Consider the following 142,526-nt stretch of genomic DNA (forward strand, 5'->3'; position numbering starts at 1 on the left):
GCTAGGCAGCTGTTCTATCACTTGAGCCATGCCTCCAGCCCTTTTTGCTTTAGTTATTTTTCAGGTAGAGTCTCCTGCCTTCACTTTGGGTTGGCTTAGGACTGCAGTCTTCCTCCCCCTGCCTCCTGCCCTTTGGGATTATAGGAATGTGTCAGCACTCCCAGCTTGCTCTTTAAGATAAGGGTCTTGCTATTTTTTGTCTAGGCTGGCATCCTCCTGTCTCTGCCTCCCAAATAACTAGGATTATAGGCATGAGCCACTCTGCCTGGCCTTAATATCTTTAAAGTTCTCATTTAATATAACTGGTTTATACTGTTTGTGTCTTACACACAAAATCTCTCCAGTGTTATATAAATGCTATCATGGTTTAAAAGTTTTGTGATTTTGCTCCTCACATTTAAGTCTTGAATCCATTGTAATTGATTTGCACTACTGCATACCTATCCAAGGTTGTGGTCCAGATTCTTTTATTTCATAAGCAAAATGACTAGCACCATTCTTTGGGAAACCTATTTTGTGGTAGTCTCAGTGCCAGCATCAGAAACCACGTGGTTTGTGTGCATGTCTCTGGAGCCGCTCTTTGACGTTTCGTTTTTTAAATTTATCTCTGTGCAGACCCTAAGCTATTAATATGGGTTACACTACTCGCTCTCTGATAAGGCTGACCTCTTGTTCTTGAGGAGTGTTTGGCTTTTTCTGCCTTTCCTATTTTCCAAATGTTCTAAGAGCTAGTTGAATGTATAATTAGGCAAGAAAGACAGAATCAAGGCTGTTTACATATTTCGATCAGTAATCCTGAGAAATAATGGATTCACTTGGATTTTACTTGATCAAAGTTCACAAAATTTAGAGATGAGAATTTTATGCTGTCTTTTATCACAGTGTCTAGAAACTATATTAATGTAGACATGATTTTAAACCTGTGTGGGTGGTTGTGCTGTTTTTAATCACAAATTTAATTAACATTGAACTTGGATCACTTCCCTGAGCAGTAATATGGGTAATGCCTGACCAGTGAAGCCACATAAGAGTATAATTAGATCTCATGAAATAATGGTCTCGAATTATTTTAAGTGCTGGTAATTTTTGGTAATATGCAGGCCTATGCACAAATATGAAAAGGGAAACTCAGCTGGGAGTATGTATGCTGGAAACTCTGTACCCAGAGGCAGGGATTTTAATGCATACATTCAGCCTGGGAAATGTGTTGTTTATTAAATAAAACAAAGAAAACAAGAATCATCATGGTGGGAAACAAGGTCCCAGATGAGGCTATGGGGCTACTGTTTCCTGCTCTGGGTAACCCTGAGGTCCACTCTGAGAATTCATTCCCCTTACCCAGATTACAAACTTCCCATTTCCTGTCGCTTGTCTCTGCCACCTCCCCCCATGCTGGAGCTGCCAAACCAAAGCAGTTCAACAGATAAAGAACCGCTAATTTGAAGAACACAAGAGCTTGCCAGTAAACAGCTTCTTCCGGTGTAGTGCTACTGGGTAGAGATGATTGGAACGTTACCAGCAGAATAAAAACTGGATGAGCCTATTATTGTACCATATCCATTAGGGCTAAGCCTCAACATCAAGTCAACCCATCCTTGTCTTTCTTCTGCAGCTACATAGCTTCAAAGAGAAGGGACGAGTGCAGTAGCCACACAAGAATTTTGTAGGTGACAAGATTTTTTGAACCAGTGCCTGTAATTGTAAAATAAAGCAGAGAGGGGTTGGCAGCTGTGCAAGTTTAGGCATTCAGACAGGATGTCACAAAGGGATGCATCTCAGATCTGTTCTCATCCCTGCTGAATTATCAATGGTGACAATGTTACCACAGCTTAAGTGCCCCTTGTTAAACTTTATTATAGAGGCAGAAACTGTTATGAAAGGATAAAGATGTATTCCAGGTGAGAAAAAACACCCCTAACATTTTACTGAGAAACTGTTATATTCAATGTAGTTACAGTATTAAGGACTTTAAACTTTTTCCAGAAGAATTAAATGTCAGGAACCCAGGTTGGCCTACTCAAGTCACTAAGTGATAATTAAAAAACATCCAAGCAGAAGTGCACAAAAACTACAATATACAGAATGAAAGACGTAGTCTTTGCCTTTTGACTGCTGAAGAGTGGGGTGTCAGGCCTGCGCATGGCTTTTCTTTCACAGGTCATAGCTGCGGCTCTGGAGTTGAGGTTCAAGGTGGGTTAGAAAATGTACTGAGCTGAGATTACTGATTGGCTACCTCGGGGCTTCTCCAGGTCTAAGCTGCTGACTTGAGAGAAGCAGAGGCAGATGGACTTGATCACACCTTGTGTCCAGTGCCTGTGTCCACATGAACTTGAATCACAGCAGAACCAAGGTCTCCTGGGGTCCCAGCCAGTGCTCTTCTCAGACCCGTTATCTCTATAGAGGCCACTTCAACAGGGCTCCTCAGGATTCATGGAGGGTTTGTTTGCACTTCTATTTATTATAAATATTTTTGGCGGTACTGGGTTTGAACTCAGGCTTACACTTGATAAGCAGACACTCTACCACTTGAGCCACACCCCAGCACTTTTCACTGTATTTTTCAGATAGGGTCTGTTTTTTACCCAGGCTAGTCTTGGACCATGATCTCATACCTGCGCCTCTCACGTGACTGGGATGTCAAGTGTACATCACTGTGCCTGGCTTATTTGTTGAGATAAACTTTTTGCCCAAACTGGCCTAGAACTGTGATCCTCCTGATCTCCATGAGTAGCTGGGATTACAGATGTGACTCACCACATCCAGCTTAAGGGTTGCTTTTTACACTAGGTGGAGCAATGGGAACCTCGGTTCCAGTCTAGCTTTGCTTTGGCACCTGTTAATTACAGCTGGAAGTTCAGGAGAAGGAAAATTTTTTGGCTCCAAGGAAACTTGGAAGTATTTACAGAATGAAGAAATGAGCTGGCTGGGTGCTGGTGGCTCATGCCTGTAATCCTAGCTACTCAGGAGGCAGAGATCAGAAACAGCAAGGTTCAAAGCTAGCCCAGGCAAACAGTTCACAAGACTGTTCTTGAAAATACTCAACACAAAACAGGACTGGCAGAGTGGCTCAAGTAGTAGAGTGTCAACCTAGCAAGTATGAGGTGCTGAGTTCAAACCCCAGTTTTGAAAAAAAAAAAGAACCAACCAACCAAATGAGCTGAAAAACTTCTAAAATGCTAGATAGAGAATTGGATAGAGACTAATGGGTCTAGGAAGCCATCCCAAGGTTGGCTGGGGAAAAAGATGGGGCCTGTGGGCACTAGCATGTAGGGAATGTGAGCTGCCATGTGGAGTGCAAAAACTGCTATGGTAAGGATGAGAGGGCAGCTGGGGGACCACGCACCCCAGAGCACTGCTGGGACTCTGACTTTTGTTCTGTTGGCAACGAGAGTGGAAATACATCAAGTGCTAGCACAGAGAGGCAGCAGTGGGGCAAACAATGGCTCTTTTCTCTCAAGTGGAGCACAAAAGGATTGAGTACACTGCAGCCTCAATTGCATTTTAGGGCTTTTAGCAAGTGACAGTACAGGGAACATGATACTTAAAAATTTTTAATGGAAGCTGGGGGATGGCTCAAGTGGTAGAGCACTTGCCTAGCATGCTTGAGGCCATGGGTTCAACTTCCAGTGCCACACACCACACAAATTAATGAGCGCCTTGTTATATTTTGGAGAAAGGCATGTTATGATACAGGTTTAGAGTATAAAGAAATGCTGTGGAGGATATGATCAGAGCCCTGCAGGCACAACGCAGGAGCTGAACTGGAGGACAGTGAACGCAATGACAAGAGAAAGATGCAAGATTGCGTAAGAGAAAAATCAACATGAACTGTACTGATTAAAAAGGTTCAGGATTGAAATTCTGAGAGTGAATGATAGCAGTGACAAGGAGTAAATTAATTATTTTGCTGCTTAAAACATTCTGCCCAAGTCAACTTCTCTGTTTATAACTGCATTTCTACATTTAGATATTGAACATTCATATTTTAGCGTTAGGGAAAAATGAGGGCTTCTCCATGTCAGTGTGAAGCTCTTTCTTAGATAAAATACTCTACCTGGTGACACTTTTATTACCTGGTGACACTTTTATTAGCCAGTTGTTCTAACACAAAATGTAGGTAAAGCATTTCTGAAAGGCCAAAGTTACTTACTTGTTATAAAGTCAATGCTATGTAAACATTAAAGAGAAGACGCACAAGAGAAACATTAAATAAAAGGTTTTGTTTTTATTTAAAATAAAATGCATTTATACAGTCTTTAAACCATGGATTATTGGACAATACTGGTAATCACCCCTCCCTGGCACCCTCTTGGGCTGTGTGAGCTAGGAGTTTTCTGACTAGCACCAATGCAGATTGTAACAGCGCGAGAGACTGGAATACGGCCAGTCCAGACGTTAGAGTTAAGGACATTGTGGCAAGTCATGACCATAATGAAGTCATTCTTAATTTAGCAGATATTAAACTGCATATTAATTATATATTTTAATGCAAGGATGCTACATGTAAGCCATTTGCTAGTTGTGAATAGTTTTTAAAAAACTGTACAATTTTATAAAATTTGTGTTTGTACATTAGTTACACAAAATGCATACTTCATAGACCTTTACTTCATATTGTAATGCAAAAGGTGCATATTTAGGCAGACAGTGAATATGCTGGTGAAGACTAAACGTTCTGTAATACAGTATGGTGTGAAAACAAAACACAGGACAATATACACACATGCTTATTCAAGGACAAAAACCAACCAAGCATGACAGATAAACAGCATTTCCTTCAAGGTCAAACAATGACACTTCAAATATCAGGCATCTTTTGCAAGCCTGATTTCATATTGGGGGGATCAAATGGCTACTAGAAGTAGGATATTTTAAAACAGGACATCAAATAAAAAACACACATTAAAAACATGCATTAGACATGATAAATAGACTTCATATAGGTTAAGCCCTGGGTAGTTTTAGAGTACATGGCTTGTTGCTTATAGATTGGCTAGCTTAAATCAGTGACAGTTGGTTCCTGATTTGCCCACTACTTCAGTTTTCAATTCATGGCCCTAAGGAATGTGCCATATTCAACAGTCCATATATTGTATCATGGTAGCAGATTAATAGTCGTGCTTGTTAGTGCACATATTAACTGGTCTGGTAAGGCAAAAAAGTTTTTCATGATAAAATGATAAATTTCAAGCTTACTTTATTAAGCAGCATATAATAAACAACAGCTTTAAAGTTAAATATGGTTATGGCCGTGAAGTTCCATCACACAGTGTTTCTGTTCACACCCAACCACTGGTGAGCTTGTAGAACATCTCCTCATCCAAGCTCTCATTCTGGTCTTTCGCACGTGTTGAGAGAAATATGTAGCCACCGATGAATTCATGAACCACTTTGCAATCTACCTCAGTACAAATGAACGACAACCGGACTTCATCTGCAAACTCTACAGTGACCTAGAGCACGACAAAGAACTCTCATTAGTCCAGCAAAATTCCAGGTGGCTGGGCCCCAGCGAAACTACTGTGCTGTTTAAGGTCTGCCCTAACACAAAATATTTGTTAATATTCAAATGATTACTCTTTAAAAATACTAAAGTAATAATGTCTTTAATTCCCAAAGAATAAGGGAAGTATAGCAGCCCCTCCTCCACTTCCTCCTTACTTTGCAAGTTCTGAAAAGGAAGCCTGAGGGCAAAGGCTTTAGGTCATTAAGTTCCCAAGTGGTCTCTGGTGATTCAATTAATGAGAATGTCTCCAAAGCCTGGGAGAAAACCTACTTCCTGTGTTTTATTTAATATCTGCTTCCATACTTAACCTTTAGGTGTCATGTTTGTGTTTTTTCAGAAACAAGAGCTTTACTAAGTGATAAGAATGGATACAACATATCCAATATGATCTTAAACCAAATGACTTACTAGTAAAAGACTGTTTTAAATGACTGTCACGTACTCCAAGGGTAGGCACATCATGGTATACAGTAGTGAATCTGCCAGGTTTTAGAGCCTATCTCATTTTGAACATAGATTCTGTTACTTGCTAAGTATGGGGTCATGGCCTCTACATTTGAGTATCTTCTTTTGTAAAGTATGATGAGTTTAGAGACAGGGTACACATGTAAGCATCTAGTACCATGCCTGGTGGCTCTCTGGTGGCTGCTCCTGTAAGTGAAGGGACTTGCCCATTACAGGGCCACCTCAGTATTCTCAGCAAACTGCTCTGTCCCTAAAACTGTAGCTTTGAAACAGGCAAATGTAAGTGAGAAATGAATAATCAACCACGTATCTATACTTCAAGAGGTAATGGTAAAAGTAATCTTTAGAACTGCTAAGGCCATTTTTATCTTTAATTTACTAATTTTCATGAAATGACTATCTCAGGCAACACTGTTAATCAGCTTACCATTTTGATCTCCCAGTTCACATTCCACTGCTTCATGTTGCTGAACCGCCACGTTTTCATGGCATCTCCGGTGCTGGCGTCCATCCGGATCAACCTGTTGTATGCAATTCCAATGAGCTCTTCTTTTTTGCCCCCTTGGAACCTGAAACATCGGGGAAAAAACCCATGACCAAACATTTAAACACATAGGGACATTTTTCTTCAAGGTAAGTGCCCTCTAGCCCTTAAAAAAGTGTTTGTGTAAAACAGAAATGCAATAATTGAGTTTTTAACATAAAATTAAAAGTGTAGAAAATACATTGTAACATTCCATAAATTTGACTGTACAAAAGTTGGTGTGTCTAAGTAAGTGTTTTAAACATTTAATTTCTAATTATGTGAACATGCAGATCACGGTCAATATGTAGGAGTTACTAGAACCACTGACCTTGCGATGAAGTGTGTGATGCCAAATTCAGGCAAGGACTGCCATGCTTGAATGAACCTCATCTTAGCTTCGATCAGACTCATCTGAGCTACATTCTGATGGGCCTCCAAGATTCTTGCTGTTATCTAAATATGATTAAAGTGGACTTTACCATTACGCATCATTTTTTCACAGTAGAATCAAGACAAAAAAGATTAAGTCTGAATTATGTGTGTCACCACAAAATCATGTATTGTAAGAGCTGGAATTAGGGAATGTCCAAAGCTACATTTGGAGATCTTAATAAAGTAATCATTTATTTTTCAAAATAAAATATATTCTTAAGTTTTCATGTGTTAATAAACAAGTACTCTTAGAAGAGTACCTAACTGTCGCACTTGAGAAACAGCCCAAGCGCAAACACATGGTATACCATATTAATTGTTTTTTTAACATTTTTATTTGAGGGTACCTGGTACTGAACTCAGAACCTCACTCTTGCTAAGCAGGAGCTCTACCACTTGAGCCACACCCCAGTCCACGATATAAGATAGTATACTCCAATCTAAATATACAAGATGAATTTCAATTTAGCAGCAAGGTATCATTGGAATGAGTATCTCAAATACAAATTTCTAGGGCTGATGAGTGGCTCTGGGCAAGGCCCTGAATTCAAAGCCCAGTGCTGCAAGAATATCATTTTCTGTTAACCTAATATTGAAATTGCTAAGATTTGAAAATTTTCATTGCTTTTGGAGGAAAATTAATTCACTTTTAGAAACAAGTTTCTAGCAGAAAATACTTGCCAGCAGCTTTAAAGTACTCAAAATCATCCAAATAATTTTAGGAAAAAAATTTTTTTTGTGGTGCTGGGGATTCAGTTTAGGGCCTCCACATGTAAGACAAGTACTCTACCACTGAGCTACACCCCCAGTTGTATTTTTTAAAAAATAAGTCTAAAGTGATCATCAGAAAAGTTTAAAAAATTTTAAATTATGTTCACTTTGGGATGACTACTTTCACCAGGGATTAGGCTGTGGTTATTGCCTTTTAAAACATTATTATTTTTTTTTTTTGGTAAATATGGAGAACTTACCAAATCTCTTACATAGCCTGGCTGTAGATGGCAATGCGAGGAAAGAAAGAGGAAGCGGAAAGAAAAAAAAAAGAGGCAATCAGAAAAAATGGCAATGAAGCAAAGAAAAAGTTGCGGTAACCTGCAAACCAAAATTCCAGCCAAAACCATGCAAAAAACTACTATAGGTAGAAACAAGCCAAGTGAATGAAAGAATGAAAATGAGAACAAGGAAGCAGCAATTAATTACTTTCTATTTAGAATGCTGAATCACTATGTATTTTAGAATGTTAAATATTACTAAAATTAAGGACAGAAATTTGTAGGAAGAAAATGAAAGAGCGGATACCTCTTTCTCCCCTTCGTGTACCAGAGTTCTCACTGGTTAGGCTGAAGCTAATTATTTTAGTAGCAAACTAGAAAATAATATTCAAAAGCCTTGGCAGTCTTCTCAGATTTAGTCAAATAATATGATACGTGCACTGCTTTTTAGAAGGGGAGCTGAAGGCACAAGGTAAGTGCAGTGCCCATACTGATTCTTCATTTATACAAGGAAAACAAGCCCCTCAATTACCATCTGTTTTTTGCATCCTTTTTCCTGGAAGGAAACATAAAGAGATGCCGTACACTATACTATGAAATGTGGCTATAAACATATTAGTCCATTTCAATTTGGATTAACAGAGATAAACACATAGGATAACTCTAAAATTAAAAAAAAATCCAGTTTGAATCACTTAATTTAAAAATATCTCAGGAAGTTTAGTTAATATATGTATGATTTAAGGAGACTAAATTAAATTACGCCAAAGGTTGTACAGATGGACCCAAAAGGAGAACCAAGGAAGACCCCACAGCCTGCATACTCCAGAACATCAATGGGTTCAGCTAAACAAAATTTTTTTTTGCATTCTACCAGAATTTGAACTCAGCACTTCACACTTGCGAGGCAGATGCTTTACCACTTAAGCCACGCCTCCAGCCCCCAGTTTAACAATTAAGCATTATGTCAGTTATGTCAGATGACTTAACATAGCATCTGGCACAGAGTAGCAACTCAACTTCTGCCTATGAGCACTTACTGCGAATCTGAGTAGTAGTGCATGGTCCCTACCTTCTGAGAACAACCCGTAAGTCTAGTTAGAAAAAGAAGGATTAAAAGAGAATGTGCATTTGATAAGATGCCAAGGTGGAAGGCAAGAATTCAGGAAGGAACCTTGAGCAGACCACACGCATACTGCCCTCCTGTCATTAAAGACAGCAAAACACTGTCTTCAGTTCATAGTCTTGTCTAGAGCTTATTTGTCCAGAATATCATCTTCTGATAACCTAACACTGAAATTGCTAAATTTGAAATTATTTATTGCCTTTGAAGGAAAATTAATTCACTTTAGAAACAAGCTTTCTTACAAATAATTCTTAAATGAAATAACTGAGGATAAAAAATGAAGTCAGCACACTTCCTTCACTTTCCCTTTTTAACGTAACAACCTACTGCATTCCACAAAGCCCCCAGGGCAGCATTTCCGCCATTCCTGCCACTCCCACGCCCTATTACTGTGAGATAAACAATTTTCATGTAGCCTCACAACCCTGAAATTTAAAGGCAAATGCTCTGGGATTAAAGCTTCTGCCCAGACCCATAGAATAAATATTTAAATATTTAAAGTTAAGGAATTAAGTGTTCTGGGTATTTGAAGGGACTTTTCATTGTTGTAAAATGATTCCTTAACAAAGACAAAACAAAACTAGATAAAAATGAAATATTTACTTTAAAGGTCTCCTCCGCCCCCCACCCAAACTGAAGCTGTTCCTTTTATGGCAGATGTTTGCTGCCGAGAACACCGGGGCTCTCTCCAGCGAAATTCCCCTGGCAAAGGACCTTTCGAGATGTACAAAGAATCATTTTCCTAAAGAGCAAACCTTTTATGGTATTAATTTCCAGGAAAGGAATTCTAAAGAGAGCAGGCAAATGTACTGAATTTAAAATTGATCAAACTCTGTAACTTGTGCAAGATTTGGTTGTTTCTATTAATGTTAAGAAAAGAAGCTGGAGTGTACACTATTTCTTACATTCATTCCTTTTAAAGCTGATTTCCAAAACATCAAGAATAGGTATTAAAGATTTTGTTGGGAAGTACTGACTGTGCTTTACACCATATTTACTTAGTCAAATAAGGAATAAAACAATGAATCAAGGAACACAGCGCATCTTCAATTCCTTGAAACACTGAAAACACATCCTATCGGCAGTGATTTCTTCAGTTTGTTTATACTGGGCTCTCAAAAATGATAAAATATTTTTTTAATGATCAGTTTAAACTGACTGAAGCCTGCTTATTTCTTATTTTATATTCTCATCAGCTGAAAGGAAGACTAAAAACTTAATAGGGAAAACAAGTTAAAGTGTATATAAAAATTGTAAAACAAACCTAGAGAGAGGTAGATTAAGTAAAATGAAATACCTGCTTGTTCTTATACTTTTTTAGGTAGCGAGGTGACACCAAGCATTCAGGGTTTATATCAGTTGTGATCTGCTCTGGTATTAACTGAGGATCTGGGTTCAAATGCTGCATCTTCAGGAAGGAAAGAATATTCTGAACTTCTAAGTTGTAGGAACTGTCCGCCATCGTCTTGCCTTTGGAGGCTAATCTGCAGGCTGCCATCCAGTGTGCATACTGTTTTTCCTATTGAGAAGAAAATAGTGGGGTATGAAATCATGTGATGGGTCTTCTGAGTATAAAATAAGATAGATGACTGGCCAACTCATGTAGGGACTATAGCAGAATGAGGTCTACTTTAAACTGGAAAACTTACATTGTCACAACGAAGCCAGATTTCATTCATACCCTCTGCAACTGGAATCAGGAGTTTAATGTTAAATTTTTGGCCTGAAATGTTTACATCCGGGGTGACTTCACATCCTGTAATAAAAAAGTTAATTATAAAGGTACTTAAATTTACTTTTAAGAAGTCTCACGCCAATATACTAGCCTCATTTTGGGGGGTTTTAGCATGCTGAATTTTGCCACATTTTAAGATTGCTTCTGCTACAGAAAGTAACATACCTATATATGAGGGAAGTTGATATGAAAACAACTTGTATTCAGATCGACACTTCATAGGAAAGGCTTCAGAAATACATGCATTTATGGTTGTAAGAATCCAAATAATACTTAAGCATTAGCAAGGGGCTGTATACAAGAGGGTAATGTACGTGTTAAGAGTTTCTTAGCGAATACTCAGATTGCCAAAGCTTAGCTCATGTCACACACAATGTTGTGAGATCATCCAGGAGGCTTGTTGCCTAGTTCCTTACACTGGAGCAATTTCTCTTGTCACAGAAATACAAAGAATAAGTTAACAGACACCAGTGTATCCAGAAAGAACAAATGTTAAAGTACTCATTTTTCCCTCCACCTAAAAGTTTGAAGTGTTAAGAACACCTTAGGTTAAGGGAGGTCCTCTTTGTTCTCCTTTCTATCATGAATTTGGTGGATGCTTCTCCCTTTTTGTTTTCTTTTTACCATATTTACTACATATAAATAGTTCCTTTGATAAGTCCTTTCATAGAAGCTTTAGAAACAAAGGAAGCTGTATGGCAATTTGTTTAATCAGCAAAGTTAAAACCAAATGATGTGTGAAGATACGCAATCTTTATACAAGTACAATCATTCAAGAGGATTTAGATTCTATAATTCTATAATAATGAGTCTCTTTAAAAACACCAAGACAACTAAAAAGGGAGAGATAAAGTGAGTGGAAAACTCAAGTTCTAGGAGAGATGCAGAGGCACTTTCTGGACCCCGCCTCAGAAAGCTTTCATTCCATGCCACCTGGGCTGCCTACTGCCATACAAATACCCTATTCTGCTCACAACCTCACAGCCTGCTTGGTTTTGGTGGTACTGGGGTTTGAAGTCAGGGCCTTGTGCTTGCTAGGCAGGTGTTCTACCACTTGAACCACACTCAACACCTCCAATCCCTGCTCTTCAAATTCTTTTTTTGTGGGGAGCAGTACTGGTGTTTGAAGCAAAGTCTTGCAATACTATTTGAATCACGCCTCCAGGCCTTATTGCTTTAGTATTTTTCAGATATAAGAGTCCTCCTACCTCTGCCTCCAGAGTAGCTGGGATTATGCCTGGCTTGTTCTTTGAGATAGGGTCTTACCAACTTTTTGCCTGGGCTGTTCTCCAATCACAATCCTCCTATCTCAAGTAGTTGGGACTTCAGTCATGAGCCACCACGCCCAGCCCACTCTTCAAATTCTTTAATTTAAAGATAAATCTTTATCTTTCACCCTTCCACTTTCTCCCTACTAGCAACATGTTCACACCTCTTCTTTCTCCCCAACCCAGCCTGGATCACATTCTCCTGTTACATCATTGCTACTTCTTAGAATACTATCTTTGCATTATACTCACTTACCAAAGTCTTAACCCTGGCTCAGTTTAACCAGCTATCTTTTACTTGCTTCTACTCAGGCTGATTAGCACTATAAGAGGGCAAGAGGAAAAAGAGAGAAGGAGAAAAAAAAACCACTGAGCAGATAGGTTTCACTAGAAATTCATGGATCCCACCCTCAACGTGGCCTCTCACACATAAGTCTTTCTGTGTTTATACAGAGACTTTGAATAATGTCATTTCAAATCTTCTCAGACATCCTACAATGTCACTCTCTCAGGGAACTTTGCCTCATATGAATGTGAGAAAATGAAACCATCAGAAGTGCAGCGCCTCAGCTTCCTGCCACCAGACTAGATAAACTCAGCTGACCTTGCTTCCACAGAGCAGTAGGAGTTTTTCCTCCTTGGGCACTCCTATCCCAGAGGAAATCCCCAGATAAGAGATTTCCCTTTCCTGGTGTCACACTTCCATCAGCATTTAATTTCAAGTCTCACCAATCTTACACCATGAAATACCTCTGTCTTGCACTGTAAGCCTCTCTGTTATCATTTGCCCTCCCTCTCTTGTCCTTGGCATAGATAAAGTTCATTAAAAAGCCATCTTTGTTTCCTATTTATTTCTCAATGATTGTACTTGCATTTTTTTTTGTTGTGTCCTCCCTTCCTCTAACCTGCCCTATTCCTTAAACTTGGGTGTTCATAGCCTTCTCGTCTCATTATATTCTCTACAATCATTCCAATGGCTGCATTTACCACTAATGGTAATTGCTACCACATCATTATCTGTAGCCTGTATAGCCCATGATCCAATGGTCTGCAGGTTATCTCCAAATATATGCCTCAAACTTAAAATATTCTAAAATTAAACTCATCTTCTTTCTTCCCAAACGCAGTTCTTTCTTCAACATCCCAATCTTAGTTTCACCCCCTCTGGCCATCTGGGTAAGCCAAAAAATGTCCATATCCTTACCCAGCCTCCTTCCAAATCAGTCACCCAATCTTGTTGATTCATCTTCATCAAATCTATTGAATTTGGTCTACCCTCCTTCCACATGAATTACTTTTTTCTCCCTTCAGTGCTGGGGTTGAACCCAGGGCCTCACACATGGCAGGCTTTACCACTTGGTGGGGACTGTAATTAGTTTTCTCTCCTATCTCCAGTACTTAACACAGTTTGAAGGACAGGAATTTAACTAGTACTAGCTAAATTGAATTTTTAGAACTTCGAATTTTAGATCTTGAAAGGACCTTAATGACAGTCCAAAACTCTCACTTTTCAGAGGAAGCTACTGAGGTTAAATCACAGGGCTTAGCCATGTGATACCTTACTTAGCCCAGTGTCACTGATGTGATATGCAGAAAAAGCGCTCCTTGAAAGGACGTGGGTAGGTGGGATGAGAACTGACAGCAGCTTGCAAGTCTATTTCTTCCAAGCCAGCCATACAGAGAGAAAAAAGACGGGGCCAGTCTTAAGTCAGGAGTTGGGTAATGTGGGCTGGTCCTAGCAGCTGAAAAGGGATGCAGGAAGGAAGCTGCAATGGATTCTGGAGTAACAAATAATGGAGAGCCAGAAGCAAAAGTCATGTGACTGACAGGTTAATTAAAAATTTCAAGCAAGTTACAGTGTGTATAACTGTAAAGCAACAGATGACTATAGGTCTGAGTTCACCGTGTTAGGAATACAAATTTGGACATTTTTTGGAGTATACTAAAAACATCTTTGTGTACAATGTACTAAGAAAAATTCAGAGTATAGATCAGAGGTTTAGGCTCTGGCTGGAGGTAGTGTGGAGGAAGGTTCCTTTTTCCCACACCAGTGGTTGTTTGCATAAATGCTGGCCCTAGGATGCTTTCTAGGTGCCCAGGAAGCCCAAGAGCCTATGTGGTAGCCAAGCTGTCTCCACTTCAAAAAAAGAGTATGGGTTGGGAAAGGCACCACCGTGTCTTAAGTGAAATTATTTCAGTCACTGGTTTTGTGAAATGAATCAGGGGCCTTTTCTTTGGTACTTCTATCTAAAAACAAGTACAGAAAGGTATATTACTGTATATACAATAATGCACGTGCAGGAAGAACACATCCAAAGGAGAGATGGGCTGGGTCACGAGTAACTCAAAACTGATGCAGTAAGAAAGGTGCAATCTTTCTTACAATCAACTGGAAAACAGAAAACTACCAGTGCAGCTATAAGCCTAGAGAACCGCCTCACTTATTCATCCACCCCCACCTCTACTCTGAGTCCAGCTTGGAATTCAAGTCTCATATGTATGCATCTGACTAGAGTTTCAACCTCACTTGGAGTAAGTTAGAAAATGTTTTCTAGCATTTCCAGTATATGAGAAGACACAGAAAGAGGAGTGTGGAATAGACACACCAAAGAGCCAATCTCTGCATCCTCCACCAGGCATGTGGGTGACACGGGTGGAGGACTGCTGTGTGAGCTCAGGGGAGATTGGTTCTAAGGGGACACAGACTCCTAGAGAAAGTCGGTCTAAACTGGAGGTATCACTATAGGTGAGAGGCTTATCAACAATCTGAAAGAGCAGGTAAAGTCTCTTGTAAGGACATCATAGAGAGCAGCAGTGAGATGTCCTCCACCTGCAGAAGAACCAGACCACCCTGGAGAGGAAATTCTATCACCTAAATAGTACATAAACCAGATGAAAGAGGTGAAGGAGCAGTGTGAGAACCAATAGAAGCCACCAGAACGGGAACTGAAGCTGTAGCTCCATGCTCTGAATGAAAAAAGAGAATAAAGCCAATAGCTGAGCCCTTGCCCAGGCTTAACCCAGGGGAAAGGATGCCTGTGCCCTGAAGAAACACCCCTAGTTCTCAGAAAGCTTTGGATTTGACAAAAGGAAACTCAGGTGGGCAGTTAGAAGCCTAATGGGACTTCCTAGGCTTACCTCAGGAGCCAGGCTGAGAACAAAATAAGGAAGACAAAACCAGACAGGGAAGAGGGAGAACTTGGCTAACTCCCTAAAGGTGCCAGCCACTAAACTGGTGCCAGGGAAACCAAGAGGTTAAGGACTTAGCAGGGTGCTGATGAGGAGAAACCAGCAAAGTGGAGGAGAAGACTACAACATGGTTGAATGAGTTGAAACAGACTCTGCAGGATGAGAAAAACCTAAGTGTCCTTAATGCTGAAATCAGAAAAGAGACACTAAATTTACTTGACAAGTGATAAAAACAATCATATGGGGTCTATCCTAAAGGGATCACAACAAAATATTCATGTGGAATTGAATACACAAATGGAAAACAACTAAATAAAAAATTACGTAAACTTTAAAAAAAGTATCCAAAGGAGTAAAGAAACTGCTACCTCCACCCCAGCAAAGTGAAGTTTACTGAGTATCAGACTAACAGATATTCCGTAAGTCACCCTTACCTCGTAGGTTCATCTGATGAGCAGGTGTGCCACTGGATTCTTCTCTGCTCTTATAGCAAGAAATAGATGTATCTTTGAAAGTGCACCAATATTGCTTGTAACCTTTTAAAGTCAGCTTTTTGGGTCTATGTATCAAATAGAATTAAGAGAAAAACCACTTTAAAGTAACTCTGTCAATGCTATGTTTTAATAGCCAAGTTTCATATCGTTGAAGAGTATGAGCCCAGTTTTACACATGCTGACGTCAGTTTCCTTTCTCCAGTGCCTCCTGGTCGATGTTGCTATTGGATGTGCCTTCCCTTCTCAAACTACTCAGCAAGATCCCATAGTGAGGGTGGAGGTCCAGGTTCCAGTATCTCTCAGTTAAAGTCACCCTCAGCACTAGCACTTCACTCACATGGAAAGGTAGGGAAAGAAAGGTAAAGTAAACCACACTTATAAGACTTCCAGGTCCCCTAATATCCTGAAGGTTCAGGAGTGTCTGCAGCGATGCCTTAGAGCTCTATAAAGAACCAGATTTACCCTGAATGACTGGAAGTGACGGAAGAGCTGAACTCTCTCAGGGATACATTCTAATGGTGACAGTAACTTGCCACTCCAGTATTAAACATGGAAGATGGCAGAGCAGTCAGGAAGGTGCACGTAGATGAAAAAGGAATATAAAAAGGGAGAAGGGAGGGTAGGATTTGAAGTCTTGCCCTATCTCACAAATACTACATATTTTGGGCTATTCTATTAGCTATAATAAATGGCTTATTCTACAATAGTTTTATATCTTACAAAGTAGAAAAAAGTACTTCCTTCCCACCTCCTTATTCCTTTTTCCTGGCTCAATTAATTGCTCCCCCCGCCCCGCCCTGATTTTTTGACACAGCGTCTTGACATGTAGTACAAGTAGGCCATGAAGTAACAATCCTCCTGCCTCAGCCTCTCAAATGTCGGGAATACAGATGTGCACCATACCTGGCTTGCCCAGCTCTCTTGATTCTACAGAATACAACTGGGTTGACTGTTTTAAAATCTACACAGATATACTGGGACCTTATATAAAATGGACCATGAGCAAATGGACATAATTCAACAGTATCAGGAGCTCTGAGTAAGGAAATAACCACTGGCAGTCACAGTGCATTGTGAACCGTTTCCAACAGAAGCTCTGCAGGGCTGTGCCACTGTATTACTGTTTCAGCATCTACATAATGCAATCTTAAAACCATCAATATTTTAAGTCCCTCCCCCTTTTTTGCACTTACTTGAAAACTTTAATATAGTCAGCAAGTTCAGGAATGGAAGTTATATCACCCTAGGGAAAGAGTTAAGTCAGATTTTCCTTGTTTTTTAATGTGAAATTCTAATGTTTGGTATCTGATACCAAGAACTAGCTTATTTAATAATTAAAACAATTAAATAAAATTCAGAGTATAATGATATAAACGATACCATCAGATTACACTGTTGCATGACCATCTATTTTCTCTTTACAAAGGCATTTTCACACAATATAGAAAATTAGTGAAAAAAATTTTTAAAATGGCAATTTTTACAATCTCCAAGAACATATTATGTTACTTCTCAATACAGATGAAACTGTAACTGTATACAGAAACTTTTTAATCCCAACAGCCAGGAGAAAAGTTTTTCTTCAGCAATGACTAATTTCTTAGCTTTAAAAATAAAGTTATTGTGAGATTTAGTTCTCTTCCTTTTGTAATAAATCAAATAAGCAGATCACTAAATCGATTTGACCATGACTTGAGATTTAAGTTGTCCTCTCCAGAAATGTTTTTCCTCCACTAGTAAAAGAATATGCAGAGTACCAGAAGATGTATCTTTAGTTTTTGAAAGTTCTAGAGTCTGTGTAGTTTACATTAAAAAACTTCCCTGGGTTGGGGGTATTCACTCAGTGGTGGACCTATGTACAAGAGGCCCTGGGTTTGATCTCACCACTGAAAAAAAAGAAACAAAAAATCCTCCTGAAGGTTTCTCAGAAATCTATGTCTAATTTCTACAAAGCACTGTATTTCTCTTCCCCTCCCAAATACTTTCTGAGAACTGAAATCCATGAAAAGGTAAGCATAATTTAAATTCAATTGGTAGGTAAAAAAGATCCACCTACCAAAATTGTTGATGTTTTGCCCCCTTCCAAAGTAATTTCCAGGTCTGAAAGGGCAGCATCAACTTCATCCACTTCTTTGTCACTATTGTTCAAGTGATTCTCTGACGTCATGATTGACAGCTTATTGATATGGTACTGAAACCAGAAATGACATCTTACTGAAATGATTACTGTAACTATAAAACTTTAAAATGTAATTACTATCTGACTCTATATTGGATGCTTGCATTTGTTTTTCTTTTGAGATAGAGTCTCTCCATGTAGCTTGGACTAGCCTTGAACTCAAGATCCTCCACTCTCAACCTCCCAAATGTTAGGATTACAGACATGTGCCACTATACCCAACTATTGTATACTCTTTTATCACCTAATTTGAAGTATCCAGAAACTAGAATGATATGAAAAAAAAAAAAACCTGCTAACAAATATTTGGATATACACCAATGAATTCATAGTTTGGAGGTCCTGCGGATGTAGAAAGTTAACAAGTTGTCTACTAAGCTGTATATGAGCAGAGATTTTAAATTTTTTTTCTTGTTGTTGTTGTTTGTTTGTTTCTAGTGCAGTCATCTCTGTATCTAATATAGGGCTTGGTACAATTGAATATTAAATAAATGTACTGAATATGCATAGTCTTCAGTAGAGATGGATTAACATTACTTGCTGTACCTTACTACTATTATCCAGAATGAAAAAATTAACACTGCCTGCCTTAGACTACTATTACTCAGGAGAAACACATCACCATTTAGCTTAGTTTCGAGAAAGGCTGAAGCCTGCGCTCCACTTTGCCCAAGTCTCAGCTCTGTATTCTCAGTTACTTAAGATTAGTTAAGAGATCAGTTTACATATGTGAACATGCACAACCACCTACACAGATATGTCTGTCTGTCTTTCTGTCTGTCTATCTATCATCTCTCCCCTCCCCCATAAGAAGGCAGAAAAATCTTTGGGTATAAAATTTTCTAAAATAGGGCTGGGAATGAAGCTCAGGGGTACAGTGCTTGCCTGGTGTGTACAAAGTCCTGGGGTTGATTCCCAGCACTGCAAATAAAATGTTTCTTTTGGGCTGGCAGAGTGGCTCACATGGTAGCACCTGCCTAGCCCTATGCTCAGGGTGTGGGGCCCTGAGTTCAAACCCTAATACCACACAAAAGAATTTTCTAAAACATGGAGCAGCTTATTTTAAATATATTTTGGTTAGTGACTTAGAACCAATATTAAAAATCAGCTAAATTTTGATGTAAGCCTTAGCATGGTTTTGGAAGGGTTTTACACAGATTAGCAGAATCTTTAACTCAGTTACCTTTCAAAGTAATAAACACTGCTCCAAATTTCTGAAGAATTCATTACTTAACAAAATCTATCTGTGGGAACATTTAATTAACTAATCTGAGGCTAACTATCAATGTTCCTCTATGTTTTAAGATTTGGTAGTAACTGGGCACCAGTGGTTCATGCCTGTAATCATAGCCTTTAGGAAAGGACAGAAAGTTACCTACCCGAAGTCAGGTGCAATGACTCACTGTAATCCTAGCTACTCAACAGAATCAAGGTTTGAGACCAGTCTGGGGAAATAGTTGAGAGACCCTTATCTGAACAATACCCAACATTAAAAAGGGCTGGCAGAGTGGTTCAAATGGCAGAGGGTCTGCCTAGCAAGTGTGAGGCCCAGCGTTCAAACCCCAGCATTGTCAAACAACAACAAAAAAATTAGTAACAAATACTTTCTGGCCATACCTTTAGTCATGGTGAAAGGAGGTTCTAAAGTTATAAACAATGGAGGAGGGTGAAGCCCTCGGGCATGGCCCCAAAAGTGACTGAGAATCATGTGGAGACCTGGTTAAAGATACACATCTCTACTTCACTCCAGAGTTTGGAACCAGCAAATCTGAGGTCCAGCCTGGAATTTTCCTTTTTTTACTAAATGCCTCCAGTTAGTTTACAAGGTCCTTATAAGACAAACTGGAGGGGTTCTGGCCATGAATGGGTTCATCATAAAATCCAACTTTGTTTTCAAAGGTATGGAGTATCTACTGTTCTACACAAGGGTCCAGATATGTCAAGGACAGACAGTTTGAAGCATGGGCTATGTCTGAAATAAAAAGCACCAGATATCTCTTCACAATAATTTCAAAGTTTCTTTCTTGTGGCAGTGGATGGCATCAGTTTCCAAAAAGGCTTCTAACAATTCAGGGGATTTTGTACTCCAGAATTCTTTCAGGAAATCTAGATTCTAAAATGGTCCAGGAGGGTTACGCTTTCAGATCATTTAGCTAGTGCCCATGAATTATAATTTATGGTCCCTGAGGCACTTGTACTAATATGGGATATACATTCTCCATTAGGTAAGGGTGGGTTGCAGAATACTGCTATTTGTGTGAAAACAGGGCTGTGTTTTCACTCAACAAATAACTTTTTTTTTTTTTTTGGTGATACTGGGGTTTGAACTCAGGGCCTCGTGATTGTTAGGCAGGTACTATGCCACTTGAGCCACTCTACCAGTCCGTTTTTGCATTGGTTTTGAGAAAGGTTCTCTCTTTGTGCCTAAGCAGGCCCAGAGTGTGATGCTCCTATTTCGCTTCCCTGTGTAGCTGGGATAATAGGCCTGTACCCCACATCCAGCCACTGGTTGAGATGGGGGGGTCTTACAAACCTTTTGGCTCCAACCACCATCCTTCTGGACTCCATGTCCAGGGTAGCTAGGATTACAGGCATGAGCCACGTACCCAGCCACCAAACACTTTCGAGCACCTACTGGATGTATTTGTTGGCTTAAAAAAATAATCATGCATTATATTTATAATAAAGAAGCAAACTCTACAATAAAGTTGAAAGTCTTTCACATATACTTTTTATATGTACTATTGTGTTACTGGCAAACTTTCACCAGAAAATTAGAAGCTTGTATTCAAAGTGAGAAAGATGAAGACAGAAAACCATAACGAAGTGAGGGATTCCCTACAAACTATTCTAGGATTTAATTCAAGAAATATACCAGGTAGTTTGACTCACTCACAACAGTATAACCAGTTGCCTAATCAAGTTTCTAGAAATAATTGATTAATCCATTTGTCAACAAAGACTTTCCTCATTTGTGTTTCTTTTCGTCTACCTCTTTCATCATGCAATCTAAGGAGAAATGAGCCATTCCTGCTTTCTAATGGCAACTTTGAAATGTAACTAAAAGTTTTTCTGGGTGCATAGGAGCATCTGAAAGACTGATAGCACTTTGTGTTCTAAGGGAAAAATAAAATCATTTGCACAGTAAGAGCTCTGCTTCCTGAGCGTCTATTTAAAGACCATCAACTATATCTGGACCTGAGGTAAAACTAGAATACCAACATAATCAGAGAACACTTGCCAAAACCTGACTCAGATGTGTGAAATTTGGTGGTCATTTCTAAGATGATCAATGTGGATACCACAATAAAACTATTTTACTAGAGGGGATTGGTATTGAGTGGATAAATCACTTTTTAGTAAGTGCCACTCTAATTCTGAAGACATTTTATGTTTAGTCTCTTGAAATCTTGCCACAGCTTATTTTGCAATGTATGTTATCCACAGCTGTTTATGAAACAATGCAGGAAAGCATCATTTCAGAAATCTAATTTTTAATATATATTTTAATTCCAAGGGAAAACTGACTAACTTTAAGCTAATATACACTGGGGAGGAGGGGGAGAATTTTTTTCTTGCAAAATACAGAAAAGTAACCAAATACACCACTAAACTCTTAAATAAGACAAAAAAACCAAACTAAAAAAACCTAAGAACCCAAATTTGTGGCGTTTCAAAGTATCCATTAGCTTTCTATATAGCAAAAAATACTATCAAATGCCATTAGAGCTGCTTCTCCACTTTAGTATTCAAAAATAACCTATACCATTTCCCCAAATAAGCCCCAGTTACCCAATCTGTCAACTACCTGCAAGGCTGCAAACATCATCATTTCTTCTTCTGTGCATTCAATCTCTTCTAGGAGAATAGCCCACTTCGCCTGCTCATAAAGTTGATTGATTCTGATTGCATCATACTGCAGAGCAAAAGAAACACTCTTGTAATGTATTATGCTTAATATCAAAAAGTTTTCGGCTCTGAATATACACTTTTAAAGCCTGACAAGAAAACAATATAGGTCCCCCAAAATTACATATTCACTATCTAATAATTCTAAGGAAGAAAGATTATTCAGTATATTAGAACTAGATTCTGGGGTTGAGGGTGTACCTCTGCTAGAGTGCACTGCCCCTTCCCCCAAAAAAACTCATGTTGTTTTCCAAAAACAAGGACTAAATATTATAGCTTTATTGTAAAAATCTAACATGAATCCAGATGTGGTTGCCCATGCCTATAATCCCAGCATTTGGGAGGCTAAGGCAGGAGGTTCACAAGTTCCAGGCCAATCTGGGCTACAGAGTCTGTCAACCCCCAACCCACCAAAAAAAAAAAAAAAAAAAACCAAACAAACCCAAAAAACAAAAACCAAAGAAAGATATTACCGATAGTTCTCGAGACCCTATCTAAAAACGAAACAAAACAAAAAAACCCACACAAAAAAGGCTGACAGAGTAGCTCAAGTGATAGAACAACTACCTACAAGAGTGAGGCCCTGAGATCAAACCCCAGTACCGTCAAGTACAAGTAATGACACTATTATCTGAAAATGTTAACAAAACATCCCCCCCACCACCCCAGTCTACTCCAAGTAGATTTGGTTTTACTAAAAGTAGATCTGATATGGCCTGAAAACAGATTAAAATTTTTTTATAGTTCTGCTATACCCATTTTACTGTACAAATGTGCATAAGGAATTACGTAAGCACACAATGAAAGACAAGCAGATAAAATCTAGACTGTACTCTGGGCATGAAGGGGATGACAGGGTAGCCTAGCAGAGGGATGTTTTTTAACTAGATGGTTGAGAAAGATCCAAGCCTTGGGACCAAATGTTTTCTATAGAAGAAAATCACTATTTTCATAGAAAAGTTAAATCTTACCAGAAAAGCAAAGTACTGCAGTAGCACAGATGATACCAATCACAGAAAAACAGAGTAACATTCGGTTACAAACAGGAATCAATGTAGACTTAAAAAATGTATGTGAGCTGGGAATGTAGCTCAGTGGTGGAGTGTTTTAGCATGCACAGGCCCTGGGTTCGATGATCCTTAGCATCGAAAGAAACAAAAATCGTAGTGACAGAAAAAAAATTCCTTGAAGCAAGATCTTTTCACGTATAATTAGTAATTTAAAAGAAACACGAAAGGTAATTTATTATTTTTTTTTAGTGGCAATGGGGGTTGAGCTCAGGGCCCCATGCTTGCTAGACAGGTGCTCTGTTTGTGTCAGCCATTATTGCTTTGGTTATTCTTGAGATAGAGTCTTGCTTTACACCCAGGCCAGTCTGAGCTGCTATACTCCCACTTGTGCCTCCCTGCTAGCTGGGGGTAACAGGTGCACGTACATCCATTGGTTGAAATGAACTTTTTTTTCCTTTTTCTTTTGCCGGCCTGAAACAGTGATCATCCCTATCTCTACTTCCCAAGTAGCCAGTATTATAGACTTAAACCACAGAGCCTGGCCCAAAAGGTAATCATTCAAAACAAAACAAAAAAACTTTTCTTGGGCTGGAGTAAAAGGTAATTAAAAGAAAAAAACCAAAAACCTTTCTTGGGCTAGAGTTGCGGCTCAAGCAGTAGAGTGCTTTCCTCCTAGCAAGCACGAAGTCCTAAGTTTAAACCCCAGTACCACCAAAAATCAAAGAATGACAAAAATACTTTCTTTTCTTTACTATAGTTGAAGAAAGGTGCTACATTAAAAACAACAACAACAAAAAAACTAAAAAAAACTTTACCAGTTTTGTAATACCAAACTAGTACTTTGAGAGACAGAAGAAACAGATCCCTTTAAACCCTTGGTACCTTTGGATTCAAATCAAAAAAGCTGTAATACTTGAATCGGAGAAGCAAGGCCTCATTTTCCTTCACATCTTGCTCCATAAGAGATCTTGAGGAATCAAGCCACCTGAACAAATCAGTAAGAGCAGTGGAACAAACAAAACAGAATTAATAAGATTCCTACAGCTAGCTAAATAAATTCTTCAATTGTATCTGTATCTTGGAACTTACCCTTGGTTAATTTTTGCTTTATCGAGAAGAGCTTGAGGCTTGAACATTTTTGCTAAGATTTCTGGTGATGTGATTGGTTGACTGACAGCAAGTATACCAGGATTGCCTTCTGACAGAGCACTGTCACCAAACCAAGCAGAAGTTGGTGACAGGGGGCTCCCATCATGAGCATCATAAGTGGGGGTCATTGTCTTACTATACAGTCCTGGGCTTGAATATATACTTCCTGATGAGTAACAGGAAAAAGAGGTAGTAAGTGTGCAGTACAGAACTTTAGATTTTAGCGACAACAAACACAACAACATAAAGCACAATATAATTCTGGAAGGAAAGCTTAAGCTTAGTGCATTATTTTATGTCTCAAAACATGTGAAATGAACTCCATGTGGATAGCATTAGCTCATGTAATACAAAGCTGTAAGAATGTGACTAAGTTGGCAGAAATTCTGCGGAAAGTTGGTTTAAGGAATTAGAAAATACAGATACAGCTGAAGCAGACAGACCAACACTTTTTGTGTCCAGCTGTGGTAAGGCTCACCTTTCAGAGGGCCAATGTAAAGAACATCGGTGCCTACAGGAAAGGAAAGAAAGGAATTCAGAAGGTAAAGGAAAGGCAACCTAAGAGGACAGAAACAAAAGAATGAAAGGAAAATGGGAAAAAGTAAAACAGATTTTTCCTAGTCCTGAATTATAAACAAAAATACGTATTTCTAAAGGATTTAAGAGTAAAGAACCTTAGAAGCACCAATGTAAGTAAATCAAGGTTTTTGTTCATTTCAAAAGAATGAAGTTGCACTCTAGTGAAGCATACAGTGACACGTCTACAACATTTATCATCATTTAAAGATAGCCCAATATAAATAAATAAATTCATGTAAATTAGGAGAATGATTTTATGTGAATGTTTCCTCAGTGAATAAATTAATTTCAACAGATTTAGAGATAAAGTATTAACATGAATAGGTGGATAAGATTTTGCTCTAGAAAGACGCTAACAAAGATACAGTTTATATTTGAACTCCTAAAATTAGAGACGCCATCTTATTATTACTTTTTTTTTTTTTTTAATGATTCCTCATAGAATAGGGCTAGGCACAGAGTAGAGGCTACATAAATAAAAGCTTGTTAAATGACTCAACCGATGATGTATGTTCCTTACCCTACAAAGTTAAGGATATAAGGGCTGGGACCTGGTTCAAGTGGCAGAGCACCTGCCTAGCAAGCTGAAGGCCCTGAGTTCAAACCCCATTACCATTAAAGTTAAGGAGATTAAAGACATTTTATTTTACTTAGTTATTTTTTTTGGTGGGACTTGGGTATGAACTCAGGGCTTCAGGCTTTCAAAGCAGGTGCTGTATTACTTGAGCCATGCCTCCAGTCCATTTTGCTCTGATCATTTTGGAGATGGGTCTCATGCATTATTTGCTTGGACTGGCCTTGAACCGAGATCCTCCTGATCTTGGCCTCCCAAATAGCTAGAATTACAGATGTGAGCAACCTATACCCATTGAGATTAAAGACATTTTAAAGTTCAGAATGATACTAAGTAAAAGCATCTCCCTAAATTCTAACTCCCTTGAATTATATTTTGTCCTGTAGTCATAATTTTTGAAAAGAAATCATGTAATGGATATAATGTTGTTAATGGATGATGGAAAGAAAATAATTTTTCCCATTACCTGGTTGAAGAATATGCTTACAATAATCCCTCTCTTTACCTAACTTCTTCCTCTCATCCCATGCAATGACAGAAACAATTACCTGTGAAAAGGTGGTGGTAATGCTAGATTTTTCTAGTTGACACGCCCTAGTCTAGGAAGAGAAGGCAAAGTAAAAACCAAAGGATTTTTACTGAAAAAAATGTGATCTCTTGCTAGCCACAGAATTTCTATCTGCTTTGATGTTGCTTATTTGCACACTTCCAATATTAGTTCTAAAACAACCCGTAAGACATGAGCATTATGAAATATGAAGCAAAGCTGTGGACTCACTTTTCAATGGGGCTTTATTCAAAAGTGAACCTTAAACTAGACAAGTGACTTTCAAAATTAAAACTGTGTGATGCCTTTGTGAAGGGTTAACTGGGCAACCTACACTTATAATTACACTGTGGAAAACATTAGCGCTAAGCAGAAACTTGCTTATTCCAAAGATCTGTTAAATCTTTCACTAAGAATGTCAGAATATTGAAAACCTGTTTCTAGTATAATAGGCTATAATTACTATTCAAAATTAAGTAAAGTTAGTATTAGTCAATTTTCTTTAGGAAGATGCTAATACAGAAAATATACTTCCCTAAATCACATTTAATAGATCCAGCCACCCACCAAGTCTCTTCCCACTCAACTTCCTATAGCATATATACTTCACACCTTGTATTTTATCACTTCACTATTCTTATTTGTTCTATGGGCACTATACGGTAGTAACTCATTTTGTGTTCCCAATAAGTCTGTTTTCTTTTTAGAGATTAAAGAACTTTTTCAAGGTCAAGAGCAAGTAATTTGCACAGCTAAGATAAAAATCAGCCAGTCTTGTTTGCTTGCAGCTGTACACACTGTCTTCCTGTACTGTAACTTATTTAAGACAGTCCCTACTAGTGTTTATCTACTTGTTTAGGATCTTATTATTGATGTCACAATTGCACATAAACCTTCAATAAACACTGTTCTACTTATTTCTCAATTCTAGTTTCATTACTGGGTCAAAGGGTACACATAGTTCAAATTCCTTTAGGTCTGTTCAGAGACAATCCTAACTAGCTTGCTTTCCTATTTGCCTGGTTTTAAAAACAAAAAACAAATACAAGGGAACAGGCAGCAGCAGATTTAGTCAGCAGCAAATTTTATGTTTCCCAAACAATATGGAAAGATATGACCAAAACAGAAATAGTGCTCAAAAGAAGAAGAGTTACAACACTACAGTATGGGGCCATCTACTACATTAAAAGCCCGATGTACCAAATAGTCTGAGAATATTGTGACATTTTAACACAGTAAAATTAGCTTCATAACTCAATTTATTAGACCATACATTATTCTATATATATTTAAAAGAGCACTAAAATATTTAATATATTTCAGAACATTTTTAATCAAAATGTGTTCACATTACCATACTTAAAAAACAAATTTCAGGCTCAAGTGGAGCTCAATGGTAGGATGCTTACCTAGCATACCCTATCCTGGTTTTGATTTCCAGCACAAAAAATTACATGTGAATTAAAAAATATAAGTGCAACATTGTAGATACATTAAAGTGTATGCTCATAAAATAATTATAAAAGTGTTTAAAATATTTTAATGGTATTTGTGAGTTTTTTTTTTGGAGAGAGGGTCTTGCTAGATATAGATAGTCTAGGTTAGTCTCAAACTTATGCTCCTCCTTCCTTCTGCCTCCCAAGTGCTGGGAGTACAGATGTGCCTCACAACACCCAGAAACTGATTACTGTTGTGGTGCTGGGGACAGAACTCACAGCCTTGTGCATGCTAGGCAAGTGCTCTACCACTAAGCCACATCCCCAGCACTGAGATTTTCTTAAGCAAGAATGAAAACCCAGAACTATAAAGCATGTAACTAAGAGGTGTGACTATACAGAAATGTAAACTTAATACAGTAAAATAAAAAAGGCCATGAACAAAATGCCAGTACACAGGAGGAACAGTCTAACATAGCAAAAGATACTATCACCAAAAACTAAAATATAAATAAGAGAAAGAAAAGTTTATTATGTGAAATTCATAGAATAGGAATGTCTAATAAATATATAAAATTTTCAATGTCACTAGTGTTTATTACGAAAATGCAATCTTTGAGATACTATTTATTGTCCAATTGGCAAAAATTCACTTTCACCAAGATTGACAGGAATGTAACTACAGAAACATTCTAGAACATGTTTAAAAACAAAAAAACTAGATACCTCTTAAGCACAGAAATAGATAAATACAGCTCTTCTTTATGGAAAACTTTAAAGTCATTTATAAGAACTTGAGAGACCTCTCTGCTCTGATGTAGAAAGGTCACTAAAATAAAAAACATACTGTTCAGTGAAAAAAAATCAAACTGCAGATCAATATACAATATGTATTGGTATCTTAATTCTGTTATCAAAAACAAACAAAAACCTAGAGGCTGGCAGAGTGGCTCAAGTGGCAGACCATCTGCCTAGCAAGCGTGAAGCCCTGAGTTCAAACCCCAATACTAAAAAAAAGGCAAGCAAGCAAGAAAAAAACTAGACATGCACATATATACTCACACACATGTACAGGGATAGATAGAAAGGGTCTGTAACAATACCGCTATGAAGAAATGGGTAACTCTTGAGAGAGAGTAACCAGGGAATAAATTTAAGACGAAACTTTCATCTTCGGTTTAGTATTTTTCTGTGTTATTTGAGTTTATTATAATAGCACTGTATTCAATGCATGACTTCAATAATGTAAACAGAAATTAAGTTCATTAGTACAGATTACTGACTAAAGAAAACACTGTGTTTATTACACAATTCTGCTTTGAGAAAAAACAAACTGAAAAAATACACAATCCTGCAATATTCAAGTATTTACTATAAATGTTACTTTCGAAAGAATAATTAAAAAAAATATTTTGACTCTTAAAATGGCCAAGTTCCAGTTATGAAAAAAGGCATCGTACATCAGCGATTTTCCTAATAGTGCCAAGTGGGTGAGAGTACTAATTATTTCCTCTAAGGATAGGAGCCTATTCTGATTGCCACTTCACATGTCAAGACAGTGTAACGATTTCTTAGGGAATTTAAAATTTCTTTTATTTTTTCTTGAAGGTAAGCAAGGGTTCAAAAATTAAGTGAAAGCTGCATTTGGTAAAATGAAGGGCCTGTGTATCCTCACTAACAGCCTAAGGGGGAAGGAGGGTGTGTGGCATGCTGCTTTGGAGCGGGACAGACATGGCTCAAACCTCGCCTCGCCCCTTCATTAGTCATTAGGTGCTTGCTCCCAGGCAAGTGACTTAGTCACTCTGAGTTTCTCAGGTTATCTATTTTTCAGAATTGTTGTGAGGATTAATATACATGTTACATGCAGTGTTTGGGACCAAAAGTTGTTCAATAAATATGGCTTTAATAATAGCAACATTCTAATTGGTTTTCCTTTCTGAAAAAGATTCCTTGCAAAGAAGTAGTGCAACGTGTTACTTAGGGCATTCAGAGGTGTCCAAAGGCCCAGCCTCTGAGAGCAGAGACTGAAGACTGGTACACAAACCAGAATTAATAGCTGCAGTCTGGGTGAAAAGGGAACTGCAGGTAGTAAAAACAAGGGAGCCCAGGATTGGAGAGAGTAAAAAAAGGCAGCCAGAAACTTGGCAGTTTGGGGATAGTACTAAGGTACAAGCTTGAATCTAAAGTAGAGGCTGTTAACTTCTAATGACAATGCACAGTAAAACTGGACACAGTCAAAATTACCCTTGAACTCTCTCTCAAATAGGCTCCACTGTCTTTGATCACCAGGTGAAGTACAGCAGGAATTCATTTTACCATTTAACTGACTTACCTGCTCATCTATTTGCCTCAATATTCGCTCTACAAAAATTACTGCAATAGGGCTTAGAATGTAGCTCAATGGTAAGAGTACTTGCCTAGCATGTGTGAGGCCCTGTGATAGATCCCTAGCACAGCAAAACCAAAACCAAACAAAATGCCTGGTGTGGTGGGGTATGCCTGTAAACCCACACTTGGGAGGTTGAGATAGGAAAATCAAGAGTTGGAGGCCAGCCTGGGCTCCATAGAAAGACCCTGTTAGAAATAAAAAAGCTCATATGCTAAGCTGGGTGCCAGTAGCTCATGCATGTAATCATAGCTACTCAGGAGGCAGAGATCAGGAGGAGCACAGCCCGGGCAAACAGTTCTTGAGACCCTATCTGAAAATACTGAAAACAAAAAAGGGTTGGTGAAGTGGCTCAAGTGGTAGAGCACCCGTCCAGCAAGTGAGCCCTGAGTTCAAACCCCAGTACTGCCAAAAACAAACAAAACAAAAACCAAACTATGTGCTATAGACATGGTTTATGTAAAAAAGATTCACAACTCCAAGCAGCAGACCACACTAAAAGAAAAGGCCTTTACCCCCCACATAAAAAGCTGACAAAGAAAATACAGTTAAGCTTTTAACTGTTTAAGCTGCTGACTTAAAAAAATAAATTACCTCCTTTAACTGACTAGGAAAAAACCTGGCTCGAAACTCTCCCTTTGTGTTGGAAAAACTGAGCTTCTAATGGTATCTTTTAACAGTACAACCTGTTTAGGGGCCTGGTGGAAGTCCAAATTATCACCTGTGCAATTATCAGAAGTTTCCATCACTCTTTCCATCACCTGCTAGAATGGCTCACAGAATTCAGGGAAATAGTTCACTAACTAGATTATCAGTTTATTATAAAAGGATACTACTCAGGAGTAGCCAGATGGAGAGGTACACAGGATAAGTTATATGGGAAGCACACCAAGCTCCCCTGCCTGTTCCAGGGACATCACCTTGTAGCACCTCCACATGTCCATCAACCTGGAAGTGTTCTGAATCCCATGCTTTTGGGTATTTATGCAGGCTTAACTACATAGACATGACTGCTTAAGTAACTGGTCATTGATGACTGCTGTGGTTTGGACATGGTTTGTTCCCCACAGGTTCAAGTGTTGGAAGCTTGACCCCAGTGTGGCAATGTGAAGAGGTAGTACCTACTAGGAGGTATTTAGATCACTGGGCCACTGCCCTCAGAAGGAAATAAGATGAATTCTTGTGATGCTCTGAGAGGGTTGTTATAAAAAGAGCAAGCCTGACCCTTGACTCCTGCTGATTTCCTGTCTTGCCTTATGGTTTGTCCCTCTTGCACATGTTCTCACCACTGGTGATGCCATGTGTATGAGGTCCTCACCATGGTGCTGACACCAGCACCGTGAAGCTCTAGACTGTGAACTAAATAAACCTTTTCTATGAGTTACCCAGTCTCAGAGATTTCATTACTGTAACAGAAATTGGACTAATCCAGTAATCAACTCACTCCATAGAAGTTTGGGTGATGAATGAAGCCTCTAATCACATAGTTGGTTCCTCTGGCAACCAGCCCCCATCCTTAAGTGCTTTCCAAAAGTTGTCTCATTAGCATAAACTCAGGTGTGGTTAGAAGGGGCTTGTTATGTGTAACAAAACACTTCTTCATGGCTTTTATTACAGGGTTTTAGGAGCTCCACCAGAAACAATGAAAGAAAACCAAATTACGTATTTTTTATTATGTCATAACATATTCTCTTTTACCTCATCAGTGTGTGGGCTTCTATTACTACCACTACCCTTCCCTTCCATTCCCTCCTCCAAAATTACTGACTGGAATTAAATTCAATACTCTTACTAAAATAATGATTTGCTCATTTTGTAGTATATTCAGAAACCAATGCCTCTGTAATGCACTAATCTAAATTCATTAGCCTCCCATTAAATGCCCGTCAGTGTGACCCTGGAGGACCTTGGAAGCCTCTCCTCCATAAATTAGCTCAACTGATTTATTCCTATCTTATATTTTTCTTCTGTTAGGACGTTCTTTATCAAAGTCATTCTTTCTGCTTGGATCGCCTTTTCTTTCCATCAAAATTCTAGCCACTGGAACTTAAAGCTTAATTAACAAACTTAGTTCTCATTCCATAAAACTGAATATACCCTAACTGGGATAATAATTGTGTTTTCTGAATTCCCAAAACACTGTTTTCTACAACATTCATTTAGTATTTAGTACCTCCTTAAGTACAGGAACTGTGTTTTTCAACTACTTAAGAGTAAAGAATTGTCTTATTTCTCTGTATCTCTCAAAATGAATTAAATTAGTAAAATTAGTTCAGACATTTGCTGGAGGGATCCATCCTACGCAATGGATTTATAAATAGGCAGCCAATGAAACGTAGGAAACTGAAATGTTCAGACCATGAATATGTCCAGGACCCAAGAACTATGTAACCTACTTGGTCATCCAGCTACCCAATAGGCATTACCTACCTACCTGATGTATGCCATATGCTGAGTATAGGTACTGAAAACAAACACAAGAGAGGGGCCCTTTGTGCATTTATTAGACTCAAGATGCAAATATAACATTAAACAAAGAAAAGCCTGATGACTTCTGATAGAAAATTACCTAATTCAGGCTGGGGAAATAATAGGTAGAAATCTGTTCATTCAAAGGAGTGAACCTTAGATACTAATACCATATGGAAGACATCAGTCTTTAAAAAAAGAGCTACAGTGGTAGAACATCTGCCTACCCAACACAAGGCCCTGGTTTTGATTATCAGAATTAGGGAAGAAAACCAAATAAGCACTCTTAGGAGACTAAGGGACCAGCATATGCACAGGAGTTTTAATTTAAGTGTTTTAGATTATAATGTATTAACTAAATACTGGTGAGTTTGAGAGTTTACATACTAAAAAACGTTAGTTAGCACAAACTAAAGAACTGAGTCCAGTTACGAACTGTATCTTTTTTGACTCTCTGAGCAAAAGAATCAGGCTTCCTCTTATTGAGTCATCTATTACCGCATGACATGGTGATATGCATATGACAAAAAAAGTAAACAACAGTAATTCCGTGACTGGGGAAAAACTGTGAGGGAGACATGATTTGTTTTGTTTTTTAACTTGACCACTGTTCTGCCAACATGATCCATTTACCTTGAACTGAAAGAAGACAGTCCAGGGTCTCACTTTCAACCCCTTGCTTAAAGTCTCACCTGATCCAGGAGTGATAAGAGGTCCTTCTAATTCAAGTGCCTCATCTTCAGATTGGTCATCTAGCTTTTTCTTTTTTTTCTTTGTTGGATCTCTGGGCTTTTTTAAGAGAGAAAGTTCTTCAGGGTGTCTGATATCTGTTAAGAAAGAAAATAGATGAATTAAAAGAAATACCTTTTATATTGTCTGCTTAACCTATTTCAAGATATGAATTTGTCATTTCCTTCTGCGTATGTGTTTAAATTCTTCCAGACATGGATATCATATGGAGGACTGATGCACTTAAAAAAATAATCTACAGTGGTAGAATGTCTACCTAGCCTGTATAAGGCCCTGGGTTCAACTCCCAGCACTGGAAAAAGCAAAACAAAACCAAAACAACAAACTCTACCAAAAGAACTCTTAATTCATTAATACCTAGTAAGTATAATGAATGACCCTAGAGAGATAATCCATTAATGCACAGAAAGAAAATATTTGAACCCTATTTATATATTTATTAATGCATTTATTTATTTTTTATGTAAGACTAGAAAGTAAAGCTTTATATTACAGTCTTCATTCATTCTATACATCATAAGGTACATGACCCATGAAACAAATGTAATGATTACCTCTAGGTCATTAATAAATCTCTAATTTAACCAATTCCAACTTGGCCATGTATTGGATGGTATATCTGTTTTAGGATTTTTTTTAATTCTCTTTTTCCCCCCATATATATTTTCATTTGAATCTTGTGAGGGGCAAAATGGCTAAATGAAATTCACAAAAAGAAATTAAAGCTTTCTTACGTATCATACTACATATATTATACATCGTGTTCATGAACTATGAGACTCAATGTTAAGTCAGTTCTCTGCCAGGCGCTGGTGGCCCACACCTATAATCCTAGCTATTCAGGAGGCAGATCAGGAAGATCAAGGTTTGAAGCCAGCTATGGCAAACAGCTCGTGAGACCCTGTCTTGAAAATACCCAACACAAAAAAAGGGTAAGTTGGCAGGCAACTTGCCTAGTCAGTGAAAAAGATGCAGTGATGTAACAGCTAAAACAAGACATGTGGTTGTTAGTGTTTAACAAAACAGCCCTAATCCTGCCAGGAGTTATCATCAAGGATTTTGTAGTTGTCTTCCTAACTAACTATGTATTAGGATAGTTTGAGAATATATGCTAATTACTATTTTTTTAAAAAAAGAGTTTATTGAAATCAATCAGTAACACCAAGAAAAGCCCTAATATGTAATATTTTTCTCTGAAATGGATGTGAAAAATGTAAACTTTCTAACAGTGTTATTTATCTGGTTCATTTCTAATAGGATTTCATGTTGTGGTTAATAAAAGCATTTTCTTCTCTCAAAATATAAAGGGGGGGGGGGAGCGCTTTTGGAGTGGCTCCAGTAGAGTGCCTGCCTAGCAAGTGAAAAGTCCTGAGTTCAAACCCCAGTACCGTAAAAAAAAAAAAGTAGTCGGTTCTCCCTAAACTGAGGTAAGACACTCAATGAGATCCCAGTCAAGCTTCCAATTTTTTTTTTTTTGGTGGAAATTGACAAGCAGACTACAAATTTATATGGAAATTAAAACAATACTAGCAGAATCAAAACAATCTTTAAAAAGTACAAAAACTAACATTAATTCATCTTAAGACATCACAAAGCTGTAACAACAGAGCCAGTGAAGTTACTGGCTAAATTAAGACATAAAGATAAATGTTTTTATCCAAGACATTTATAATAATGTCTTAAAGAGAAGGATAATTAAAGAGAAGTCCCTAAACAGACCTAGAAACAGGTGTGCAATAATGTTTGACAAAGGTGCCAAGGCAATCCAAGGGGAAAGGAAAATCTTTCAACAAATATTCCTGAACAATGAGTGATGTGTGTGTTATTTTTCCCCTCTTTTTGGCAGGACTGAGTTTTGAACTCAGTGGCTTGGGCTTCCTAGGAAGGCACTCTACCACCTGAGACACCCATCCAGCCCTTTTTGCTCTGGTTATTTTGGAGACAGGGTCTTGCTTTTTTTGCCCAAGCTGGCCTGGACCACAGTCCTATTTTGTGCTTCCTACTGTTGCTGCGATGATAGGTGCATGCCACCACACCCAGGTTTTTCCCACTGAAAAACTTTTTTGTTTGGGTTTGGCTGGAACCATGATACTCCCGATCTCAGCCTCCTATGGTTACAAGCATGAGGCACCAGTGAGTGAGTCACATGGTCTTAAAAAAGAACGTTGACACTTATGTAACTCAATATGCAAAAATCAATTTTAAATGGGCAAGTATAACAGCCAAAACAAAACTAGAAGAAAAATAAGGTTTCTTACATAGGATATACCAAAAAAGGTACCATAAAAATTACCCTTTATTAAACAATATTAACCAAACGTTCTCAATTCATTGGACAAAAGATTAATTTCCAGAATGTATAAAGAGCTCAAAAATTAAACACCAAAAAACCCACAAAGGATCCCACTAATAAATGGGGAAACAGAAAGTTCTGAAGGTGTATAACAAATGGCTAATAAACACACGAACATCCTTGGCCATGAAGGAAACTCAAATCAAAACAATACTGAAATTCCATCTCGCTCCAGACAGAATGGCTGTCAGCAAGAAAACAAACAATAGCAAATGCTGGTGAGGATATGGGGTGGTAGTGGGGAACGAACTCTCAACACTGTTGGTGGGAATGTAAATTAGTCCAGCCACCCTGGAAATCAGTATGGAGAGGCTCCTTAAGAAACTAAAACTACCATATGATCCTGCTGTACCTGGGCAGCAAATTCGCATACATGAGAGACACCAGCACACTTGTCTTTATAGCAGCACTATTTACAATAGCCAAGCTATGAACCAGCCTAGGTGGCCAGTAACTGATGACTGGATAAAGAAAATGGGTGTGATATACACATACGTGTGTGTGTGTGTGTGTGTGTGTGTGTGTACAATGGAGTACTATTCAGTCATAAAGAAGAGTGAAGTTATGTTGTTTGCAGGAAAATAGATGAAAGTGGAGATCACTGTGTTAAAGCAAGATATGCCAAGCTTAGAAAGACAAATATCCATGTTGCAGAATCTAGACCTAAAAAAAAAAAGATAGTATGATACAATTGAAACCACTTAGGTACAGTTTATGCTACTAAAAATTAAACTAAAAAAATGAACCAACCTGTTCTTTGAAAGATCTTGTTTAGAAAACAAAGAGGCAAGCATATATTGGGGCAAAATATTTCCAAGTATATCTGACAAAAGACATGTATTCAGAATATATGAAAAATCCACGCAACTCATTAAAGACCAGTGGGCCAAAGATCTGAGCAAGCAACTGCATCAAAGACACAGCAATATACATCCACCAACGTGGCCAGCACTTAAAAGACTCGCCATAGCCAATGTTGGATATTGTACATGAGGGCGTGAAGAAGGAAGTGAATGTTTATACCTAGTCAGTGGGAATGTGCCATGAGACAGTATGTGAAAACAGCTTAGTGCTTTCTTATAAAAGTTACATGTACATCTCCACACAACTCAGTCTTTTCCTATTGAGGAAATGAAAAGCACATTTATAATAGCTTTATTCTCAAACTGGATAAACAAAAAGTATGACATTTGCATATCAACAGAAATATGACTTACAATAGAACACAACTCATCAGTAAAGAAAAAGCAACCTATTGACACATAGAATAAAATTGATGAATCTAAAAAAATTAACATATTACACAGAAGCTCACTGGAAAAAGAGAACATGCATAACTAATAAATGATTCCATTCATAAAATGCCAGCAACTCTATAGTGACAGAGGCAGGTCAATGACTGCTGGTAGCTGAGGTTTGAGAGGTAATGAAAATACCCTTTTCTGATTGTAGGGGTTTCACAGATATAAAACATACATCAAAACTCAAATTATACACTTAAAATGTGTACTTTCCTGTGCATCAATGACATCACAATTAAGATAATTAAAATAACAAAGAGGTCATTTTCGTTCTCTTGAGAGATGACCTGCTTTCAGTCTATTGAAAGTATATTCCTTTCCTAATAAACTTTACTATCACTTCTACTACCAAAAAATTGAAATAAAGAGTATGAGGAGATGGAGAGATCAAAAACACAGAAAAAAAGAACAAAGGGGGGCAGCAGAAGTTACTAGGTCTTCTTACCATGTTTGGCAGCACTACACTATGGGCCAGGTATGCAGAGAACAGACAACACCATGCAAATCACTGTGTAACTTTTAATGCACACTGCTATGCATGGCTCAATTACTCGATCAGTTTTACATATGGCAGTTTATACAGCGTCAACAGCCCACCTCATCTATGAGATTCAACACACTATTATAAATACAGGAAGTTTTCTGTAGGAAACCTCACACTAGGAGCTATCATACTGCTTAAGGGCCGAGAGGCACAATTTAAGGTAAGAAGCACACAGCCACACGATATAGGTTCAAATCCCAGCTCCACTATCTATTAGCGGTGTGACTTTAGGCAAGCTATTCAACCTGTTAAGTGTCTGGGTTTCCTTATCAGTCAAATGACAATAATAATACCTCAGTAACACATGTAAAAATTAAATGCACATAACAATCAGATCAGATATAACAGAATTCTCCTCTTACCTATGAGGGACATGGTCTAAGAACCCTAATGGATGCCTGAAACTTTAGGTCATACCAAACCCACACACATACTGACTTTTTTCTGTATATACATATCTAAGATAAAGTTTAATTCACAAATTAGGCACAGTAGGAAGTTATTACCAAGGATTTCTTCTTATACATTTGGGATATAAGGTTAACCCACTTATCCTCAAATGTAACTTTGGCGGGGGGGTTGATGTATCAGCAGTAATTACAAAGACTGGGCACATCCAGAAACTCAGAAGATATTTCAAATGCACCTTTTGAGCCATATTTACCTAATTAATACGAATGAGTCGTTATCTCCTAGGCTACTTTTTAAAGGAATAAGATTTAAGTGCTGAGAGACTGTGACAGTAATTGTAGCATGTCAACTTGACTAGATTGAGAAGCACCTAGAAGATAAGGAAATCACACTCTGGGAGTGTCTGTGAGGGGTTTCCAGGGGGAGATTAACTAAAGGGAGACCTGCCCTAAACCTTGAACACTGGGGCCCAGAGAAATAAAAGGGGAAAGGAGAAAGTGGCTGGTGCAGGAATTCTGTTTTCTGGCCTCCATGGTGTACACTACTGTGTTCCACCATGCCTTCTCTGGACTGAAGACTTTGAAACTCTAAGCCAAACTAAATCTTTCCTCCATTGAAAATGTCTCAGGTATTTGTCACAGAGACACCTAATGACTTATAAACTGTATATATAAATCATTATGGCAGGGCTTTACATGCCATCCCTGCCATATTGGGAGAAAAGAGAGGCATTAGAAAATTTCAAGCTTTGCTGTCTTCAGTTTTAAGTGGGGCAGGGTGGTGGTGGTAAACTCTCTCTCCACCCATTTGTTCCCTCTAGTAAATCAGATACTAATACACTGTGAAAAATCTAAGATGTACTGCTGAATGTAAGATGAATCATGCCTGAGAGATGTGACCTGCTTCTACTGCAACTCCCACAGTCACTGTCTGGTGGCTTGAAAAATCTCAACTGTTTCTGGCATATCCCCAAGGGCTTGAGAATTACTACACTACATGATTCATATGTTGAGATTTTTGTTCTTAGGTCATTTCCTGTCCAGCTCACAAGCCAGCTATTAATATATGAACAATGAATATCATTAACTCACTTTTCAGTCAGGTCTAACTAGAAGAAGCAGTTCTTAACTAGTTGGATTCATGAGAATTGCTTGTGAACTCAATAATAATATATTAAGATACATGCTTTGTTCTCCACCCCCCCCAATATTCTCAGTAGCTCAGGGTTCCCAGCAGCTTGTTTTATAAAAGGTAATTTTGAGTCCAACAACTTCTTATGAAATAATTAGTCGCTTAGGGGAGAAGGGAAAATGGTATCTTTTTTTCTAATGGCAAGTAGGCCCATACCAGAATTGGGTAGTCGGTTTCTGGTTAAGCCAGTATATTGAGATTGTGCATTTATTTTTCCTTCTTTTCAAAAATCACACATAAAGAAATATAAACCTGTAAGCATTAAAGAAAAAAAAGAAAAGATGGGGTGGGGAGAAAACATCAGATAAAAAATGTCAGAAAAGATGTAAAGACAGAAGCCAGATGGAACAACAGGAAATGGTCACTAATATGGAGAAACATAAGTAGGAGACACCAACGGGAAACACTTTGACTCACTGTGCCAAATATTAAGCATGAGATGCACTAAAACCAGAGATCACAGAAGACAGAAAATGCAGTCTGCCCCAGTTACTGCTTCTGCCTCATTACTGGACCAAACTCACATAAGCTACCTTTAAGATCCTTTAGAGAGAAATCTTAATAGCCCCAAGGAAAAGATCTTTTAGATACTGACATTTGAAAATGCTTCCTCAATGTCTAAATAACTTAGAAAGGGGGTGATGAGCTAACCACCATCCAACATAGAGCTTCCTATTAGGTATACAGAATGCCCTATCACTAAGTGTGTGAATAATTATTGGACATTTGAGGAAGGCCTCCGGGATAGGTAGAATTCTAGACCTATCCCTTTAAAATTCCTACCTCTGGTTATACAACCAAACAATAGTCTTGGTACTGCTGTGAAGAAGTTTTGCAAATGGAATTAAGGTTACTAATCATCCTGGATATATCTGGGTGCACCTAAAATAATCACATCATTCCTTACAAACAAGAGCGAGGAGAGGTCAGGTAAGTTTGAAGAGTAAAAAGAACTTGCTGCTGCTAGTTTCAAAGATGGAGGAAGGGATGGGAGTGGGAGCACAAGAAATTCAGGTCTCCAGAAGCTGAGATTGGAGAAATCTTACTCCTACAACCACATGGAAGCAAATTCATTCTCAGACCTCAAGAAGGAAACACAGTTCTGCTGACACCTTAATTCTACCTTTTAAGACCCAAACAAAGGAGTCATACTGCTGGGCCTGGACTTTCAGCCTACAGAAACTGTCAGATGTATTTGTGTTGTTCTAAGTTGCTAAATTTATGTAGTTTGTTATAGTTTGTTATAGTGGCAACGGAACACCAACAGAACTCCTAAAATGAAGTCACAGACCAAATAAAAAGATAAAAGCTGGAGGCATATCTCAGTGGTAGAGCTCATGCTTAATATGAATAGAACAACAAAATTTAGGAGAAATGTATAAAGCAGAGAACAAAACCCAGAACATTCTTAATTAAAATGGTAACAAGGATAAGACAATGGCATCTATGAGAGATGCACAGGATCTTATAAAGAACTGCCAGATGGAAATATTATGTACTTATGTATGAAAATGGAAGAATGAGACCTGTTAAAACTATTCTAAGAAGTGGAGAAAATAAAGGAGACTGACGGAGGGCGTGACTTTGCCTAAGATATATCATAAGCACTTTTGTAAATGTCACAATGTACCTCCAGTACAACAATAATATGATTAAAATTAAAAAAAAAAAAAAAAAAAGAACCACCAAAGGATTAGAGGTGTAGCTCAAGTGGTTGAACACCAACCTTGCAAGCATGAAGTCCTAAGTTCAAACTCCAGTTGCTCCCTCACCCCCCCAAAAAAAACTACCAGAGATTAAGAAAGAGATACTGGATGTTAACAATGGGTGAGGGAGGGTCTTTTCCATTAATTCCCACTACTCTGTTGAGGTATAACTTATAGTAAATCCACAAATCATAAATGCATTCATAAATACATTTATGAAACAAACACCCAAAGTATAAAAAACTGAAAACTAAAATCTGATAGCCATAATTAAAAAAAAAAAAACCAACAGAAACCAACAGAAAAGATAAAAAGTTAGGTAAGAAGATCAATCCAAGAATAATGTCTAATACAAAAAAAGAAAACAAAGGGGGAAGAAATTCTCAAGGAAACAACACAAAAAAATTTCACACAAACTCACAAAATATTCCCTAGTCAAAAGTCTCCAGCATAAGGGATGAAAATACAACCTTAACCAAAACACACTGCCTTGAAATTTCAAAATGGCAGGGAAAAGAAAAGATCCTAACAGCTTCTAGTGTAAAAGCAACCCACAAAGACAAAAATAACAATTAATAACACTCCCAGGATTATTAATAACATGAGAAATTTAAAAAATTGAACAATGATTTCTAAATTCTGAAGGTAAAATTTTCAACCCAACAATTGTATCAGAGGGCAGAATATGCAGTTTTAGATATAACATGCCCCAAATTTACATCCCATTCACATTCTTATTGCTACACTAGTGTGGATGATACATTCTTCCAAAATAAGGGAGCAAAAATCCACCAAGGAAAATACAAGAATCAAATATGAAAGAAGACATTTTCCTTGGACAATGGTAAGGTAAGTCCTGAGGCTATGACTCTTGCCTAGAAAATATCCAGCTCAGACTGAAGGAGAATGGAGCAGTTCTGGAGTGTCTAGAAGAAAAAGAGGTGGCGGGGGTGGAGACTAATTATTATCTGATAATGTATTTGATCACGGTGAAAAATTTCAGAGAATAGTAGGAAGTCCAATCAGAAACACAAACCTGTTGAAAATGAAGCAAACAATAAAAAGGAATATGAAAGCCAGGTGCAGTGCTCCACACCTGGAATACCAGCACCCAAGAGGCTGGAGGAAGACAGAGTTTGAGGCCAGCCTGGGCTATATAGCAAGACCCCATCTCAAACTTCCCCCTCCCAAAAAAAGGATGTATGAGGTAGGAAAAGTAGTACATACTTCTGGCTCAGCATAAACATTTATATCTCATTTAAATATTGAAAACAATGATAGTTACTGATTTAGTCAAAAATAGTAAGTTACAATAACCAGAAAAAAGGGTTGAACAAAAAGAAGTTAAGAGGTATTTAAAAGTAATATATCAAGAGTATAAACATGTATAGTTGACCCTTTCTATCTGTGGGTTCTGCATACACAGACTGAAAATCTGCAAGAAAACACAAATTATGTCTCAAACAGAGATAGACTATTTTTGCCCTTATTCCCTCAACACTACAGTATAACAACTATTTGCACAGCATTTACACTGTATTAGGTTTTATGAGTAATGTAGACTATTTAAAGTACACGGGACAGAATAGGGTAATGTATTGTTTATATTTTTTAAAGAGCTAGAGGAAAAGAATTTTGAGTTTCACCATAAGTGATAAATGTTTGAAAAGGTGAATCGTTTTACCAGATTTGAACATTACACAATTCATACATATAGTGAAACATCACATTACCCTGAAAATATGTACAATATTTATATATTCTTTCTCTCATCCAAAGACAAAAACTATTCTGAAATTTGTGTTCATTAATCCCTTACTTTCTTGCATCTGTTTTTTCTATTTTTGTTACATATTTGTCACAAACATTTTTATAAAACTGGAAATTTCTATAAACACACTGCTCATTGACTAGTTCATAAATTATATGTACTGACTTATTAAACTATTATAAATAATAAACACTTCACTTTAAAAAATAAAAATGATGGGCTAGAAAGAACAAGAATAGAGGGGGACTCCCATGTTTCTGGTATATATGTAAGTAGATGATGGAGCCTTTTACTGCTATAGAGACCACTGTGGGGAAGAGAAGGAGAGAACAGAGGATTTGCAAAGTAATGAACACAGTTTAAACTAGTTCAATTTGAAATTTCAGTGAAATAGTTTTGTTGTTATAAAAAATGCTTCAATGAGCAAATGATAGCTTTCTGAAAAATATACAAAGCTAGAAGAAAATCCAGGATAAATTAAGAATGGAGGCACTCAACTAAGATGGAGTAGCAGGAACTTGGATTTACCTTCCTGCTTTAAACACTAATAAAGGAAAAAGAGAAGAAAGATTTTTCAGACATCAGGCAACAAGAAGCCCAAAAGAGAAAAGGAGCCAACAGGGTGAACCTGGCTTTCAGTGCACCAGCTGACTGCCTAAGGGAAGTTGGGGTGGGGAGAGGCAGAACCAGGTCTTACTGAATTGAATCTGAGATGACATTCAGGTAGACGAAGATGGCTAGAATGTGTGAGTAGAGAAGGGAGCTCCATCCAGAGAGAGCTTTCCCAATGTCTACAGAGGTGGCCTCTGAACTCTGGCTGAAATCTGATCTGTATGTTTGTGAGAGCAAAGTACCCCAAGGAAAGGTCCAATGACCTCTATACAGGGATTAAAAAGGATCCCCAAGAGACTATCTCCATAGTAGTAAATTAAACTAGCTCCAAGGCTAATGGTGGTTCTGAATTAATCTCAATAAAGCTTAAAAGCAAGAACCTAAAGGATACAAATTTGCAAGTAATTTAACTGGTGACCTGAATAAAAGTCAACACACTACAAAAAACAGTATAAAAAAATTCAACCACAAACCATGTAAAATTAATAAAGACTTGCATACAAATATTATCAGTCATAAGAAGAGGCAGGAAAATAAGACCCATAACCAAGAGTAAAGGAAAAGAAAGGCAGAGAGAAAAGTCAAAGTTACCCAGATGAAGAACTAGTTAAACAAAAATATTAAAACACCAACTATAGATATACTCCATATGTTTAAGTAGAGGAAACCCAATATAATGAAAAGTAAAAGATTTATATAAAAAATAAGGCAAAATCATTATCCAGTGATGAAGAACATACTTCACCTGAAATGAAAGAGACACTGGAGATTAACATAGCAGATTAACAGAAGAAAGATTAATGAACTTGAGACACAATAGACATTATCCAAAATGAAGCATAAATACTAAAAAAACCAAAAGGAACAGAACCCCTGTGGAATGGTAACAGCATAACATACATGAAACTGCAGTCGCACAAAGCATGGGGTTAGTGGTAGAGATACCAAAAACTATTTGAAGAACTAATAGTTGAAAAAAATCTCTAAATTTGGAGAAAACTCATAGGCTCAGAGAGCTAAGAAAAAGAAACTAGAACATAACAGACCTGACAAAAAGCATTCTAGGACACATCATAATTAAACTGCTCATAACCAGGATAATGGTAAGTTCTTAAAAGGCAAACAGAGAACCTACAGAGGAACAAATAATCTAAAAAGAACAACAGATTTCTCTGAAATTATGCAGACCATGGAAGAAAATCTAGAATTCATTTCCCGGCTCTAGAAGGTATTTTATCAACATGAGGTCAACCCAACATGCTGTAGGACTTAAAGAGCCTGTCCTCACAGACACCAACTGGATGAATAACCCAATTCCAGCAGTCACTGCTAGTTTTCTCACATGACTTCTTGTTTTATATATACGTACACAAATAAAAGGCCCTTACTTAGACCATGGTGTGATGGCTAATGTTTGCTGTCAACTTGACTGGACTGAGAAATGCCTAAGAGATTAATAAGGCACACTTCTTGGGGTGTCTGTAAGGACCTTTTCCAGAGACAAGTGCATCAGGGCCCTGACCTAATGAATGGATTAATCACTTGATGGATTCAGAATATGATGGCCTTACTGGGAGGTAGTTAAAGGTAAGAGGTAGGGCCTAGTTAGAGGAAGTAGGTTATTGAAGGGTATGTCCTTGGGGACTGTACATTGTCTTTGGGCTGTTCTCAGGTATTCTGGTTCACAGCAAAGCAAAAGTAACTTAATACAGTTAAGTTTGGATTTTTGTTACTTATAACCAAATCACATATAACTTAAAAGGAACAAAACATACACAGAGAAATAGTTTGAGAATGAAATAACAGGAAGTACTAAACAGTTTTTAGAGTTAAGAGAAAGTATCTCTCCTTTGGGAAGAGACAGAAGTAGGATAAAAACAGAAATAGGTAGAAGGTACAAAGCAGTAATTTAGGTAATTCTTCATTTCCTTTTCATCTTTTATCTTTATAGAAAAATCAACTGTTGGGCTGAGGAGAGGCTTAAACAGCAGAGCTCCTGCCTAGGAAGCACAAAGCCCTGAGTCAAACCCCAGCATCACACACACACACACAAAAATCAATTGTTAACACTTATGTACAGCCTAACTTACCTAAATTAAATAACTTTTATAATTTAAAAAAAAGCTAATGAAATCGAGCTTCAGTTCATCTGCGTTCTCTTCTACTGGTACTGCATCTCTATCTCTATTAAACACAGATGATTTTCACAAAGTAGAACAGAAAGAGAAAACACGGATGAATTAGTATGGGTTTAATACCATTACCAAAAGACCCAAGTTACGTGTCCTATCAGTAACAATAAAATGCTATCAAGCTCCAAACACAGAATGTATTCTTGTAACAGCTCCAGATTAGCTGTCAAACTCTGGGAAGAAAGTTTGTTTCCTTGCACTAAGGCTCTCTGTTTGTGACGTCTCCATGCTAGAATAATACACATGACATAAAAGAACTCACCATTTTTGCCAACAGTATTTATTTAAAAAAGAAAAGGTAAAAAGTAACTACACTTCATTTAATCACTACAGAGAACATTTTTTTAAGAGCTAAATTATAAGAAAAAGGCTTTTTTTTTTTAACCAAATAAAACTGGAAGGCCTGTTCAGTTCAGCAAAATCAGATCATTTCCCTTTAAATCAAGTGTTCTGCCAGTCTTGCATCACTGTCCTTTTTCTGTACTTGGCACATTAATCACATTACTTGGTACTCGGAGGAAACAATGGAAATGTCAGTTTTCTGTTTTAACACTATTGCGCTTAACAGGAAGCAAGAGCCATAAGAACAGAGTGCAATTAATTAAACCACGGTACTAATTTTCTAGTGAATTCATTTAATTTGGGAAAATATTTGAATACCTGAGTATTAATTAACCTAAAATAATAGGAAATATTATTCCTGGGTATAGCTACAGTCACTTCATTTTTTAAATTAAAAAAAAAACCTGGCGGTACTAGGGCTTGAATTCAGGGACTCACACCTGCTAGGCAGGTGCTCTACCACTAGAGCCACACTGCCAGCAATTATAGTCATTTCAATATTTGGTTTTAGTGCTGTAAAGAAAATAAACCACTAGTGTGTCTTCCAATCATGTAACTTGGGGGTTGGCAAACTTTTTCTACAAAGGGCTAGCTAGCAAATATTTTGGGATTTTCAGGCTTTATCAACTCTATTGTTACAATTGATAAGCAAACAAAAACAACAGACAAATGACTGTGTTCCAATACAACTTTATTTGTGGACAAAGAAATCTGAATTTCTGTAATTTTCACATCACAAAATATTCTTCTTATATTTTCAACCATTAAAAAAGGTAAAATCCAGGCTGATGGTGGGGTATACCTAAAATCCCAGCTACTCAGGAGGCAGGGGTAGGAAGACCTCAGTTAGATTCTGGTCCAGGTCAAAACTTGAGAACCTACCAAAAACAAACTATAAGGATGTGATTCATATGGTAGAAGGCCTTCCTAACAAATTCAAGACCCTGAGTTCAAACCCCAATACCACCAAACACAAAAGCCAACTAACCAAACAAACAAACAGACTAAAAACTAAAGCAAAAAGGGCTAGAGGCACGGCTCAAGTAGTAGAGCACTGGCCTCATAAGAATGAAGTCCTGAGTTCAGTCCCCAATACTGCCAAAAAACCCAAAACAAACAAAAAAACCCCAAGAAATGTAATTCTAATTACCCCATAAACCATACAAAAGTAAAGAGGTGCCAGAGTTTCCCAACCTGATTTAATTGCCTTGCAAATCAAATATATCTCCTCCTTTCCTAATACACACACACACAAATTTTGTGGTATTTCCAAGGAATATTTTACAGCAAAAAGAATAGTGTTAAATAACTGCTTATTAAATACATTAAGCAATTATTTATTAAATTATTAAAGGCCAAGTAGGTGTCTTATTTCTGTAACTAAACCTCAACTCTATGACTAATTAGATCTTTATGCCCTAGCTCCTTCCTAGTTCCCTTGAAACCTTAGGACTCTTTCTCGGAATTTCTCGGTGATGATAAGCAGATGGCAGCAGAGCCTGCCACTCTGGATATCCCACTTACCTGTGCAGCTGCCAGTAAAGAAATCTATCTCCTCCCGCATCTCAAACACTTGCACTCTTACCAAACTCTGTGGACATCTAAATTTTATATACATCCTGGATTTCTAAAAACCTGTGTCTTTGGTACCCCCATCCCTTCCTATAGAAATTGACTGCTTTATAAAGCCCAATCCCTTTTGAACAATTTCATGATTAAGTGTCTTAGCTCCTGGAATATTTTTAAATCAGTATCTTCTCTTTTCTGTAATCAAAACTTTCAGTCCTACAACTTGTCAAAATACTATGTAAATCTCTACTCATTGGTATCAATAAATCACAGACCCTTAAAATTGTTTAAAGGAAATATAATTTAATCATTCAGTGAAGGAGAACGCCACCCAACATCCTATAATAGAGCACTACTTTCCATATGATCTCAGTAAGATTACTTGATCTTTATTTATTCAATGATTTATTTAATTATTTTCCTTTTATTCAATTAATGCTCTCTAACTAAAGTTGTGCCTTATGCTAATAATACAACTAAAAAACAGGGTTCTGATTTTAAGAAGTTTATATTCTAGAGATAAACAAAAACATCAACAATTAAAGTACTGCTTTTGTTCCTCAAATGGAAAACAGCTTTCTTTTCTAGTTTATACAACACATTACATTGTTAACAAACAATTCCAAAAACATAAGAATAGAACTGGAAGTAGAGTATACTGGAAAATCCACCTGCTAATGTGCTAGTGAAACTCCTCCAAACATATCTCCATGTGATATTTATACATAAATGGGATGATAATGTAAACACATGGATAATATATATGATATAGTATCTTCTTATAATCTAACTTTCAAACGCTGCAAATGCAAAACTTTAACATTATAAGAGATCTGGGGCAAACAGGCCAATATACTTGATGCGCAGACGAGTGCTCTCATTGGAACTGTGGCAACTCTGTCCTCAGAAGTCGGATGTAGCTGCCATCCGACTGGATGGCAGTTTGTTCTGGCTTATTTGAATCACTAGCTCCTGACTCAAAGTTCTAGAGTTTTCTCATGTGCATGTGATCTAGGCCTGGCTAACAGCTTGCCCCCCTAGCTGCAGTGCAGGGTGTGGGGGTGGGGGGAGAAGAGTGTTGACAATTATCTGCATTTCTTGGTATCTGTAAAGGGAGGTGGACAGTAGAAGTGGCAATGGTAATAATAATAATAGACGAGTACCCCTCCAGGTATACTTAGAAAGATGGAGTAACAGTAAGTATAAAAACTTAACAATTCCCTCAACATCTAACTTAGTCTATACAATAGAATGTTTAATGGGCAAAAGCAAAGAACATTTTATAGAAAAACATCTGCTGTGTCTGGTGGCATCATGTGGCTGGTGAATATGGGAGTGGGAGTTATATTAAGACACAAAGTTAGGGTGCTTAGTTTAGTTCTTCTTACTTCTGCAAGAAGGTCTGCATGACCTTGGGTAGCCACCATTTGACTAAAATTTCATGTGCAGAGTTAAAGCCATTAGGCGTTAAAACAAAGGTAAAAACTTCCCAAGCACAACAAACTGTACACTCAGTGTAAAATGTCAGACCTACTCCTATTCGAGTCAGAAGCAACTCAACAATATTCACTGTCAATATTATTATGCAACACTACACGAGAGATCTAATTCAATACAATAAGACAAGATAAAAAATAAGATCCACAAATGGGAAAGGAAGAGGGAAAATCATTATCTACAAGGGATACATCACACTGAGAAAATCTCTAAGACATTGCTGAATTAAAAAACAAATTAAAAAAATGGTCTTTTCTATAAAAATAAAAACACAATATAGCTGTGTGCGGTGGTTCACACCTGTAATCCTAGCTACATGGGAGGCTGAGATCAGAAGGATCAAAGTTCAAGGACAGTGTCCCTAGGCAAAGAATTCCCAAGACCCCCATTCTCCAAAATAACCAGAGCAAAATGGGCTGGAGGTGTGGCTCACGGGTAAAGCACCTGCCTTACAAGCTCAAAGCCCTGAATTCAAACCCCAGCACCTCACCACCCCCCCAAACACAAAATTCAAACATATGAATAAATTACTGCAAAGAAAAATAACCAACTATAGACAAGGGCTACTTGTAGAAAGGGGGAATTTACCATGTATGCCTGAATTTTTCTTGATTCTTTCATAATACATTCATGAATTAGTGTCACTTAAAAATACAGCATGAGACTAGAGGTGTGGCTCAAACGGTAAAGTGCCTGGTGCCTACTTTGCAAGTGTGAAGCCCTGAGTTCAAACCCCAGTCCCACCAAAACAACCAACCAACCAAACAAAAAAATGCAAAATAAGTATGAAGGTCTATAGTTCACACCAGGCGCAGTAGCTCATGCCTATAATCCTAGCTACCTGGGAGGCTGAGATCAGGAGGATTGTGGTTGTAGTTTGAGGTCAGCCTGGGCAAAACAATTCTTGAGACCCCATCTCAACAGAAAAAGTGGGCACAGTGGCACATGCTTATTGTCCCAGCTAGAGCAGAAGGGTAAAACAGAGGAGGATCGCAGTCCAGGCCAGTCAGAGAATAAAGCAAGCTCTTGTGTCAAAAATAACCAGAGATAAAAGGGCTAGATGGTTGACTCAAGAGGTATAAGCGCAAGGCCCTAAGTTCAACCCTCAGTACTGTCAGAACAATAAATAAATGAATAAATAAATAAAAAGACTATTCTTCTATTTGGAATTAAATTATTAAGTTATTAAATGTACCTTAAACTAATACCTTGAAAGGAACAATAGAAGCCTGTACTAGTAGTAAGGACCAGCAGTGTACACCTTCTCTGATGGTTGAATTATGTCCTGTCATGTGACACAACTGGGTCAGCCAAAAAGCACTCCACATAGCATTTTGGGTAGTATAAATAGAATTACTACAAGAGTATTCAAATTGGAGACTGGCTAAGGAAGACAACACTCACAGGCATTTCCTTAGGAGCTGTGTCAGGCCCTCATTGAAGGAAGTGACACAATCTGCCTGCATACTAAAATAGTAACTTTCGTGAAGGAAACGCAGCAAAAGTCACATCCTTCTGGAAATAATGCCTGTTCCCTTCCCCTCCCCATAAAAAGGAATTAGTTGTCAGAAAAAGTATTATGTAATAAGAAACATGACATAATTTTAGTTTAAAAAAAAAAAAAACTAGATTCCTCCTGTTCCACCTCAACCCAACATTTACCTTAAATTAACGCAAAAACTTTAAGTGGTATCAAAGTTGACATTTCAAATACATAGTTTACCCCAATTGTCATCCTCAGGAAAAGCTAAAGGCCAGCAGCTATACATACATTGTATATTAGTCTTATTTTTAAAAGAATTTATCTGACACTTACTGAAGGTCTTACAGATGTCAGAAACAGCTTTGAAGACTCTATCAGAGAAGTTCACCTTCACCTTCACATACTTCATGTTGGGGAGCTGCAGGCGGAGTAGCTTGTGCTGGGGGGTGAACTGCAGTCTGGCATCGGCCTGGATCCCGTACTTATCCAAGGTCCAGTGTGTCTTAAGCAGCCACGTTCTCTTCTTTTCCCACCACAGAGCATGGTCAGACCAATCTTTTTTTACATCTATAACAAGAAAACAATACAGAGGTAAAACACTTAAAAATCACCAAGATTACCTGGAGAGAAATTAAACACAAAAAACTAAACTGTGTATTAATATAAACAACAGATAGTAAGTGCTTGTTATGTGACAGGTACGAAAGAAACGCAAACTGCTGAGAAAACACATGCTCTGCCCTTCAAAGCTACAGGGCACCTCTCAAGTTAACTAAGAATGCTTCAGTCAAAGACACAGTGGATGACAGACAAACAGAACCTTGGGAGCTAGAACAGGAAGGTTAATAATCAAATGGAGCTGGTGGCTTTGGAGCTCAGCTTTGAAGTATTCTGATGATATGAAGTTGCAGAAAGGTATTAAGGTAGGGAAAGTGGAGAGAAGAACCAAAGAGAACAAAACCCAACATTCTAGGTGATGAGGAGAAGCCCAAAAAGAGAACATCCATGAGTAGCATGGAGAGAGAGCTCTAAAAATAAAAAGCTACATCCCAACCATGTTGTCCTAAATACATCCCAAGAAAAGTAACTTACAAAGTCACACTGTCCAAGTATTTTCCCTGAACATATTTTGGTACAAGTATAACAGAACACATTAGTATCTATTAAACAAACCATTTAATAGCTTTATGCAATTAAAATAATTGAATCAAATACTAAAAGCAATGTAATTCACAGAAGATTTGACTATCTTCAGTAAGGCTGATCATAATGATCAATTTGTAGCAATAAATTACAAAACTAACTTTAGCTAGTATTTAAAGCAGTAGTAAAGCTCACTGGATTAATTATGTTAAACTTATTAAGTGTCAAAAAAGGGAGAAGTGGTATTTTAAAAAGAGAAAGGGAAAGGGAAGGGAAAGGAAAGAAAAACACAGCCAAAGTCTTCCTGGAGAAAAGGTATGTGTGTGTGGCGCGGGGGGGAATCTTAGAGAAAAACTTTCTGGCAAAAGTTAAAACCATCACCATACTTCTGACATAAAGCTCATTTAATATAATTATGCCTCCAAAAGAGATTATCAACTTTAAGACATTTAAAAGTATGTACTAATCTGGAACTTACACACACACACACACACACACACACACACACACAGTTGGGTACCTTTAAGTAAAAATTTGAATTTCCAATTGATTATGCACCCTACAATTGCTTGGGTTTTCTTCCTTTTTTTGTTCTTTCCCTAGAAACACTTTCTATAATGGTAAATTTTAACTTGATATAATTGAATTTCTCATTATGGTAGAAACACATAACTAGAAAGACTTTCAATTCCCCAGGTGATTTAAAAAAAAAGGATTTTTGAGCCAGGAATAAAGTGGCTCACACCTGCAATCCTAGCTATTTGGGAGGCTGAGATCAGGAGGATCAGGTTGAAGGCCAGCCCCAGCAACTAGTTCTCGAGATCCAATTTCCAAAATGACCAGAGCAAAATGGACTGGAGGTGTGGCTCAAGCAGCAGAGTGCCTGCTTTGCAAGTGGGAAGCTCTGAATTCAAATCCCAGTCCCACCAAAAAAGTATTTTAATCAGCAAGTACTTTTAATGAGAAAATTATAGTTACTTCTGATTATACTAGCATTTGAAATTTCAGTATTAGTTCTGTTGTAGGAAAGTCTAGCCAATTATGTTATTAGAGGTGTGGCTGCAAAAAACACCCATGTAACTGCTATTTATAACTGCTTATTTTGTTTGTTTTCTGCAACACTGAGATTTGAGCTCAGGGCCTCACACCTGCTAGGCAGGACTCTACTACTTGAGCCACTCCATCAGCCCATATTTGTGATACTTAAGTAAATAGTACCCTGCATCTTAAATTGTTTTCCAGCACAGAATTTGTCAACTAACTAGAAATAATGAATTCTGATCTAGCTTATAGAAGACAGCCAAGGTTGGAACCTCTTCATATGTAACCAAGTAAAAGGTCACACACATTATTTTTCTCTTCAGGAACACAGAATCAAGTGCAGAAAAAGGTAATTTGCAAAGAATGATGGTAACCAAGCAGAGTAAGGCTGAGCTGAATGAATTGTCCATAGGTAGTATGTAATTCTTTCTTTCCCACACTTCCATCCAGTCACTTCTGCTATACTCTAGTGTCAATGTCACCATTAATGAAACTGCTTAATTCATTTCAAATGGGCAAAGAAAGGAGGGAAAGAGCTGTACTAGTAATAAAAGTCAGAGTTCAAAAGCACTGATTTATATCATTTGCATTCCCCCAAAAGACAACCCTGAGATAAGAACGTGGGTATAAGTAGCTTATTTGAGGGGTGGGAGAAATACCAGGAAGCACACTTGAAACTACTGGAGTGAGACACTGAAGGGCGAAAGACAGGCAACTGAGGTTCATTAAGTGCTGTGGACACCTGGTGTTCAGCCCTTCTGAGGAACCAGGTAGACCATGTCTTAGAATTAACCCACTAAGGAAACAGAAAGCTGTTAAGTGTTGCTCCTGGAGCCATTCCATTCCTAGCACTTCCTGGCTGCCACAGGCAGGGCAGGCAGCCCTCAGAAATCCTGAGGCAGAGGAAAAAGAAGTCAGCTGAATGTTAGGGATCTGTCGAACTGTGGAGAGAGAGGGTCCTCAAAAGCACCTGTTACAAGCTTGAAAGAAATGCTTACTTAAAAAAAAAAAGCAGTTGTTTTACAGTAGTAGCAGGGGAGAAGCAATGCCTTTACAGTATTGTTATGTCTTTACAACATAACAAACGACAGACTCCAACAACTGGTCAGTCCGGCAACGGATGTTAAACACAGAAACACAGCGGCAAACACTGAGCTGATAATGAGCTCTTTGAAATAAAAGTTACAAGTAAGTTTTGACCAAGAGGCAACTTGTTGCCAACCACAGAAGTCAGTTTGCAGTATGGAAGGATGACTGGCCAAGAACTGGATTTCTCAAATCAAACGTCAATGGATGGCACTGCTGTGAGCTGAGGGTTGGCACACTATGAATGCCAAGGATCAAAGCTGCCTCTGCCTATCTTTTTTGTTAAATGGTTGGAGGGTGGGAATAAGAAGAATAGCACTTATGTAGTTTTTTCACATAAAATTCAAATTTCAGGGTCAATAAAGAGCAGGTGGACCATAGACCACTGTCACTCTCATCTGTTCAGATACTGGCTGTGACCACTTCTGCATTACACCATCACACAGTCCTGACAGAGACCCTGTCGCCCTCGATGCCCCAAATATCTACTAACTGGACTTCTACAAAAAATGTTCTCTGCCGTAAGCGGTGTTATTTTGGATTTAATCAGATAATGATATAATAAAATGTCAACTTTCTACCAATTAGGTTTCAGACTGACCTCAGAAGCAAACTTACCTGATGCCCATTTTTTCCTTTTTCAGTCTCCTCTCCCATGAGATGTGTGATGTGCCTACATCTCACCAACATCTCTGGACTTACCCTCAAACTGAACCTGTTTTGGTTTGTAAATAGCTATCTATATTTTGTGGTGTTTTTGGGAGGTGTCTGGGAGGAGGGTATAGGCTGGTATCTCCTACCCTCCTCCCAAGTGATACCTCTTAAACCAAGTATGTCAGGATCTCTAGGTGCGGGTCTAGAAACTGTTTTTAAGAGGGGTGATTTGTGTTTCAAAATCTTCACTAACAATTTTAAAGAACTGCAATAGCAGGTGTACAAGAGTGTACAAAAGTAAAACAGACTATACAAGAAAGTCAAGGGTACTAGAAATGATGAACACTTGAATGACAATTGTTGGGTGGTAAGGAAGTAGAAGTAAGGAATACAGACAACTTTTCCTGTATATTTTGCAATAATGGGAAGCAGAATAATGGACAGAAAGGAGAAGCAGATTCAAGGAGTATTTTTCATCTTGTTTTTATAAAGGGAAAGCCATTATAGCATTATCTTAACACTGACTGGAATGATACCATAAAGCTCAAAACACATGTTTTTGTTGGCAGTACTGGGGTTTGAACTCAGGGCTCATGCTTGCTAGGCAGGCGCTCTACCACTTGAGCCACTCCACCAGCCTTTCAGAACACATTTAGTACTATTTCCACATCAAGTTCCACAATTGGCTATACTTAAGAATTAACAAATATATCTATTCTATTCAGTAGCAGCAAAACCAAATTTTATAACCTGATGGAAATTCTGAGAAAAATGATGGTGTACCAGTTAAGAAGCGAGTAGGCAAGCATGAAAGCCAACAGCCCATCACAAAGCACTTAACGGGACAACTGGGGGCAGGGATATACGTTTAAAGTAATTGGTCTCAATGCAGCAGCTCTTGAAAGCACCGACATGGTCTAGTATATTACAGTACAGCAAGTTAAACCCCAACACATCATGCGACTATAACTTGGATAGCCCACCAGTGACAGAATAGGTTTCTATACATATTCAAGTATTCCTCTAACTAAAGACTGACAAGAAGCATTACAACATTATGATGACTTTAAAAGGAAAACGGATGTCTGTAAGAATAAATAAATAAATGGCAAGCAAAAGAGTATGTTATTGGATCAGTAAAAAGAACGGTTTATTTTTTTTGGGAAAACCTTTTCTATTCTCCTAACTCTCCTTCATACCCTAATCTTGACTCCAGACCATGTTCTAAATGAACGTTTCTGCTTTTCAGAACAGCAGGCTTGGAGTTTCAAACATAACACTGTATGACTGAATGCAATACGCACACACACATTCAGCATTCAGCCTGGCACTTGGCCTGCACCAGCACCACCACAGCAGACTCACTCAGCATTACAAAACCACTGAGGATGACCACACTCAATGATTTTCAGTTACCTCCAGGTAGAGTGCAATTTTCTTTTATTTGGTATGCTGTGTTTCAAGTTTTTTTATTTTACATTTTCAGAAGCAACCTACCACAAATGCAAACTTTCTTGAAAGAAAGAAAGAAAGAAAGAAAGAGAAAGAAAGAAGAAAACAGCTATACTATTAGGATGGGTTTTGTTTTTTTGTTTTTTTTTTGCAGTACTGGAGTTTGATCTCAGGGCTTTGTGCTTACTAGGCAGGTGCTCTACCACTTGAACCATGCCCCAGTCCAAAGTCATTGTTTATTTTCCTTCTTTGGGGGCAGAAATGAAGGGATTTCATGACTTATTTATAAATTTAGCATGTTTAATAAACTTAGAGGAGTATTACTTCAATTTTACTTCAATGCACCTGCCAAAGACCTTTTATAAAAAATTCCAATATGTTAATTCCTTAAAACATTCTGCCAGGATTCTGGAAGGAATTATTCCTGTGTCCCTCCCTTATTTAATAGATCCAATCACACTGTACTGTGTGGCACATAATATCTTACAGGTACTCAAACTCTTACCATTAAAATTGCAAACTTCTAAAGCATTAACTGAATCAATAAAAATCTCCTCCCTTGACAGCAACAGAATGCTCCTCAAATTCAGGAAGGGGCTGTATATTTATTTTACAAAGATACCATCTGTGTGTTCTGAAGACCAGAAGGCTTAGGGTTTCATCAGTGGAGGCTGAGTATACAAATATTACTTATTCTACCAAATAGCTTTTTTTAGGCAAATCCAGACAAAAAAGTTTGTGAGACCCATCTCAACAGAAAAAAGCTAGGTGTGGTGGCAAGTGCCTATCATTTTAGCTACAGCAAGAAGCCTAAAATAAGAGGACAGTGTTTCAGGTCAGCCTCAGCAAAAAGCAAGACCTTATCTCCAAAATAACCAGAGCAAAAAGGGCTGGGAACCCTTTTTAACCCAATCCATTTTTTTTCAGTACTTCATTTGAACACAGGGCCTACACCTTAAGCCATTCCACCAGCCCTTTTTTGTTTTTCTAGATAGGTTTTCTTCAACTATTTTGCCCAGGTTGGTTTCGAACTGAAATCTGCCTGATCTCTGCCTCCTGAGTAGCTACGATTACAGACATGAGACACCAAGTGCCCGGCTTAATCTAATCTTTAAATCTTTGAAAATGGTTTTCTCTCTCCACATTGTATTTTACTTCCTCCTCTCCCTTGGTTCTTCTTTCTACCCAAGTACTATGGAGTCTACCTTGTAAGTGGTGGCTCTCCTCTTACACCACATGAATTTAAGTCCTCAACTTCTTTCATCCAGACTACTAGAATCTCATTTTTTTTTTTTTTATAAGAACGACATACCGTTTTTGCTAGTTTGGGATAAAGACAGCTATACAGAGAGATTCCTAGCGTTGCTTCTATGCACTTGTGTATGAACCCACATTGGTTCATTTCTACCAAACCTCTTTACAACTTCCTGGTCCCCTTCCCATAGTGGCCTCTGCCAATTTAAGATTAGTTTATTTGCTCCTCAACAGGGAGCACATCAACTACCTTCAAGTTTTAGGTTTCCTTTCTTTTCCCTATTTCTCCCATGTGCACTCATCCCTTAGTGTGTGACCCATGTCCAGTAATTTACTGCGTTTGTTTTGGGTCTATAATCTGCATATGAGGGAGAACATGTGATTTTTGACTTTCTGTGCCTGGCAAACTTCACTTAAGATGATGTTCTCCAGTTCTATCCACTTACTTGTGAATGACAAAATTTCATTCTTCTGTGTGGCTAAGTAAAATCCCATTGTGTATAAATACATTTGCTTGATACATTTGTCCACTGTGGGGCATCTTGGCTGTTTCCATAGTTTGGCTATTGTAAATAGTGCTGCAATAAACATGGGTGTGCAGGTGCTTTTGTAGTAACCTGAGTCACATTCCTTCTGGTATATCCCTAGGAGTGGGATTGCCGGATTGTATGGAAGATCTATGTTTAGTTTTTTAAAGAGCCTCTACATTGTTTTCCAAAGTGGTTGTACTAGCTTACATTCCCACCAGCAGTGTATGAGAGTTCTTTTATCCACACATCCTTGTCAGCATTTGTTGGTGGTGGTGTTCTAGATTATAGCCATAGAACCCAATCTTTGTAACACTATCTTAGTTATCTTTTAAAATACAAATTTGATCATTTTACTTCTCTAATGAAAAACTTTCTATCCAGGCTCCTATGGCTCACACCCATAATCCTAGCTACTGAGGAGGCAGAGATCAGGAGGATCTTGGTTTGAAGCTAGTTTGGGCAAATAGTTCATAAGACCCTATCTCAAAAATACCCATCACAGGGCTGGCGGAGTGGCTCAAGTGGTAGAGTGCTTGCCTAGCAGAGTTCAAAAGCCCAGTGCTGCCAAAAAACAACAATAACAACACAAATATCCATCACAAAACAGGGCTGGTGGAATGACACAAGTGGTAGAGTGCTTGCCTAGCAAGCACAAAGCCCCAGCCCTGACTTCAAATTCCAGTACCACCAAAACAAAATAAAAAACAGCAAAGAAACAAATTTTCCAAGTCTCTGCTGAAGTGTCTCTAACCACTTAATGAGTCACACAAATCTTCACCAGCTGTGTCCCACACTGCCTTTGTCTACGGGGACTCATCATCTGTGGTGCAGCTCATACTCTGGGCTAATATGTGGAACAAATCAGTATTTTGGGTATCCTTGATTTTCCTTCCTCCTTTATCACACTGACAAAATCCTACTGGCAAACCAGCCCAAATGTTATCATTTCTGAGTCTTTGCTGACTCTTGTCAATGAAGCTATGCACAAATAAGTATTCTGAATGATATCACACTTTGTCATAACCGATTGTATGTAACTAACTTCTTCACTAGATTAAGAGTCTTTTATTCATCCTGTACTTCAATGACCAAACCCACGGCCTGACACATGAAATGAAACCAATAAATGTTTGTAATATAAAGGCAACACATAAAGTAACCCTAATAAACTGAAAATTTCTAATTGTTCCATGACAAGTTTTTGTCAAACATTAAAAAACTCTTTGATTATTAATATGTATATGGGAATGGGAAAAAAGTAAAACTAGTGTTCAGTGCACTGACTGTAATATAAAACATTAAAAACATTAAGAAATACTGCTTCTTTGTAAAAACTTTTTGAGAGCACTTTAAATACAGTGCTTGCATAGTTGGGTGCTGTGGTGGATGCCTGTAGTCCCAAACACACAAGAGGCTGAGGCTGCAGAATAGCCTGAATCCAGCCAGGAGTTCAGGATCAGCCTCAAGTAACACAACACCAAAAAGCCCAACTCAAAAAATAAATAAAAATAGTGCTTGCTTTCTCTTCCTATAACTTAGGATTTGGAACAAGCATCTTTTATACCTTGGCAAAATGTTATACTCCTAAGTTTGGATCGACTTCCAACATTTTATCCTTTGCATTTCCAACTTTACGAAGTATTTCTTAAAGCTCTATGCAGGATTTTTTCCAGTGTCACTTCCTCTGGGGCACCTTCATCCTTTTTGTCACAGCACTTTCCTCCTTTATGTCAATACGCTTGCCCTAAATTCCTTTGGCTGCCTATGTAGAGTCTCATAAATGGTACCTGGGTTCCCAGAATGTACTTTCCATTTTTTTTAACATATTAGTGGGTGACAAAGAGGCAACACAAATACACACTTTGCTGTCTCTGCGTGAGCTGTGTAACATGTGCGGTGGCCAATCACAGAAAGACATGAAGTAACACGTCTGGTTGTGGTCATGATGTGTATCTGTTATTTACAGAGTGGTCTGTGGAATGAGGGCTGGCAGCAAAGTTTGTACTGTGTGCCATTACCCACAGTTTACACAGGAGTAATGAAAACGTGAGCTATGCTGTTGGACAAATGGTGTGCGTTAAGCTGTGGTGACTGAAATGTGCACACCGAGTGTGCAGGGCAGTGTTTCTAAAAATCTGTGTTAAAATGTGCTAAAATGTTTTTAATCTATTAGCAGAAGCATGGACTTCTTCAAAGTTTATATATCATTCAAACCGCCAACAGAGTCAATTAAAGTACCCCACTGAAGTGCAGTTTAAGAATTTATTTTTACATTAGGCTTCAATGGCTAACCAATGCAGACATTGCCCAACTATGGAAAGCACTTAGAAACTGCTATGAATGTTTGTATCCCTTCAAATTCATACGCTGAAACTCCAGACCCCAATGTGATGGTATCTGGAGATAAGGCTTGAGGGAGGCAATCAGGTTACAGAGGGCCGAGCCCTCCTGCAGGGATTAATGCCCTCAGAGGAGACAAGAGAGCCAGGACCCCCTCCCATGTGATGAAACCGGGAATAGGGCCCTCACCAGAAAGAAACCAGGCTGGCACCCTGATGGGGGACTTCCCAGTCTCCAGATTTGTAAGAAATCACTATTTATTTTTTAAGCCATCCAGGTTACAATATTCGATAACGGCCTACAGAGACTAAAATAGAAATGAAACTTCTAATGTAAAGTGACAAGTTATTTCTTCTGCACTACTAACTGATTAAAAATTTGGGAATTCACTCTTCAAAACAAAATAAAAGGGCTGGATGTGTGGCTCAAGAGGTAGAGCACCTATGTGGCAAGCATGAGGCCAAGTTCAAACCCCAGTTCTGCCCCTCCCACATACAAAAAAGCTATAAAAGCAAAATAAAAGCTGGGCATAGTAGTTCACTTCTGTAATATCAGCACGAAGGAGGCTGAGGCAGAAGGATCAAGAATTCAAAGCCAGTAGCTCACATCTGTAATCCTAGCTACTCAGGAGGCAGAGATCAGAAGGATCGTGGTTCAAAGCCAGCCTGGGCAAATAGTCCGAGAGACTCTTATTTCAAAAAAACACTTCACAAAAAAGGGTTGGTGGAGTGGTTCAAGGTAGAGGCTCTGGGTTCAAGCCCCAGTACTGCAAAAATAATACAAAAATTTGAAGCCAGGCTAGGCTACATAGTGAGCTCCAGGCCAGCCTGGCTACATAGTAAGACCCGTCTTAAAATTTAAAAATAAATAAATAAATAATCTAAGTTTACAAACTGCCTTTTGAAGTTACGAATTCAAAATAATAACATCTATTAATTTCAACATATTATTTGAAGCTACAACAATATGCTAATTGAAAGTAGCTAAGAAGTTTTCTTAGATAACGACAGCCATGCATACCATTAGACTGCACTCAAGCAGACAGTACACAATTATCCAATTTCAGAAGATGGGAAACTTTCTTTTTTTTGGAGGGTGTACGTACTGGGGTTTCAACCCAGGGCCTCACACTTGCCAGGTTATTCTACCATTTGAGCCAATGGCCCCAGCCCATTATGCGTCTTCCAATAGAATCTAGCTTTTATTCCCAGGCCAGCCTGGACCGCCATCCTCCTATTTACTCCTCCCGAGAAGCTGGGACAACAGATGCACAACACCGTGCTCAATAACTGTCCGGGCTGGCTGTAGAACCAGAATTCTCATCTCTTCCTCTGAAGTGGCTAGGATTATGGTGTGAATCACTGTGCCTGGCTTATGGTATGTAACTATCTATCCAATCCTGAAGGCTTACTGCTAATTTGGTATAACCTGGCTTTGTTTCTAGAAAGCAGGGCTCAGAGTCCATGCAATATACATGTCTGGCAAACTCTAAAAGAGAAGGTTAAATTTACCAGAAGTATGGATTTGTCATTTAAAGGAGATCAAAGGCATTAGCTATTCTACGTTCAAAAGATAAGTCATTTAGTAAGAATATTTTATTGGCTTTGACATTTTAAATTTCTCTCAGAAAATATCCATACCTTCAGGTCTGAGCTTAAAAGTCATTTCCCTTCAGAAATCCTTTCCTATATACTAGGTCATGTTCTCCAGTACATACTTCCTTAACTACCTAACACTCATCACATTACAGCATTTACTATTTACATTCTGTCTTTCCCCTAAGATTGCGAGTTGAATGAGGGTAAAGAATGAGTTAATTTTGTTCACTCCAGATGTTCTTATTCAAAAACATTAAGTGGGGGAGTGAAAGACCAAAGGTTTGAGAATGTCAGTTTACACTTACTTAACTGAATTTTCTTTCTCTAAGTTTATCTCCTACTTCTCCAAGTTAGTCTGCAGTGCACCATAAATGCTGCAATGCCGACCCAGAATGCTTTTCCTAGTAACTTTTGTGATCTGGCCCTCTTCAAAGAAGCAGTCATTCACAACTAAATCTCCATCACCTTCATGTTCTCAAGTGCAAATTATTTGCCATTTGTGAACCAGGTATCAACTCAAAGCAATCTTCTATTTTCATTTGTTAGAAATCTGTTCACATTGAGAACATTCTCATATTGAGAATGTGGGTAATACTGCATTACCTACAATAATGCCTGGCCCTCCACAAATATTTGCTGCTGCTGCTGCTAGTGAGGTCAAGTTCATGTAGCTCTTATCGTCATACAATCTCATGCTATATACAACTACAACCTAAAAATACAGCCTGAGTATAGATTTTGCTTATGCAGAATGTGTTCACACCAATGTCCATCTCATCCTAAGGACCCTCTTTGCTATTCTAAGTTCTTTAAGACATTTATTCTCCAAATTCATGAGGTAAGATACTTAATATTGGGATGTCCTCAGCCCAAAAGGATCCTCAAGAAAACCATTTGGGGTTTAGCTCTGTATGGTTCTATCTACAGGGCATTCTAGAGAAGGTTTGCAGAAGCTGAGGTTGAGAGCTGGCTAATGACAAAGGAACACAAGGGAACTTTTGGGGGTTGTAGTTCTTTCTTCCTCTTAATTGTGGTAGTTTTACATAACCAGGTAATTTGTCAAAACACAGAACATTATGTTAAAAAGGATTACTTTTACTACATGTAAATTATATCTCAATAAGCTTAACATTAAGAATAACACTGACAGGGAAAAAGTAAGCAATAATTATGCAAATAATTTGTTAAGAACAAATTATGGTTGGGCACCGGTGGCTCATGCCTATAGCTGTAGCTACTCAGGAGGCAGAGATCAGGAGGACCATAGTTCAAAGCCAGCTTGAGGCAAATAGTTCAAGAGACTCAACTGGAAAAAAACTATCACAAAAAAGGGCTGGTGGACTGGCTCAAGGTGCAGGCCCTGAGTTCAAGCCCCAGTACTGCAAAAAAAAAATAGTAATAATAATTATATAACTGCTACTACGTGCCAAGAACTGTTCTAGGTGTTTACACATGTATATGTATTTAACTCTCACAACTACCTTATGAGGTAAGTATATTATTATTCCATTTTACTTCCAAGGCAACTAAGTTAGATGTTACAAAACTTGGCACAAAATCAGGATGCTTAAGGGGAGTGAGGCTTGTATTCTAACTTGAGCAGTCTGGCCTTAGGGAAGGCATTCAGAGATTTCACAACCATTCAACAGAGCTGACGAAAGAAAATCTTCCAAGATTAATCTCTCTGACAAGAGATTAAATATGGAGTTTCTAGTTAAACACTATAATTAAAATTACTTTTAATTACGATTCAAATTTATGTTTTAGGTTTACATACTATTTGAAGGTTAACATTCTTTTCTTTTTGGTGGTACTGGGGCTTGAACTCAGGGCATCACAGTTATTACGCCACTTGAAGGGTAACATTTTATAGACACCTTAGTATAGTCATTCTGGTAACCATCAGAGATTCTGTTAATCCTTTTAACGCCATATTTAGTCAATACATTAACTCTCAGAAATAGATAAGTAAACAAAAGCAAGATTAAATAATCAGGAGAGGTTAGTATAACTTGTCCAAGGTCATATATAACTACTTATATGGCCATGTCTTAGACCAAGTTCTTAACCACCAACCAAGTTTACCTTTTAAGAAGTGTTTGTCTAACTAAATTTACGGAAATACTAAATGTCAGCACAGTTTATCTCTGATTTTGTATAGACTAAATGATAAAATCTGCTTCTAAAACATCTTCATACTTAATTCTTTATAGTATTGTTAGTACTGACAGCACAATAAAATTAAAATATATTTCTAATATGGCAGAAAACAAGTTAATATATTTGGTTTAACTTTTTTTTTTTATTATTCTTATGTGCATACAACACTTGGGTCATTTCTCCCCCCCTGCCCCCACCCCCTCCCATACCACCCACTCTGCCCCCTCCCTCTCTCCCCCACCCCCTCAATACCCGGCAGAAACTATTTTGCCCTTATCTCTAATTTTGTTGTAGAGAGAGTATAAGCCATAATAGGAAGGAACAAGGGTTTTTGCTGGTTGAGATAAGGATAGCTACACAGGGAGTTGACTCACATTAATTTCCTGTGCGTGTGTGTTACCTTCTAGGTTAATTCTTTTTGATCTCACCTTTCCTCTAGTTCCTGGTCCCCTTTTCCTATTGGCCTCAGTTGCTTTTAAGGTATCTGCTTTAGTTTCTCTGCGTTAAGGGCAACAAATGCTAACTAATTTTTTAGTTGTCTTACCTATCCTCACCCCTCCCTTGTGTGCTAAAGCTTTTATCATGTGCTCAAAGTCCAATCCCCTTATTGTGTTTGCCCTTGTTCTAATGTCCACATATGAGGGAGAACATACGATTTTTGGTCTTTTGGGCTTGGTTTAACTTTATAAAAGACATATTCTCAATCTTTTATGAAGGAGCTTTATTTTCTTTTGACAGCACTAGGGTTCAAACTCAGGGCCTCACCCTTGCTAGGTAGGCACTCTTACCACTTGAGCCACTCCCCCAATCCTCAATGTTTTATAAAATACTAATATTTCTCTCACTCAGAGTAAGATTTATAAAATAGCCTAGATTACAATCATCATTATCATCACAGCTCTAACACTTCCCATGTATTAACTAACTTAATTAATCCTTATAGTAAGTGCTATTTTAAGACACATTTCACAGATGAGGAGGCAGAGGCACAGACAGGTAGCAGGTCACAGAGCCCAATGTCATACAGCTTAGTACATGGTATAGTCATGCCTTTGACACAGGTGGGCTGCCCCTCTCTTCTATGTTCCATAGCAAGAGGGTTCTACCACAGCAACAGAATCCATCACCATCTTTCATAAAACTTTTTTAATTGACACAGCAATCATTTGCTTTTTTTTCAAGTTATTTTTAATTTCAAGGGTTAGGAAATTCTAAGTCTGAAACCAGGAACTGCATTAATGAACATTAAGCTGGGAAGCATTTATCCAAGAGACAATTTCATCTACAATCAATGCTGGCACTTTACTGGTATTTTATTCATAACTGAGTGTCCATGAAGAAAAAGGTATCAAAACATCATTACATTATCTTTAAAATACGTGTTATATTTTGAAGTTACAGCATGGCATAAAAATAAGATAAAAGCTGAGAAAAGACTGCCTGCAGATTTTAAAGCAGATGTCACCTCCTCGGGGCTGGTGCTTATCAGGTCAATAGCTTGCTAGGTGTGTAAGGGCTGCCCAACAAAGCACTGATGTTGGCTGGGCCTTATATACCTATGTAGTTAGGCAAGTCTGAAACCTGAATCCTGAAAGGAAATCCAAATGGAAACCTCACATTTTAATCATTTACTGATTATCTAATTCATGTAAAAGCAGAATTATAGAAACTGGGAGAAAAATACCAGAAGATACCATTTTAATCTAACTTTTAAAATATCTTATAAACTAATTCTAGGTAAGCCACTTTGAATGCATGTAATATTCTCCAAGAAGGAAAGTAGGCTACAATTTGGATACTGAATTATATTTATAACAGTACTGTTGCAGCTATCTTTATTTAAATTTAGTTTTAGATACTGTTTTGATATAGTTTATAGAGAACTATTATATTTAAAAAGCAATCTTCTAAGAATTCTAACATTACGCTTTACAAAGGGAAAGGAACAAACTTCAAACAAACAAAACATCCCACACATTCACACACACAACAGCTATTAAGTGTGCATGACCAAGATTTGGAGTCAGATTTACCTAATTCTTTCTACAGCATTAAACCCAGACATTTGTCTTTGCTTATTCAAAGATGGTTCACTATAGGTCCATTTTTATGACTGAAATTTCTAAAACTAAGTTTTCAGTGGAATCAATAAACAGGACTGCTATAAAGATTAAAAACATTTAAAATTTGAAATTATAGCAATGCTTTAAACCGGTATATTGCAATTATTTAAATTGGTACAATGTAGCTGGGTGTTGGTGGCTCACGTCTGTAATCATAGTTACTCAGGGGGCAGAGACAGGAGGATCATGGTTCGAAGACAGCCCACACAAATAGTTTGCAAGACCCTCTTTCAAAAATACCCATCACAAAAAAAGGTTGGTGGAGTGGCTCAAGGTGAAGGCCCTGAGTTTAAGTCCCAGTACTGCAAAAATTATAAATAAGTAAATTGGTGTTTCCAATTTAATTTCCAATGTAATTGGTGTTTCCTTTTGTTACAGCCTTTACTATACACTACTGTACTTTAGGTATTCTTCTTTTAGTACATAAAAATAAATAAGCTATAATATTTACAGGCCAGGACAAAATCTTTTACATCTTTAAGTCTTATATATGATAATTTTCAAAAAGAAAGCTCAAACTAGGAAAGAAAAAATTGAGAAAATGGGTTGCATCAAAATGAAGAGCTTCTGCTTTGACCTTTCCTAGTCAGCGTGGGGTCTGGTGCTATCCAAGCATGGGTCCCGTCTGGATGCTTCAAAGCATTATTTAACCTGTCTGGGTCTCCACAAAGCCCTACAATACCCGGGTTTATCAGAGATTTGGGTAGGAATGGGGTTGATATGCTACATCATTTATAAAATCAGGAGAACTGATAAAAGTAGTAAAGGTTTGAAAGGTTAGGGTCCTGCACTTGCTCATGGTCATCAGTCCACTGTGATTTAACATCAGTCCACCTGTAAGTAAGCAAGTTTTGTTAGATGGGAACATCACTGCACACTTGTGAAGTACCATTTACTATGTGGCATGAATAAATATCTGTGAGATGAAAAAAATTTAAAAAGTGAAAAGACAAGTTATATAGTGGGAGTACAAAACAGAAGTGACAAACAACTTGTGTCTAGAATACATAAAAAACTCTTGAAACTCAAGCCTGAAGTACATAGCTCAAGTGGCAGAACTCCTGGCTAGCAACAGCAAGCATGAAGCCCTGAGTTCAAAACCCAATACTATTTAAAAAAAAAAAACTTATAAAAGTCAACACGAAAGCATACACAATTTTTTGTAAAAGGCTAAAGAAGATATTTAATCAAAGAAGGTACACAATGGCAAGTAAGCTCCTGAAAAGCAACCTGAAATCATTATTCATTAGAGAAATACAAATCAAATCACAAGATACTGCTAGTTAGTTACTAGAATGGCTAAAATTAAAACAACAAAAACCCTGACAATACTGAGTGCTGTTTATTCCTCTCCCCTTCCTTTTCTTTCCCCACCTTCCCTCCATCCTCCTCCGCCTCCCCCCCCCCCCCCCAGTTAATGGTGCTGGAGATTGAACCTAGCCTACTGGAATTCTCACACAGTACTGACAAGAATGTAAGATGATGTGCTCACTCTGAAAAAGTCTGGCAGTCTCTCATAACTTTCAGCACATACTTTGGGTCCTAGCTAGCATAGCTATCCAAGGGAAATGAAAATGTATGTTCATACAAATGATTATGGCAGCCTTATTCATAATCTCCAAAAGCTGGAAACAACCCAAACATCCTTCAATTACTGAATGGAGTAGTACACTTCATTTAATGTAAGCTATACCACTCAGTAATAAAGACTATTGATAAAGGCAGCTAAAATGTTTCCTATGTCAGTTAAGTGAAAGAAACCAGAATCAAAAAAGCTCAATTCTGTGTGGTTCTATGTACAAGGTATTGTAGAGAAGGTTTGCAGATGTTGAGGTTGAAAGCTGGGTTAATGACAAAGGAACACAAGGAAACTTTTTGGGGTTTGTAGAAGTTCTACCTCTTAATTGTTTTACATGACTGGGTGAATCTGTCAAAACTCAGAACGTTATGTTAAAACAGATTACTTTTACATGTAAATTAAACCTAGATGAGCTTAACATTAAGAAAAACATTAACAGGAAAAAGTATGCAACAATTATGTAAATAATTTATTAAGAATGAATTATGGCCAGGCACTGGTGGCTCACGCCTGTAATCCTAGCTACTCAGTAGGCAGAGATCAGGAAGATCACAGTTTGAAGCCAGCCCAGGCAAATAGTTCCAAAGACCCTATCTGGAAAAACCCTTCAGAAAAAAGGACTGGTGGAGTAACTCAAGGTGTAGGCCCCAGTACCGTGGGTACACACCCACGGAGTGTAGTTCCAAGGAGTTCCAAGGAGGCTGCTGTTGAGAAAAAGTTACATATGCCCAGAATGTGTGTGAGAGCTTAACACTGTGCTGAGGATGCTTGATTAATTTTTCCCATGACGCCACCCAATTTCTGCTAATGACAGGATACCTTCCAACACATCTCAGATTTTCACTTGATCACTTCAATCAAGCACACTCAGTTTTACCTTGCTTTTTGGGACCATTTACTGTTTGGGGAGGTATACTGGATTTTCACAAAATTGAGGCAGGGAAACACTCAGCAGAGCACACAACAGTGTAAACACAACTGATGCTAAGATGGACTGATGAAGACCTCTGCATCCACTGAGTTGTGGAACATGCACAGGAATTTAAAACGTGTTTTTGAAATTCCTTTGATTTTTTTTACATTTATTTTTTATTTTGACTGCTTTGGTCAAAATCATGTGTAATAAATCCACGAATAAGGCAGACTTACTTATAATGGATATAAATTTATAATCACAAATCCAAGTGCAAGTCATATCGCTTAATTTAAAAATAAAAGTACTTTAAGATATTTTTCAGAATACTTGTTTACTTCACACTGGGCACATACACCACTTTTAATGACCTTAGCATTAATTTTATTTTCATAAAATAATTATGTAAGAAGTACTATACATTTACTGGGTGTGTGGCTCAGTGGGAGATGCTTGCCTGACATTTATGAGGCTCTAGGTTTGGTCCTTGGTACTGTCAAAGAAACGGTAAAACCACAAAAATACACACAAAAAGCCCTGCATACATTTAGAGCACAGTTCCTGTGGGTCATTTCTTACAGTATTTCACTTAGTTTCTAATGCACCAAGAAACAATTTTCTACCATCCTTTGCTAAAAATGAATAAAAAACAGTGCTCTTAATGAACCATATTAAGTACAGAATTCATTTACAACAGAAGCTATCACGGTTATAAATTTTTTAAATCCCTCAAATACCATCATCCACTGATTAGTTCACTGCATTTCAGAAACCATGAGAAAACAGCAGTTGTTACATTATAGAGGCAGGTGTGTGTTTCAAAGTGGTAATGACAGCTATTTTTGTTTTTTAGGGGGTGGGAACACAAAGCAGTCCCAAACTAAATTTCTGAGGAGTACAATTCTTCACTAGTAAAGCTGGAACTTATCAAATATTCTAAAATACATTTTAACTAACTTTCCTCCCCCCACCAAGTTCAATATACTCAGAAACTTTCAGTCTATTGAGAAAGCAGTCACTCTCATTTATATAACACTAAGTTTATATAAAGCACCTTAATATGTATTATCTTATTTAATTCTCACCAAACCCTGTAAGAAATTTTTTCTCCATTTTGTATAAGTCAAAACTCACTCAGAAGGTTGGATGGCTGTTCAAGAATCATACAAACCAGTAAGTGGCATAGCCAGAAGTTGAATTCAAATCTTCTGGCATCCGGCAACAAGCCTTATATACTATTCCATGATTCCACACTTAGTTCTTGAGACCTTATCTTGAAAAAAACCCTTCACAAAAAGGGGTGGTGAAGTGGTTCAAGGTGTAGGTCCTGAGTTCAAGACCCAGTACTGAACAACAGCAACAACAACAAAAGTCAATTCTGTGATGACTAAAAGTGGAACACAATGGAAAAACAACAAAAGGCCATTACTGGGACAAGGTGGAAATTCTTTTTTGGGGTGGGACTGGGGTTTGAACTCAAGGCTTGGTACTTGCAAAGTAGGTACTCTACTGCTTTAGCCATACCTCCCGTTCGTTTTGCTCTGGTTATTTTGGAGATGGGGTCTCCAGAACGATTTTCGCAGGCTGGCCTCAAACGGAGATACTCTTGATCTTAGCCTCTCAAGTAGCTAGAATATAGGCATAAGCCACTGTACCTAGCTGCAAAATTTTAATACAGGTACATTTAGATGATAGTATTGAATCAATGTTAAATTTCACAAATTTAATAACTGAACTGCAATTATATAAGAAGGTCCTTGTTCTCAGGTAATACATATTTATTATTTAGGGGTGAAAGGTTATGATGTCCACAACTTACTCAAATGGCTCCAAAAGATGTGTAAGTTTGTGTCTACAGAGAAATCAAATGTCAAAATGCTAAAAAGTGATCTGAAAGAAGATTAAATGGTATACAGTGAACTATTCTTTAGACTTAGTTTGAAATTTTAAAAACTAAAGAGTTGAGAAGATAAAAAGTAAAATTTTAAGTATTTTTTTTCAAAAGCTTTTAAGACATTTCCACAAGGTCTTTACTAAGTAATTGAATGAAAACAGATATATTCTTTGTAATGTTCCTATAAATAAGTTAACTCCAGTTGTCTTCACACAGTACTTTATTATTTTGAAAATCTGAGTATAAAACACACAGGGAAAAAAAAAGGCAGCAAATACTGTACAATGTATCCAAAGAATGGTTCATGTTTTTATTAGGTGCTATAAGGGCTATGGTAAAATTTATATATTGTCTTTTACTTAGGTATTGTCCTCTACTCAGTTCCTATGGATTACTTCCAGTGTTCAAAACACTGAGTAAACTTGCTATCAATTTAACAAATAGTCAATTAACTTTAATATAATTTTACCATTTTTCCAGCCAACTACAAAGATTTTTAAAAATTTATTATAATCTTAATATACTTCACTATGAATGCAGTGAGGTTGCATTATGCAGACATTTAATTTCCATGAATTCAACTATAAACTCTAGTGGGGGAAAACTGAGGATTTCAGCAGCATGGACTCCATTCCACTAAGTAAGCTTATGTCTTCCCCTGGGAGCTCCAAGCATGAATGTGGCACAGGAGCTGTCCAGTCACACAAACCTCTCTCCTTATGTGAACCCTGCCAAGCTCAGATCCTAGTGGTTAAAAAGTAGTTTTTATGCAACAAAGCCCCTAAAAAAGCCAGCTTCTTTATCTGGTGCACCACTAAATAAAATTATTTTTGGAGTTTCTGGAAGAAAAACTAGCTACTTTGCACTCCTGTGAGATGCAATGAATGCATACTTTATCAAGTTAAGGAATTTTAATGGTAATTTTATTAAAATCTATTTTTCTTGGTCATGTCTGTTAACTTAACTGGATCCCAATATGCAAGTACAATATAAATGGTTTTTTTTTTTCATTATTATGACAAGAATGTATGTAGCTTAAGCAGAGATGGCTTCTTCCAAAAGGCCACATTAAGAAATATTAATTCTCAATTGTTTTAAGTCAACTCCATACAATGCTTTTTAGATATCCCAAGTCCTCCAACTTACTTTGTTTTCATCTGTATAATTTGGTCTGATTTAACTCAACTTTAGCATTCCTCATACAGAATCAGAGATAGAAGAAATTCTGAAGTCACATAGTCAATTTCTCTCTTCAAGCTCACAGAGCAGCTGGAGACTTCAGTTCAGTGAGCTACCAGTACTATAAATTCCTTACTCTCCATCTGAAATGAATTTTCATACAAAGGCAGAAATGTAATATATACAGACTTTTAAAAAGACAAATTTTATACTAAAACTCAATGAACAAATCCATTGAGTATTAAAACTAAGCATCTCAAGCTGGGGTTAGCTCAGTGTAGAACACTTGTCAGGCACACAGAAACCCTGGGTTCCATCTCAAGCACCAAAAATACAAAAATCAGGCTGGGGGAGGGAGGCAGGCATAGCTCAGGTGGTACAGCACCTGCCTAACAAGAATGAGGTCCTTAGTTCAATCCCCAGTACCACCAAAACAAACAAACAAACAAGCAAACAAAATCAGAACAAAAAACCAACTCAGCATCTCTGGTATTTAGAACCTCATGTTGACTTATGAGTGGAACTGCTTCCTCATAAGTTCTACACTGAGCTCCAGGGGAACTCCATCAAAATGGGCCTCCTTTACAAAATTTGGTTTTGGATATATTTAACAACTTTATTTTCATTTGCCCCCTTTTTTTTTTTTTTTAGGAAAAAAAATCCTTACCCTTAAAGTTTTATTTTTTAACCTTTCTTTAAAAAATACATGTTTGAAATTTTAACAAAAAGTGCAATAAGTTTTAAAAACTATTTAAAGCTTTTGATTTGGATTTTTTTAAATAGACAAAAATAACAATTTTCAAGATAAAATGTGCACATTAAGGGGATGAGTGATGAGATTATTTGTCTGGTAGCAGCCTAGATTGAGTTTCAGATAAAAGAAAGTTTCTGTCACATTAGGATATAATACCCTAATGCCCATTTATTCACGGCACACACTATTTTCTTTTAAAAGACAAATACAAAATGATAAATGAGTTTTATGCTAAGATGTAAGAGATCTTTCAAATATCTGAATTAGTCTTAAGTCTAAGAATCATGTTTTAATGTCCTTACCTAAAATGTAAACATTTTTATAAAATTTGAACTTACTACAAAGATATCACTGACATCACTGACATTATTTTTGTCTTGCTTAATTAAAATGCCCCTGTCTAGAATGAACACTGTAGTTTCGCAATAAAAGCAATGCTCAGCTAGGCACCAGTGGCTCACACGTGCAATCCTAGCTACCTGGGAGGCTAAGATCGGGAGGATCAAGGTTTGCAGCCAGCCAGGGTAAAAATAGTTGGTGAAACCCAATCTCCAAACTAACCAGAGCAAAATGGACTGGAGGTGTGGGTCAAGTGGTAGAGTACCTGCTTAGTAAGCACAAGGCCCTCAATTTAAACCCCAGTTCCACCAAAAAAAAAAAAGTCATGCTCAGGGCTAAACTCCAGGTGTCACATAACCTTTTTTGATCACAAGCATCTTTGAGAAACTAATGAAAGTATAGTAGCCTCTTCCCAGAAGTTCCACAGGTGCACACTAAATCTTAATATAATGTTCAAAGGAGGGGTCATGCTAAGATCTATCAACTCCAGGAAATTAACTGCCGCCTTGGATATTACATGGGAAGACGGCCTTAACACATAATGCCTTTGGTATTTATACACCCTGTACCTCGATTGAGATGGGTATCAGACAGGCAGCTGGGTGCCTGAAAATGTAGGCTGCCCACCATATTTGCGGTCATTAACTGCTCCACAGTCACAGTAGCCTGCTGTTCACTGTCCATCACTGCTCTATAATCCCAAACCACCAGACCCTGTGCCATCACATCCCTGCTGCCCTCTGCAACCAGCTTTGATCTAGCCACTGCTGACAAGTAACTGTCCTTTAAGGTGGTGAGTGACACAACTCAAGAGTTTCAGAAGGCAGGGCATTCCAGGTTTATGCAAACCTGAAAAACTACAAAATTCTTTTCTAATTTGATTAAAATGTTGTCCTACTCAATTTCTCCTGCATTTACTTATTAATAGGTAGCAAAGTAACTCATCATTCAAAATATCTAATCCTAAAAATCAGGACCAAAAATCATTTAGCTGTATTTCTACAAACAGGAAAGTCAGAATTTTGCTAAAAAGTACTTTTTATTTGGAACTTACAACACAAGAGATTGATATTGGTTCAATTCAAGAAAGACACAAGGTTTCCACACGTACAGCATTTTCTACCCCGTTAAGCTTTTCTTCTCCGCACAAAAAAAATTGAAAATGCATCGCATTAAGAGTAGAATTGTATATACTTAAAATTAACATCAATTCTGTCTGCAAATAGCTTACCCTCTACGTGTCTATGACTGATTTCATAATATACAGTTATAATCAATGCAATATAAATATAGTAAAGATCATTATTTATTCATTAGATAAAACCTGGCTTTTGGGGCAATTTCAAGTTATCTCAGTCACCTTCAATAGCTCCTTTTTTTCAATATATATATTGAAAAACCCTCCCACTAAAATCACTGTATGTGTAAGTGTGTATGGTTCATTTATCATACGTAAGGCAACTGGATACAAGTGCTTAGTTCATTTGAGAACAGGAAATATAAGCAATTTTAACTTTTTCATTAAGTAATTTCACACCAGTTCAAGTAAAAAAAAAAAGATTCATAAATATTTCAGTGATTGATTTATTCCAATAAAAACTGTTAACTGACCATGAATTGGTTAAACCAGCCAAATCTAATTCTCAAAGGGGTGAGGCTGGTGGGGGGGAGGCACTCTTTTCTGGGCTTTATCTCAAGGAATGAAACAAGGAGAAGGCTACCTGGGAGGAACTTCCCATTTGGCTTCCAATAATTACACTTTCTGTCTGGTGCCAGTGGCTCATGTCTATAATCCTAGTTATTTGGGAGGATGGAGGTTCAAGGCCTGCCTGGGCAAATAGTTCAAGAGACCCATCTCCAAAATAACCAGAGCAAAAAGGACTGGAAGCCTGGTTCAAGTGGTAGAGTGCCTGCCTTGCAAGCAGGAAGCCCTAAGTTTAAATTCCAGTCCCATCTCCCCCCCCCCAAAAAAAAATTAAGATAAAAAATTAAACTTTCTGCAGGGATGCAAAGCTGGTCCCCCTAAATGAATTGTCTTATTTTTCAGACTGCTTTTTCAGTAAGTTTACAGGGTAAATATACAATACTCCCTTAGTAAGAAATACATTTCCTGATAAATAACTGCTCCTCTACTTTTCCAGGATGGCTTGAAGAATAAATGCTGTTTAAAACAAAACAGCAAAAACTCAGCCTGAAAAGACAATACAACAACCCAGCCTAAAAAGACAAAACATCCTCAATACTCCCCTAACACTACATTATACACAGAAATCACTTTAAAGCTCAGGAAAGGCAGTATTTCTGAGTACTTCTCTTATCATAAAATCATCTAGCTCATCCATTCAGTTCATTCTTCCAGGTGAAAATAGTCTCGCTCATCACAAACACAACGTGCAGTGCAACGTTTTCTTACACTTCAGACTGGAAGACCATCATTTAACACTGGGTCAGGCTCAATCCCGTATATATGTGTACTTAAGCAAATATCGTCAACCTCGAATTAGTTTATTAAGGTCTGCCTTTTAACAAAAAAGTTCTTTCACTGGCTTGTTATATGAACATAAAACCGAATGCTGGAAATAGCTGACTTCCAGCACAGCCACGGATACCAAGTTTGTCAAACACTGCCCCACCCCTTGCAAGAGCGGATGACTGGAACATTTTAATGCACTGCATCACGTAGTAGCACAGCTACAGAAACTTCACACTGACGCCAGCAGTTGCACATTTTCCAGTAGTTTTCTTTAAATGGACTGCGCATTGCTCTCCATAGCAAGCGTCACCAGCATTCAGGTACACTGAAGACAAGGAAGGGATGACCACAGACTCTGTAACACACCCTCCCAACTTTCGCGTGCATACTTTTGTCACTGCTTTCCAGAAGTTCAAGTCCGCAAATGCAAAGAATTCAGGAGTTCCTTGCCTCCAGGTGTCTATAAAGTGGGAGGGTCCAGTTGCTACCTTATGAAAATTCAAATAGCCAACCACGATGCAAAGGGGAACAGGTCCACTGCTTCAATATAGACGGATTTCACATTTTTCGAGAGCCCTTGGCGGGATGTTATTTCCCAAACCCGCCCCTCCCCCCGCCGTCTCTGCTCCCGTCCCCTCCCCCCCTTCTGGGAAGTCCTTACTTTGACGCAGTTGGGATGCTACTCACCGAGCTTTTCCACCAACTTGAGCATCACCCCTCCGATGTGCACCTCCCCGGTCACTCGTAGGGTGACATCGCGGTTCAGGTCTGTCACATGGACACTCAGTTCCCACGTCCCATCCGCGTAGCAGCCATCTGGCATCCTTATCCCGTCCAGAGCCATGGCTCCTTCCTGCGAGCGCGGAGGAAATGGCTCTCGTCAGCGTCACTCCCCCAAAGGAAGACAAACCCCACCGAGCTCGCGGCGTCGCCTGCGGGGTGGGAGACGGCGGGGGACCCTGCAGCTTTCCGCGCAAAGTCGAGGGAGCGGTGGCGGCGGTGGATAGCCCCGGCCCCGAGCAGCCCTCAGCGGCTCCGCGCCACCCTCCTGCCCGCACGCCCGCCTAGCGGACCGCGGCGGCTTCACCTGCCCGCCGGGCAGCCGGCCGCACCCGGCCCGCTCGCCCCGCGCCACCCCACGGATCCCGGCCGGGCCCCGTCCCTCACCGCGCGCTCTGGCGCTCCCGGCCCGGGGCTCGCGCGACCACAGGCGTGAGGGCGGCGGCTGGCAGGGCGGCGTCGTGCGGCTCCTCCCGGCCCGAGCGGCTAATGGAGTCCCGTCGTCGCGGCCCCTCGCCTGGCTCCCCGCGCTCCACCCCTCTCTCCCCGCCCCCTCGCTCGGCCCGAGTCCGGCCGGCTGGGCGCGCCTGCTCCTCCTCCCTCGGCCCCGAGCGCCAGGCCGGCCCCGCGCCCTCCCCGCCCCCGGCCGCGCTCCTGGGACGGGGAGGGGGGGGAAGGAGGAGAGGGGAGGAGGGGGCGCGCGCGGAGTCGGGCGGGGTAGGGCGGGGCGGGAGGCGGGGGAGTGGGGGGGGGCTCGCCGGCGGCTGCAATCTCGGCCCTGTGGCGCGCTGCCCTTTTATGGAAATGAAGGACCCAGCGCAGGGATTGAATCCAACATCCGGGCTCTCGGCGGCGGGACCTGAGGAGGGGGAGCGAGGGGAGCGCGGGCGGTCTTCCCCCACCCCCTACCCCGGGGCGTGGGTGGGTGGCGGGGCGCGCGCGGGGTTCGGGCTGGGCGCGCCCCGCGCCAGGGTGCCTCCTACTTGCAGTCGGGGGAAGGGGCTTGTCCGTGAGAAATGGCCACAGGAAATTCCCAGGACAAGGACTTTTTTTTTGGGGGGGGGTCGGCGGGGGACAAAGTCCTTCCGCCCCCCTCCCCACGCCTGGAGCGAGTCCAGAAGACTACGGGCGGTGAGAGTTGCCCCTCCTCCTGGAGCTGGAGAGAGGAGTTGGGGATGAAAAAAAAACTTTAAAAAGTCAATGCCTACCCCAGCTCCATGAACATCCCACAAAGGAATGAGAAAACCCAGAGGGAGGTGAACCACAAAAATTGCCTTGCAAGCAATGTCCGGAGCTTCTACTGGACTCCTTGGAGTTTGCAAGCTTCTCAACCCAATCGGACGGAAGCTCCCACCAGATAGGAGTCAAATGCGTCTTTCCAAACTCTTGCTTGAAGGGGGTGTGGGGGGGAATCCAGTGCAATGGTTTTGCTTAGAAACCGCTTCTCCAGCCCCTACGTGCGCTTTACAGAATTTATATATTTTTAGCTGCAATTTGGAACTAGCAATCTAAAGTCTTAGATGGATGTGCATCCTCGACCTCACCCTCTGCCACACCTTGAAAGAATTTTAATGGCTCTGGACGGGTGCCTGAAGATACAGGGAAGAGCTAAAGAACTTTACCTGTTGAAGACTGAGTACTGATGGAGAACGGTCCTCCTGTTCATCACTTTATTTCCTCTTTTCCCATTTGCTGTTGCACTCAATTTGGGGTACTGCTCAGAAACAGCAAGCCAGGAAACTGCCTCTCGCTAGCAAATGCTCAAAAATACTTAGGTCAGGAAGATTGAGCTAAAGATATATCCCGGTGTTAAAAGTCACTTTGTCTTCCCTGGCTGTCTCTCAAACACTTAGAAGGGGAGCCCACCAGGCAAATAACCAATTTGTTCATCAACACAACTGGTCAAGAAATGGGAGGGACCCATAAAGGAGGGAAAATAGCAAAATTTTAGTTAAATGCCAGATGCATCGTCTCTAGTCTTGTCACTCTACAGTTATTTCTATTCATGAACGTTCCAAATAGTTCATTTGGAAGAAATACCATTGTCTAGGGAGGAAGAACTATTCATGTAAATGATAGCGTTGAAAATATATGGTAAAATGTCAATAAAAATAGAGAAATGCTTGAGATGATAAAATACAAACGCTACATGCAGCTTAAAATCAAGAGCTTATCTATTTTTAACTATTCAGAGAAAAAAGACTGGAAGGAAGTTCATCAGATGTTAAGAACCTATCTGAGTGTTGAGATCATGAGAATTTTTTTTTTTCTGTTCTTTGTTTTTTTACAAACTCAAAAACTTCATATTCAGGACTTTTCTGTCATCACTGAGCATCAAATCCAGCGTCACAGTTCCTCTGTGCTTGCCATTACATTCACAATTAGACAATTAGCTACTGGATGCCTGGTTAAGACTTTCACATAAAACTCGAGTTCTTTAAGAGCAGGTTCTTCAAATTCTTTGCCTTTTCCTCAATTTTACAAACAGCTTAGCGCAAGGAAAATGCCAAGCATGCTGGCACCAAACCAAGGCAAATGTCAAAGATTCAGTAGTTCCATCCCATGGAAAAACCTCAACCTTGGGGAAAATCCCCACTTTTAAATTCCCCCCACCTTATCCCCAGAAGATTTATGACGCTGTATAAGAATACATACACTATGAGAAGGCATACATTACAAGTGACATAAAATAGTTTAAAGGGGAGGGGCAGAGGTTTCAGAGGGTGGGGTAGAGATTTAAAATGGAGTTGGGAATGAGGTTCAGAATTTTACCTTAATGCCCTGTGCACATGCTCCAAACAACTATAGCTTCTCAAACGTGCCTTTATGGAAACCAAAATTATCCATGTCCTCTGAGGATACCCTTTCCTTCAGAGGAAGTTGCAGGGGTCAGCTGTCAGGGCCCAACAGCCCCTCCATGACACATTCAAGTTCTTTTCCAGTGGCAGTTCCTTTATGAACAACCCTCTACTACAGCCAGCATCTGCTCTTCTACTGTGTGTCTTCACTTCTAAGAATGTTCCCTACATTTAGTGTGTGTGTGGGGGGGAATTTTAATATTGTAAATAATTGCCCCATCTTAATTAAAGCTTTATAAGACTGTATTAGGAAAGTCAACAGTCAGTTTAAGCAATATGACACAGAGACAGGCAGAGACTCTCAGTCAAGTACCTTTGGAAGAATAATTAGATCAGGGTGGGCACAACTGGTCCCTTCAGGCCTTCCTTTTTAGTATTTCAAGCTGTCAATGCTTTGAAGATTAACGAGGAATCAGTCTCAAACCTCTGAAACTGGGAATTATTTTTTTTAGTTTATCAAGTGCAATCTTCAAGTGCATTTCTTAAATATTTACTTCTACCTAATGTTTTCCAACGTATTTAAATGTAGAATCTTATCTGAAACTCCTCCTCCTCCTCCCCCGCCTCCACTAGAACCTCTAAGACAATACTTGTGGTACTTACATCATACTGAAAAGTAGCTGAGAACTCCAGTGTTTGGAAGAACAGCTCAAGTGTTGAAAGCAGCAATATCCAAATAAGGTTCCAAGTACTGGACTCAGATTTAGACCAAATGATACTTCACAGATCTGCCATCAAATGCAGCCCTAAGGGTTGGTAAGCCTCCGTTGACTTCAGCTTTCTCTCTGACCTGACTGACGCTGTGTTTTAAAAGGTTATTTCTAAAAGGTTAATACAAAATATCTCAAGGTTTGAAAGAAGAGGTTGGGGGTAGCAGAAAATAAGAGAGCTTTTAAGTAAGCATGTGAAGAGGGAACTTAAAATTTTAATATGAAACCAGCAAGATGAAATGTAATGAATTCTTCCTGTCAAATACCAGGTGAGCAGAGTTCTCTCTTTGCCTTGGGGATTGCCAAAGATGGAACATACTGATAAAGCTACCAATGAGGCAGAAATCAAGGAGAGCGGCGTGAACTACGACTGGTATGGAAGGTAGCAGAGCCACTTTCTTGATATAAGTAGAAGTCTCTAAAAAAAAAAAAAAGCAAGGAAAATACTAGCAAAGTGAGAGCCAAGGAAAATTTTTCTGAGTATAGGTCTGTTTTCACACAGACCAAAAGAAGGGCTCTGAGATAATAATCACACTTCTACTTTAAGGGAGAGGAATACACTGCTTGTATTTACTGCTTTGTCACAGAAAGATTTTTTTCCCACAGAAAATCATGTGGGAAGGTACATTTTTTTTCTTCCTCTGCTTTAAAAGTTTGATCACCAGGATATCTTGTGAAATGTTTTGATCCTTGATGAAAATATGAAATGCTCACACACTCATAACAGCATAGTAGCTAATTGTGTGCTTAGCACAGTGTTGGACACAGAGCTAGACATGTAGATGTGTGTAACACATGTCACAAGCTTTTAGGGAACATTGATCATAATGTAGGGGGCTCATATTTAAAACATCAGAAAGGATATGCACATGTGAAAGAATGAAGTACCTCACACTATACACAAAAATTAAGCAGGGAGCTGGTGGCTGAAGCCTGTAATCCTAGATACTTGGGAGGCTGAGATTGGGAGGATAGAAGTTCAAGGCCAGCCTTAGCAAACAGTTCTTGAGACCCCATCTCCAAATTAGACAGAGAAAAATGGACTAGAGGTGTGGCTGAAGCAATAGAGCACCTCATGCTTTGCAAGCATGAGGCCCTGAATTCAAACCCCAGTCCCACTTAAAAAAATAATTAACTAAAAATGGAGCATGGACTTGAGATGTAAGATCTAAGACTATAAAATACTCAAAAGAAAACATAAGACTAGCCAGGCATGGTGTATGCCTGTAATCTCAGCACTCCAGAGCTAAGTAAGGTTGGAGGATCTTGAGTCAAGGCCAGCCTGGGCCTAGAGGCCCTGTAGAAAGAAGAAGAGAAGGAGAGAGGGAGAGAGGAAGGGGGGGCGGAGAGAGAGAGAGAGAGAGAGAGAGAGAAGAAGAGAGAAAGGAAAGATAGAAGGATGAATAGAGAGAGAACATAAAACTAAATCTTTGCAATCTTGGATTAGGCAATGGCCTCTTACATAAGACATCAAAACATAGCAACAAAAGGAAAATTAGGTGAATTAGATTCCATGAAAATTTAAGGGGCCTGGAATGTAGACCAGCGGTAGAGCACTTGCTAGCATATGCTTGGCCCTGGGTTTGATCCCCAGCACCACAATAAATAAATAAATAAATAAATAAATAAATAAATATATTCCAAAGAATATCATAAAAATATGGAAAAACAGAGAGTGGGGAAAATATATAAAGATCTAGGCTGGCGGAGTGGCTCAAGTAGTAAGAGCACCTGTCTAGCAAGTGTGAAGCACTGAGTTCAAACCCCAGTGCTGCCAAAAAAAAAAGAAAGTACCATTGTAAAGATGTATTACAACTTACAAATAATTAAAAAGGAACAAAGGATTTGAATAGATAAAAGATATACAAATGGCTAATAAGCACATAGAAAGGTGCTCAGCCTCATTAGTCATCAAGGAAATGCAACCAAAGCCACAATGAGATGATACTTGTGCCCACTAGGATAGCTAGAATAAAAAAGATGACAGTAACCATGTTTGGTAGGAGCTGGAGATACTGTAGCTCTTACACCTTGCCGATGTAAATGTAAAGTGGTCAGTTGTTTTGAAAAATAGTTGCTAGTTCCTCACAAAATTAAACATGGGGTTATCATATGCTATGGCCTGAATGCCTATCTCTCCACCAAATTCATATGTTGAAATCCTAGCAAGATGCTGGTGGCTCATGCCTATAATCCTAGCCACTCAGGAAGCAGAAATCAGGAGGATTAAGGTTCAAAGCCAGCCTAGGCAACTAGTTTGTGAGATCCTATCTTGAAAATACCCAACATGAAAAAAGGCTAGTGGAGTGGCTCAAGTGGTAGAGTGCCTGCCTAGAAAGCACAAGGCCCTGAATTCAAATCCCAGTAGTGCCAAAAAAGGAACCCCCCCCCAAAAGAAAAAAACTTGTATACAAGAGCTTGGATATTGTCTAACATTCTTGAGGTCCCAGGTTCGATCTTTAGCTCAGGGCGCTGGGGGCGGGGTGGGGGGGGCAGCAGGGAACCCAACCTAAAAGTATTGCATATGAATATTCATGAATATTCATGAAGTCCATAAGATGGAAATAACCTGTGTATCTTTCAAATGATGAATGGCTAACTTTGAAATCATGATAAATGATTAGCCAGACACTAAAGAGTATTATATGATTCTATTAGTGTGAAATATTCAGAATAGGCAAAACCGTGGACACAGAAAACAGATTAGCGACTGTTGAGAGCTGGGGAGGTGTATAAGGAGGGTGGGAAACTACTAATGGTACAATGTTTATTTTAGGGATAATACAGTGTTCTGAAATTACTGGTGATGGTTGCATGATTCTGTGAATATTCTAGATCCTACTGAATTACAGTGGACTTTACTGTATGTGAGTTAAAGCTCAATAAAACTATTATTTTAAAAATGATTCATAAGAAATGAGAAGGAACAAAAACTAAAAGGCTAAATTGAAAAGCACAGATTCATTCTGAGGAGTGTGATAGTGTGGACTCTGAGAGAAGGTCATTAATGAAGTCATGAAATGCTTTATGGAGAGAGAGGATAAGCCAGAGAGACCTGAAGGGGCGGGCACACTTAGCCCTCTCCTGGAGGGAGGTAGTGTGGTAAGTCAAGTGGCAAGAGTGATTACAGACATGCTCCCTGGACAGAAGGAAGGAAGAAATGCCAGGGAACTGTTGGTGGAGAGTTGGGATGGAGTGAGGTCAGGGAGGACAGAAAGTTAGACTCTGAGGTGGGGCCCAGAACCATTTGATGGTTGGTGTACAGTAGGTAGCAGCATCACGAAAGCAATATCCAACTAAGATTAATCTGGAGCCAGGTGCCAGTGGCTCACACCTGTAATTCTAACTACTCGGGAGGCAGAGATCAGGAGGATAGCAGTTTGAAGCCAACCTGGGCAAATAATTTACAAGACCTTATTTCAAAAAAACCCGTCATGAAAATGGGCTAGTGGAGTGGAACAAGGTGTAGGCCCTGAGTTCAAGCCCCAATACCAAAAAAAAAAAAAAAAAAAAAGATTAATCTGGTAAAAATATGCGAAGTGGATCAAAAGAGGTAGGTACCAGAATTCTGAAATCAGTTTGGACTCTGTTGTTCATAACTTAAATGTGAGAAAGAAAGAAAGAAAGGAAGGAAGGAAGGAAGGAAGGAACAAAAGAAAGGAAGAAAGAAAGAAAGGAAAAGAAAGAAAGGGAAAGAAAGAAAAAAGAAATCCTTTGGCTACTAAGTTAAGTAATAGGGAGTGGGGAAATGCAGAGAATTTCAGAAGAATTATTATTGAAAAGTCTTCTGAGCATTTCTGATGCTGTTCAGGGCACTTTAAATGTTGTTCAAAATAAGCTGGGTGCCTGTGGCTCACACCTGTAATCTTAGCTACTCAGGAGGAAGAGATCAGGAGGATTAGGGTCTGAAGCCAGTCCGGGGAAGAAGGTTTGAGAAACCCTATCTTGAAAAAACCCAAGACAAAAATAGGGCTGTGGAGTGGCTCAAGTGGTAGAGCACCTACCTACCTAGTAAGTGTGAGGCCCTGAGTTCAAACCCTAGTACTGTCAAAAAAAAAAATCTTCAAAATAACCCTGAGGGTTTTTATTATAATAGTTATTAATATTATTTATTATTATTATTATCCTTACTTAATGGGAGTTAACTGATAGCCATATTAGTTATCTGGTTATGTAACTTGTTCTAAGCCATATACCTGGCATGTAGAAGGACTGAAATTAGAATTTATGTCTAAAAAAAGTGGTCAGAAATACTTCAAAATACTTACACTTAGATGACTAGAAGAACAGTGGAGCCAATGACCTGGGAAACAGATGCTGAAAGAAGCTTATTTTGACGGGGAGGAAAGGTGAGGAGTTTTTATAAAGAAATGTTGAAGCCGGGCACTGGTGGCTCATGCCTGTAATCCTAGTTACTCAAGAGGAAGAGATCATGGTTCAAAGCCAGTCCAGGCAAATAGTTCCATGAGACCCTATCTCAAAAAACCCTTCACAAAAATAGGGCTGGTGGAGTGGCTCAAGGTGAAGGCCTTAAGTTCAAGCCCCACTGCAAAAAAAAAAATAAAAATAAAAAAAATGTTGAGGTTGAGTTGAAAGCATTATATGCAGTGGGAAAATTTAGAAGGCAATTAGATAAATAAGCCTGGTGGTGATCTTGCCAGAGGATCAGATCATACTGGGAAGTCATAATATATGATCACAGAGGTGTGCTTTAATGGATGGGTCACCACCTTCCCACAATGAGGCTGACTCTTGGGTAACTGCTCCCCAAAGGCAGAAGCAAGAAGAAAAGTCATTTAAGGTAATAGAGAAGGATCAGAGTTGAGAAAAAAAAAAAAAAAACCAGGTTAGTCCAGTGTTAGGCAAGAAAAAGAAATAAAGAAAGAATCTATTTCAAGAAAGAAAAGGTCAGTAGCAATATCAAATGATGCAGAAAAGTTCAGGAGGATAGTAACTGGTGACAGTCACTGCTGACCTTGCAAGGACAATTCTAGAGCTGACTGAACAGAGATTACAGAGTGAAAGAAGAAAAAGGGAGATTTTGGGGCGAAAGGAAAGATGGTTATTTGGAGCTACAGCAGAAGCAAAGATGCTTTTTCAGAACAAAGGAGACCTGAATTGTAAGGGGAACAGAGTTGCTTAAAATCAAAACCAAGATCTCTCATTGGAATAATTCCAAAGATTCAGGAGGAAATAGGCGTAGCCCTGGCCAAGACAGAGGGAATATACTCCAATCTGCAAGGGCAGGATTGGGTTATTGGAAGGCTCTGACCATCTTGTAACAGTGGAAAGGCACAGCAGCATAGAGTACATTGGGGCATAAACATATTTAAACAAACACTGACAGTATTAGCCCATAAGAGGGTGGGGCTGGTTGGGTTATTTTGCTACTCAGATGGACACCCTTCAGGAGATCGGATCTGGGTGGGGATGTAAGAAAGGAAGGATGTGACTGAAAGATTATTTCAGTACAACTAGGACAGAGATTCAAAGGCCCACAAAAGAAAGCCAGTAATGACAACCCAGATGCCAATTGGCCCAGCCTGCCGGTGCTGCTGGCATAGGGTGAGGGGTGTCAGCTGGTCTAGGGATAGCCCCTAAGGACACCACTTAGAAGTCAATAGAAGGTCACAGGCAAAGAGGCTAGTCCCCATAGCTGCCTTCATCCTGCAACACAAAACTCCACTTTGATCAGTGTTTGTTAATAAACATGCTAGACTCCTCTCTCATTTTCAGTGTAATTGTCTAGTTGGTTCCTTCTAGTTTTTGGTGGCAGGTAATCTGCTGACTCCCAACCCCCATTCGGAGAAGTGATCTTAGAATGAAGTCCCTTTGTCCTTTGTATAACAATGTTCTCTTCAAATGCATAAACCCTCTGTTCTTCCCAAGCCAGGAGTTGCATGCAGTTCCACTAAAAGAGCCAAACCAGAAAGTCACCTATAATTCCAGTTGCCCTGGGGCTGACTCAGTCCAACTTGGAAGGACAAAAGTGCGTTTTTCAGCTTGGTCTCAAGAAGCTGCTCTCAGGTGACAGAGAACTGGCCAACTGCTGAATATCGCCATCTGGTGCCTGGGAGGTGTCACTGTGAACCTCTTCTCTCTGTTGAACTAATTTCAACAAGTAATTCATTAAGAATTTAGGAAGCAAATGGAAACAGTGTTAAAAGATAAACTCTTGGTGGAAATTCAGCAATATATCACATCACGGACAACCCTTGAAGCCTATGTAAGGCAGTTACAGAAAAATCAAATAATGAATGATTAAATGAGGTACTTAGAGTAGTCAAAATACAGAGCTGGAAAGTAGAATGGTGGTTTCCAGGGATTGGGGAGGGGGAATTGGAGTTATTATTTCATGGGTTCAAAGTTCCAGTTTTATAAGACAGTTATGCAGGAGGATAGTGACAGTGGTTGCACAATATTATTAATGTACTTAAATACCATTGAACCACACGCTTAAAGATGGTTAATGGAAGCCAGGCACCGGTGCTCACACTTATAATCCTAGCTCCTCAGAGACAGAGATCAGGAGGGTCATGTTCAAAGCCAGCCTGGGCAAATAGTACTCTAGATCCTATCTTGAGAAAACCCATCACAAAAAAGGGCTGGTGGAATGGCTCAAGCTGAAGACTATAAGTTCAAGCCCTAGTACTGCAAAAAAAAAAAGAAAGTGGTTAATGGAAAATTTGATGTTCTATGTATTTTACCACAATAAAAACTGAGATGAAGATAAACTTTTCACTTTTGGATCTCATCCTGTCTTTAGGACTGCCTTCTTGGAGGTACCCTATTCCAACATGATCAGTTTTTTCCTGCTTCAGCTAATTCTCCTCTTGCCTCCAAATCAGGCTCTACTATCTCCAATTTAAAGACAGAAAGAAAATAGTCTGCTTGATCACATATATCCCTCCACTAACCATTTATTCCTAATGGTCTCCTTAAACACAAAACCACTCAAATGAGATGCATACATGTAATATCTCTACTTCCTCAATTTGAAATTACTTTTTAAACTCAGCCTCAAATTGGCCTCTGAAGAAAACAAGAATATATGCCTCTTGGACTTAAAAATTATTTTTGAGCTGAAAGGAGGAAGCCACAAATGGAAGTAAAGTTCTCTTTATCTAATCCCTTTTCTGTCTGAGACGAGATGTAAATTCTCCTTTACCAGAGACAACTCTGGATTATTATTAGACCAAACACAGCACCAGAGGAATCTGAAAGCAAATTTTACTCCATTCGTTTTCTTTCCACAGTTTCCTATCCTTGGAAGTGAAACCATTTTCCTTTGTCCCGTCATTTCTTTGCTATCTATCTATCTATCTATCTATCTATCTATCTATTTTGGGGATTGAACCCAAGCCCTTGTGCATGCCACACAAGTACTCTACCACTGAGCTATGCCCCTCAGTATTACTATTTATTGCTGTTTGTTTTTTGTTTTGCAGTACTTGATATTGAACCCAGGGCTTCACACTTGCCAGGCAAGTGATCTACTTGTGTCATGACCCCAGCTTGCTGTTTGTGGAAGATGCTGTATAAGCCAAAGCTCTGAGCTACTGCTTTGAGTTGTTTTTCATTGAGGCTTCTCCCAGGTGACGTGTGCTGCATACATTAATAAACTTGTTTGTTTTCCTCTTGGTAATCTGTTTTCTATTATAGGTATCCTAGCTAAAGACTATCAGGGCTTAAGAGAAATTATTTTTTCTCCTTGGCTCCTCTGTTTCTACCACTCCACTAAAACCGTTTTTGAAAATAAATGGCACCACCTAGACATCAGTGGCTCACACTTGTAATCCTAGTTACTTGGAAGGCTGAGATTGGGAGGATCTCAGTTGGAGGCCAGCCTAGACAGATAGCTCATGTGACCCCCATCTCCAAAATAAGCAGAGCAAAATGAAATGGAGGTGTGGCTCAGGTGGTAGAGCACCTGCTTTGTAAGCATGAAGTCCTGAATTCAAACCTTGATCCCACAAAAAACCCCAGTAACACCCCAAACCGAACAACAAAAGCAAATGGTGCCTTTTCCACCCTCTCCTTCAGCCTTTCCTAGATGCTTGTCTTTTCTCTTTCCAAATGCACATTCATCTCAGAGTCTGGACACTGCCTCCACTTGTTTTGCTTCTACCTCTCTGTCCAGCCCTCCTTGTGGCTTCTTTCCTCTAGCTGACCTCTAAATTCAAGCTCACTATAGACCTCTGTTCAGGACCTCTTTTCTTGTAGTAGACATTTCAAACTAGCATGTGCAATGTGAGACTCTGGGCTTTTTCTCCAACATCTATTGCTGCTCCAGTATTTTCATCTTGTCAAAGATCACCTATTTGTTTTATCAAAATACTAGGATTCAGCCTTGCTTTCCCACTTCCCTTTGCTCTTTTCTTCAGTGACTAATTTAACACTAAGTTCTGTTTGTCTCTGAAATAGATTCCAAATTGATCAGCCTCTCTCTCTGCACTTGCTCCCTTGTCTTATCTATTGTCTTCTCACTTGGATTATTTAATCAGTACCTTCCTAAGTGCTCTCTGTTCTTCCCTAACCAGTAGCCAGAATGATCCTTTAAACCATCTGTAAATCTCAACACTTACTCAGAAACACTAGCAACTTCCCATTACACATAGAATAAACCCCAAAGTCTTTACCATAGCTTAAAAGGCTATGTATCATGTGATCAGGCTTTAAACTACCCAATGACTTCCTGCTCCATCTTATTCTTCCATCTTAGGCTTACCATTCTCTCTGCCAGCAGGCTTTTCCTTGGCTCTTCCATGGCTCAGAAATGCTCTTTCTAGCCACACAAAGTTGCCTTTGCCCATCTCCCCAGTTACCTTCTCTTTCCTCATTTGCTTTTGTTCTCCAATAAGATGTTGAAAATTTGAACTTATCACATATTTTGTTTACTTGCTCACTTATCTCCATGCCACCCAGGCTCCTCTCTACTATTGGAGTGTGAGTTCATTAAATGGAAGGACCTTCTGGTTCCATCCACAGTCACCACTCCAGAGCCTGGGTCACAATTCATGTCATGTTGGATGTGAATGGAGTCCCTGTAGTTCCCTGCCTTTCTTGCTTTACTCATAGTCAGATCTCTTCAGCACCCAGCACAGTGCCTGGCACAGGGCAGGGACTCAATAAATATTTGTTGAATGAAAGAAAGAAGGAAAGGTATAGAAGTAAGCCAGATAGCTCCAGATGCGTTCCTTGGATTGATGGCTCCGGGAAACCTAGACCTCTTAGAAGGCCAATAGAACCAAAAGTATAGACATCATACAGAAATATTGATGTGTTTCTCAGGTCCACGGGCATCTTTAGTAGTGTGGTGCCTTGATGGTTGAGCTGTAAATAAGTGCATCGTGTGCATAGATACTGCCTTCAGCTTCCTCATAGATTCTGTCCCACAGTCACCTCCACTGACCTTGAGTAGCACACCCTGGCCCTTGCCAACCTAGCCTCATTGCTTGTTCTCCCATGTCTTCCTCGACAATGCCCCCATTGAAAGTGAAACCATCAGGCCACAACCCCTTGACTTACTCTTCCTAACTTCAATTGCCTTAGGTCTGTTCAAGATGTCCTCTCAGCCTTTCCTATCATTAGGCAGAAAGGGTGTCCATGCTTTCATTAAAGTTTAACCCACCTGTGCCTGCAGCTCCCCTGCTCCTTGTCTCTAGTCACCAAATCGCCATTGTTCTTCCTTGGGGTCTTCAAGTTCTCTCTCTAAACCCAGTGGGGTTTGAACTCAAGGCCTACGCCTTGAGCCACTCCACCAACCCTTTTTTGGTGGTGGGTGTTTTTCGGGATAGGATCTCATGAACTGTTTGCCTGGGCTGGCTTTGACCCGCTGCCTCCTGAGTAGCTAGGATTACAGGCATGAGCCACTGGTGTCTGGCACCCAGAGACTGCTTATAGCATTTAAATGTGCTCCAGTCTTCTCCATCATTTGAAATGCTGGATGGAGGGAAAGTCAGAAAGCTCCCCTCCTCTCATAACTTTCCCTTCTCATTTGTGGCTCTGTCCCTTTCTTCAGGGACAAAGTTTTCAAGCACATTGATAGCATTGTCTACATACTCATTCTGTCCATTTTCTTTTTATTGTGGTGCTGGCTGGGGGTACATTGTGGCATTTACAAAAGTTCTTACAATGTATCATACATATCGTACTTGAACTCACCCCCTCCACCATTCTCCTGCACCCCCTTCATTCTTAGAATCACTTCAATAGATATCATTTTTCTATTTACATACATGCACAAACAATATTTGTACCATATCACTCTCCTTCACCATTTCCCCACTTTCTGCACTTTCTGTCCATTTTCTTACCATTGTCTTATTGCTATTAAATCAACTTCATCCTTGTTTCTGCTCCTTTACTCCATGGAAATGGCTCGTGTGGGGATCATGAATTACCTCTGTGCCACTACGTTCTGAAGACTTTTTGTTGTTGTTGTTGGTACTGGGGTTTGAAACCCAGCAACCTTCTTGCTAGACAGGCTGTCTACCACTTATGTGAGCGACACTCCCAACCCATTTGGCTGCAGTTATTTTTCAGATAGGGTCTTGAGTTTTTGCCCATGACAGTTTCAACCTTCAAACTGCCTACTTATGTTTCTCACATAGCTGGGAGAAGAGGCGTGTAATCCCAGATTACAGAAAAAGAGCAGGTAAATTTTATTAATGTTTAAGTGAATTGTGGCTTACAGAAAATAACTTGGTTACAATTGAATACAATGCGTATTCAATAGGAATACACAGAGAATAAGGAAACAGTGTTTGAGCTTGTTAAACAATGTTTATGGGATGCCATTGTTTGGACTGACCAGACCAGAATGGAGTTACAGAAGTTAGGCGCCATGTCATCAAACAACTTGAAATAGACCAGCTTTCTGAAAAACAGGAGATTCGCAGCAATGATCAGACAAGGCCCCATTTATCTGAGTGGCACCAGGCATCCCCTGAGTGCTAACCTGATAAAAAGACTTCAGGGCTGAGGGCATAGCTCAGTGGCAGTGTCCTGAGTTCAATTATTAGCACCAAAATAATAGTAATAATAATAATAAAAGATAATTTTTAAACTTTGAAATGATTGTAGAAAAAGCTGATGAGATCTTTTCAGTTTTGTAATTTTGTTTCTTTTTTTTTTTTTGTCAGTACTGGGGTTTGAACTCAGGGCCTCATGTTTGCTATCAGGCATCCTTACTGCTTGAGGCACTCTGCCAAACCCTTCTTGTGTTGGGTATCTTCAACATATGGTCTTGAGAACTATTTGCTCAGGCTGGCTTTGAACCTCGATCCTCCTGATCAGCTAGGGTTACAGGTGGGAGCCACAAGCACCTGGTTCCCTTTCTGCACATTCTTTTGGTTCCTCTGACCAGATTTTCTCCTACCTCTGGACCTTTGTAGAGTGCTCCTCTACATAGACAGCTCTGGCTTCCCTCTGACCTTGTCTTTACTTAAGGACCATCCTCCTTTAGATTTTAGGATGTGGCAGATGTGCTCTGCCCAGAGCTGGTGGAGACCATTGTTTTTCAAAGCTCAGTCTCCATTCTCCATTCTTGCCACAGAACTACTGAATCAGAAACTCTGGGGTAGAGTCCTGGACTGTTTTACAAGTCCTCTGGGTGACTCTGATGTTTGAGGGCTACTAGTCTGTAGGTAGAGTCTACATAAGCTTGCTGTTTCTGTGTCTGAAGGGGAGGCAGCAAGTGCTGAGGATTTAACACTCTTGGAGTTACCCTTACCCAATGAGGAACAGGAGCTGATGGGTTCTCGGGCAGCCTCACATCTTTAGTAAGACAGGTTTATGGGAGGCTCACAAAGTATCTCAGTTTCTGGCAGGATGGAGACCCAGTTACCCACAGTGGTAATTTGCTCAGCGGTGGATCCTTAATTAGTATTGATTTTCCTCTTGCTCTTAGTGCAAGTTGTTATAAACAGAGCAAACTGACCAGCTTCTTGTCTTGTCATAGAACTGTGCTCTCTCCCTTCCCCATGCTCTCACTATTATGTCATCTACCATGTGGCCATGCAGCCACGGGGGGCTCTTACCTCACCAGAGGGCAAACAGATGGGACTGCTCAATCTTGGATTTTTAAGCCTCTGAAACTGTGAACTAAATAAACCTTTATAAAGTACACAGCTTCAGGTATTTTGTCATAGCAACAGAAAACAGGCTAAGATACCTCCCTTTCCTACTCCTTCACAGCCCATTTCAGGATCTGCTTTTAAATAAATCACTTGTGTCCAATCATTATCTGAGGGTCTGCTTTTGGGCAAACCCAAACCAAGACACTCAATGGAAAAACTCCATGTACATAAAGCTTTCCTTCCCCCCAAACTAGATCAGTTCACTCTGTTGCATGCTCCTTTTAACCTTTTGTGTGTGTGTGTGTGTGTGTGTATGTGTGTGTTATAGCACTTTTAGAGTTTGTAATTAGATATTTACATAATTCTTTAATTAATGTATGCCATTCCCACCTTGAAGAGTGCCTCCTCCTCCCCTCCCTCTTTTTTGTCCTCAAATATGTCTGCTGAAGGAATACTGAGTAGACGAATAGACCCTCTCATTTGTGACTTGCTTGTGGATTATCTGAGTGACTCAAGTCTTTGCTGTCTTCCTACATAATCTGCATTTCTAGGTATTTTTCTTTTGCATTCCTTCTAGACTTCTCTTTTCGTTCATACATTTGCTTGTTTTCATTTCAGGTTTAGGACAATGGCATTCTCCATGCAATGCTACTACTCTCCCTTAGTTTTGTATGAGTTTATCTCTCTCTCTCTTTTTTTTTTTTTTTTTGGTACTGGGGTTTGAACCTAGGGCCTCACCCTTGCTAGGCAGGCACTCTTACTGCTTGAGACACTCCACCAGCCCTTTTTTTTTTTTTTTCAGGATGAACAAAATGTTTATCTGACAATTCAATGCTATGTCCTTGTAGCTAGCAATTCAACCTTTGGAAAATAACCTCCAGCCCTGTTTTGTGTTGGGTATTTTTGAGATAGGGTCTCAGTAACTGTTTGCCCAGGGCTGGCTTCGAACCGCGAGCCTCCTAAGTAGCTAGGATTATAGGCGTGAGCCAGGGGCGCTTGGCTTGAGTTTATCTTTTAAAGTATATTCTCTCCAAACCACACATAATCTTCATCATCTAACTATTAGACAAGGCTCCTTTTGTAATAGGACTTTTCATTTTCAAATACCAACAGTTCTTAACCTTTATCCTCACAGTCTCACTCTTAAAGAAGATGAACATATGAATAGAAGTTAAATAATTTTGCATTTCTCAGAATCAATCAGAATGGTGTTTGGCAGTGCAGATCTGAGCATTTCTGGGTTTCTAGTTCAACATACTAGAAACAGAACAAAAACCTTACCTTCAATCCCTAATAAGTTGTTTCTTCAGGAACTCTGAATAGCAATTTTGGAGCTTATGCTGTGTGGATTTTGCTTCTTGGCAAAAATCTTTAAAATTAATAATAGAAAAGTCCCAATATGTCTTTCAATCTGTCTCCCCCAAACCAAACAGGAGCACTTCCTACATTAGGCCCATCTAATGTTTTATCTGATTTAATTTTTAATATTTTGGATGACGACTTTCACAATTTCCCAAAGGAGGCCATTTCATAATTTAATATTTATCTCCCAGATAGGGAGTGTTTCCAGTAATCAACCCAAATTTTTAAATTTCATTTTGTTCTCTGGGAGATTAAGTATTTCCTTCCTGTGAAAAGTCAAAACTTTTCAAATATGGTATTAGTATACAACAACTCCTATAGATAATCTATTTCTTTAGTCTATTCAAAGAAAAAAATTAATATATCTAACCATTGATTTTCATTGCTTTCCTGAAAAAACTATCATTGCCTTTGTATTCTTTTATTATCTACATGAACTAACTTAAAAATTGTTATTGCTTAAAATATATGACTGTTTTTATGGTGATGTGGGAGATGCAGTTGTGAGAGCTGAAAGAGCTGGAGAATTGGATGGAGAGAGTGAAGAGACAGAGAGCTAATGAGGCCTGATGTATGTGGACAGGGGCCACTTCCATCTAAGAGCAGTGGAGGGGCCTTTGGAGAAGTGGGCATTTTGAATGCTGTCTTTGACTGCTCTACAGAAAAAGAAGCATAGGGGACCAAATGGATGTGAGCAGGAAAGTTCAAATCAAATCTAGAGAATTTATGATCTTTGTGGATTGAAGTGATGAAAAGTGAGGACAGATTGGAAAGACATTTAGAAGGCAAACTTGCCAAAATTTGGCAATGAATGGATATGGTACAAGAACTGGGTTCTTAGCTTGAAAAACTGGGTGAGGAGGATATTTACTGATATCAGGAGCAAGACCAGGTTTTTCTCTGCTTTTGGGTTCAGTTTTTATATGGTGAGTCAGTGGTGGTGTCTGAAACATTCAAGTGGGGATGTTAAGAAGGAATTGGAGGGCTGGGGGTGTGGCTCAAGTGGTAGAGTTCCTATGTAGCAAGTGTGAGGCCTTGAGTTCCAATCCCAGTACCTCCAAAAAAAAAAAAAAAAAAGATAAAGAAGGAATTAGATATGTGGATCTGGAGTTCAGAAGAGAGCAGGGCTGTAACTATGCATTTGTGAGTCACTGTACTATATGTAATTACTATATAAATGATTATATAATATAGGTACATTACCATATAATATATTGATATTAATACATGAAAATGAGAGATGGGGTATTGTGAGATTATAACTAAGCAGAAAGTGTAGATGGAGAGCCATGGGGCTGGCTCTCTAACCCAAAGAAGTCAGGTAGAGGAGGAGCAACCCACAAACAGTGAGAAGAAGCAACCAAAGAGACAAGAAAAAAAGGAGAGTGTGGAAGTCAAGGAAAGAGGATGTCTAACAAATGACGCAGACTATTCATCCTCATTTTTGTCCCTTTTTATCAGGGTTCTCTGAGGTTGCTTTAATTTTTGCTTACTACCTGTTTTAGTCCATTCAGGATGCTATAGCAAAATGCCTTATACTGGATCATTTATAAGGTGCAGTAACTTATTGCTCACAGATTTGGAAACTGGGAAGGCCATGATTAAGGAGCCAGAAGAATTGTGTCTGGTGAGAACCCATTTCTCACAGATGAAGCCTTCTCCTGTGACCTTAGCCTGGCAAGAGTGGCAAACAAGCTCCTTCGAGTGCCTGTTTTATAAGGGCACTGAATCTTGTTCATGATACATAATCACTTCCTAAAGACACTGTCATTTCATACTACCACATTAGGAGTTAAGTTTCAACAGACAGGTTGAAACCTTATCGGAAATGTTTCAGATTTGAGAATTTTTTTGATTTTATTATATTTGCATAGACTTCAACAGACTGAACATCTCTAATCCCCAACTCCAAGACCCCAAATGTATTTTGGTGATCATACTCAAAACATTTCAGATTGGTAGCATTTTGGATTTTGTGTTTTCAGATTAGGGATGTTGATCCTGTATGAATTTCAGGGAGGCACAAACATTCAGACCACAGCATTACCTATACTGGAAAATACTTTGCTCACATTCTGTGTGCTCAGTGCTCACTAATGCCAACTCTATGCAAAAGTCCTGGAGTTTATTTAGCATTACTTCCAACACTTTTGGGAAGCATGAACTGTGGCCCGATTTCTTCAGAGCAAATAATAGATGGAAAACAAAGCTCTAAAGTTCTGGAAACCTGATGAGTTACACTGATCGAACAGGATTGGAATGAGGAAGAAAGCAGTTTGTGAGTGTTTTCTGTTTTTCACTTAAGCATTTGAATTCCGTGAGATACTGATGTTATATAAATGCCATAGTAATTACAACTCTTAAAATACCCACCCACTGCACATATCTTGGTACCAACAATTCTGATTTGGACCAGCAGGGGGCACCATCTGTGATAGGTCTGGAACATGAGGGGTTGTGATGGTGACAGGAGCCTGGAGGGGGAGGGCAGGTAGAATGACATCCACTCAACTTTTCTCATTATGTCTTGATGACACTTGCAGGAATTGGAGTAAGAATTGGTATAGCCTTACTTTGTTAATTTTGCTATTTTTTGGCTTAAGAATTTTGTTTATTTGTTGTTTGACAGGATCTTTCTATGTAACCCAAACTGGCTTTGAACTCGAGGTCCACTGCCTCTTGAGTGCTGAGATTTCAGGTGTGTACCACCATACCTGAAGGTCCCAGGCTTTTGGGGGTTGGTAAGAATGCCAGCCATTAACACTCTCCTCTGTATTTATTTACAGTTATTAAAGCAAGAATTATAAAAACCAGGTGGTATACTCAGTGTAGACATCTAGAGAGTTGGAACTTCATTTTGTTCACTCTTGGCCTCATGATACCTGGTACACAGCAGGAACTCAGTAACTGTGTTCTGTAAAGAAACTTGAAGATGAGAGCTCAACTTCATCATTCTGTAACCTGAGGAATACACTATCCACTGAATCAGAGCTTCTGAAATTTTGTCCCCCACCAGGGATGCTAAGATGAAACAAAGAGCTTGCTAAAGTCTGATGGATCCTCTCACCTCTGCTGCTTACTTGCCCAAGCTGTGCAAATGGTAGGGTTTGACGAACTCTCCATAGTCATGTCGTACAGGCTAGCAAGAAGGGAAGGCTCAAGCCAGAGAGCCAGCAATTAGCACAGGCTCGTGATCAATAGACACACTAAGTGTTTTTGACTCACTGATGACTCTGGACGCCATCCACATGTTTAAATCCACAGCACCTGAGGTTTTGCCTCTAGGCAACATCATGAATTAGTTAAGGTCCTGTCCTGCTGCCTGGCTTGTAGCAGCAGCTAAGGACTAATAGGTTCCCAAAACTGGATAGAGGCCAACTTAAGTCTTTTTGAATGAAGGATGAAAGGGATGACCTTGAAAATTATTAAGCTTATAGCAATAACATGAAAAGAAGTACAATAAATCAGCAAAATATCAGTTTAGAAATGCTGAGAGGAGAACAAAGCATAAGGTATGGTTTTTGTAATAAATGATCCTTCTCTGACTTATCTAATTTCCTTCTGAGCAGGTGCATAAGCCTGGGTGAAGAAAAGGGAGCAATAAATTAAACAATTAAAAAAACCTATTGTAAAATTTCATTTAGTCTTATATTACAATTTAAAATGAGAAAAGCATATTCTAGGCAGATCTAGGGATAGGACTAAGTTCCAAGAAAAATTGTCAATCACATAATAAATGTGCTTCAAAGGGATTTCAAAAGGATTATGTTCTACCACTTCTACCTTCAATTTTGCAAAATGTATTTATTGAAAGCTTAATGTTTTGCAGACACTGTTCTAGGTGCTCGGGCACAACCCTCAACAAAACGGACTAAAATCCTTATCTGTTTAGACTAAAATGTACTCATAGACCTTCCATTCTAGAGAGAGAACATACATAAGGCTTATTAGATAATGTTAAGTGTTGAAGAGGGAAAAAAAAAAAAAGCAGAGAAGGGAGATGAAAATGTGGGTGAGAGGTTATAATTTTGGGCAGAATGGCTATAGGAAAGCCCTATGAGCAGTTGATAATTGTGAAGAGAGTTGAGTAAGGTGAGGAAGGGAATAATGCAGGTGTTTGGGGAAGAGCATTTCAGACATGAAAATAGTACACGCTAAGGCACGGAGGTATGAACACATTTGGTGTCTTGCCTTGAGGCTGTAGCTGAGTGGGTAGGCATTGAGATCAGAGCGGTGCCAAGGACCAGACCATGAAAATTTACTCTTTGGGGCAGTGGCTACAGGTTGTTCAGAACGGAGTAGCTCTTTGTACTGGGGATGACACTCCCTAATGTAAGTATTGGTAGGAGATCAAAGACCCCTTGTCCTAACTTTTCAAGGAGAAGGGACTGTCTCCCACTTCCTGATCAACAGGGACTTGGACAATTATTTCTACCTAGGACGTGGAGCCCTAAGGGGAAAAGCATCTGGCACAGGCAGGGTGGCCTGGAGGGCCCACTGTCCAGTGTGCAGCAGCAGCAAAACCCTGTCCGGAGGGTCCTGTGGTGTCCTGGGGAGCTGGCCTTCCGCCCAGCCTTCCCTAGGTGTGTATTCTGAAGCCAGTTCTCCAACCTTCCTCTCTTCTATAAGCTACTTGATGAACCAACAGAAAATTCCTTTTGCTTAAGTTAGCCAGAATTACTTCTTGTGCATTGGAGCTGTAAATATTGACCGATAGCCATGGAACTCAGGATTGTGATGAAAACGCCCTTCACCAGTTAATGGATTGTGAAAAGAAGACAGACATACATGAGAAAGCAAACTAGTCCTAGGTTCATTTCTGTGGCCCAGAACTGGGATTTATCATGATCTCTGGCTCACATCAAGCAGGTTGATACAGTGTGATAGCTCAGGTTTCCAAAGATGGCTGCAGCAGTACCTCCCATCCCAATTCCCTTTGGCACTGAGACCTTGTCAGTACCTCAACGAGAGATGGAGTATATTTCATCTCCCCTTGAGTCTGGGTTCACTTTGTGACCTACTTTGTCCAAAAACATGTGGCAGAGTGATGCTGCATAATTTCCAAGGCTGCCACCTTGGAAGCAGCTGTCATGTAAGAGGCCTCATTCTGCTGCAGTGAGACTGGTAGGGAGAGGCCTGAGGCACTCCATTCCCAGCCAAGCTCACAGTTCAATTGCAACCCCATGAGTGAACCTAGCCAATGTCCTGTGGAGCAGAAGGACCAGCTCAGTCCAGGCCAAATTCCTGATCTGTATAATCATAAGCAAGTAAAAGAACAGTGTTTTTTTTTACTTTTGGTGGTATTGGAGTTTGAACTCAGGGCCTCACTCTTGCTAGGCAAGCACTCTCCACTTGAGCCACCCTGCCAGACATTTTCTGTGTTGCATATTTATTTATTTATTATTCATATGTGCATACAATGCTTGGGTCATTTCTCCCCCCTGCCCTCACCCCCTCCCTTACCACCCACTCCGCCCCCTCCCTCTCCCCCTCCACCCCCTCGATACCCCGCAGAAACTATTTTGCCCTTATCTCTAATTTTGTTGAAGAGAGAGTATAAGCAATAAGAAGGAACAAGGGTTTTTGCTAGTTGAGATAAGGATAGCTATACAGGGAGTTGACTCGCATTGATTTCCTGTGCATGTGTGTTATCTTCTAGGTTAATTCTTTTTGATCTAACCTTTTCTCTAGTTCCTGGTCCCCTTCTCCTATTGGCCTCAGTTGCTTTTAAGGTATCTGCTTTAGTTTCTCTGCGTTGAGGGCAACAAACGCTAGCTAATTTTTTAGGTGTCTTACCTATCCTCATATCTCTCTTGTGGGCTCTCGCTTTTATCTTGTGATCAAAGTTCAATCCCCTTGTTGTGGTTGCCCATGATCTAATGTCCACATATGAGGGAGAACATACAATTTTTGGTCTTTTGGGCCAGGCTAACCTCACTCAGAATGATGTTCTCCAATTCCATCCATTTACCAGCAAATGATAACATTTCGTTCTTCTTCATGGCTGCATAAAATTCCATTGTGTATAGATACCACATTTTCTTAATCCATTCATCAGTGCTGGGGCATCTTGGCTGTTTCCATAACTTGGCTATTGTGAATAGTGCCGCGATAAACATGGGTGTGCAGGTGCCTCTGGAGTAACCTGTGTCACAATCTTTTGGGTATATCCCCAAGAGTGGCATTGCTGGATCAAATGGTAGATCAATGTTTAGCTTTTTAAGTAGCCTCCAAATTTTTTTTCAAAGTGGTTGTACTAGTTTACATTCCTACCATGTGTTGCGTATTTTTGAGATAGGGTCTCTCGAAGTATTTCCCCAGGCTGGCCTTAAACGAAGATCCTCTAGATGTCTGCCTCCTGAGTAGCTAGATTATAGACATGAGCCACCAGCATCTGGTTAGGATTGTGTTTGAGGCTACTAAATTTTGAGGATTGTTTGTTACAACAAAACAGAAACATACAGAAACTGTATTAATAAAAAATTTTAACTAAGCACTTAATTACATGTGACTTCTCTCATTAGGTTTGCAAAGATAGATGTACATGTATATGTGTGTGTGTGTGTCTGTGTGTATATCTCTGCCCTCTGAGGTCTTACTTTGTATCAGATACAACTTTCTCTAGTACAAAAGTAAGAAATTCAGACTATGGTAGAAAAAACCATGGAGTAGTTAGCTTAAACATAGGATAAAGGTAAGTCGAGGGAGAGGGGAGAAAGCGAGCTTGGTTCACAGAAGAGCTCACCTTTCTCTCAGACCACAAGGCAAGCACAGGGCTTTGACCCAGACAAGCACTGGAAACAGACTCACTAAACTAACCCATGTGCAATGTTGATTACGTGAAGTCAACCGTCCACCACTACATCCTTCTGTGTGGAAACTGGCAGAACCATGATTTTGCTGGTTTTGTTCACCAATCCAACCCCAAGTGACCAGAACTGGGCCTGCCTTATGGTTGATCCCTGCACACTTGTGGCAGGAAATAAACAAGCACATGTGGAAATGGTAGTGTAATTTAAAACTTTTACATAATAAACATCAAAAACATAGTAGAGTAATATCCACCTTAGAGTTTCCAAACCGATGACTGCTCAATTGGAAAGAGGTGGAGTGAGTTGATTGGAGAAGGTTCCAGAAATCTATAAAATAGACAAAATACTATTACCAGAAACTTAGAAAGGGTTAGGAGGGTGAAAGGCTAAAATATAGCCAAAAAATATTGAAAACTATTCATAAAGAGGTAATATTCTTCTTCAATAGTCCTCTAATTTAGGCCATTAGTTTTACCTGTGTGTTTTTCTTTCTTTCTTTCTTTCTTTTTTTTTTTTTTGGCAGTACTGGGGTTCTGAATTCAGGTCCTCATTCTTGCTAGGAAGGTGCTCAATTACTAGAGCTATCCCCAAGACCATTTTGCTTTAGTTATTTTGTGAATAGAGTCTTGGGTTTTATTTTGCCCAAGATGGTTTCAGATCCAGATCTACCTACTTAAACTTTCCACATGGCTGGGATTACAGATGTGCCTATCACACCCAGGTTATAGGTTGAAATAGGGATCTTTCTGACTTTTTTGCTCAGGCTGACCTTGAATAGCAATCCTCCCTATTTCTGCCTCCTGAGTAACTGGGATGATAGGCCACTGTGCCTGGCCTTGCTTTATTTTCTTAAGTTAGAGAACAATCAAGTTGGAAAGCATAAAATATGCCTGTAAAGACATCAAGGAGATAGAACCTCTCTCTGTGCACTGCTTCCTGTGAGTTTAGGACTCCAGGCCCTGCGAGAAAGCTTTGGTTGGGGATAGCATGGCCTTGCTGAGCACCCCAGTCGGATGTGCCTGGGAGGGTTGGAAGGTCTAGCTTTCCTGACTGGAAATGAGCCTGCACTTTGCAAATTTGGTCTTCAGCCCAGGCACCGCTTAGGCCAGGCAGCTTTTTGACATCCCTGTCTGTCGTCCTCGGAGGCAAAGCGCTCTCACAGACCGGTAGCAAGCTCCAGTCTTGTTTGATTGGCCTTTTCAGCTCTCCGCCCTCCAGCAGATGTAGACATGCCATGCCTGAGTGCTCTCCTTCCAAGGCATCCTGCCAACCATCCCACACGGCAGGGGGCTGTTAGGTGGAATTTCCCCTTTGGCCAAACATAGCAGTAGGCTCTGTGGCAGCAGGTCTGTGCTAGATAAACACACAGGACCCCCCACATCTCTTCTGCCCCAGGAGCAGTCAGGGAACCCACGACTGACTCTGGGCCTCTGGAGGGAGTGGGGTCTTGTGCTCTCTTCAATGCCCATAGTACTCTGTTGCAGAGAGATGGGCTGAGCCCTTCCCTTTTTTGTAGACAACATTACTGATCTTCGAAAGTTCCAGAATGACTGAGCTTCTTCCCCAGGGAAACTCTAGAATGCTTTGTCCAAATGATCTGGGCAGAAACTGCAACGTTTACACACTCCCTGCCTGATCCACTGAAATGAACTCACACTCTGCTCCATTGTCCAACATTCCTAGGGATCAGTGCCCAAACATGAACTCATGAAGTTGAATCACTTTTTTAAGCCATTGATCTATGACCCAACCTTAATTTATCCTTAACAAATGTCACATTTGGTTAGCCAAGAGATGAAAAGTTTTTAAAAAATCAAGTAGGAAGTCTAAAGTTCAAAGATTTATGCTTTGAATTGTATGCATATTATCATACCAAAAGTAAATGTGTTGCATTTAAGCATTGTTTTAAAAATATTAGAAGTAACTCAAATATTATCAATAAAAATTTGGTTAAATAAATTATGATATATACACACAATGGAATACTATGCAGCTGTATAAAAGAACGAGAATGCAATAGGTAAGTAAATGAACAGAAACAGAAAGGTTTCCAAAATATATTAAGTAAACAAAAAAAAAGCAAAGTTCAGAAAAAATGCAACATCCTTTGGTAAAGCAGGGAGAAATGTACAAATATATATTTGCAATTTGCTTCCATGTGCTTAAACAATTCTGGAACTAAGTGTTTATAAGAAATTTAGAGGTATGGTCACCTGTGGCGTGTAGGAGCTGGTCTGATGGGAAACATGGGTTGGGTTGGATTTCATTGTAGAACTTTTCATACACTTTTGTTTTGACTCACGAGAATACAGTCTATTAAAAAACTAGATTTTTATTCAAAAAAATTCTTTGGTAGTACTGGGACTTGAACTCAGGGCCTCAGGCTTGCTAGGCAGGCACTCTTACCACCAGAGCTACTTCATTAGCCCTGTTTTGTGTTGGATATTTTCAAGATAAGGTTTTGTGAACTCTTTGCCTGGGAATGGCTTTGAACTGTGATCCCTCTGATCTCTGCCTCCTGAGTAGCTAGGATCACAGGTGTGAGTCACTGGTGCCAACCTAAAAAACCAAAGCTTTAAAGATTATATGTGTGCCACACAAAACTTCAATAATTCAGGTCTTACTCATTGGGAATTTGTGGCTAGTTGAACAGGCTAAATCCTGGGATGTTATCTGTTCCACAGGGAGAGTGAGGTACAGAGACACTGGAAGAGGAACAAACTCTCCCACCCCACCTCCTGCTCCTGTAGAGGGGTGAAGGGGGGGAGGGGAAGAGGGACCTACTCATTCCAGAGTTCGCCATGTCCCCTGTGGAATTTCAGCACACTTGACGGTTTTCAATAAAAGCTTAGAACCATCGAAGATGTACACATTCAGCAAACATCTCCCAAGCACCTACAAAAGGATGTGGGCGTTAACAACAGTCCATCCCAGTCCTTCAAAGAATCCCAGTCATGGAGGCAGGAGAATGTAGAGAAGTGGGATGACATAGTAAGTAGAGGAGCACCTTCTCCAGCCTGGGGATGCAGGCAGATGTGTGGCCAGGGAGGGAATTTTTTGAGTAGGTGTCAGGCAAAAGGTCCCCCAGCTAGACAGAGGTAGGACAAGTCTCATGAGACTACCACAAGTTAGGTGAGAAGGACCGTGGGAGGGGACTCCAGAGAGAGGGCCACAGGGTTGCAGTCCTCCCAGCTTGTGGGGTGAAGGAGGAGTGAGGTGGAAGACAAGGAGATGACAGGAAATCCTCTGGGAAGGAGGCAGAGACCAGATTGCAAAGGGCTTTGAATAACAGGCTAAGGATTTCACTTTGACCTGAAGGCAGAGCAGACTTCCATGCTAGGTTTGGGCTGTGGAGAGAGATGAGCGAGAAGATGCCGAGCAGGTGCCACTAGAGAGGCACGATTTGCTGGCCTATGACTCGCTATTGCTATTGACTGCCCAAAATGTCTAACTGCTCTAATATGTTACGGAAATACACACAACATTTGCTGCCATTGTTTTTGATAGTGAAGACAAAACAATATTGTCTCAGTCAGATTGTTCCTGGGAAGCAGATGGCACACTCAGAGGAGGACAGCTCTACGAGGGTTCATTTGCAGAGGGACAATACACAGGCGTGGACGCAGACTCCCTACAAGGATGCCGTAACCTGGTTATCATAGCAGTGAGGTTGACAACACATCCTAGGCCCCAGCACACCAATGGCAGAGAATGGATATCTGTATTCAGAGAAGTGAGAGAGACGTGTAAGGCAGGTGAGGTGGAGGAGAGGACCGTGAAGTGCTTTGGGCTTGTTCAAGGGACCTTGAAGGGAGGAAACCTGGACAAGAAATACCCTGCTGGGCATGGTGATACATGCCTGTAATCCCAGCACTCTTGAGGCAGAGACAGGAGGATTGTGAGCTCAAGGTGGTCCTCTACATAGTGAGACACTGTCTCAAAAAACCAAAAGGAAAAAGAAAGAGAGAGAGAGAGAGAGAGAAAAAGAAGAAGAAGAAGAAAAGAAGAAAGAAAAAAGGAAAGAAAGAAAGAGAAAAGGAAAAAGAAGAAAAATAACTTGACCTTACTGCCCTCCCTCCTTCTCATCTCTGGGGCAGAGAGCTGAGAAGCCTAAAGGTGTCAGTCAGGTTCAGGGTGCAGAAGGATGGATCATGGATCTAGAAGGTAAGGTATTTGGCACAAATATTATAATTAAGTTTCCCTCAGCCTATCCTTTCTTGTGTATCCCCCAAAACGAAAGAAAAGAGAAAAATTTTGCTAAGCAAGTATATGAGTTAGAAAAGGTAACCACTGTAACAAATTGACCTTACAATGTGTAAGAGCTCAAACACCATAGAGTTTGTTTCTTGTCCGCATTACAGGTGTGGGTAAACCACTCCTTCATGCAGCCACTTAGGTACCTGGGCTGTTAGAAAGGTTGTCTTTTTCAAACAGTGGCTTCCAAGTTGCCTCGGGGTCACGTCCCATCTAGTCAGCAGAAGAATCAAAAGAAGGGGACAAGGCATGGGAGGGTTTAATGGGCGGGGCTGGAAGTGACACCATCACTTCAGCTTATTCCATTGGCTGTGTGCAGTCACATGGCCACTCTGCCTGGGGCACGTTGTCTAGCCAAGGTGGCTGCTAGTGTTTCTGCCATTATGCCTGAACAAGGTCCTTTAATAAACTTGTTTGTACTAACAGACTGAACTTGATAGACCCACACGATTCTGAATGGTTTTATGGACTTTGTGTCCAGCTTGTCCAGTGAAAACTCCAAGTGTAATGCAGTGCCTGGACCAAATTACTAAAGATCTCAATTAGATGAGAACGTAAAATTTATTTTAATTGTTTTATTATTCATATGTGCATACAAGACTTGGGTCATTTCTCCCCCCTGCCCCCACCCCCTCCCTTACCACCCACTCCGCCCCCTCCCTCTCCTCCCCACCCCCTCAATACCCAGCAGAAACTATTTTGCCCTTATCTCTAATTTTGTTGTAGAGAGAGTATAAGCAATAATAGGAAGGAACAAGGGTTTTTGCTGGTTGAGATAAGGATGGCTATATAGGGAGTTGACTCACATTGATTTCCTGTGTGTGTGTGTTACCTTCTAGGTTAATTCTTCTTGATCTAACCTTTTCTCTAGTTCCTGGTCCCCTTTTCCTATTGGCCTCTAGCTGAGAATGTAAAATTTTAATTTCAAAATTGATAGCTCCTTGATTTCACTTTCCTTACAGTAAAACTGTGTTTCCCAATTTAATCTTACTTGATGACTTTATCCTCCATCAGGCTTGCGAATGAGCCAAGTCTGGGCTTTGCAAGTGGCTCAGAGTCCATCGGAAATACATAGAAGCATTGGGGATGGTGGTGTATGACTATAATCCCTAGCTACTAAGGTGGGGAGGCAAGAGGTTTGAGTCAGGCAAAGGTAATGGCAAGACTCTGTCTCAAAAACACAACCAAAATAGAGTGGTAGGCATAGCTGAAGTGTTAGAGTGCTTGCCTAGTGTGTGCAAGACCCTGGATTCCATCCCCAATACTGCATAAATAAATAAATAAATAGATAAACAAATAAGTAAACACTGCCAATAGTCAAAGGAGTTGACAATGTAAGAAGAAAAACTGGGCTGTTCAGATAGCCTGGAAACATAGAATTGTAATATAGGCCTGTTAGCAAAATTGTCTCTCTGACTTTCACTGTATTAGTGTCTATGTGGTGTTTTGTTTTGGTTTTTTTGGAGGCACTGGGGTTTGAACTCAGGACCTCACACTTGCTAGGCAGGCCCTCTTACTGCTTGAGCCACTCTACCAGCCCTATTTTGGGATGGCCTTTTTTTTTTTTTTTTTCCTGAGATAGAATCTCACAAACTATTTGCCCAGACTGGTTTTGAATAGCAATCCTCCTGACCTCTGCCTCCTCAGTAGCTAGGATTACAGGTGTGAGCCATCAATGCCTGGCTATGGTGTTCTCCCAAAGCTACCAAGTAGAGTGGTCGCTCTTTTCATAAAGGAGCTGTGCACTACTATGGTGCCTGTCACAGAGAATCACGTAAGCGCACCCCATGGGAGTCTGCCCCATGGTGACAGCAGCTTTCCCACATTACGGCTTTGCTCTGTGGCCTCTGCACGTCACAGGACATCTGAGTGAAAGAGACAAAGATGAACAATCGTGAGTCTAGTTTTATTTTGGGTCCCCTAAATTACTCACTGACAGATAAAATAATTATTATCTTTGAGCTTAACCTTCATACTTAAGCCCCTCTCAGCTTTGCATTTAGAAAAAAATCAAGTCTTCAATGGTCTGTGTCCTGGGGTTATCATCCTTAAAAAAAAAAAAAAAAGAATCTAGATGTAACAATAATTATTTCATGCCTTTACCTTTTTTTCCCCTTGTAGTGCTGGGGAATCAAACCCACGCTAGGCAAGCACAGAGTCCTAACCCCAGTCCATCTTCATTTTTATTCAGTCATATCAAAGAAGGGCAAACACACCCTTCCAATCCAGAGAAAGTTATAAAAAAGAAATTGAACAAGAACAAACTTGATTTGATTTGCAGCAGATTTCAGGCAGTAGTAACATAACAAAGTGCCAAAAATCTCACAACGGTTTGCCAATGTTACTAGTGCTACCACCCTTTGTATAAACGAACCAGTGGTTTAATTTTGATTAAGCAATTGTTGGTTAAGATACTTTTGTGCAACTCTGTGGAAATCATATCACAGTTTACAGAAGCAGCAGGGATACCATTGCAGTCTTTTCCTTAACTGCGTGTTTGTGTGTGTGCTGAAGAGAATAAAAGCATGAAGTAAAAAAATCACAGGCATAGAACGGTATATATTTTAAAGTGCTTCCTTTCTGCTTTGTTCCTTTACTCTAGTCCCTTTCACCAGACACCAAATATCCTGAGTTTAGAAAGAATTCCCAGCGCATAGAAGCAGGGTGTTTTTTAGAAGCTATATAGCTAGCTGGTAATATGATTTTAAAGGGTCTTTCTTTTTTATAACGGCTTAAGTATTTTATTTGTTTGCAACTAAGCTTGTTAATGTTATATAATGAAAATTTACAAAGAATAATGTTGCAGTTTTTAGCTAGATTTAAGTCAAAGACATTCATTAATAAAGGAATTTTCTAATGTGAATATTCCAGAAATTTCTCTAAGCCATCTCATCAGAACAACTGTCTCTGAATATTACCTTACTTTGGAAGGTATTGGCATATATTCCAATTAAACTCAGGAATTTCTTCAAATAATAACTTAAAAAAAATTCTACATTCAAATTAAAATAATTTTAAAAGAACTTTCTTTCCTAGAAACAATAGTAAAGGAAACAAGGCATTTTGTAAAATGGGGTCCTGAACAAATTGTAGCAAAAAATAAATGCATACTTAACTTCTACCTCCTTAAAACAGAGTGTACTTTTCATAGCCTTGAAAACAAGGTGAAGAGCGCCTAGAAGCAGTTCCGGCAGGAGGCTGCCAAAACAAAGATCAAGCAGTTGAACACAGACACCTCAGAAGAGTTGGAGGAGCCTGACCAATGAGAACAATTTCTATTTTTAATAACTTGCAAGTAGCTGTGCTGCCAGGGCCTGGCCCAGCCCTGTGCTCACCTGTTATGCTCCCAAACTATAGGGTTTTTCTTTGGCATGGAGGATCATGAAAAATGACCCGAGTCATTTATTTTTATATAAGTTATGGAAACAATCCTTCTTGATCCCTTAGGCTAGGAGGCCTAAGGTACAGGGCCTCAGAGAAATTATGTATTAGTTTGTAATATATTACAAACTATTCTATATTAGTTTGTACATCCTGTATTAGTTTGTAATCCCTGTATTTATAGGGCTGTTGTAATAAATTACCACAAACTGGGTAGCTGAAAACAAAACATTTGTTATCTTCTGGTTCTGGAGGCCAAGTCTGAAGTCAAGGTGTTGGCAGGGCTGTGCTCTCTGGGAAGGCTTGAGAGGAGGGCCCTCCCAGTCTCTTCCAGCTTCTGGTGACCCAGGCCTTCCTTGGCTTATGGCAGAGTAACCACGTAACCTCTGCCTCTGTCCTCACATGGCCTTCTTCTCCACATGTCTCTGCATTTCAAATCTCTCTCTGCTCATATGAGGACCCCAGTCATTGGGATCACTCTTAGTCCGGGATTGTGTCAACTGAGTGCTAATAGAGTTCCATCCTTTTCACTTCCAGAAAACCTGGAAAAGCTGTGGTTTGGGGAGATGTCCCAGCCTCTCTTCCTTTCTCCTCAGGGCTCACCTAAATCAATTTTCCATGCTGGGTTTTAGGCTGGCGAAAAGTCTTCCTTGTTTCTTGTAACACAAGAGTTGGGGTAAGATTCTTCAGCTTTTTCTGGTCCCCACTCAACAGTTATCAATAACTATGAGACCATTCACAATTCAGCGGGTTTTTTTCTTTTTCTTTTTCTTTTTTTGAGACAGGGTCTCACTATATATGGTCTTGAACATGAGATCCTCCCATCTCCGCCCCCTTAGTGCTAGAATTACAGGCATGTACCACCACACCCAAATGATTCGGGTTCTTCCCCTGCCTTGCTTTACTGACAGCCAGAGTACATGTTTCTTCATTAACCTCTCCCCCTGCCACTCTTTAGGACCACCTGGAAACTCCTGCAGCCAGCCTAAACATCCTGTCCCCACTGATTCTAAACAGGTGAATGGCCCCATGGTGTACCACACAAGTCTCCTTACTGCTGTCCCCACTGTCCTCACTGTACTTGGCAGCTTCTCCCCATCACTGTAGAGAAGGGTACAGCTGTCACTATTGGTGTCACTCTGTTCCTATCCCTCTTTCCTTCCTTCCTAAGAGCACCCCAATTCTGATCAGACATCAAGCCCTCCCATGTGCAGCCCAGGAGATTGAGGGGAGGAACGTCTAAACCCTATTCTCACTCAAAGAACAGATCCACAGATGAAGAGGAATGGAGTCCTAAGAGCTGGACTCAGTGAGTTATCCCAAGGAGCCTCATCTGTACCTGGGCCTAACTCAGAGGGTGAGATACTGGCCTTTAAAGTGATGTGACAGTGGGATGAGACTTTTGAGGAACTTGAGAGAGGATACATGTATTTTGCCTATGGGAGGGTCATGAATGGGTAGACTATGGTAGACTCAGTGAACCCCACCGTCTGCCATTCTCACCCTTGCATAATCTCCTCCCCATGAATGTGAGTGGACTTGTGACTTGCTTCTCCTGAGTGGAGTGTGGTTTAGGTGATGGAATGTTGCTTCTGTGATTGATTACTGTAAAGAAAATCATGATTTCCATTTTGCCAACAGACTCTACTGATGGACTCCCTTGCTGGCTCTGATGCAGTAAGCTGCCCTATAGGAGAAGTTCTTGTAAGGAACTCAGGGTGGTCCCTGGGAGACAGCCAGCAAGGAGCCAAGGCCCTTGATCTGACAACTTACAATGAACTGAAGCCTGCCAGTAGCCATGTGATCTTGAATGCAAATTCTTCTCCAGTCTAGCCTCTGCTGAGACCCCAGCCCTGGTTGACACTAACTGTATCTTCATGAAAGACTTTGAAGCAGAAGGTCTAGGACTCCTGACAAATAAATATAGTTCGAACTTCTGATAGTCAGCAATTATATGTGGAGGAAAGATAATGGTGGAGCCTTATTTATTCCATCACTACAATAAATTCTGGCTTGATCATAGATTTAAATGCTAAACACAAATAATTAATCTTTGAGTAGAAAACATTGGGGAATTTTTCATAGTTCCAAGGGAAATACCATCTAAATATCACATTTTCTAGGTGCCAATGTTGGGGCTCAGAGAATGATATCCCAATGCAAGGTGCCTTGGTATGCTCAGTGCATTGAACTAAAGGAAAATCAAAGTCTCTCTGTCCTTCTGCTGCCCTCCAGCCTCATATCCCTCTTCTCCCCAGAAGTGCATGGAGAGGCTTTCTTTGAGACCAGCTCCTCCAGAAAGAATTCAGATGCCCCAAGAATGTCATCATCAGGGGAAGATCAACTCATACCACAGCAAAGATGACCAAAAGTTACTGCCATATCCAAACAAGTTTAGCCATATGGTGTCTCCTGTGCTTTGGTCACATTCATTCTCCAAAATTCTTCAGTCTCTGGAGTTGCCTGTGTGTTTCTTCCACTCGCACCAATGAAGAGAGAGCACAAGCTTCTAAACTTCATTAGGCTGTTGGGAAAACACTTTTCTTTCTTTTAGTACAGTTTAGGGTTTTTTTTGGTGGTACTGGGTACTTGAGCCACTCTGTCAGCCCTGACTTCTTTCTATTGATGCTCCATGCACATAATATATTTGTAAGCCTTTTCTCCTATTGATCTGTCTCCTGTTGGCTTATTTCATAGAGTCAATTTATCAAACCTTCAGAAAGTGAATAGAATATTTCTTTTGCCTGTATACAAGAATGAAAAGATAAATTCAACAACATAAAACCAAAAAGAATTATGTATGAAACTAACACACAAAGTATGGAGGGAAGAAAAAGCAAACTTGAAAAAATTCCTCTATGTACATTGACAAGGACTGTTTTCCTTAATGGACAGTGCTCAACAGCTTGAACTAATAACATGATACAAAATTGTAGAAGACAAAAAGCGCTTTGTGAGAGACTGAATGTTTTCAACAATGTCAGAAAGGACAGAACTGCTGGAGCTGTACAGAAAGAGCAATGACCTGCAGATGGTTGTGATGCCTAGTGAGGGTGACCTTCAGCAGAGGGAGGAAGCCATCCCTGAGCCTCTCATCAAGTGGACCTGCCACAGCTGGAGGGTTAGGGTTAGGGTTAGGCCCAGTCAATGGCAGAGCCAAAGGAAAAATGTGGCCAAGCCAGGTTGTGGCCTAGATTTCAAGAGCAAGGACAAGGATGAGGAATTTGATGATTGGGGGGACCACATGACCGTACAGAAAAGGAGCAACTGAATGGTGCTGGTTACAGTATTAGCCATCCTGAAGAAGCCAGCAAAATGTTTCTGGAAACATCTTGAGTAGCAAAACTCTATGGAGGGCAACTTGACAAAATAGCTATCAAAATACCCACATTTACTGTAGCAATCTCATCTCTAGAAAATTTGCACGCACGTACTCCTGCACATGATATGTGATCAAGGATGCTGACTGAAGTTGTTTATAACAAGGAAAGACTGAAAGTAACTGACACATGCGTGTTGGGTACTGTTTAAGTATAGATCTACTTTAAATGAACCAGTAAACAAAGGCTGTTCTGTTTGTACTGTCGTGCAATAGTTTCCGAGGCTATTAAAAAAACAAAAAACAAAAAACCAAAGAGGGCAACATTGCGTAAGATGTGTTACTTGCACAAAAAACTTACACACAACAGACATGCTTGTGCATGCAAAGAATATCTCTGAAAAAAATAGACAAGAAGCATGTAACAGTGCTTGCTTTCAAGATAAAGAGCTAAGAGGGTTGGAGTGTGTAGAAGTGAGATGGATACTTCTTATTTTATAGGTTTTTAAAATTTTTTGACTATCTTAGGTGAATGTTATGAACGTATTCTTTGTTCATAATTGTTCATTTAGAAAAGTTTAAAAAAGTAATGTTTGGATACCCAAATGCTCACTCCAGGACTTAAAGAGGGGGGATGGTGTGCTTTTGGGCAGAGCAGGAGAAAGAGCTAGTGAGTAAATGCCACTCTGTTGGCATAAAAAGAGAAAACTCCCACTGCATTTTTCAAGTGCATCTTAAAATAGTGTGCAAAGCTCACTGGGCTCAGCCCTAATGATTGTTGGTTAGAAGGCTGTCAGGGATCATTTTCCAAAAGACAATTTGCAGTCCCCTGTAATCAGAAGGTTGTTTGTCCAGTGAAATTTTTAGGATTTAGAGAACATGGCTGGCACAGAGTTGACAGCTCTACACAGAGCAGGTGGGAAGCCTGGTGTAGCGGTCCCCATACAGCTGCTTCCTCCTTGTCTTTTTTCTTCCGTCCACACACTGCTACCCTCCTGTTTCTTGGGTCCAGCCTGCAACACAGCTCTGCAGCTGTGGTGACCAACAGCCCCACCCCTTCCCTCCAAGAGAAGACAGCCCTTGCTGGCACCTCAGCAGCTGTGACTCATTGCAAATGCTTTGCATTCCGGGATGTTCGCTGGGCTTTGGGTCTCCCCTGTGGCTCGAAGCACTAGGCAAGTTGAAAGGGAGGAGAAAAAGGGGCCCCACAGCTGCCAAAACATTGCAGGGATGAGGGGGAAATTATCAGGAAAGCTGAAAAGATTTCATGCTCCAGCTCTCTTGCTTGGGCTGCTGGGAACTTGAGCAAGGTCTCTGAAGGCTGAACCTGCTGGGGGGTGTCCAAGCCCCAGTGAGGCTCCATTCACAGACCCAGAGCCATAGCTCCCATCTCTCTGGGAAGGCCTGGGTGGAAGCCATTCCAGAGAGCAGAAATGTGTGTCTCATCCTCATCTCTGTGTGAATGGATTTATGCTCATCAAAAGCCACCCCCCTCTTTTTTTTTTTAAGTGCTGGGGATTGAGCCTGGGCCCTTGCTTATGCTTAGTATGCATTCTACCACTGAACTACACCCCTTGCTCTCATCAAAAACCTTTTATATGTTCCTTTATTTCTTATTTCTATTCCCTTAGTTGCTAGGATGCCATGATTAAGAAGTTTTTTGAGAGAAGTCATGAATGCCATGTTTCCTGATTCTTTTTATGTTTGGGAAAGTCAGTTTTGCGTAGACCTCAGAACTTATGGGGAACATCCTTGGGTTATGGATGCCGTCAGTCATGGCTCCAACTGTCTTCTGAGTGTCTGTCTCCTGCAGACAACTGGATATTGTCTGATTGCCTTAAGAATTTTTACTTTTGAATTTTAATAGGTAGGCCAAGATATGTCTCAGTATTGAATGCTCCATTTGAAGTTTTCTAAATAAAATATGTTCTTTAATTCTGCAGGTTCTGTTTTCTTTGTTTCAGGGATTGTATCAGTCCATTTTCCATTGCCATAATAAAATGCCAAAGGCTGGACAACTTTATAAAGAACAGAGGTTATTTAGCTCACAGTTCTGGAAGTTCAAGACATGGTTGCTGGCATTGGCTCAGCTCTGGTGAAGACCTCATGGCAGATGGTGGCATCACAGCAGTGCGAGTGCATGTGAGAGGGCAAGACAGGAGGCCAGAATGAGGGTCACCAGAGGACGGTGAGGGGACTCCCACAGCTTCCCAGTTTCCGTGCAAAATCATAGGTCCTTAAGATCCACAAACATGAAAAGTATTTCAAGGTGTCTCACAGCAAGGAGTCTCACAAAGTGGAAGTTTTAGCAAGGGTTTATTTTAGTATGAAAACAGGGCAAGGTGTAGACAAGGGGTGAGGGGAGAAAAAGAGAGAGAGACAAGAGACATTTCCTGCTCCCATACAGGAAATGGAAATAGAGACTCAAAATGGTGGCCCCTCATCTCTTCATCTTACACTGGAGAGCTGGGGGAATACACATAGTCAAAGGTAAGGGGTCTGGGTGGCTGAGATGGTTGTTAAAACAGGGAGGGGTCATCCTAGCCCACCCAACTCACAGGGAAAATAGGTGTGCTTTAGAACTTCCTTTTGGTAAATATGACTACTCTCCATCCATGCAAGGATCCTCAACATCTCACAGAGGAAAGCGGAAACAGATAGCCCCTTTATGTCTCCTTGTTCCTGTAACTTAGTGTTAGAAATAAAGTCAGTGGTGGTCCATTTTCAAGGCATTTAACCCTAGCCCCTTGCATACTGGCTTGTAAATGTTGGGGGAGGGGCAACTGATAATGGAAACTTAAACTGGGTGAGGTAAACCACAATAGAGTGAGGAAATGGGTTAGGTGCCAGAAAGTCATATCACATGAAGACCTTCCTGCTAACAAAGGCCGATAACCACCTAAAGTTTACCTCTAAAATTTGACCAGTCCCAAGAGGCATATTTTATCAGATGAGATTGGTGGTATGGCTGTAGACCAAGACGCATATTTTAAATAACCCAATGGGAATTAAGCAAATCTGTGAAAAGAATGTAAATCCCATAGTACTCAATCAATAAGGAACTGAGGGAGGGACTTGCACACTAGACAGTATAATGCTTATTGTAACAGCTTCCAGATCTCTGATCATCAAAAACCCTATCTTGTGATTAAAATCTTATTTTCACTGTACTCCACGTGCCTGAGTCCAGCCTTTGAGTTTGCACAGGTAAGTGTATTTTTCACCTTAGCATCTGAAAAGGAGATGGGAGGGGCCAGCTGCTTTGGCTCTGCAGCCTTTACTTCCTTGTTCCAATGTCAGAGTCTGGCCCTTTAAATATTTGTTAAAATAATAATTTCCCTGTCTCCTCATCTATCTCAACTGCTTCAAGGGGTGGGGCTAGCATTGCTCTTTTTATAACCATCCTCTCTGGAGAACTAGCTCAGGGTCCCAGGAAAGCTACCTTAATCCCTTCTGAGGCAGGATCCCCAACGACCCCCCCCAACCCCCCCCCACAAGGCAGTACTTCTTAAAGGTCCTACCACCTCAACATCATTACACTGCAGAACAAATTTGCAACATGTGACCTCTTGGTGACAACCACATGCAATCTATAGTGACGATATTCTCTGCACAATGTTTTGGGCTTTATTTTAGAGACACTATTTGTTATTATGTTAGATTATCTTTAGTCCCTACTACCTACTTTTCTCCTACTGTAGGGGAAGGAAAATAATATTTTTCTCTGTCCTTCATAGTTCTTAGTTGGGACACATCCCTGTGGCACAGGACAGATTAGCAAGAGAAAAACAACCAGGTTTGTTAACATGTGAACTTCATGCATACAAGAAATGAGTAAATCTGAAAAGGAGGTTTTGATTCACTCTCAGATAAAATCACCCACTCTAACAAAGTGGGGAGGAAGCCAGGAAAAACATGGGGGAGTAAAAGTAAGTTTGTGTGTGTGTGTGTGTGTGTATAGATTTAAATTGGTGCATTCTCTTGCCTAAATTTCTAGAGATTTAGAGTCACTGTCCTCTTAATATAGAGAGGAGACAGCCTCATAGCTGGAGATTTCCTCTACAGATATAAATTTCCCCTTCAAAAGGACAACCGCTGATGTTTTTAGAGCTACCACTGTGTCTTAAAGTAATCAAGCTTAAAATATCCTTATGCCAAAAATGCACATTCTAGTCACAAGACTTTCTTTAATCTCTTAGCTTTTTTCTTTCTTTCTTTTTAAAATCTCCTCTTACTAAGATTAAGATTTTGCTGGTAGAATGGCTCAAGTGGTAGAGAATCTGCCTAGCAAGCATGAGGCCTGAGTTCAACCCCCAGTGCCACAAAAAAAAAAAATATTGCCAGTGTCAGTGGTTCATGCCTGTAATCCTAGCTACTCAGGGGGCAGAGCTCAGCAGGATTGCGGTTTGAAACCAGCCTGGGCAAATAGTTCATGAGATCTCATCTCACCTCAGATGCCTTATGTCTGTTTAATTCTTAGGCCTAAGTGGAGCTGCTAAGAGGGTAGAGGAAAACTTTTTTCCTCCCCAGCAGTTATGCAGTGAGGAGGTGATTTCACCTCTTGTTCTGGGGCTGTGGCATCTGAAAGATCTTGACCTCTGCCACAAGCCAGCAGACATTCTGGCATTCTTTTTATGTCACTGTCTCAGATCTTTGCAGGTTTTTGTTGAACAGAGAGTGGTAAGAGTCTCTTGTCTTTCCCCCTTTCTAAATTTAGATTAGCAGGAGAAACATTTGTGTGAGTAGTTCTTTATGTATAACAACTCTGGCACCTGAATGCAAGCACTCTGTTTTCTATTTGATCCCTTTCCTCCCAGGAGTGCTGTTGTTTTCTTTTGTCTCTACCTTTTGTATCATGTGTCATAAGGGGGACAATTGTAGGGTAGAACAGAGGTGGGTCCTACCATTCTGTTCCTCCAGCTGGCCTCACAGACAGGTGGGTTCATAGCTCTCAACAGACTTGTGTGTGCTTACCTAAACCGTGTTGTGGGTTGCTAATAAAATAAAATCAGATGAAATTTTCATCCTGTTTCATGTCCTGAAAGCTTGGCTATGTGATCAGTGAGAATACTCTCTCTCCTAGCTAGAGGGCACAAGAGTTGGCTTATGTCAGGTGGCTAGCCAGAACAGTCTGGGAGCTCAAGACAACATGGGTCAAGGAGCATCCTCTGACTACGCTAGCTCCCAGGGGAGTCTGTCTTCCTAAGAGGTCCCAGGTCCTAAAGGGCATTTGCTTCTTCGAGCTTCATTGTCTCATTGGTACCGGGAAACCCTGGAGGCATCTCACGCTTTGTGAGAGACTAGAGGCCTTGTTTCCACAAACATGATTCCCACTGCCTGTGAAAATGAAAGAATTGGTTTCAGAGGCTGTCTGCAGGTGTGAACTTTTTTGGATCATAGGGCTACATCTTCTGCACCCACTTTAGGGATGCCTCTTTTCACTTGATTTATTATAAACCTTAAAAGTTACCTCCCAGGGAGGGTCAAAGAAGAATGTTAAGAAGGCGAATATAGTTAATATACTTTCTATACAAGAATGAATGTAGAATTTTTTTATTGTGCTGGGTGGGGGTACATTGTAGCATTTACAAAGATTCTTACAATATATCAAATATATCATACTTGAATTCCCCACTCCATTGCTTTCCCCCATCCCTCTCCCCTGATTCCTGGAACAGTTTCAACACATATCACTTTTGCATTTACATACATGTGTATACATTATTTGCACCATATTTATCCTCCTACCCCTTTCCCTGCCCACTCTCCCTCTCCCTGGGCAGAACCTATTTCTGCCCTCCTGTTCTCCAATTTTGTAGAAGAAAAACATAACAGATAAAATGAGAAATGACATTTTGCTAGTTAGAGATAAAGACAGCTACATGGGCAGTTTCCTTGTGTTGTTCCCATGCATATGCATATTACAGCTCCAACTGATTCGCCTCTTCCAGTCCTCTTCACTCCTCCCACGTCCACTTGCCATGGTGGCCCTGGCCAATTTAAAGTTTCTATATTCATTTCCGTACAGTGAGCACAGCAACCTCATTCAAGTTTTTGATTACCTTCCCTTGTCCTATCCCTCTTTTGCACATCCTTCCCTTAGTGTGACCAGTGTCCCATAATATTGCTGCAATTGTTTTAGGTCTATATTCTACATATGAGGGAGAACACGCAGCTTTTGGCCTTCTGAGCCTGGCTGACTTCACTTAAGATGTTCTCCAATTCCATCCATTTACCTACGAATGACAAAATTTCATTCTTCTTTGTGGCTGAGTAAAATTCCATTGTGCATAAATACCACATTTTCTTTATCCATTCATCAGTAGTGGGGCACTTTGGCTGTTTCCATAGCTTTGCTGTTGTGAATAGAGCTGCAATAAACATGAGTGTGCAGGTGCCTTTGTAGTAACTTGACTCACATTCCTTCAGGTATATCCCTAGGAGTGGGATTGCTGGGTTGTATGGCTGATCTATTTCTAGTTTTTTTAAGGAGCTTCCATACTGTTTTCCATAGTGGTTGTACTAGATTACATTCCCACCAGCAGTTTATAAGGGTTCCTTTTTCCCCTGCATCCTCACCAACATTTGTTGTTGGTGTTCTTGTTGGTAGCCATTCTAGAAGGAGTGAGGCGGAATCTTAGTGTGATTTTGATTTGCATTTCCTTTATGGCCAGGGGTGGTGAGCATTTTTTCATGCTTTTTTTTTTTTTTTACTGATTTGGACTTCTTCATTTGTAGAAGTTCTGTTCAGTTGCCCATTTCTTTATTGGGTCATTGATTTTGGGGGAGTTTAGTTTTTTGAGCTCTGTGTATATTCTGGTTATCAGTCCCTTGTCTGATGTATAGCTAGCAAAGATTTTCTCCCATTCTGTAGGTGGCTTCTTCAATTTAGAGACCATATCTTCTGTTGTGCCAAAGCTATTTAATTTCACGTAGTCCCATTTGTCAATCCTTTCTCTTAGTTGCTGAGCTGTTTGTGTTCTACAGAGGAAGTCATTGCCTATACCTATTAATTTTGGTGTATTCCCTGCTCTTTCCTGTACTGTCTTCAAGGTTTCAGGTCTGATATTAAGGTCCTTAATCCACTTTGAGTTGATACTAGTACAGGGTGACAAACATGGATCTAATTTCAGTTTTCTGCAGACAGATATCCCGTCTTCCCAGCAACATTTGTTGAAGAGGCTGTCTTTTCTTCATTGTATGTTTTTGGTACCTTTGTGAAAAATAAGGTGGGCATAGCTGTGTGGATTCTTATCTGGGTCTTCTATTCTGTTCCACTGGTCTTCATATCTGTTATTGTGCTAGTACCATACCGTTTTTATTGCTATGGCTCTGTTGTACAGTTTGAAATCAAGTATTGTGATACCTCCAATGTTATTCTTTTTGCTCAGTATTGCTTCGGCTACTCACAGTCTTTTGTGTTTCCAAATGAACTTTAGGGTTGATTTTTCAATCTCTGTGATGAATGTCAGTGGGATTTTAATGGGAATTGCATTGAACATGTAGATTGCTTTTGGTAGCATAGCCATTTTTTACTATGTTGATTCTGCTAATCCATGAGCATGGGAAATCTTTCCATCTTCCGTAATCTTCAATTTCTTTCTTCAATGGTTTGTAGTTTTCTTTGTAGAGGTCATTTACATATTTTGTTAAGGTTATTCCTAGTTGACTTTTTTTGAAGCTATTGTAAATGGAATAGTTTTTCTATGTTCCTTCTCAATCTGCTCATTGTTGGTGTATAGAAAGGCTATTCATTTTTTTAAAGTTGATTTTGTATCCTGCTACTTTGCTGAAGCTGTTTATGGTGTCTGGGAGTTATTTGGTGGAGTTTTCAGATCTTTTAGGTATGAGATCATGTCATCTGCAAATAGGGACAGTTTTACTTCTTTTTTTACCTATTTGTATTCCTTTTATTTCTTCTTCTTGCCTTATTGCTCTGGCTAGGAATTCTAAGACTGTGTTGAATAGGACTGGAGAGAGTGGGCATGCTTATCTCATTCCTGACTTTAGGGGAAATGGTTTCAGTTTTTCCCCATTAAGTATGACTTTGGCTATAGGTCTGTCATATATACCCTTTATTATGTTGAGGTACATTCCTTCTATTCCTAGTTTCATCAGAGCTTTTATCATGAAATGGTGTTAAATTTTATTGAAAGTTTTTTCTGTATCTGTTGAAATGATCAGGTGGTTTTTTGTCTTTGCTCTATTAATGTGCTGTATTGCATTTAATGATTTGTTTATGTTGACCCATCCCTGGATCCCTGGGATGAAGCCAACTTGGTCATGGTGAATGATTTCTCTGATAAGTTGTTGAGTTTGGTTTGCCATTATTTTATTGAGGATTTTTGCATCAATATTCATTAAGGAGATTGGCTTGTAGATATCTTTTTTGGATGTGTCCTTGTCTTGTTTTGGGATGAGCGTAATACTGGCTTCATAGAATGAGTTAGGCAGTGTTCCTTCCCTTCCTATTTCATGGAAAAGTTTAAGGACTATTGGTATTAGTTCTTTTTTAAAGGTCTGGTAGAATTCACCTGAGAATACATCAGGTCCTGGACTTTTCTTTTTTGGGGAGACTCTTTACTGATGCTTCAGTTTCATTGCATGTTATATATCTGTTTAGTGGTTAATATCTTATTGGTTCACTTTTGGATGATTGTATGTATAAAGAAATTTGTCCATTTCTTCTAGATTTTCCAATTTATTTGAATATAGGTTCTCAAAGTTGTCCCTGATACTTACCTGGATTTCCTTGGTGTTTGTTGTTATCTCCCCTTTTTAATTTCTTATTTATTAATTTGGGTCTTTTCCCTCATTTTAGTCAGATTTGCCAGGGGTTTCAATCATGTTTATTTTTTGAAAGAACCAGCTTTTTTGTTATGTTGATTCTTTATATGGTTTTTTTGGTCTCTATTTCATTGATTTTGGCCCATATTTTTATTATTTTTCTCCTTCTTGTTTTGGGTTCGGCTTGTTCTTGTTTTTCTAGGAGTTTGAGATGTAGCATTAGGTTGTTTATTTGAGATCTTTCTGTGTTTTTAATATATGCGCTCATGGCTATAAACTTTCCTCTTAGGACTGACTTTCCTATGTCCCACAGGTTCTGATAGGTTGTGTTTTCATTTTCATTAAATTCCAGGAACTTTTTGATTTCCTTTCTTATTTCTTCTATGACCCACTGATCATTGAGCAATGTGTTGTTCAGCCTCCAATTGTTTGTATATTTTCTGCTACTGCTTTTGTGTTAAATTCTAGTTTTACTGCATTATGATCAGATAGTATGCAGGGGATTATTTTAGTTTTCTTCTATTTGTTGGAACTTGCTTTATACCCTAAGATACAATCTATTTAGGAGAAAGCTCCAAGGGCTGCTGAGAAGAATGTATATTGTGGTGTTGCAGTTTGGAATACTCTGCATACATCTGTCAGTTCCATTAGATCTATGGTGTCATTTAGTTCTAGGATTTCTTCGTTGACTTTTGTCTGATTTTTTTTTCTTTTGTTGATAGAGGGATATTAAAGTCTGCCACTACCACTGTGTTGGGGTCTATATGTGATTTTAAGTCCTTTAATGTATGTTTAATGAAGTTGGGTGCACTGACCTTGGGTGCATATAAGGTGCTAATTGTTACTTCTTGATGTATTTCTCCTTTTATTACTATGAAGTGACCTTCTTAAGGTCACTTTAAGTTTGAAGTCCACTTTATCTGATATAAGTATTGCTACTCCTGCTTTTTTTTCAGGGACCATGAACTTGGTGAATGGTCTTTCAGCCTTTCACTGTAAGCCACTGTTTGTTTCTGTCAATAAAGTGGGTTTCTGGTAAACAACAGATTGTCTGGTCTTCCTTTTTAATCCAGTTTGCCACATGGTGTCTTTTGATGAGGGAGTTGAGTCCATTAACATTCAGGATTAGTACTGAGAATTATGTGGTAATTCCTGCCATTTAGCTGTTTTTGTTGTTTAAGGATTTCAGTGTGTGCAGCCAATTCAATGCTACTCTGTGAGTGCTTGTCTGTTCTTCTCATGAGGTTTAATACTTCCCATCCTTCCGTGCTTTCATCTTCTCTGTGTAGGATTTCTATCAGAATCCTCTGTAGTGGTAGCTTGGTGGTCATATATTGTTTTAGTTTCTGTTTATTGTTGAAGACTTTTATTCCTCCATCAATTTTGAATGATAGTTTTATTGGGTAGAGTATCCTAGGACTGAAGTTGTTTTCTTTCAATGCTCAAAATACCTTACTCCATGCCCTTCTTGCTTTTAAGGTTTCTGTTGAGAAGGCTGCTGACCTTTATGTATTATTTGTTTCTTCTCTCTAACAGCCCTCAATATTCCTTCTCTGTTCTCTGTGCTAGTTGTTTTAACAATAATATGCCATGGAGAGGTTCTGTTTTGGTCAAGTCTCTTTGTTTGAATAATCATGTATCCCGGTGGCTTGTACCTCTTCTCCTTTGATGCCCATGATTCTCAGGTTTGGTCTTTTGATGGAGTTGATGAGTTCTTGTGTACTCCTTTTGCAGCTTCTGAGTCTTTTGTCTAAGTGTTCTTCTGGCTTTTTCTTTAATATCTGTTTTGTCTCCAAACCCTGAGATTCTGTCTTCTACATGTTCTCAATTACTGTGCTGTGACTGGCTTAGTCATTAGCTAGGTTGATGTGCTGTTTTTGTTCCCTGACTAGGCAGTATAAATTAGCAATAACAAATTCGCTGATTCAATGCTGGACCAGTTATTTACAAAATATGTAGGGAGCTCTTTGATGATATTATCTATAAGCTGTGGAAATTGGGGGGATAACAGTTGTTTGGATAGAGGTGGATACCTAAGTATTGAAAGAGCTGTCACTGGAGGAAGAGGCAGAAAGGGGGGATGGGGTGGGGGGGGGAGGGGTGTGAGGCATGGGGGTTCTAGGATACTAAGTACCTAATTTGTGTTGGCGTGTAGTTCAGTCATTGTGGAAGAGGGTGCTATTATCAGGGATTGCTGAGGAATAGGAAGGATGGGATAATGTGTAAAGTTGATATAATAGACTATTCAGTGGGGGTGCATATTGAGGTCAATATAGAGGTGGGGAGAAGGAAGGGGAGTAGAAGTAGATGAGGAGGAGAAAGGAAGGGAGAGAAGATGGAAAGAGAAGAGAAAAAAATTGGGAGAGAGAAAGGAAAGTGGGTCAACAGAGGGCTGAGTGAATTAGTGTTAGGACAGAATGGAGAAGGGAGGTAGGTAACAGTAAGATGAAAGAAAAACAGGAAGAAAATAAAAGTTAAAATTAAAATTAAAATAAAAAAATATATATCAGCTCAATGAATGTTCTGGACTCCTTCCTCCTTTATTTTTTATAGAGGCTTTGGCCAAGACATTGTCCCTTCTTAAGGTTGGTATGTTGGAGTCTGTGGCAATGAATGTTGCTCTTCCCTATCAGACAGCTTTGGGAGGCTCAGCTCTGGGTATTTGAGCCTAGGCTTCCTTAGTGGAGTGGGTCCACTGAAGTGGGAGGGTTCTCAGAAGTGCTCCCCTGAGGTTGGTAAATGAGCAGTCACTGTCCCTTCCATTCACAGGGTAAGCCTGTGGGTTAGAGATGAGGTCTTCTCTCGGTGAGACTCTCAGTTTCAGCTTGCTCCTGGTTTCTCCAAGGCAGTGCAGTGCCTGACTTTCCCCACAGTGGCTGCTGAGTTGCTTCTCCCGATATGGGCTTTTTCATCTCCAAGTGCTGCCCCTCCCTCCCCCCTGCCCATCCCTGCAGAGGGGAAATATTTCCTTCGTGTATTTGGCCACAAGGTTTATCCAGAGGAGGTGCAATCAGCTCACCAGCTATGGCTCCCTCTCAAACAGTGTGTTGTGCTCACCTGGCAGGTTAGCAGATTCGCTTGGTTGAAAATGGATCAGCTACAGAGCAGGTGGCAGAGAGAGGTTTTGTGTCTGCTTGTGTTTGGTGGGTCCTGGTCTTCCCAAATGCTTGCAGCAGCTCTCTTTCTGCAGTTCTCTGCATTGCACTATTGCTGGCGAGGTTGCAGACACACTAAGGAAGAGAGAGATGTGTGCAGGTGGGTGGCAGTCAGAGGTTCTGTGTCCACACATATTGTGGTGGGTCCAGGCATTCCCAGGTGCTTGTATTCTCTTCATTGTGTTTTCACTTTACCAACTCAGGCAGGAGGGAATTAAGAGAGAGAGAAAAAGAGGGTGGGGGGGCGGGAAGCAGTGGATTGGCCAGGGCTATCTGACGCTGCTGCTAGCTGTTCCCAGTCAGTTAGTTGCTGTCTGACCTTGCACTGGGATGTTACGTATGTGCTTTATAATGTTAGTTTAAGGGTCAGTCAATGAATATTATGTGCCCTCAATGTGTTGGTAGTATCTTGGTTAGCATAAAAAGCAGGATTATCCAATCCTTGCTGCCATGAAAATCTGAAGTATTTGCTCAAAATTGTGCAGGTCAAGGTCTCAGGGTCTGTCAGCTATCCACCATCTTGATTTCTCTGGTTATAGAATTTTAAACCTGTTGAAATCACTACAAGAAGGAGACAAAAAAGGAGAAAAATAAAACCTCATCTCTAACCCACAGGCTTACCCTGTGAATGGAAGGGACAGTGACTGCTCATTTACCAACCTCAGGGGAGCACTTCTGAGAACCCTCCCACTTCAGTGGACCCACTCCACTAAGGAAGCCTAGGCTCAAATACCCAGAGCTGAGCCTCCCAAAGCTGTCTGATAGGGAAGAGCAACATTCATTGCCACAGACTCCAACATACCAACCTTAAGAAGGGACAATGTCTTGGCAAAAGCCTCTATAAAAAATAAAGAAGGAAGGAGTCCAGAACATTCATTGAGCTGATATATATTTTTTTATTTTAATTTTAATTTTAACTTTTATTTTCTTCCTGTTTTTCTTTCATCTTACTGTTACCTACCTCCCTTCTCCATTCTGTCCTAACACTAACTCACTCAGCCCTCTGTTGACCCACTTTATTTGGGTTACAATACATACATGCATGGAAATGTCACAAGGAAACTCCCTATATTGCTATTGTATACAAACAAAAATGTCTTTTTTTTAGTATACAATATATACATAGGAATATATAGGGAGGTAAAACAGGTTCTGTCTGGGATTGGTACCAGTAGGAGGGGGTAGGATATAAGGAAAGGGTATAGGAGGGTGACTATGATGGGAATATCATGCATTTGTGTATGAAAATGGAAAAGTGAGACTTGTTGAAATTATTCCAGGAATAGGGGGAGGAGGGATGAGGGAGAGGGTGAATTCAACTATGGTATGTTGTAATAACTTTGGTAAATATCACAATGTATTCCTAGCACACCAATAATTTTAAAAATTAGAAAGAAAGTTATCTCTCAGTATTGTTATGAAAAGGCTTATTGGTTTGATTTCCTATCAAGATAAATACCTTCTTAGAGATTTTATTCAGTGACCAGATGGTGAATCTTTTGACTTGGGGAAAATGTCTATTCTTGGAAGAAAAAAATTAGAGCACTCTCATCCAAAAACAACAGTGGTATTAGTACTTATGGGATGAGTAAATTGGAAAGAGGACAAAGGACTGTAACGGCTGACTTAGGGACTCCCTCAACAAGATTTAGTTTCACTTATAACAAGAGTTAAAATCTATACCCTATGCAAATCTTCCCTCTCTACCCGCCTACACACCCGTCTACCCCTGTATCCCTGTCCTTGACCTTCCAGACCTTTTGTATGGCTGGATCCCTGATTTAAGACCCTCTTCTCAAAATCTGTCCCCACGTCCTCAGCAAAATCCTCTAATACCTAGAATTCTCCTAGCTTCCCTAGGAAACCCCACAATCCTCAGCCTCATGCTCTGACTGAGATTTACACAGTGCCTGAGCTTCAGACTCAGGTCGATGGGTTACTTGTATGAATGCTGACAGCCGGGAAATAAATGGACAGCCAGAAAATGGAGCCCCTGGGCTCCAGGGACACACTGAATATGCTGTACCTTATAACTCTTCCTACTTCCAGGGAATCTGTACTCAAACTCCACCAACTCCTGACTTTTGTATGCAGTACCCTCAGAAACATATTCGGGATCTCCACCACAAAAAAACTCATGTACCCTGCAGAGGCAGATCTTTTATTTATTTATATCTTTGGTGGTACTGAGGTTTGAACTCAGAGCCTAATGCTTGCTAGGCAGGTGCTCTCCCACTTGAGCCATTCTGCCAGCCCTGCAGCAGATCTATTAAATTAAAAAGCTCTTTTGCTTGCTGTCAGATCCTACCTGATTTATAAATGAGTTAGAAAGATTGGTGACCATTCTCAATCCCACTCACAGGGACATGGACTGGTCACTAAGGTGTTGTTCCATGCATTCATTAGACAAGCAAAATGGCCACTAGGGGGCATTGGGGCTCAGAAAGATATGGCATTTTGGTATGCTCATGACTTCAAATTGAAAGAATTTAGGAAGGAGCAAGTGCAGGGAGGAGCTTTCTTTGAAGTTCCCTTATCTAAGGGAAGTTTCTCCAGAATAAATGCAATTATTTTGACTCCCTCCCTACAATCTCAACAAACAGAGAAGAATAATGCACAGGAAAGAAGACAAATATCTCAATTTTTTACACTAAATTCCATACCTACTCTTCAGAGGACTATAACCTGAGAGACTTCATTTGCACAACTAGGTAGTCGTTGTTCATGGTACATTTTCTCCTCACACTCTCTTATTCCCTGTTCCTCTTCTGGCCCCAGGTCCCTATTCCTCCTTGTTGCTACCTATCCCCAGAACCCTCAAAACCCTACTCCTTTCTGTAGTCAGATACTATTTAAACTTCAACCCTCTGGTCCTTTTTTGAGTCTCATATTTTGTGTGAGTCCTGGGCACATGCACAGGAAATAAATCTGTGTGCTTTTTCTCCTGTTAATCTGTCACTTGTCAATTTATTTCAGCAAAGTCAATTCTTTTTTTTGGTAGGACTGGGCTTTGAACTGAGGGCTTTATTCTTGCAAAATAGGTGCTCACAAAACAGGTGCTCTGCCCCTTGAGCTATGCCTCCAGTCCATTTTTCCCTGATTATTTTGGAGATGGGGCCCTGTGAACTATTTGTTCCTACTGGCTTTGAACTGTGATCCTCCCTATCTCAGCCTTCCAAGTAGCTAGGATTATAGATGTGAACCACCAGGCACCCAGTCAGCCAATCAATTGTTTCAGAAGGTGAAGAGGAAGATCCCTTTCTCCTTAGGGGAAATTCCCTGGACAGAGGAAACAGGAAGCAGGGACTTCTCCCAGACCCTCCTGCCAATGACCAGGAAATGGTTCAGCTATAGAGTGATATTCAGGAGCTGGCCAAATGTTCATGGAGGTCTTTCCCTCTAAGGTGAGTTAGTCTAAGGTTGAGTCCTGTACTCAGAAGGAGAATTCCTAAGGCCTTGAATGCTTTATACAACTTTTCAAAGGCACATTGCATTAAACCACAAAGCCCCAGAACATAGAAATCTTGTAATTTCTGCCTTGGTGGGAGATCTTCTCCCCATATAAAGAGGCAAATACAAAATAATGTGGTTGGCTTGGTGAGTCAGGCTTTGAGCATTATTATAGAAGCAGCTACGTAATTCTTTAAAAATAGAATTGCAGAAAAAAAGAGGAAAAGAGAATGAAAATCAATAGCTCTTGCCTAGCAAATTGAGAAACAAAAGCATGACTCTAAAGGTAACTAAAAACAATCTTCCCTGTTTACCTCAAGATATTTGTGAATATAAAAATGGAAAAACAATTGTCCTGTATTTAAAAGAAAGCTCAAAAAACAATCTCCCTTAAGGAAACCAAAAACTTGAATGTGGTTGATAAGCTCACGCTATAGGAGCAAATATAGTAATCTTAAACTGGCAGAGGCCACTATGGGAAGGGTGTAGGAAGTAGTAGAGAGGTCTGGTAGAGATGAGCCAATGTGGGTTGTAATACATATATGCATGGAAACAGCACAAGGAATCTCCCTATATAGCTATCTTCATCTCAAACCAGGAGAAACACTATGTTTTTCATTTTGTCTTATATGTTTTTCTTCAACAAAATTGGAGAACAAGAGGGCAGAACAGGTTCTGCCTGGAGGTGGGGGTGGAGGTGGAGGTGGGAGTGAGGTAGGCTGGTGGCCAAAAATAATGTGTACACATGTAAGTAAATGTAAAAACAATGAAAAAATAATCTCCCTAGACTCTAGTATCTTCAGAAGATTTGTTCTTCCTTCTTTATAGGACAATACCCTATTAATTGATGGGGTCAGTTAATTCTCAGTCACATGTCAGAATCTAACATTAAACTTCAAGTAGAGGATTGAGAACTGGATTTCTTAATTGATACTAGTGTTATTTTCTTTTCTGACCTCTGAGGTGCTCTATCTCTAATTCTGTTCATATTGTCTGGCCACTCCAATATCCTCAGACTTTTTTAACACTCATCTTGCCTTTCTAGTTTCTGAATCATTATCAGGAAATCTTTTCAGTAGGAGTTTGTTTGTTTGGTTTTTTTTGGTTGGAGGGGTTTGAACTCAGCACTTCGCACTTGCAAAGCAGGCATTCTACCACTTGAGCCACACCTCCAGTCCATTTTGCTCTGGTTATTTTGGAGATGGAGTTCTGCAAACTGTTTCCCCCAGCTGGGCTTGAATCACAATCCTCCTGATCTCAGCCTCCCACATAGCTAGGATTATAGGCATTAGCCACCAGCACTGGCTCAATAGGAATTTTTAATGTAAGTTTAATACCAGCATACAATGTATAGAAGGTGTTTTTATTTCCCTGCTCTGAGAACAAATCTGAAACTAATTACTTTTCCTGATGGAAACTCAATCTAGATTTAAAATCTGCCAAACAAGATGCAACCTTAAAAGATGTCCCAAGTAGTTGCTGGGTGTCACATGCCTATGAGGTTGGGCTGCTAATATAGTATGGAACCTGTGCAGATTGCCTGGAGAAGGAGAAAACCTTTTCCATCAGTTGCTCAGTACCCTTTCTCAAGAATGGACTGAAGAGTTGAATGTAGAGTCGACTCTTATGCAGGCAGGGCATTCTTATCTTTACTTCCTCATCCTCTAACTCCCCAAACTTGCCAGTAAGGAAGCAGGGAAAATTGATTCCAGTGGAAGTCAAATCTGTGGATTTGTACAAGGTCTGAGGGCCAGTAATTCCTTGTGATTCCTTGTTATCCCACAGTCCCTAATTTTACCACAATTTTTACCTTAGTTTCTGTTGACACAAATGGTTTATAGTAATTCACCTCTGCGCAGACTTTTTTTTGATTGAATCAGTGTACCCTGATTCAAAATTTCTCCTTTCAGTTAAGAAGGTGAATATGGTTAATGTACTAGATAGTACAAGAATGAATATAGAATTCTTTTTTTTAGTGGCTCTGGGGTTTGAACTCAGGGCCTCATGCTTGCTAGGCAGGTGTTCCTTATTGCTTGAACCACTCTTTTTTGTGATTTTTTTTTTTTTTTTTTTTGTGATAGGGTCTTGTAAACTATTTGCCCAGAGCTGGCTTCAAACTACGATTCTTCTCATCTCTGCCTCTTGAGTAGCTAGGATTATAGGCATGAGACACTGGTGCCTGGCAAAATATAGAATTGTTAAACCTGTTGCAATCACCATAAGAAGGGGACTAAGGTAGAAAGGAGGAAAATAGAGGGCATGAACACATTTGGGTTATTATACATATATACATGGAGATGTCATAGTGAAACTCCCTGCATAAGAGATCTTAAACAAACAAAAAATGCCTTTTTTCAAAAATGGAGAATAAAAAGTAAAATAGGTCCTGTCTGGGGGTTGGTACCAGTGAGGAGGGGAGGATATAAGGAAAAGGTGTGGGAGGGTGAATATGGTAGAAATATTATGTACTCATGTATGGAAATGGGAAAATGAGACCTGTTGAAACTGTTCCAGGAATGGGGAAGGGGAATTAAAGGAGAATGACGGAGGGAGTGAATTCAACTATGATATATGGTAAGAACTTTGAAGGTAAGTATCACAAGGTAACCTCAGAACAACAATAATATGATAAAAAACCAAAATTTCTTCTTTCATTCCATTTATATTTAAAAGGAACCAATGTGGATTCACATACTTCAGGGATATGTGACTATCCCTTTATTATTTTTCCAAGCCCTTAAAGCCAACTTAAGCTGTAATCTTTTTCAAGCTCCACTCTTGTTTAGTATGCTGATGACTTTGTAACCAAACTAAACAGGGTGCTTTAATAGGCATCTTCCTTCACCTAGCTGAGTAAAGCCTTCTTGTTTACATATCACTGCACATGAACAACTGTTACCTACTTAGGATGGGAGGATCTCAGGGTACTCAGAAACTCACTCTGAAGTGCCTTGAACTGATTTGTTCCTCTCTCTCCCCAAAATGAAAACAATTACATAAATCTCTAGGGGAAGCTGACTACTGCTCTAATGGATTCCTAATTTTGCACCCTGGGCTAAACTTTGATATACCATCCTCCCAGAAACTACCTCAGAGCCCATTTCCTGGCTCCCAGAGGTATTAATATCCTCTGATGCCTTAAAATCAGTATTGCCCACACCCCTGCTCTTTTCTTTCTAACTTACAATGCCGTTAAAATAATGGTGTTTCTGAAGATATTCTGGGATGAACTATGGCATCTCAGACGTGTTCTGTGGCATATCTCATGTCACTTGGACCCAGTGGTAGCAGGCATGCTCCCCACACAGTAGGGCTTTGCCACCCTAATTGGCAAAGTCAGTGCTGTCACATTAGACTCCTCCATTTGCCTATATGATATTTGGGCTGTGTTTGCTCTCTTATAAGCTCATAAGACACAGACAGAACACCTATGGATAGGCCCTATTAACAAATCCCTCCACCATCTTCTCTCACTGTAACAGTTTAAATTTGGCTAATGTGTCACCTCTCCCTAATGATGGGCTACCTAACTTCATTGCATGTGATTGCCTTGCAACTATAGAAATTGTTTCAAAACCGTGAAAGAATCTCTTTGACACTCCTTTAGACAACCCAAACTTACTTCTAGTTTGTGATGGCTCCAGTAGATGAAATTACTAGGGAAACACAATAATTGGCTAGTTTCCCCACAGACACAATTGAGGCACACTAAAGAGTGAGCCCACCATAAAGTTAACCCAAGTTGCTTATAGGTCTCAGTAGTGCATAAACATTGCAATAAAAAAATATATAATGATTCCAAATAAGCCTTTGGAGTCTGCCATATTGTTGGGTACAATCTGGAAACCCCATAAATTTTTAACTTCTGCTAACATATGTAATTGCTGCCTTACTATCAACTATTCAGTTTCTACTAAAATTGGTACTGTTCATTGTTCACCCTACACTAAGGAGGTTGATACTATGTCTCTAGAGAATGAAAGGGCTACCAAGGCTGCTAAATGCACGGTAAAAAATGGACCGTTCTCTTCTTTTTCTAATATTGACCCCTCAATCCTTTTTCTACCAAACTTATACACTTGCTTGCTATTGTTTGGATGTGGTTTGTTCCCTGAAGGCTCAGGCTTAGAAGCTTGAATAGTGTGGCCAAGTTAACAGGTGGTAGGACCTTTAAGAAGTGGGGGATAGTGAGAGGTGATTAGGTTTTTAGGGCTGCTGTCCTCAGAAGAGATTAAGATAGTTCCCATGAGAGCCTGTTTAGTTCTCATGATCAGGTTGTTGTAAGAAAGCAAGACTGGCCCCCTGCAATCTCTGGCTCTCTGTCTCACCATGTAATTTTTTTTCTTCTCACATGCACTTGTGCTGTGATGTCACCTGCTATGTGATACAACCAAGAGGGACCTTCGCCAGAGCTGAGCAGATGTTTACACCAGTCTCTTGAACCCCCAAAATGATGAGCTAAATAAAACTTCTTACTTTATATGTTACACAGCCTCGGGTATTCTGCTATGGCAATGGAGAATGGACTAATTCACTGCCTTTATCCCCAACTGGTGCCATAGCAGTGGAGAATAGATTAATAACTTGAGGCTATTCTTCATCCTGGCATTCCTTTATCGTTTGAACCAGGCCAAGAGACTCATTTTACAGCAGAAATAAACCACTTGATTGCAAAAATTTTGGCAGTGCTTCATTAAAATTCCATAATTTGTACCATTCCTGATCCTAGGTGTGAGTGGGACACAAAAATGTAGACATAAAAAGGAATTTAGGAGAAGCGTCAGAGGAAGTGAGTTGTTCTGACTGACTCAGTGTGAGCTAGTGTGAGTGCAGGGAGACCCTCAGAAGCAGAGATAGATTGTGCCTGAGGGGGAGGAAGATGCTTCTGACCACTGTCTCCTAGAGGAGTTAGCTTAAACAGGGCACTTCCTGCATCTTGCTAAAGCACATATTCAAGAAACAGAGTTTGAGATGGTTAATCTTGATTGTCATCTTGATTGGATTGAGAAGCACCTAAGGGATTAGTAAAACATGCTTCTGGGTGTGTCTGTAAAGGCATTTCCAAAGATGACTAACCAAGGGAGGAGACTTGCTTTGAATGTGAGTGGCACCACCCAATAGGCTAGGGATGGGATAGAATAAAAGGAGAAGGAAGAAGCCTGCTATGCAGGCATTCTCTCTGTCTCTCTCTCCCTCATGCTCTGCTGTGATGGACTGAAATTTCTGAAATCATGAGACAAGTATATATCTTTTCTCCCTTAAGTTGTTTTTCTCAGGTATTTGTCAGTGATGAAAAGTTTGACTAACACAGAGGTCTTACCTTTGTCTGGAGTGAAGTGGTGACTTACTGGTGCATCTGAACTTTTCACTATTTCTCAATGATTTACAGAACAATCCAGGACAAATGCCTGTGAGAACAGGTGTGGAGTCATGAGAAGGAGCATGTACTGTTTGCAGCAAAAGAGTTCTAAAGAACAGAGGATAGACATCAAAGAACACACTCATGAAAATTGTATGATGTATTATTTTACATGGTGAAAGCACTTTTTAACATATCAACTTATATTGTGGATTGTTAAAATATTGACTACTTTAAAAAAGGACTTTAGGAAAAGTTTGTCACAAAATTGGACTGGAATGACCAGAAGCTTTCCCTGTGATGTGAATGAAGGTGTGGATAGTCCAAATGGCAGACATGGAGTAACTCCCTTTCAGTAGTGTTTGTTGTTCTATGCCTACTGGTATCTGTAAACCATGTATTCTTGGAGAGGGAACCTTATGGGGACTTACACGAACAATTTGATGATACAACTAGCTGTATACAGGGACTGAGTGATGTCTAAGATGCATATCACAAAAGGTAAAAAGAATGTGGACTGCCAACTGGCAAGACTTGCCAATCCTTTTGACAAGAACATTGATGTACATTAACTTTTTTGGAAGAAAGCAAACACTGTTACCTCACTGGAAGGACCTAAACTGCCATGAAATTAAAATGAAAATCCTAATCAATTCATGTGAACCATGCTAAGCTAAACACAGCTCAGCATTCCTAGGACAAATTAAAGTAACCTTAAAGCACAGATTTCCAGAGTCTATTCTCAGTCCCTGGATTCAGAAGGCATCATGAATTAGGCAGTTTTCCCCAAGACCATTGATTAAGAAGCTCCAATTCAGCTTATTTTTCCCTAATTAGGTTTCCCTAGTTCAAAACAAAAACAAAAAAACACTTTTTAAAACAAAGACTCCCTTTCTTTGGTTATTTATGTATGTATGTGGTAAGAAAAGTAATGGAGTTTATTAAAGATTAAGGAAGAGTTATAAAAGACCATGGTGGGCCAGATGGAAGTCAGAAGCAGGGAGAGAGTCTTCTTCTTTCCAGGTGCTCTTAAAATCTATATTAACATATGGGAAGGGAAGAACTTGGTGATTCCTAACCACCAATATGTGATAAGTGGGGAGAGGCATGGGTGGTTCCTAGGCTGAGGTGGGGGTGGTTTGAGTTGTCCCTGGGCCAGGGTGTGAATAACCTACAAACATTTGCAATTGGATAAAAAAGGTGCAGAGAAAGAGAAGACTGCTCAACCTGAATTATAATATTAAGTCATATATGTTTTAAAAGTCCCAAACTTTTCCTATCTTAGCCTGCCTCAACTTCCCCTTGAGGGACAATATTCCAAAAAAAATTCTTTTTTGGGGGTGGCAGAGGGGGAGTGGTCTGTATTCAGTATCTGCTTCAGAGCTGACAAGGGGCTGCAGACCCTATCTAGTAAGAATGTTGTCCCTCTATTGCTGTCCCTTGGGACTTAATCATCAAATGATGTCCATTGTCTGAATCTTTGTCCAGCCCAATCAAGATTGTTCGTGGGAATCTCATCCATCTACAGAGATCAATAGCCTTGCTGTGTCATAATTTGTATCCTAAAGGTTTTTATACCTAGAACTCCTGGCTGGCTTGCCGCAATGTTGTAGGCTCATGCAATTTTTGATCAGAAGATTCCTAAATTATTTGTGTCCCACAAGGAAGCATCCAGGCAGGACACATGGGTGTAGTAAGGGAGATAATGGAGTTTATTAAAGATTAAGGAAAGGAGTTACAAATGGCCATGGTGGAGCCAGGTGGAAGCTGGAAGCAGTGAGACTGGTTTTTTATTTAAAGGCAGACTGGAGAGTGCTTGTTTCAATCTATCCTATTTTCCCTCTAGTCCTCTACTTTGGGCTTTCTTTCAAACTGTCTTAATTTTTATTAACCTTTACTGTTTTCTCAACAAGTCAAGCAGCGACCAGAAACCCTCTTATACCAGTTTCCCAAACTTGGGCATGTTGTTAATTAATCAATCTGATTATGGTTATGTCAATATCCAGATCATGAAAAGAACAGAAAATACTTTGGTGGATCAGTTTTGGAAAATGGATGTTTGACAAGGTGAGGTATGGCATCCATGACCAAGAAAACAATGCCACTCTACTTCTCCTTTTGATGAGTTAATTGGATGTGGAAAAACCTCTATGGAAGCTCAAGGACTGTATTTTGCTTAGGAAGAGTCATCACAAGAAACTTTCCCCTGTGTGTTGAAGCAGGCATGGTGCTGGGCCTTTCCTTAGTGACAAACGAAAGTAATATTGCAATGAAGCATTGTAGTTTCATTCAGCAAATTGCATCCTCTAGCCTCAAATGGTCCTGGCATTGACTCTTATGGTACAGACCCATGACAAATCACCAGATATTATAGCGGACTCACAAGCCACTCTGTGTGACCTGAGGTAGCTCACCTGCTCCTTTCATTAGGCTGTCAAATAAGCTGGAGATCCTGGAAAACTGGTTGATGGTGTAGTTTGCAGATCTGAGGGCTAAAGAGCCAATAGTGCAGATTCCACTCTGGAGGTGAAGGCCTGAGAAACAGAGCATTGAGAGAAGAAGACCAATGGCAGCTTGAGTAGTCAGGTAGAGAGATTGAATACTCCATTCTTCCACTTTTTTGTCCCATTCTGGCCACCCGCAGATTTGATGTACATTGGGGAGGACCATCCCCTTTACTGGTTTATCAGTTCATACGCTTTCTTCCAGAAACACTTTCTCAAGAATACCTAGAAGTAATGTGTAACCGGATAGCAGGACATCTTATGATCCAGCAAGGTGACACATAAAATTAACTGTCAGAAGGCCTGACAAAACCTTTCTTGGTATCTTTTATTTAAGTGGCAGGATGAAGGTGTATGTACTGGATTATTAAGAAATTAGGAGCACATGTAAGTAAATGTACAAATGATAAAATAAAAGGAAAAAAAGACATTAGGAGAACCATAGCTAGATGGATAGAAATTTTCTGAAGATTAATGTTTTGTTCTTAAACAATAGGGAAGCCTGGACACGATGCTTGCTTTTGACCATATGCTGTACAACTCTGATTGAGTTTAGAGAAAAACAAAAAAAACTTGAAAGTGTGTAGCAGCAGAAACCTGGGAATGTAAGGTAATTCACTGAATGAAAAAAATCACTACTTAAAAGTAAATTTAAAAAGTAAAAAAAAGTAAAGAAAAATTTGTTTTAAAGATATGTAGTGAAATATTATTCAGCCATAAAATGAATGAAATTCTGTCATTTGCAGCAACTTGGATGAACCTAGAGGACAGTATGTTAACTAAGAGATGTTACTACATCTCTTACTTTCATATGGAAGGTAAAAGTTGATCTCATAGATGTAGAGGGTAGAGGAGGTGGGGCAGGATGGCAGATTAGACATTTCCTCCATTTCTGTGAATGAGAAGAGTCAGTGTAACAAAGGAGGGATTATATTCTGAAGAAAGAGAGGAAGATCATTGGGAATCATGAAAGAGATGACAGGACAGCTGAAAAGCATGGAGAAGATGAAAGTCAACATCGGAAAGTAGAAAACAGTCCACAGGTCCAACCTCAGCTCTGAGAGGCAAGTAGGGGAAGCCAAAGATAAAAACACAAGGTAAGCTAGGTGAACCTTGTGACAGGTTGGAAATTCTAGCCACAGAATAATCTCATACTTCCTGCAAGTCTTAAGCCCAAAGTGGGGATTTGGTGTGACAGTGAATATTCCTGCTTGGATTGCTATATAGTGAGGAGGCACATTGATTGAGACTGAAATACTCTAGAGACTTAAAAACAAGGAACAATTACAGTTTTGGGACACCCTGCCACAGTGTCTGAATGGGAGAAGGCCACAAGAGGTGGAGGAGAGGGCCTGACATAGACACACTGAGAAGTTTAAGCAATGGGGAGCTTGGGCAGTGACAGGAGTGATGATCAGCGGCTCCATACTGTCTGAAAAGGAGGGAGTCCCACGACTTAAGGATCAGTGCACAAAGAGAGCACCGAGATGGTGGCTGGTGGACTTCTCAGCCTCTGAGAGCTGCCTCACAGTTGTGTATGTTTGTTGCCAGGTGACACTGAGAGCTCTGGGCTCAGATTCTGCAAATCACATGATTTCTCCAGTCCCTTTCCTCTGACAGGTGGAACTGCAGTGGTGAACTGCTGGTTGGAGTCTTAAAGCACTAAGACTGGCCTCCTGGAACAACCTTCTGGCTGTATGTGTTTGTTGCCAGGCAGGACCAAGAACTCTGAGCCCAGAATCTGTGGATTACACAATTTCCCCCAGCCCCTTCTTCCCTCTCATAGGTGGTGAACTGCTGGGCCAGGTCTGAAAGCAGTGAGACCTGCAGGCAGAGAGCTAGTCCCTCAGTTCTCGTCCACCCATGCAGAACTCAGTGCTCTGTTCCCCCCGCCCCCTCTTTGGGGACACCCCTAGGCTTGGATGCTCCACAAGTTTGTGGAGCAAGTGGTAACCTGCCTGGCCAATAGGCTGTAAAGCTCCCTTTGGCCAGCAGCCAGTCTCAGTAGACAAAGCAAGGAAGCTTCTAAAGTGAGAGCAGCACAGAAGTGGACAACTGACTCTTGATCAGCTCTATCCTCTGCACACATATGGCAACAATTTGTACACTAGGGACTACAGGAGACTTCAGTTAATTTTTCTCTCTCTTAGTCCTACTGGGGATTGGGCCTGGTGGCCTGAACACATGAAAGAATGTTTGGTTACTGAGCTATACCACTAGTATGGGGAGAAACTTCACCTCAATTCTGCCACTAGACAGTCTTGTCTGAACAATGGAAGTAACTTCAACTGAAAGACTACAGATGATTAAAACTTTTAACCAATGACTTGGCCTCAGATGCACAAATCTCAATGTAGAAGCACAAAAGTATATGGAAAAACAAGGCAATATTATTTCTCAAAAAGTCAACAACTCCACAACAATGGACTCTAATGATAGTGAAGTGGATGAAATCCCAGACAAAGAACTTAAAAGAATAATTACAAGAATGATTAATGAAATTGAAGAGGACACATGTAACCACCTGAATTTATTCAAAGAGAACACAAATAAACTGTTTAATTAAATAAGGAAGGCATTTCAGGATATGAAAGGAATTCAATAAATATATAAAAATCCTAAACAAACAAACAACAAACAAAACCCGAATTGAAATACTGGAAATAAAAAGCTTAATAAGTCAAATAAAAATTCAGCTGAATGGACTGGATCAAGTTGGAGGCATAATGTCAGGGCTTGAAGACAAGTTAGGTGAACAAGAACATTCGGATAAAGACAAAAAGAAAAGAATAAGGAAGTACAAATGGAACATTCAAGAGCTGAGAGGCACCATTAAAAGACCAAGCTTATGAATCATGGGCAGAGAAGAAGGAGAACAGATGCAAGTTAAATATATAAAAAATATATTTAATAAAATAACAGCAGAAAATGTCCCAAGTCTTGAGAAATAGCTTCTAGATACAGGAAGATTTTAGGACACCAAATAGATAAAACCAGAAAAGGCATATTATAGTTAAAATATTAAATATTCAGAACAAGCAAACAATATTGAAAGCTGAAAGACAGAAGCATTAAGTCACATCAGAATAATAGATTTCTGAATGGAAACTCTAAAAGCCAGGAAGGTATGGAATGATGTATTTTAAACCCTGAAAGAAAATAATTGCCATCCTAGACTATTGTCTCCAGCAAAGTCAATTGAAGGAGATGTAAAAACCTTCCATGATAAAAACTAAAGGAACTAATGACCTATAAGCCATCACTACAAAGATACTGAAAGGAGTCCTACACAGAGAAAAGAAAGATAAATGTAACTGAGAAATACAGAAAAGAATAAGTTTCTTTAGATGAGTAGATAAGTGAATGAGGTAAAGGAAGGAAGCAAACATTACAAAAACAAAAATTACTATGTAACTTTTAATAATATCTTTGAATGTTAATGGTCTCAATTTTCCAATTAAAAGTCACAAGCTGGGCACTGATGTCTCATGCCTGTAGTCCTAGCTTCTTGGGAGGCTGGATTGGGAGGATCACAGTTAGAAGCCAGCCTGAGCAAATAGTTCATGAGACTCCATCTCCAAAAGAACCAAAACAAAGTGGGCTGGAGGTGTGGTTCAAGTGGTAGAGAGCCTGCTTTGCAAATGTGAAGCCCTGAGATTAAATCCCAGTCCCACTAAAAAACAACAACAACAACAAAAAAACCCCCCAAAACACAGGGTGGCAGATTGGATTAAAAACAAGACTGTACCAATTGTTGTCTATAAGAAACCCACCCCAGTGGCAAAGACAGCACAGTCTTAAGATGGAAGAATGGCAAGAATATTTTCCAACCAAATAGAAACTGAGAGCATGCAGGAGTAGCTATATTTATATCTGATGAAGCAGACAACATTAGAAGAGATAAAGAAGGTCACTTAGTATTGATAAAAGGAACAATTCCTCAAGAGGATACAATAATTATAAACACTGAATGATGGCACACTCAATTTCATAAGACAAACATAACTAGATATAAATGCACAGACAGATCCCAACACAATAATAGTAGGTGACTCCACACTCCACTCACACCAGTATATTGGTCACCCAGATTAAAAAATTAACAAAGGTGGCTAGGTGTGGTGGCTCAAGCTGGTAATGTTAACTACATAGGAGGTGGACACCAGGAGGATCACTGTTTGAGGCTATTCTGGGGAAAAAGTTCACAAGACCCCATCTTAACCAATGGTTTGGTGTGGTGGTGAGTGCTTGTAATCCTAACTAGGTAGGTAGCATAGATAGGAGGATCATAGTTTAGGTCAGCCTGGGCATAAAGTGAGACCCTATTTCAAAACTAACCAAAGCAGAAAAGGCTGGCTCAAGTGGTAATCAACAAAGAAACTTCAGCATTAAATGATACTGTAGAGCAAATAGACTTAACAGACATCTACAGAATATTCCATCCAACAGTCACAGAATAGACATTTTTCTCAGCTGACTGGAGCCCTTCCTCCAAAATAGATTACATTTTAGGATGTAAAGAAAGTTTTAACAAATATAAGAAAACTGAAATAACTTCCTGTATTTTACCAGACCACAGTGGAATAAAACTAGATGTCAACAGTAAGAGAAACTGCAGAAAATATTCAAACACATGGAGACTAAGCAATATACTTTTGAATAATTAGTGGTCACCAAAGAAATAAGGGAAGATGTCAAAAAATTCTAGAATCAAATGAATATGGAAACACAATGTACTAGAATGTTTGTGGTACAGAAAAGTCAGTGCTAAGAGAAAAGTTTATAGCTATGAGTGCCTACATTAAAAAATCAGAGAAATCTCAAAATAAATGACCTTATGATGCACCTCAAGGGAAAAAAAAAAGAATGAGTCATACCCAAAAACTGTAGATGGAAAGAAATAATGAATATCAAGGCAGAAAATAAGGAAACAGAGACTAAAAGGACATTATAAAAATCAATGAAACAAAGAGTTTCTCAATAAGATACACAATATTAACAAACTCCTAGCCAAATAATCAAAAAAGAGGGAAAAGACCCAAGTTAAAAAAATTAGAGATTAAAAGGTGTCACAACAAATACCAATAAAATTTAGAGAATTGTTAGAGAATGCTTCAGCTTTAAAAAACTTTTATTTTAATAACCTGGAAACTTGAAAACAAGTTTCAAATTTGAACCAAGAGGATATAAACAACCCAAACAGATATATAATGAACAATGAGCTTGAAGCAGTAGTAGTCTCCCAGGACTTGAGAGATTCATTGTTGAATTCTACCAGACCTTTAAAAAAAGCTAAACCAATGCTCTTCAAACTACTCCATAAAATAGAAAGGTAAAGAACACTACCAAACGCATTGTGTGAAGTCACTATTACCCTGATACCAAAACTGGATAAGGACACACCACCAACACAAGAAAATTATAGACCAATTTCCTTGGTAAACTTAAGCACTGGCATTCTCAATGAAACAGTACAAATCAAAATTCAGCAGCACATTAAAAAGATGATCAAGCTGGTTTCATTCCAGGGATTCAAGGATGGTTCAATATACACAAATCAAAACCACAATACAGGGTTGAGGAGATTCCAAGATGGCGGCTAGAGGTAGGAAGCAGAAAGCGACCCTCCTATAGTGAAATCTTGGAGAGATGCTGGAGACATACTTTGCAGGCATAATCACTGAGAAAAGGCATAACTTTGACCCCTCCACATCTCCAGCCAGTGCAGAGAATCTCCACTCCAAGTTAAATGGAGAAACGAGGAGGGCCCCGGCGCCAATACGGCTTGGGAAGACACGGACCAGGTGAGGTTCGCGGTACCGTGGTACCCCACAGACAAGCCTGGGCCAGAGCAGCATAGCCCCCTGGATAGACTGACCTCCACCTGGGGAAAAAAGAGAAACTGAGTAATAAGCAATAAGAACAGTTAGACACGCTGGAAAGAGGGTGGGGCGCCCTGAGCACTGAAGATTAGGGGAAGGGAACCCTTCCCGGGACTGTAAATAAACAAGCCAGGCGGGCCAGAGAGCCTCCGGCAGGAGTGGGGTGTGTGCCGAGCAACCAGGAGTGGTGAAGCTTGTGAGAGTGGTGGAGGGAGGAAAACTCCACAGGAGAGGAGGGAAGACCCACTTCCCACGTGAACTGTAAATAAACATGGCGGCCGGCAGGAGCAGCAGCACCGCCCAGTAAGCAGGAGTAGGAAAGCTTCTGAAAGTGGCAGTGGGAGGAAAACTTCACAGGAGAGGGGGGAAGACCCACCTCCCACATGAACTGCAAATAAACACACAGGCCTGACAACGCGGGGGCAGTGTCGCCTTTCCCAGTGCTTGGAAAGGGGAAAGCCTGTAGCAGAGGCTCCCGCACAGGAGAACTCTGAACAAACAAAGCCTGTGGGACCAGGTGAGTGCTAGCTCACCCCAGAGATCTGCATAAATAACACCGCCAGCTACAGGCTGAGAGCAGCAGGCAGGCAAGCCACAGTTGCAGATACCACTCTCAGAACTGTCTCCAGACGCTTTTTTTTCTTTTTCTCCCTACCTTTGATGAGAGAACAACCGAATTACACCTGCAAGCCGAAAAACTTACTGAAACTGTATTGCATTTGAACTGGGGACACTTGGTGGGGCTTTTTTTTTTTTTTTTTTGGTGTGTGTGTGTGTGTGTGTGTGTGTGTGAGTGTGTATTTTTGTTCTACTTTATGCATCCCCTTTGATGAGACAACTACAGAACAACATCTGAGGCACCAACTCCAGGACTGGAGATTGAGACGGACACCCAAATTATTAAGACTGAAACTGCATTGCATATAAATTTGGAAGTTTTTTGTTTTTTTGTTTTGTTTTTTTTTTTAATTTTCTATTTTCCATTTTATTTTAATTCATTTTTATATATAGATATTACTTTCATTTACTTACTTTTTATTTTTTTTATCTTTGATTTTCAATCCTCTCTCTGTCTCTCTAATGTCTGTTCAGCTTACTGTCGATTAGTACACTAACACTCCCTGTTTATACCTTTGAAACTCTCTTGTCTGATACCTTGTTCTGCTTTCTCCCTCTTGTCTGTATATTTGTTTTCCCCTTTTCTTTAACTTCTTGCTTTCCATCTCAGCTCACTCTTCCATTCTAAATGTTACCATTGTTATTATTACAAGCTAGAAAATACTTAATTGCACACAGTACAGGGACACTAACAACACCAAGGACAATGATGGGAAGACAGAAAAAACAGGGAAACCAGTTCCCCCCAGCAAAAAATTAGTACAGGAACCAGAAGGGAATGAAGAGAACAGAAACTCAGAGCCAGACTCCAACAAAATGAAGATAAACTATGCCAAAGGACACAATGAAGCCCACAAGAATAATTTAAAAGAAGACATACTACAAGTACTCAATGAGAATTTTATAGAGATGATACTGGATAGGGTCAACCAAAATGTACAGGAGACACTCAAGAAATTCCAAGACAATAAAAATAGAGAATTTGAAAAAGCAAAAGAAGAAATAAAGGAAACCATAGAAGCACTGTATAAACACCAAAGTGAAAGAGAGAACACAATGAATAAATGGATAAATGAACTCAGGACAAAAATAGACAACAATAAAGAAGAAAACTGCCAGGATATGGAAAACCTCAGAAAAAAGAACAAAACAGAACTGCAAAACAAAACGGAAGGCCAATCCAGCAGAATAGAACAAACAGAAGACAGAATCTCAGAACCTGAAGATGAAATGGTAATTAAAGGAAAAACCAAAGAACTATTAATTTAACAACTCAAGACCTGTGAAAAGAAAATGCAAGAACTCCATCAAAAGACCAAACTTGAGAATCATGGGCATCAAAGAAGGAGAAGAGGTGCAAGCGAAGGGAATGCATAATATGTTCAACAAAATAATAATGGAAAATTTCCCAAATCTAGAGAAAGATATTCCCATACAAATGCAAGAGGCCTCCAGGACACCAAACAGACCAGATCAAAATAGAACTACTCCACGACATATCATCATTAAAACAACAAGTTCAGAAACTAAGGAAAGAATATTGAAGGCTGTAAGAGAGAAAAAACAAGTAACATACAAAGGTAAACCCATCAAAATCACAGCAGACTTCTCAACAGAAACATTAAAAGCAAGAAGAGCGTGGAGTGAGATCTTCCGGGCACTGAATGAAAATAACTTCAACCCCAGGATACTCTACCCAGCAAAGCTATCATTCAAAATAGATGGAGCAATAAAAGTCTTCCATGATAAGCAGAAACTAAAACAATATGTGACCACAAAGCCACCATTACAAAAGATTCTGCAAGGGATCCTGCACACAGAAAGTGACACCCAACTTAACCATGAAAAGGCAGGCAGCACCAAACCACAGGATAAGAAAAAGCAAGACAGTAGAGAGTAACATCAAGTTAGGTACACACAATCAAACCTTCAAACAACTAAGACAACTAAATGGCAGGAATCACCACATACCTATCAGTACTAATGCTTAATGTTAATGGACTTAATTCACCCATCAAAAGACACCGTTTGACAAAATGGATTAAAAAAGAAGATCCAACAATTTGTTGCTTACAGGAGACTCATCTCACCGACAGAAATAAGCATATGCTTAGGATGAAAGGCTGGAAGAAGATTTACCAAGCCAATGGCCCCCGAAAACAGGCAGGAGTAGCAATACTTATCTCTGACAAAGTAGACTTCAAACCTACATTGATCAAACGAGATAAAGAAGGACATTCCATACTAATAAAAGGGGAAATAGACCAAAAGGAAATAATAATCATCAATCTGTACGCACCCAATGTCAACGCACCCAATTTCATCAAACATACCCTGAAAGACCTAAAAGCATATATAAACGCCAACACAGTGGTTGTGGGAGACTTTAACACTCCATTATCATCAATAGATTGGTCATCCAAACAAAAACTCAATAAAGAAATCCAAGATCTAAAATATGCAATAGATCAAGTGGACCTAGTAGATGTCTACAGAACATTTCATCCAACCTCTACACAATATACATTCTTCTCAGCAGCCCATGGAACCTTCTCCAAAATAGATCATATCCTAGGGCACAAAGCAAGCCTCAGCAAATATAAGAAAATAGAAATAATACCATGCATACTATCTGACCACAATGCAGTAAAAGTAGAACTCAACAACAAAAGCAAAGACAAAAAACATGCAAACAGCTGGAAACTAAATAACTCATTACTTAATGAAGAATGGATCATCGATGCAATAAAAGAGGAAATTAAAAAGTTCCTAGAAGTCAATGAAAATGAAAACACAACCTACCGGAACCTATGCGACACAGCTAAGGCAGTCTTGAGAGGAAAGTTTATAGCCATGAGTGCATATATTAAAAAGATTGAAAGATCCCAAATCAATGACCTAATGATACATCTCAAACTCCTAGAAAAACAAGAACAAGCAAATCCCAAAACAAATAGAAGGAGAGAAATAATAAAAATAAGAGCTGAAATCAACGAAATAGAAACCAAAA

General features: G+C 39.6%; 1 protein-coding gene and 1 pseudogene across 4 annotated transcripts; one reads left to right on the forward strand and one right to left on the reverse strand.

The window, feature by feature from the left end:
• Positions 1–4,205: 4,205 nt before the first annotated feature.
• Positions 4,206–75,531, reverse strand: Fermt2 (FERM domain containing kindlin 2). 4 transcript variants are annotated; one of them, XM_074067955.1, is made up of 17 exons: positions 75,373–75,531; positions 74,893–75,058; positions 50,027–50,260; positions 32,664–32,798; positions 24,459–24,491; positions 23,921–24,146; positions 23,714–23,816; positions 21,721–21,828; positions 17,790–17,924; positions 16,927–16,976; positions 15,674–15,798; positions 10,697–10,803; positions 10,345–10,566; positions 7,901–7,921; positions 6,826–6,950; positions 6,399–6,540; positions 4,206–5,453 (listed from the first exon to the last, which is right to left on the reverse strand). In XM_074067955.1, the coding sequence occupies exons 2-17, from the start codon at positions 75,047–75,049 to the stop codon at positions 5,280–5,282; spliced, it is 2,097 nt and encodes a 698-aa protein (XP_073924056.1). In that variant the 5' UTR covers positions 75,050–75,058; positions 75,373–75,531; the 3' UTR covers positions 4,206–5,279. The 4 variants fall into 4 exon arrangements, with proteins under 4 accessions (XP_073924056.1, XP_073924057.1, XP_020027773.1 ...); XM_074067956.1 differs by lacking the exon at positions 24,459–24,491; XM_020172184.2 differs by lacking the exon at positions 7,901–7,921.
• Positions 65,704–66,022, forward strand: LOC141421571 (ATP synthase subunit ATP5MPL, mitochondrial-like; annotated as a pseudogene).
• Positions 75,532–142,526: the final 66,995 nt, after the last annotated feature.

Source organism: Castor canadensis, chromosome 3 (assembly GCF_047511655.1).
Source record: "Castor canadensis chromosome 3, mCasCan1.hap1v2, whole genome shotgun sequence".
Classification (NCBI taxonomy): domain Eukaryota; kingdom Metazoa; phylum Chordata; class Mammalia; order Rodentia; family Castoridae; genus Castor; species Castor canadensis.

Excerpts from the sequence above, each read along its gene's own strand:
- Fermt2 (XM_074067955.1), bottom strand. The coding sequence starts at position 75,049 with ATGGCTCTGGACGGGATAAGGATGCCAGATGGCTGCTACGCGGATGGG. Across the intron at positions 50,261-74,892 it reads CAAGTTGGTGGAAAAGCTCG|ATGTAAAAAAAGATTGGTCT; the intron begins GTGAGTAGCATC and ends TTCTTGTTATAG. Across the intron at positions 10,804-15,673 it reads TCATCAGATGAACCTACGAG|GATGTGAAGTCACCCCGGAT; the intron begins GTAAGGGTGACT and ends TTTTTATTACAG.